This window comes from Carassius carassius, chromosome 20, assembly GCF_963082965.1.
Source record: "Carassius carassius chromosome 20, fCarCar2.1, whole genome shotgun sequence".
Classification (NCBI taxonomy): domain Eukaryota; kingdom Metazoa; phylum Chordata; class Actinopteri; order Cypriniformes; family Cyprinidae; genus Carassius; species Carassius carassius.
Genome location: NC_081774.1, coordinates 29,132,541 through 29,254,436, shown reverse-complemented (window position 1 = coordinate 29,254,436; position 121,896 = coordinate 29,132,541). Strand labels below are relative to the sequence as shown.

General features: G+C 38.7%; 3 protein-coding genes across 4 annotated transcripts; all 3 read right to left on the bottom strand.

The window, feature by feature from the left end:
* Positions 1–320: 320 nt before the first annotated feature.
* LOC132096814 (apoptosis regulator Bcl-2-like) lies at positions 321–43,514 on the bottom strand. Its single transcript, XM_059502428.1, has 2 exons — positions 42,416–43,514; positions 321–1,853 (listed from the first exon to the last, which is right to left on the bottom strand). The coding sequence occupies exons 1-2, from the start codon at positions 42,896–42,898 to the stop codon at positions 1,716–1,718; spliced, it is 621 nt and encodes a 206-aa protein (XP_059358411.1). The 5' UTR covers positions 42,899–43,514; the 3' UTR covers positions 321–1,715.
* Positions 43,515–49,193: 5,679 nt separating this feature from the next.
* Positions 49,194–75,946, bottom strand: LOC132096813 (3-ketodihydrosphingosine reductase). The gene is made up of 10 exons (XM_059502427.1): positions 75,608–75,946; positions 74,394–74,483; positions 73,890–73,946; positions 71,583–71,648; positions 71,404–71,499; positions 57,749–57,940; positions 57,571–57,654; positions 54,194–54,277; positions 52,552–52,653; positions 49,194–50,277 (listed from the first exon to the last, which is right to left on the bottom strand). Exons 1-10 carry the CDS (start codon positions 75,794–75,796, stop codon positions 50,158–50,160), a joined length of 1,080 nt encoding a protein of 359 aa, XP_059358410.1. The 5' UTR covers positions 75,797–75,946; the 3' UTR covers positions 49,194–50,157.
* A 1,879-nt stretch (positions 75,947–77,825) lies between these two features.
* LOC132096812 (vacuolar protein sorting-associated protein 4B) lies at positions 77,826–93,079 on the bottom strand. Of its 2 annotated transcripts, XM_059502425.1 has the most exons (13): positions 92,941–93,079; positions 91,998–92,109; positions 91,788–91,888; positions 83,915–84,026; positions 83,520–83,667; positions 82,937–82,995; positions 82,640–82,759; positions 82,323–82,479; positions 82,018–82,166; positions 81,532–81,613; positions 80,832–81,051; positions 80,576–80,716; positions 77,826–79,088 (listed from the first exon to the last, which is right to left on the bottom strand). In XM_059502425.1, exons 1-13 carry the CDS (start codon positions 92,959–92,961, stop codon positions 78,987–78,989), a joined length of 1,524 nt encoding a protein of 507 aa, XP_059358408.1. In that variant the 5' UTR covers positions 92,962–93,079; the 3' UTR covers positions 77,826–78,986. The 2 variants fall into 2 exon arrangements, with proteins under 2 accessions (XP_059358408.1, XP_059358409.1); XM_059502426.1 differs by lacking the exons at positions 91,788–91,888; positions 91,998–92,109; positions 92,941–93,079 and adding an exon at positions 84,658–84,930.
* Between the last annotated feature and the right edge of the window lie 28,817 nt (positions 93,080–121,896).

The following is a 121,896-nucleotide window of genomic DNA, read 5'->3' as shown; positions in this document are numbered from 1 at the left end:
AGCATTTAAAATAATTGCTTTCTATTTTAATTAGTGCTGGCAAATAATTAATCGCGATTAATCGCATCCAAAATAAAAGTTTTTGTTTACTTAATATATGTGTGTGTACTGTGTATATTTATTATGTATAAATAAATACACACACATGCATGTATATATTTAAGAAAATATGTTATGTCAATATATTAAATATATTTATATATAATATAAATTATATAAATATAAACATGTAAATACATGTAAACATTTTCAAAATATATATTGTATGTGTGTGTATTTGTATATACATAATAAATATACACAGTACACACACATATTATGTAAACAAAAACTTTTACTTTGGATGCGATTAATCGTTTGACAGCACTAATTTTAATATTCTTCACACTTAAACTTATTCCTGTGACACGAAGCTGTATTTTCAGTATCATTCCTCCAGTCTTCAGTGTCACATGATCTTCAGAAATCTGATATACTGACTTGCTGCTCTTTGATATATATAAAGTTTAAAGAACACCATCTATTTGAAACAGAAATTTGATTCTGTAACATAAAAGCTTGTCAATTTTGACCAATTTAATGCATCCTTGCTGAATAAAAGTATACATTTCTTTAAAAAGAACTCACTGACCTTAAAACATTTGAACAGTAGTGTTTATATATAATATATATCTTTCCTTTGATTTTGAGGTGAAATATAACCTCGACTTGCTCTCGACAGATTTGAGATCCACCCAACTGCTTCTTTTGGTGTATGAATGAACACTAGATTGAACACAAGTGTAGTTGCAGTATTAAGAAGAATAAAGCGTCACCTCTTTTCATACTGTACAATTTGACCGGCTCACACGCATCTGTTGAACATGTCAATAAAGTGTCTAACCAAGGCTCTTTCAAACTCTTTCCCATTCTGTTCTTTCCGTCTACATTCTGGTCCAAAGCACTTAAAAGAAACCCTTCTTCAGGCCTCAATAAAGCTCTTTAAAGTTGCCACAAAGAGAGACTGGCATCCCACTATTAATTTTTCAACTGTTCCCTCTGCATACTTTATCTCACCCCCTCTGTCGAAATTTTATAAAAATCCAGTGGCTTGAGGGACACTGTCTGCATTTCTCTCCATTCCTCCTCACAGTTCTTCAGGTTCTTTCTATCTCAACGATACAAGGATGGCAGCACAAGAAACGTTAGCAAGAAAGAGCATTGGGTAGAAGATAGGCTACAAATAATCCTACAGAAACAACGATGGTAGTTTAGTGCAGACTGTCTCTTAAGATCAACCCGACTCTTAAAGGACATTTGGAGAGCGCTGGTGTCGTCCGAAAGATACTTTCAATCAGCACAGACCTTCAAAACCTCCAGATGTGGCTGGTCTTTTGTATTTTTTCCATCATTTTTACATATGAGAACACCAAAACTGTCAGAAATGTTTCACTTTAAGATCTGAACTAATTCTGCCGATGACACGGCCGCATGTGTCTCTTTCACCTCATTATTCTTCTTCTCCTCCATCCTCTCATGATCTGTCGGAAGCGCCTGTCTTTTCATTTCCTGTCTTTTCTGTCTTTGTGTTTGAGGGCAGAGAAGAAAGCCTTGTAGAGAGTGGGAGAGAGGCATTGAAGAGGAGCAGTCCTGGGATATGGAGCAGTCCTGGGAGCAGAGGAGGGGTTCAGACAGGGAGAGAGAGAGGACAAGCGACTGAAGAAGGGGAAGGTTCTTCATTTCTGAGCAAGGTAGGCTCCTATGGTCAAGCCAACGGCCCCAAGAGCCGCTAGACCGAAGACTGTCACTATCGATGACCAAGAGCTGCGAAACACAGAGTCCCTCTGCCTGCCATAGAGCTCCACAAACGCCTCCTGAAGAGAGAGAGAGAGAGAGATTTCATCAAGACATGATATTTAACTGAACATATTAATCATGGTGCTTACTAGTGCATCACTGTTACTGTTAATTAGGCTTGTCTTCAGAAAAGATAACACCCTAGATTGTCACACTTGAGTTTGGGGACCAATTCTTACTATTAGCTAACTATCAACTATGACTTTTACCTCAATAAACTCTTAATTTGCTGGTAATGGTTATGTCTAGCTATTGGGTAGGATTAGGGATCTAGAAAGTTGTCATGCAGAACAAGGCATTAATATGTGCTTTATAAGTACTAATAATCTGCCAATATGCTAGTAATATGCATGCTAATTAGGGGGATAATAATTAATGCCTAAACTAAACTAAAGGGTCCTTGAACACTGAGTCCGAAATTTTCAAATGTGTTTTTTCGTATTCATCATCATCATGCAAAGAAACCTTGCACACCGAGTCAAATGCTTGCTGCTGATACGAAAAACGAAATTTAACGTGATTTAATTTTTTATGACAGTTTCAGAGGCAGTGTGAGGGAGTGTTTATTCTTTAATCTGTGAAAATTTCTGACTCTTTACAGACTTAAAAAAATGCTAATTTGACAGTTTACCATAATTCATACACACCGTGTGGTATTTGTAATAAGACCATGAACATTTTCTCATGAATAGATTGAAAGTCATTCAATAAAACTGTCAAAATAATTGTAATTAGGATTGGAATCATTTATAATCTCACAGCAATTTCTTAGGCACTTAATTTTTATTATAGTAGTCATTATTTGTTATTTGATTTTGAATTGAATTTTAATTTAATGATATAGTAAAACTCCGAAAATGAACTTCCATTTATTTAGATTTTATATCATTTCTGAATGATAGCTTTCAAATGTGAATCATTTTTAATGCATGCAGCATTCTGACGTATTAAATTCAACTAGAATAATAATTACAAATAGCTAAATTGCAATTGCATAAAAAATACTTTGAGATCACTGTTTTGAAAATAACATTGTGAATATTGAAATACTAAATATTTTGAAAAAAATTAAATATTAAACCAAAGCCAATGTTTAGTTTAAATCTTGTCTTGTCATAGTTACAAGTCTACAGATAACTATAAGTAGTAAAATGTTTATTCCACTCAAATGTTTTGCATATTTGCATATTTCTGTGGCCTGATACAGAGTTAATGCTGTATGTAAAGCCATAAGGGATCATGTGTGTATTACACCTTCCGGCCCCTAGTGGTAAGAATGTGTTTGCAGTCTCATATACAGTACATCCCAAACTGCTATATACCAACAATACATGTTAAATACACAAGCACAGACTCTTTTTCACTGCAAAAATAAATAAACCAACATTTTTGGAAACACACCTACACATAAGTGATTCCCTCACATATATTAGTCTGTAGTCTCAGAAAGTGAAGTGCCTTTTAAACTGGACAGAGAGGATGTCCGCTAATATAACTACTGTGGGCAACCAGACGGACAGAGGAAGGAAGTGGCATCCCAAACCAGGATCTTTGTGTTTAACAGGATGTCCGAACCTGACCTGGGGAGAGTTCCTACTGTAGTTCCTCCCCAGAAGACAAAACTAACCTTGTTGGAGAGAATTATAAGGTATTTATGACATAAATACCTCATATCTTATGTAATTATTCTAAAAGTAGCAGAGAAAGGATCGTAAGTGCATAAGTGATTCAGATGTGGCATATGACTTTAACCTAAAAATGTTCAGGTTACTCTTTTCCAATACAGAGAAATAATTTAATTTTTAAGGGTTCTGACTGAGGAACTCACCTGAGGGGAATAGCGCACGCATCCAGTCCGGAGAGTGCAATGGCGCAGCAAGCGGATTGACACCGAGCAGGTCCTTACTGGCCCGAAGGGGCGAGTAACCGGGAGGACACGGGCTCTACACAGAGATTATAAAATCTCGCAAATGTGTTAGGTGTCGCCCAGCCCGCAGCTCTACAGATGTCTGTTAGCGAGGCGCCATGCGCCAGCGCCCAGGAGGAAGCTACACTCCTAGTTGAGTGAGCTCTCACCCCTAGGGGGCATGGCAGGTCTTGAGCCTGATAAGCCAGGACAATAGCATCCACTATCCAATGGGATAACCTCTGCTTGGAGACAGCCTTTCCCTTCTGCTGGCCTCCGTAACAGACAAAGAGCTGGTCTGAGGTCCTAAGGCACTGAGTTCTGTCCATGTAGGTGCGGAGCGCATGTACTGGACAGAGCAACACCAGGGCTGGGTCTGCCTCCTCCAGGGGCAGCGCTTGCAAGTTCACCACCTGATCCCTAAAAGGAGTGGTGGGTACTTTGGGCACATACCCAGGCCGGGGTCTCAAGATAACATGAGAGTTAGCCGGCCCGAATTCCATGCACGCTTTGTCAACTGAAAATGCCTGCAGGTCCCCGACCTTGGGAAAGCCACATTTCTAGCATTTGTAAAACTGCATTTTTCCATCTTTACAATATATCTAAATTACGACCTATGCTCTCTGGTTTCTCCCAAGGTTTTTTCTCCATTCTGTCACCAATGGAGTTTTAGTTCCTTGCTGCTGTCGCCTCTGGCTTGCTTAGTTGGGGACACTTCATTTACAGCGATATCGTTGACTTGATTGCAAATGATTGCAAAGATAAACTGAATTGAGCTGGATGATGACATCACTGAATTCAATGATGAATTGCCTTTAACTGTCATATTGCATTACTGACACTGTTTTCCTAATTAATGTTGTTCGGTTGCATTGACAAATAAAGGTGACTTGACTTGAAATACTACATCCCTTGTGTTGTCACTTACTAGTGGCATATTTGAATGAAAGGCAAGTCTTTTTTTTTTAGGACGTTCCATCATTTACGCCAAACACTTTTAGATTGTTTGTGTCTAATGTTGGTCTGTTCTTCACACAAAGCCTTCATATAGCTTTTCAAAACTTATAATATACAGTAGTGCTGAAATGCTTTTATGATATACTTTGGTGCTTTTACGGTGCTTTTGTGTCATTTTTGGAGCATTTTGGAGTCCCTGCCTCATTAACTTTTTATTCTGGTCTCATTCTGCTAAACTTCTTTTTTTGTATTCTATGGAAGAACAAAAATCATAAATTACTACATTTGGAACAAGGGCTCATTTAGTGGTGAACTGTCACTTTAAACTAATACACAGGAAGTATTTCCTTTTATTCTGGAGCTTCAATGGGATACAGTCCAAAACACAAAAAAAGTATTTCCTCTCAGCCTCCCTTCATGCAGACACAGTGAGAGACACAGCACAGCTGAGAATAAAACTCTGACGTCCTCACATTTAAACTGCTCAAGCGAGCCTCCCGGGTGGATAACATTAGTGTATCTCTATTAACCTCTGGGTTTAAAAAAATGACTGTCATGCAAGCCTGGCCTTTTTTGTGTTGTACTCCCACCATGTGCACTCCCCTGATGAAAGCACTCTGCAAATTTCAGGTATTAATTAATAAAAACTGCATGCCACCCACCGCGTGAATACTGCTTTACGAGCAGAGAGCGTTTGACAACATGAGCAGCCCTCGTTAAACACACTGAAAACAATGCCTAACAAGTAATGGCAGACAAAGTTCGAGGAGTTTGTCCTTTTATACGTTCGCCCACACATACATTCCAGTGTAAAACCTCCTATTATACCATATATCCACAAACCATGGAAAGTCCCTTTGAGAGAATAGGAGGAAATGTTTGGAGAACTAAAACTTAAACGAGAGAATTTTTTTTTAAAGGTTTCCCAAATGGTGCAGACAGTTCAATGTTAAAAGGTCACAAAATCCTGCAGGCTTGTTTTCATGTGACAGCAGAGTTTAAGAGCTCTAGAAGTGCTCAGGCAAGTACTCAGAGTCACATGAGTGAAAATACAAGCATGAGCTATGAAAGGCCACATTTCATTGATCCATAGAAATCTAAAGGCATAACTAAAGAGAAAAACTACATTTCTGAGAAATTCTTCTTTAGCTAGACTTAAAATTGACATGGCTACATGTCAGTGATATTATTGTTAAATAAAATGTATTAAAAATCATTTTAGTTGACAACTAACTTATATTGAAATACTAATCTGAAATAAAAAAATAAATATACACATGAAAAATTAATACAAAAGCATATAAAATTTCTCAAACTAAATGTTAAATAACTAAAACTGAAAATATATAAATAAAAGCTCATTAAAAATATTAATAAACACTATGGATAATACTAAAATAACACTGATACATATTCTACTCTCTATCTGGAAAAATAAAATTGTTGGCAACCAACTGAAATTGAACTAGAAGACAAAAACTGGAATAAAAATACTGCTAAATAGAGATAAAAACAAAAACTAATTAAAAAAGCACAAAAAATTGCAAAATCTAAACGTTAAAGGATTGAAACTGTAAATATAAAAATAAAAGCTCATTTAAAATATTAATAAACACTATAATGGTATGGCTAATACTAAAATAACAATGCTAAACAACATACTAATATACTACTCTATTTCTGCTGTAAAGTTTGCATACTGTGCTGTTCTGTATTGTACTGTATCCCATAATGCAATGTGCTTGATTCAACCTCTTACCTCCAATATGACAAATCAATGCATGAAATGCCACAATTTTTAACATCTTTCACTCATTTGGCAAAAAATTAAGATATTTTTTAACGCACAATTCCATTATGTTTTATTTGACAGCTATGATGAGTTAAATTATAGTAAACTTTTTTATATATATAGTAGGCAGTGTACACTATACAGTACTCAGAATGCACAAACCTAGTATTTCGCCCGGACATAACCTATGAAGCACAGGGTTTCTAAATGATTTCGAGTGCTGTCATGAGCTACATGAGCGTGTCGGACATCACGAGAGCTGTGGATGATGGGAGAGAGTCAGGTGGGCATCATGGGACGGAAGCTCAGGAACAAGCATCACACTTTCATCATTCACTCGGTCAGGCTCCAATACACTCTCTTACACACTCATCACATGTGACTTCTCTTCTGGACTCTAGCGTATATTTTCCATTACCCTCATGTTGATAGATAAATACACTTGTGACATCCATCAGAAACTGATGGATGTCACAAGATCAGATATTCCAATGACACTCTCTCTGACACTCATCTTCTTTATAATAGATTTTGTGATGTGACTACTTGTTATATAGTAATGGGCTAAATGAATTATTTTTCCTTATCCTGTTTTGAAGTTTCTCTTGCGATGTGATGTGTGCTGTATTCACAGGAGTGAAGGAGAAACACTTTCATCAGCAGAAGCACTTCTTAAGGTCCGTAGGAGGCTTAAGCAACTCCAAGCTGCAATGTGAAATCTGGAACATTTTGGTGGAAATCTGCAGCAGCCCCCTTTCAGCAGAAAAGCCGCACTAATGAAAACTCCCTGAAGGCTCCCACAGGACAGGGGTGGGGGAGTTACTGTCCGTATGTCGCAGTTGCCAGACTTCCACAGCCACAAAACATCATTATTTGCTCGAGTTGTGTTTTACTTCTCTCATAAACAGAAAACATATGCATGTTGAGCCGTTTCAATAGAGACAAAAGCCTTGTCTGTCAGCATGTCAAAACATTTTTTTCCAAAATCAATGACAGTTTATCGAAATAGATGCATTTTAAATTAGTTCGCAAAGAAATGGATGAACATGCTGTTTCATGAATTTACTGTGTCAAAATCATTGCTTTGTCCTTATAGAGAGCAATATAAAATACTGTTTATGTTTCTTTAGTTCATAATGAGGAACTCCTGAGCTCCTGAACTTTGTTTGACCCTCTGAGAACTGGGCAGGTTTTTTACACAAGTTTGGAGATATTAGCGAGAGTGCATGCTGAAAATAGAACCCACAGCCAAATAATCAAAGTCAAATCTCAGATAAATGGCAGTGATGTGGTGAAGATCAAAAGCAGCACTACACAACCATCTTTGAACTCAACCAATGGTTTTAAACAAAGAAAATAGACTCAACAGTGCACACCTCTAGACATAACATGGTTGACAAAACAGGTGTGCCCTAATCCTTAATCATCTTTACATGTTATGGCAATGCATTTTTCTTCTTCCACAGGCATGGCACAAAAACCCACAACATCACATCAGTTGTAATTTCATGCTTATCCGAGTTTTGTCCTATAACCGGCTAAAACGCAAAGCATTGTGCAACAAGAAAGAAACAAACTGAAAGCAAACAGTCTGGACTAATCATGAAACATCAGTGTGAAAAACAAAAAAAATACTTCTTTAAACTAACAATTTTGTAGGGTTCATATTATCTTAAATAATATTTATATATATGCATTAGTAGTGAGAATTGGTCCCTAAACTAAAGTGTTACAGAAATGTGTATGCATCTGAGTGCAATTATCAATATTTTTGGTCCGTTTTCCTGAAAAATAACTATAGAATATATGAGTACACTAGCATACAGTTAATCTCAATGTATACACACATGGAATAACAAATTCATGAAAGTACCCTGTAAACCTTTCCACCAAAAATTCCACCGTTGAGCCTTTTTTTTTTTTTTGTCAATCGTTCCAATAATTGTAATTGCTAATTGGCTATGTCTAGCTTTAGGCAGAATTTCTTTTTTAGTGAGGACAGAAAAATCACTTGTCACGCTTGTCACATTGTGCCTGGTTAGGATATAGTATTGGGTAATTTGTGTACTAGTGTGAAGGAGAAACAGCCAACTTGCTTCACACAATAAGGTCAGCAAGCCAGTCTCAGGGGTGTTTGTCCACCAACCTGGCTGAGTGGCAAAATGATGACAGAGGACTTTAATTCAGCACTTCTTACCAAGATAACCAGACATGTCAGCAAACTGGTAGTGAAGGGCACTGAGCCCTTGGAAAAACTCAATAAGGAGGAAAAAACCTTTGGCAATTGATTCGACATGACTCCTGAGAAAAAAAAAGAGCGACAGCATTGCTGCCTTGCAGTTAATTAAACCTGACAAGCATCCCACAATAATTGCAGCTGTGGTACGTATCACATGCACCTGCATATACTGGGAGGTCACAGAGAATAAACGAGATTGCATGTCTCATTTTAAATCAACCCAAAGCATTGGACTTGAGGTTTCAGTATAGTGTTGAATAGCACTCAATATTACCCTGTGTATTGGATCATTGTTATCATATTTCTCTGTATGATGCATCCTGCACACATTGTCATTTCATTGTGTTTTTTGCAGCTGGCAGGTTTCCAGACGCACGCGGTTAGTATTCATGGGAAAACACCGGAGGCACCTGAGAGCCGAGCTGACTTGGCATAAGGGAACCAACCGCTGTGAGTCTCCTAAATTATCTGTGATTGGACCTGTTCCACCACATAAATATTCAAATTAGTGTCAATGCTAGCTTGTGTACACACACAGAATGTCTCATAGGGGCATTCATGCTTCACCGAGACAAAGAAATGTGATTTTGAATAAATTGAGGGAAATCGTTTTGCCAGAACTTTTCACAATAGACTTTTCTCATCCAAACTAACTACATGCAAATCAAAGTTTGGGGACTGAGGATTGAGGGACAGTCTTTTAATTTTGGATGGGAAGCTAGCAAGGAAGAGAGAAACAAAAGACAATGAACAATGGAAACCAGAGTGACATATGGCTATGATTGAATATCATCCCCTGCTTATTTTCCACAGAACTTCAGTTCAATATGACCTTCGCTGAAACAGTGATCTAATTCTTGAGCAGGCTATTGTCTGTGAAAGATTCAATTAGATCAAACTGGACTGGCCTCATGTAGCAAGTCGAAGAGTTTGTAAGGGAATATGGCCATAGGTGCTGTGGTGCATTTATCTTTTTTTTATCCATGAAGAGAACAAGTGATGCTAAGAACAGAAATCATACATTGCACACTTCAAGCATTTGCAGAAATGTTTGTCTAATGCATTGCAAATCCTAACACTACATACAGTATCTCAGTATTCAGGAGGTCAATGTCTATGCCATTGTTTATGACAATTTAACTAACTACCAAGATTTCCTTCAAACTGCTGATTCAATGTGACATGTTTTTGTACAACACATTATCAGTTGCTTTCTAATAAAACAGAATAAAACAATTTAAACTACAAGGATACTTTTTTAGTAATTTGCATTCACTTACTTGCATACAGTATCTTTAGGCTTGCAACTATGTTATTATGAAGCATTGTTAAACAAGAATCAGACACAAGCTAGTCTTATCCTCAGAAGCTCATCCATTGTTTGACAGCAATGCAAATTCAAGAGGTCAAGACACACAGGAGTTTCATCAGTTCACTGGGGGGCAAAGCATTCGCTGGGACTCCTACATCAATGTTTGAATTCATATTGTTCCATGCCTATCTATTATTGTGAGATAAATCTCTACCCTAAATGGTAGAGAAAAATAAGTGTTTGGTTGTGTGTATGCAAATAATCTAAGTTGCTATTCTTGGCCATTATAGACTGCGATGAGGACCAGACTTTGTGCCGCAAGTCAAAAGTCTGGCTAAACCAGACTTGACACAAGCTATTTTACAACAGTGTCCACCTGGGATTAAAACTTGCAGGCAGGGCAACCAAGATTTCTGCTTACATAGCCTGGAGTCAGAAATCATTGGGCCATCTCTGTACAGCAGAAAATCAGATAACAATAGAGCTGCACACCAAACCTTATCAATCCCACACCATGTTCATTGTGCGAAAAGTGCACCAAGTACCTGATATTTATCTTTACACAACTCATGTGCTCCATGAGCATTTTTAATACTTGGAAAAGCCTGAGGAAATGCACAAACACAAGGGTAGACTGTTGTGTAAAATAAGCTTTTAGCCACTCCACCTTGAACAGTGATGACGGAGGTTAACGCATTGTTAGCGGTGGTCTGTGGGTGGGTGTGCTGCCCTTTCCCTGAGAAGGGAAGAAAGCAGCCACCCCTGCTATAAATAAACAGGCCAGGCCTGGCCACTAATCTAATAAAACTGTCCTTATTGTATCTGCCAAGAGCCAGCAGTCCAAAAGGGCAGGCGGGGTGCATGTGGAGGGCGCAGATATTGGCAAAAGATTGCTGACTCATCGCCTGGTGGAAGGGCGTGTGGAGTTGGATGTCGTTTCCAATCTATCCTCTTTCTACAGCAATAATCAAGCTATTCAGCGTTGAGCTGAGAATTCATAATGACAAAGGCATCCATCCGTCTTCATTCAATTAATTGATAGCTGCAGGCTTAAAGTGAAGTGTAATTACTGTGCCATCAAACAGAACTGCAAAAATAATGACTCTTTCCCAAACAATCACCTGCCTGCAACTGGTCGGACCAAAAGGTAGTCCTGCCCCAAACATTTTTGAGCATTTCGATCAGCTCAGCTGAAGTACTTTAACTGGGGTAAGAAAGTGCATCCAAGTGCTCACATATTTGTTGAAGGCTGGATGGATTCAAGTAAGTGTCCCCTAGGACCAGAAGTTAAGAATTTTCTTAAGACAAACTTAAACTTTAAAAAACTTTTAAACTTTAAACAAACTTAAAAAAGGTTGTTTCTTGATGCAATAATTGAATATATTCTCAAGTTCTCAAATATTTTCTTAACTCTTTCCCTGCCAATGATAGAATTTTCTGGCTTTCCTTGTTTTCACTGTTATACAGTAGGGAGTGCTATTACACATCTTCTGAAAGAGTACAGCATGTCTGGATCAAATCACAGGGAAGAAGAAGCAACAAGCGATCACATAAGCAGATGCATATGTAAAATAATCATCTAACATTAAACAGCATAAAAATGAACACTGCCTCACATTATTGAAGTTTTGACACAGGAAAAAGTATAGGACTGTGCAAGCTTTCAGGGTGTTGATGAAAGCAATGATTAGATGAAAGCTACTGTATGCATGCTGAAGCCGATCCAGATGTAGTCTTTGACAAGAAATTGATTCTTAGCTTTTTGATCAAAACAATTTTTTTATTCAAATTATATTGAATTCATCATTCAAGTGTGAATAAGAAAATACAAAAAGCAAGATTAAAACCTATTTTAAGTAGAGACTGTGTTCTTTTTATTTGTTGCATGTTCAGATATTCATACAACAAATTATTCTTGGGACTATGAAAGTTTGGTGAAAATTATCCAAACCTACTGAATATAAAAACCCATACATATGAAGCTGGATATGTGATGAAAATGTAAAAAAAGTATCAGTTTTCAAATGTTGCAGCATGTTAAAGGGTTAGTTACCCCAAAATTTAAATTATGTCATTAATGATTTAATGTCGTTCCAAACCCGTAAGACCTCCGTTTATCTTCGGAACAAAGTTTAAGATATTTTAGATTTAGTCCGAGAGCTCTCAGTCCCTCCATTGAAACTGTGTGTATGGTATACTGTCCATGTCCAGAAAGGTAAGAAAAACATCATCAAAGTAGTCCATGTGACATCAGAGGGTCAGTTAGAATTTGTTAAAGCATTGAAAATACATTTTGGTCCAAAAATAACAAAAAAACGGTTCTTGACTTGAGAACGAGTCAGTCTGTTGTTCGTTATCTGTCTCGGCTCGGTGTTCATCTTCAGTTCTCTCTTCACAGCAGTTCAGTCAGTGTACTGTTTGAGTAAATTAATTACTCTGGGATATTGGTTTGTTTGAACTCAGAGGGAGTGTCAGCCACATTAAAAAAGTTAACAGCTTAAGTCATTTGTGGATTAATGTGTATTGGAGACACGAACCGTTTCAAACGATTCAGTTCGATTTGGTGAACTGGTTCAAAAAGATCCGGTTACATCGAATGATTCGTTCACGAACCGGATATCACTAAACTGCAGTGCTGTAAAACGCGCTCACAACAGACCTGGAAGGGAAGACAAAGCTGAATAAAGTCGTCGTTTTTGTTATTTTGGAACCAAAATGTATTTTCGATGCTTCAACAAATTCTAACTGACCCTCTGATGTCACATGGACTACTTTGATGATGTTTTTATTACCTTTCTGGACATGGACAGTAGACCGTACATACATTTTCAATGGAGGAACAGAAACTCTCAGACTATAGAATTAGAAATTACTGGTCAAAACATTGTGTTTTGCATTGCTGTCACACAAGGAATTTTGGTGAAGATCTAGGTTAAATAAATAATAAACTTTTGGTTAATTTGATTAGTATGAAAGCCTTCTTCTAAACACAGTTGCACATCAAGGAAACACTGTTAAATCCTCAGTGCTTTCCTTCAAGCGAACTGCAAAAGGGGTCATGACTGATGCGATCATAATGGGCTTGATTTAAAAAAAAAAACCTTCCATGTGTAAAAATAGCAAAAGTGGATGCTCCATTCTGAAACATACCTTATATTTTATTGTGACCACAACCGTTACGCTAAAGATCAAACCAAAACATCAAAGACTTTCAAGTGTGAGGATGTTTTGTTTCTTTAAGAGCATCATTTCAGCTTGCATGATTTTCAGGCAGACTCAGATGATAATGTAGAAGTTCTGTCAGGAAACTACACGGCTCAGCCCAATAGGTCTAACCAATCTTATATAGGCCTAATCATATCATTATTTACATGAGCTTTCTTCTCAACATTCAAATACTTGGCTAGTGCTTGCTGTAGCAGTTGCATTGCACTTCAGAAACCTTCCACCTCCCCCAGCTCCACCTGTATAGATCTGCTACAGGGTAGCTTCATGTGTGTTATATATGGGGATATTTCAATTCTAGATGCTCACATCAGCATGTCAGTGGATGTATTGGCAGTAGCAAGTCTCTGTACTTACTCAGCCACAGTAGCAGCATAGCAGTTCTATTATAACAAGACCAAATACATTCATGTTTAAGTATGTTCACATACAGTTATCATGACAGAACTATGGTACATATAAAGATGTACATCGGAGACAATTCAAACAGTGTCCAGTTTATTTCATATTTCAGCCATGATTTATAGATTGAACGTGGTTGGCTTTACTAATATGAAAAGACTCCTACCTCTTCACAGTGTGCCGTTACCTTTGAAACAGCAACATTAAGTGAGTGGGGGGGGGGGGGGTTCTCACTTACATCCTTTAATGAGTCCTGAACTGACACTAACTGAGATACATGCTTATTGTCCATGGGAATTATAACATACTGCTGCAGCCTGCTGTCTCCTGCGAGACAAATAGGCCCAGTGGAGGAGTTTGTTTTCTGAAACGAATGTATATTTGTAGTACCAGGGCTCCAAAGTATGACCATTTACTGCATGCATGTTGGAAAACATGACCTTGCAAAGATAAAGAAATGCCCCTGGAAATCAATTTAAGTAATTTAAATACTGCCCCATTATGGTAAAGTTACCTTTTGTCTGATCAGAAGGCACTCCTAAATTTTTGATTGTGCTCCTAAAAAGAAAAGTAAGCATAGGGCCCTGAGAACATTAATACAAGTTTAGGCGTCGCTATTAATCTTCTTATTGTAGCAATATTATAAACAAGAAAAGAGTATCCTATTGTTTTCAAGGTGACCCTGTTATGATCACTTGGATTTTGGAGATTCTGTAGGGAAAAACCAACAAAATCACTTTCAGGATACTTACAGGGAAAACACTTTCACATTCAGTGACCCAGGCATTCAGTAGGTTACCATGAAAATAGTCTATGTTGTGTAACAACACTGTGTTGCAGCTAGCTTTTCCATGGTGATGTTAGCATTATACAGATGCCAAGCCTGGTTGCCAAGACAATGATGGCGAGATGACAGCTTGTTGAAACATCTTGTGGCAAGGGTTAAGTGAGCAGCGGTTAGCCGGGGAAATCCAAATACAAAGATATAAAAGCTTCAGGATTTATTGGTTTTGGGGAGGAAGCTATGTATTGTGATGATGAATAATCAGCATACATATCATGTTACATCTATGGAAGTCTGTTTCCTCCACGTAATAAAAAATAAAATTTTATCTCACATTTCTGACTGTTTTTCTCATAATTACGTTTTGTAAACTTGCAATTCAGCTGTTTTTCGCAAAATTGTGAGGTATAAACTTGCAATTACGAGTTATAAAGTCAAAATTGTGTGATATACAGTAGTCACAATTGCGAATTGTGTAAGACTACATCTTGCAATTGTTACTTTATAATAACCGATGGCAAGTTATAAGATATAAAGTTTTTTACCACAGAATTAGACTTTATAAATCGCAATTATAAATTTTTTATCTCAAAAAGTCTGAGAAAAGATATAAATTTGCTATTCTGATTTCATAAAAGGCAACTGCAAGTTTACTTCTCTCTGTCATCTGAGAAAAGAAGCCAGAATTACACAGATAAAGACTCGCAATTGTGAGAAAAAAGTCAAAAATTGCAAGATTGCAAGAAAAAACATGCAACAACATGCAAATGCCAGTTTGTGTCACACAATTCTGAGTCTGAACTGTGAGATAAAAAGTCACAATTACCTTTTTTATTTCTTATTCAATGGCAGGAATGGCATCCAAACATCTTGTAGATGCACTGAGTAAGATTTTTACATTTTCTGAAAAAAAGTTGGCCAGGTAAATCTTATCAAGATCTTGCTGTGCTGTTGGTAAGTGTTTCTAGGTATTTGTAGGTGAATGCAAGTTGGCTGGCCTGTTTACTTTCCCAAGAGTATCCTACATGATTTTCTGATCCCTAGATATGGCTTAAGTTTCACTGGTCTTCAACTGTCATAAACACGGTCACAAGCTTCTCTGCTGCCCCCAACAGCACTGGAGTACTCATGTTCTTGTTATTCAGTGTGCGATCTGAAGTGTTCTGGAAAAGGTGTAAAACATTTCGTGGAAAAAATGACTTCACCTTTAGTGTCTAAAGACTAGATTAAGTGCACTCAAATGTGTCTTATTCAAAGGCACTCTGATCTCATTCATCATTATTGTAGATTGAGTACTTAAACTCTTAAAGTAACAGAAGCCAAACAATACAGAGCACAAAGCCAAGGGCATAATGAAGTCATTAAATTAAAAAAAAGTATAAATCATGCCTCACAGAGGGCTCCCCATAATCTAGTCTCTTCTAGATTGTAACCCTCTAATGAAATCTTGATAGTTTTGGCAACAGAGGTTCAAAAGCTTTTGGATAATAGAAAAAAAACCTCAATCCCCCCCATTGAACCTTGAACTACATGGAATGAACCACATTTGAGGAAAACAATAACTAAAGATATTCGATCACCAGGTAAACAGCTGTAAACAGTAATCAACTTGAAGCAACTTGACCTCCTCTGACATCTTTGTAGCACTACAATATGGTTCTGTTTTATCCAGCAGGTAAAGTTTGAGAAAATGATAATAAATCCATGAACAGACCATTATAGCAAAAAAGGAATGTGTTATTCCAATGTTAAAATATTTTGTCCAAAACCAGTTTAATGTGCAGAGAAAACTACGGTATAAGTAAGCCATTCATCTAGTAGTAGACTGAAAAATATAAACACTATGGCTCTGTAACACTTTCAGCAATGCTCAGTTTATTCTAGCGGTCCAGCTTGTCAACAACTGGCTCAGCCAGTGCCATTTGGGGCAAAACTACCTGTTGGCTGAAGGGACAGTAAATGTGCTTTTGGGGAAAGTAATTATTTTTGCAATTCCATTTGGAAGCTTATAAATACCAGTCCATTTCAGTTCACTCTAAACAAACAAAAAAAGAAGTTCTGAAAAGGGATTTTCACAGTGATGCAAAACCCTTTTGCTTTCCACAAAGAATCTTTTTCATTTTTTTTTCTTAGCATGAAGAACATTTTTAAGGGGTCTTATAATGCTTTTTCACTTTTTCAACTTTATTTAGTGTTTAAAGTTGCTGTTTTTAGCATAAAAACATCTGCAAGTTTACAAAATTACAAAGAAACAGATGGCTCATTCTGACTTCAGCAAGCTTTTTCTGGATATTGTGAAGTCTGGATAGAGTGATGCCACTCATTTTGATTCTGTACATGCAACCATAGTATATGGTGTAGATATAAATTTAAAGAACCAAGGCCTGGTTGAGCTATGCTTGAGAAGGCGAAGCAGAAGAGTTGCTTTAGTAGCGTGTCGAAGAGATACGTTTTCTTCCACCCCGGTTCCAAAACCCCTTTATTTAGGTTCTACACGATCCTCTTATTCGCAAACATTCTCAGGATCTGATTCAGGCTTGAACTGGTTGGGCAAAATTGACAGCATTGTCAATATTTACAGCTGAGCAGATAAAACTTATAGTTATGGTAAGGGGCTTGTCATTTCCGGAACATGCACTAAGCGGTTCACCAATCACGAAGCACTGGGTCAGCTAACCAGTCAGAGCACCTTTTGAGTTTCAGAAGAAGGGGATTCTTTAAAACAGGACAGGACAGCATTCAAGACAGTTTGGAAAGGGAGGTTCTGCAATAATGTAAATTATGCAAAAAATAATGGCTATTTGGAAAAGACAAGCATGATGAAAACCTATTCTTAGTACACCCCAAAACCTAAATCAAGACTTCGTATAAGGGCATAATAGGACCCTTTAATAATCTAAATAACTTTTTCAACTATAATGTACCTTTTGGGCAATGAAAAGTTCCATGGATGTTAAAGGTTCTTCATGGAAGCATCAATACCAATAGAGAACCTTTATCCTTGTATCTTCATAATCTACCATTGGTGCATCTACACTATAGAAATTGTAGTATTGCCATTGATTTCAACAAGAAGGTCCTTTAACAGTGCAGCACAGATATGACAACTACGGTATAAGAAATCTGGGCACAAACATTATTTTCTGAGTTGTTTTATGAGTACCTTATTGAGTACAATCTTAATGATAAAGCACATAAGAAGATATTTTGAAACAACATTAGACCCCAAATTCATTGTATGGCCACAGAAACACTGAGAACATTTCTGGAACCTTTTCATTACTGAAAAGAGTTATAGGTTTGAAATTACATAAAACTCTATCATCATTTACTCACTCTCATTTTGGGGTGAATTATCCATTTGAGGTCAAATACGGACCCTTTAGAAGTATATAGGTACAAAGGTGTACCTTTGAAAGTATTGCCCCATTATCCCAGACAAGCTAAATGTATGGTATATCTTCTGCACAATCCTTTGACAACATAAACTGAGCAATTAGTTGGTGACCACTTTTATCCACCATCACATAACAAGTAGGTTTTGCTCATTAAAGTTGCAATTTTTCTTAATTGCATTTCTTAACAAGGTTTTTTAGGTTATAAAGTCAGCTTGTTAGTGCTTTAAACATAAAACATGTTCTAGACATCTCTCCATGCTCCCTCAATGAGATCATGTGTAGAGAAGTCTGGACATAAGAATGTCCGCATGATCCAACTGCACATTTTATAGTTTGCCCATTGCATTCTTTAAGGCCAGATAAGAAAATCAAGAACGAGTTTAATGACCTCAGCAGCACCCAGCTGATTCCCGTCCAGGGCTCTGCAGAAAGAATGAGAGGAATGCATTGGAGCGTAGGAACAAACAATTGCACTTTGTTCCCTGCTGCTATAAAGAGGCTTATATTCAGCCCACAGAGAAAGATTCCTCTTGCCACCCTCAAAGGAAGCAGCTCACTGCCTAGTGAACCACAGTGCATAGCTCCTCCACCACATGGGATTATCAAATATGTGCTGGGATCTACTAATGTATTCAAAAGTTCATTCAAATGCAATGCATTAAATACATAAAATTACTTAAATACACCAATTTAATGAAAAGTCAAAAATGCCATGCAACTGTCATGATATCCATGAAGAAAAACATTTATGAAAAAAAAAGGAAGAAAAAAATAGTATTATTACTTTTATTTCTTGATAATGAAATTTAAAAATAGTAATATTATAACAACATTCCTTCACTGCTTTTTTGTTATTTTTTACTTTTATATGCCAAATCAAAGTCAGGTGGTGTGACCAAAATACAGAACCATGCAATCAATCAATCAATCAATAAAAAATTATATAGAGAGGCAGACAAAGTCTCTTGAAATATTAGATAGTTTCACATTTTAATGGCAAATCAGTGTTCGTTCCGGTTGTGAAATATAATGTGTAAAAAACATATTGCATGCTCACATATATTCTAAGTGTGGGGAAAATATGTAATTCATGTTTACTTCATGCTTACACTACATTGCATTTTTAGATAAGTTACATTTAAGCTTTTAAAAATCATAAATGTGTTTTCAAATCAGAAATTTGGAAAAGTGTTGGCACATTTGTTTTAAAATAGATTTTAAGAATATTTAATTTTTTTTTTTTTCATCAAGACACTCTTATTAAAATGAAGCATTTCCAAATCCATGCAGAAAGCATAAATGAAGCATAATCTCATTTATTAATGAAACGAACCATAACAAGAAAAATACTGATATGTCAGAAGGCCACAACTACTTACAGTCTGGGTTGTTTGAAATGTCAGACTGTTCAAAACCTTGAGGCTGAAGCGTTTCCAGAGAAGTATTTAACATGGCAACTGGCTTGCTTAGCATGCACTGGGAATTGAAGTGAACTCAACAGTTGATGCCTTGACAGCTAATTTAGCTGTTGCATCAAACACTGAACATCACAAGACTTCAGTATAGTTACAGAAGCTTAGACTCCAGCTCTTAAGTTACAGCAAAACCATGATGTTTTAAAAGTCTCTCAGCACAGGCAGCCACTCCCTGGGTTTCTGTCCGTCTAATGTGGTCTGTCAAGCATATTGTGCACACGTCTCGCTCTGACATTTATTAAACGGGGCGTTTGTAGTTTGATGAAGGTTCCCCTCGAAATCCACCCCACCCACCGCCTGTTAACATCACCTCAAGATCAAAAGGGGCTAGCTGCGGTTCACATTATTAGCTGCAAAGGTTTTGTGAGGGTGAACGAGTGTGTCATGCACCCATTAAATTAATCTTAAAAAAGGACAAAGGTAGGACTGCAGACTACTTTATTTGACTAGGTCGAATAAAAAGGGGGTTTGCTTTATTAAAAAAACTTTATTGACAATCAACACACATTGGTGATATTTACAGAAAAACCATGTCTAGACGTTGCAGTGAGCGCATCCAAAATACTGAGGCTCCAGCAGAAGAATATATTACAGCAGCGCAAACCACAAGCTGAACCACACAAATTATTGCAGCCTGGCCATTTGAATAACACTTCCCTGTGCTGAGATCATAAATAATTCAACACGTGTACTTATAGCCTAACCTCTCTTAAAACCTGCCAAATCTGAAACTCATGATTGAAGATGAACAAGGCAGCTTCGACTTCAATCTCAATGGCACACTATGATCTGAACCGCTCCTTTATTCATTTATTAATTTAATTTGAAGTTGCTAATACAAGAGCTTCCAAAAGGAGCTTGTTACTGCTGATAGTCTTCACAGGAGCGTGCTCTCATCCAGCAGCTGACGAGAGACGTTTGCCAAGGGTTGGTTCTGGAAGTTTGAGGCAAAGTCGAATTGAGGGCCGACAGCATGATATGGAAATACCGCCTGCGAGCTTTTATCACCTCAGTGTCACGCGGGAGGCATTTGTCACCACTTCAAAACCAACCTGACGTTTTCAGGTAATGACTGGGAAATGTCAGGAGCTGAAGGAAGTCAGGTGGCATTGAAACAAGCTGAGCTGAGTCTACAAGCTTCAAGATTTGTCAAAGTCAAAGAAAAATTTTACACAACACTATTTACTTTCAGGGTAAATCTCACACCAGTTTGTGAGAATGTTTGGTTCACAATCCAGTATATGTTATATTGCTATGTACTTTGCTAAATAATGAAGCCTATTTTAGGTAATTCGTAATACTGTAATCTAAGAAGAATATCTTTAAATTGCCTTCAACGGTTTGTACTACTATATAATATACATATGCTATATTATACATACATACATACATACTGTGTGTGTGTGTGTGTGTGTATGTGTGTGTGTGTGTGTGAGATATATATAGATATATATATATATATGTTTTATATATATATATATATATATATATATATATATATATAAAACAAATGTTTAATAACTATTGGGTGTTCTCCAGACAGACAGATAAAAAGCTGCAACTGTCTTGCGATCATGTGGCTATCTGTCTGTGGATGTGTTGAAGAGATCCCATGGGTGATGCTTGCCAGGTCATCAGATGTCTGACAGGAGGCTAATGTCCCTCAGGCCATTTGCTCCAAAGCACAGCTTGCACATCACCCAGCGACAACAGAGCATCATTGATTTCACACAACCTGTCAATCTAAGCACTTGCCATCAGTTCCACTAAAAACAAATCAAATTGCGGTTTATCGCCATCATTATTGTTGAGCCCTGCTGTTCAAATGAGGTGTTCTTTGCCAGAATAAATTGTAAAGTGGCCAGATTATATAAATTACCTATGGCCCATTTGCACGTTATGCATGAAACAAACACAAAGCAGATGCAGAGATTGAGTTCATGTGGAGCAGCATTTACTGTGAACCAGGCCACACTGAGACACTAAAAACACTGGATCATGAACTGCTCACGTGTAAAATAACACTGGGCCACACTTCACTCTGAAACACAGTGCATATATTCATTTAATTAAATAGGATTTGATAATTGTATTGAGCTACATTGCATTTTTGTTTTTATTTTTAATAACTGTGCAGCCCAAAGTCTACGTAGTTTGAGATTATTTTGCTTTATCTGGTTATTCTCAGTTTGATAATCAGCAGAACAACAAGTGCTACAATTTCAAGCCACAACACTTTCAGTTACCAATTGCTCTTGATTACTCTCAAATCCCTCTATATCAAAGACTTTTCTTTAGCTTATCTTTAGAGTGACCGTTCAGTGTGCCTTATCAACCACACAAAGTTGCAACAACAGTAGCTGGACTACAAATGACCTTTGTTCTACTGAACTGTTCTCTACATAGTCTGAGTCAGGCTGGGCATTACTGTTTACAATCTGATAAAGTAGCGAGGAACAGATATTAATCTCAACATAAAGGGTTTTAGACAGTTTCACTCATTCATCGTGCACACCATGCAGGATATGGGATTGAAAATGCATGCTAATCCACACTTTTGCACGATGACATTTAGCTAGCGTCCTGGGAGCAGCAACACATCTATATTTAGATGGTCTCACATAGCTCTGAATATTTCAAGGCCTGTGTAGTCACCTGATACGTGGAGCCGGTGGGATTAGGTAGTATGCGGTGAAGAGACAGAAACAGACAGCATGACACATCTTGTTTGAGGGATGGTCATTTAGTGTCAGAGATTAGCCAGCTCATGCATCATTCAGCAACATGTGTTCAGGCCTGGTTGCGGCCGCAGAGAAAGGAGTTTTATTTGTCAGAGTGCCATCATTAGATGCAAGAACATCCAATCCAATCCACTTTATTTCTATGGCACATTTTACAAACACAAAGTTTCCAAAGTGCTGCACAAAAGATTCAGATCATACAAAACAATTAAAATATATAGAATACAAAAGATAAAAATATTAAATACCACAAAGGACCACACAACTCACGCGCAGTTAAAAGCCAAAGAGTAAAAATGAGTCTTTAGACAAGCCTTAAAACACTCAACTGTAGGGGCAGTTCGGACATGGAGGGGCAGAGCGTTCCATAGTTTAGGTCCAACCACAGAAAATGCCCTGTCTCCCCGAGTTTTAAGTCTCGACTTAGGGACTGCAAGCTGTAGCTGGCCCTCTGACCTCAGTGTCCAGTGTAAGTGCCCATGTGAGTGTAAGTGTCGGGTAGAACAGATGGATATGTACAAGTAAAAATGTGACACGTAATGAGCAAATGCCTCACCATGCAGTTACTTTTAGCAGATAGAAGAAGGATGTCGTCATCTTTATGCTCATATGTAGTGCTTGTCCTAGTGCCCCAGGACCACCAGGGGGTCCCCTTAAACTCAAAGATGATTTAGTGACAAGGGCTATGCAAAAAAAAAGTTTCGTTTTTGATTTTGATTTCCAATGATTATGAAAACGCAATATTGCATTCCGCTGCTTTCCTTTAAAGCAATGTGCTATTGCCAATCCTGCATAACATCCAAATCAGTCAATCCATGTAACGTGACTGTCAGTATTCAATGCAGTATTGAATAATTTGGCGGCCAAGTCTGTGCAGTAATGATTCATTTGGAGCCCGAGTCTGCGCAGTAGTGATCCATTAGGAGTCAGAGTCTGCGCAGTAGTGAATCATTAGGAGCCAGAGTCTGCGCAGTAGTGAATCATTAGGAGCCAGAGTCTGCGCAGTAGTGAATCATTAGGAGCCAGAGTCTGCGCAGTAGTGAATCATTAGGAGCCGAGTCTGCGCAGTAGTGATCCATTAGGAGCCAGAGTCTGCGCAGTAGTGAATCATTAGGAGCCAGAGTCTGTGCAGTAGTGAATCATTAGGAGCCGAGTCTGCGCAGTAGTGATCCATTAGGAGCCAGAGTCTGCGCAGTAGTGAATCATTAGGAGCCAGAGTCTGTGCCGTAGTGATCATTAGGAGTCAGAGTCTGCGCAGTAGTGAATCATTAGGAGTCAGAGTCTGCGCAGTAGTGAATCATTAGGAGCCAGAGTCTGCGCAGTAGTGAATCATTAGGAGCCGAGTCTGCACAGTAGTGAATCATTAGGAGCCGAGTCTGCACAGTAGTGATCCATTAGGAGCCAGAGTCTGCGCAGTAGTGATCCATTAGGAGCCAGAGTCTGCGCAGTAGTGAATCATTAGGAGCCCGAGTCTGCGCAGTAGTGAATCATTAGGAGCCAAAGTCTGCGCAGTAGTGATCCATTAGGAGCCAGAGTCTGCGCAGTAGTGATCCATTAGGAGCCAGAGTCTGCGCAGTAGTGATCCATTAGGAGCCAGAGTCTGCGCAGTAGTGAATCATTAGGAGCCCGAGTCTGCGCAGTAGTGAATCATTAGGAGCCAAAGTCTGTGTGTAGTGATCCATTAGGAGCCAGAGTCTGTGCAGTAGTGAATCATTAGGAGCCCAAGTCTGTACGGTAGTGATCATGAGCTGGAGTCATGGTATCAAAGTCCCTTCCAAACTCCAGCATACTCAATCACAAACCCTCAATTATTATGCAAAACCCATTTTTATAGCACCCAATAACTAACTACAATCAAACTTGTTAGAAAACATAAATAACTACGTACAATGATGGAAAACATATCTCTAAAAAATGATTTGAAATATTTGTTTTTAATTTGACTCACATCCTATTCATTTACATGGACAGGGTGGAGTTTATGAATGCAGTGAACCACCAGATGGCGATCAAAATGTTCACTTAACTTTTCATTACATATAAAGCAAACTTGGCCATAAATACACATCTGCATCCGAAATCGCATACTCTCTCGAGTAGGTACTTTTTTCAATAAGTAATTACTTTGCAACCACAAAAAGAGCATGTTCTATATAGTATGAATGTGTGTAGTATGTGTGTAGGATGTGTATGAATGTAATCTGGCATACAACCTTCTTCTCCACGTTACTGTCACATAACCTTCCAGTGTCAGTTGTGTCGCATCATTCATAAATCCTCTCCTGTGGCCTCATGGGACAGTAAAGTGTCCATCGTATGCACACTTCAGAATCATGCTGGATTTAGTAGGTTATCGGGGTACTTCTTGCCTATCATATGACTAATTCGTAATGTGAATTTGAATATACTTCTTTTGTCACATACTGTTTTTTGCCTACTATATAGTAGGGAACTATGCGATTTCAGATGCAGCCAGTCTCCTGCCAAACGTCAGCATGAGGCTCAACTCCTATAGGAACAAAATGATAACACTCGCTTTGTTCCCTTCGTTCCAGACCAGTGGACACGCACTGTAAAAATAAAAGTTACAAAAATTGTTAAAAGCATACTGAGCTGCAGAAGAGGGCTTCGGAGTTGCATTTGAATGGACAAATACACACAAAAATATGTAAAACTGTCTGTATTTGCGAGTTTTCACTTAAACACAGTTTTCAGTGAACATAAATAGTTGGGAACGTCATAGAATGCTTGTCAGTATATTTAGATAAATCAGCCTAATAAACCTGCTCCTGTCTGTTATTTAATGTTATTAATGTAGCATTTGGATAATCTTGTAATTAAACTATATGAAATCAAGCTGGTTGATACACCAGTCATGCTAAAGTTATTTGGCAATGAGCCAACTCTTGATATTTCAGGCAAACTGATTTACATATTGCCAGTCTGTTATTATTTTTGGACATGATGAAGTGTGTGCACAGTGCTGACATGTTTACCTGTCATATATCTAATCCACACTGTGTGCATCAAATAGACACTAATGCAATTCAAATGCGTTCATTCAGTTTCCAAAATCTGAATGCATCTCTAGTTATGGGTCACTTGCATTGTGGTCAAATAAGCCTATCAAAAGCAATTGTACTTCACATAGAATTTGCATCAAAGCACCAAATACAAATAATCTTTTTGCACAGACTTTAACATTGACCTTTTTATTGACGAACAGAGGTGGCCTAAATGTATTTATAGAGGAATCACAATCACAAGAAACAATGAATTACATGCTCAAATATTAATTACTATATAGTGTGCATCTGAGGAGCCTGTGTCAATCCAACTGCTTTCATGTAATGCAACAGACAGGAGCTTACTGAGCGTGGTTTAAAATATGCAGTACTGCACAAAAAAATTGTTTTTAGATGGTTATTTATATCTTTTGCTTTAGTGTGCCAGTAGGAAATATCAATTTTAGACTTTCCAAACAGATCTCTGTGTGGACCATTCTGTTCATACAAAAAGCTTGTTAAAATTAGACCGGTCACGAAAAATTAAAATATTTCTTATTTTGCTGAAATCTTTGGAGCCCAGCAGACCTATTTTATATATAATGTGTGTGAAACTCTAAGGACCAAGAATCTTTGGCTTGAGAGTTTTTCATGCATCATGTGTGTCAATTGTTGATGATAAACTTTTGTGTGAGTCTGGCATAAAAACCAAAACACAGCAAATGGCACGATCCAGAAAGATACATTAATCTTGATGCACTTTTCAGCTGTTCTGAGTGAGGTTCAATTCCCTTAAAGTCTGTGGTGTCTGTCATTATTTTGAAAGGCAAAATGTGATTGAAATGTATTATATTTTACAGTTCCTCAGGATAATTCCATTTAGATAAAAAAAACATTAGACGAGTAAACAATACTCATGACTGGCCTAGTTGGATCATTGTCATTTTTCTGTCAACCTGATGGTTTGCAAACTGTAGGGGTCCTCAGAAAATTTAAGACAAAAATATTTTACATCATGTATTTTATTTAATGTGTTGGACTTAAAAGGTTTTTTTTTTTTAGAGAAGTTATGGGCTATTTGAAGCACTAATATATAGGTGCTTTAATAAACCATAACACCTTTCTGAAACATTTCATTTAAGAGTGTTCATGTTTATTACCAACTGACTATGACTGAACATGTTCACATGCTCTAATTAATTTGAATGCATTCACATTCACATGCACACACACACCCAGTTTAACATAGAGCTAAAACGGCCACACAAGTTCAGCCAGTTGACCTGGCTGGAGTGATTGTCCATGCTCATTCCCACCCATGGAAGGCCTCTCAGGAAAGCAACACCCAGGTCATCTGCTTTATTTATTTACATTCCTCCGATCAACAGGATCCTCCAGAGACAGGGCACAGAAATATGCTGTGGAAGGGTGGAGTACCTCTGGGATAACACAGGACATCGCCTCCACCAACTCCAACATCGCTCTCAGAAAACCTCACTGTGTACGAGAACAATGCATTACAGTAACCACCTTCACAAGATTACTCTGTGATAGCTTGCTATTAATCCATATTTATAGATTTTGTTCTCGGTCCACCCTTCATTACAGGTGCAGGAAAAGCAACTTAAAGGGTTAGATCACCCAAAAATGAAAATTAATCCATAAATTACTCACCCTAAAGTCATCCTAGGTGTATATAACTTTCTTCTTACAGATGAATCCAGCCGGAGTTATTTAAAAAATTGTCTTTGATCTTTCAAGCTGTTTAATGCCACTCAGCGGTTGTTGCATGCATCAGTCCAAAAGAAGTTAAATAAAAATCACTCATCTATAAAAAAGGGATCAAAGGCCTCCTGCAGTGAATCAATGCGTTTTTGTGAGAAAAATGTCCATATTTAAAATGTAATAATCACTTTGATGTAGCTTGCGCTCACAGTTGTACAAAGAAGCGTTTCCAGGAGCATGACGTATGAAGGTCAGCGTCAAAGTTGTCAGGCTCCGATTTCGGGAGTAAATGACGACTGCTATTTTGATCATCACATCCAACAACAGAACACCTTAAGAGACATTTTTGTTTACTCCTGCTCTGGCGGTGAAACTGTGACTGCGTTTACATGCAGCCAATAACACGTTCAAAACCGGGATATTAGCAATAACCCGGTCGCGCACGGCCATGTAAACACCGGCAAAAACCCGGATTTGCTCATATCCCGGTTTTTAAAAACCGGGATATTATACCTGGGGTACCCCTTTTCTAACCCGAATATTTGGTCTTGTAAACGCGTTTCGGCATATCCCCATCAAAATGTGTGTTCTGCGCATGTTCCATTCGCAAGGAATCTTGGTCTTTTGAGTAGAGACGGCGCATAAAAAAACCCCGCGTGCAGTATAGAGGCACAGTAGTGTCAAGTGCTGCTGGTGGATCAGTACCAGCGCCAAAGCGCAAACAAAGACTATCGCTATCTGCCCCAAACTATTCATTATCCGCCTGCTGCTGCTGTTGTTGTTGTTGTCTTTGGATACAGGAAGAAGAATCGGAAATGACGCATATTGCGTCTTGTTGTCCGTACGTCCAGAAGCTAACCGTGCGTCGCCGTTTACATCGGGATTGGCGACTGATTACACATTCCATGCATACAGGAGTAACTCTCTCTGCTCACGCATGTAAACGGGTTATCCCGAATGTTTCAGAAACCCGAATAGTGACCTTAACCCGACCATAACCCGAATTTTAACAGCATGTAAACGTAGTCAATGGCGGATCTAAGATAAAACGCTAGTGTCAATCAACAATCGTGGGAGGTCCTGGGTCAGGCATCCGAGAATAGCTTGATATGAGAAAGGGGAAATGATTTAACGAGATTAAAAAAAAAAAAAAAAATACTGGGTGATTTGTATCATTATTTAGTGGGTGTTTACACACAATGCCAACACACATTTCAGTTCAAACTACTTTAAAAGTGCATGTCACATCTGATGACCCCTTTAAATGGAATTTTTTCTATGCATATTATATGTGCAACATCTTTAATGTTAAATTAAATTAAATTATTTATTTTAATCAATTAAATTCACTTAGAATAGCAAGACAGTATAGGGGTGTTACCAATCAAACTAAATCAGTATCAATATTGGCAATACAGAGCAAAAACAGACAAAATTGACAATATTATATCTCAAATGTTTGTTATATTCTGCTGATATTCAGCCCTCCTGCATGCACAATATTGTTTAACTATATCACATAGTATAAATATAGGGGACAAACTTTTTTTTGTTAATTCTATTTGATTGAAATTGCACATCCCTTGTCAGAAATGTTATGTTACATGTATGAACTGCATTCTTGGTGTTGCCAATAGGGGTGCTATTGAGATCACAGTATTGCATAATCGCATAATCTTTTTAGGGTCAGTTTTCTCTGTCAGGACAACTAATATCATGTTGAAGCAAATGTGTGAAAAAATCTTTCAGAGCAAGTTAAATTAGTAAAATTGTTGACCTGTTTAGTGGATTTGTTAGTGATTTGGTTGTTTTGTACAGAAGCTGTTTCTGCCATAAAAAAAAAAGGTAACTGCAACTTTTTTTCTCACATTTTGGACTTTGTTTTTTGCAGTTTTACAAAAAAAGTCAGAATTGTGAAAAATGTACACAGAAATGACATTTTTCCTCTGAATTCTGAGTTAACATCACACAATTCTGTTTTTGGTTTCTGCCACAGAACAAAAAAAAGGTAATTGCAACTTTTATCTCACAATTTCTTTCCCTCAAGAATTTGCAAGAAAAAAAGTGTAAAGAAAAAGAAAAATTTATAATATAAACTGAAAGAATAGCAACAGACTGACCTGTGGACCTTATTGGCTTTAATTGCATAAACAAAAATATATTCTTCCAAATATCCTTTTTTTTGTTCTGTAAAATTGGAATGAGTGTAAGTATTTGATGATTTTTTGTGGCTGGATGAACTATTTATCACTTTTAAATATAGGCTATAAAATGGGTCTTCGTACTTGCAATATCTTTCATGTATGTTTGTGTACTTACAGAGTATGTTTTTAGCCTTAGAGCATCTCTGTGTGTATCTAACATATTGCAATCACAAGACTGTTCAGTAGAAACATAACTGGATGACAGAAGCATAGGTCAATATTAGGACATGACTTGGGAACGGGCACCAGAAGCAAAATATGTTTACAATTGAGGTAGAATGTTTTAAATATTTTAAATTGTCCTTGTATAATTAGTCTGAGTATTTGTTCATAGAGGACAACCATATTTCTGCTGTAAACTGTCAGGTGTTAATCTGAAACATCTGAAGTGCAGAGTGTATATATAGTATATGCCCAGTATTACATGTGTGACATAAAAAAGAATGAAAGAGACAGATTTTTGTTTGTGTATTGCAACAGACGTTATGCTGAACGCCTGCTTTATTCCCTTTGGCTAGGCCAGTAGGAAATGTTTCAGAGATTACCAGCACTCTGCTGATGAGTGTAAACATGGGGCAGATGGTAAGTGACTGCAGCTCCGGTAAGAGGAGCCTGCGAGGGGAAACTTGGCTGGATTGTGAACGTTACTGAACTGAGCTCAGGCTAGACTGAGAGTGTGAAAACTCTCACATAGAAGTAAAGTATACATTTACTCATGAGGAAATAACAGACACTGTCTTGTTTACATACTATACAGAATTTTTGTTTTGTTTGCAACTGGTAAGATTCTTAATTTTTCTCTTATTTTTTTCTGTTGACTGATTTTGAAGTCGCTGTGTAATAGAAACAACAACTTCACAATATGAAAGCAAAATCTCTGGTATTGTGACATACATCCAGGTAAACCCTTTTCATATATTGTGTAGATGCATTCCAGAGTTTTTAACATTATAAATCTCTATCTATCTATCTATATATATATATTTATATATATTTATATATATATATATATATAGACACACACACACACACACATTTATTAGACTGTACTTTGTGCTATATTACTTAAGCATTACATTTCACTGCTTATCGTTGCTGTGCCTGTTTCTATCACCATGGCTGCAGAACTGACAGATATGCATCAGTATTTTTTTTTTCTTTTTTTTGGAAGTCAAAAATGCTATAATGGATTTTATCTTTTGTGTTCAGTTTTCCAAGAATATTAAATTCTTCAGTCAAAAAAATTTTCATTTTTATAGCAGACCATATATATATGCTTGATCTGTAATAAAGCAAATCGGTATCTGCCCTGAAAATCAATACTGGTCGACCCCTATTTCAAACTTCAACATTTCACATCAAATTGTTACAAGACGGACTTGGACAAAAATATATATTAAAAAAATCAGTGAGGCCAGTGACTTCTTTCGTGTTTCAAAGACAAAACAAGGTTACAGGGTTGAAACTAGAGATGCATCGATCCGACACTCAGGATTGGTATCGGCTCTGATACTGCCATTTCTGCGGATCGGGTATTGTGAGGTACAGATTAATATTGATGTCATTAAATTCAAGTTTACATAAACTCTACTCTCCGCTGCTATGGAAGCATATGAGTAGCAATATTCAATTTGGGATGTAATAAGCAAAATGACAATGCATTACTGTATTTACATTTACATTTTCCAATACATTTGTGCAACGTTTGGTGCAAAATGAAAATGAAAATTAAATTACATAATTTTCATTTGCCATTTCATACACCAGTTTTAATATGTAAAATGAATACTAATTTTAACGCTTTATAAGTTGCAAAATTAAAATGAAAATGTATTACAGAAATGATTAGATATGTCTAACATGTTCAAGCAAAAACTGTGGCAAAATGATAATTTAAATGCTATTTTTCTTAAATACATTAACACTCACAGTCAAGACACTTACGATTGAATTTTCATTCAATGTCCCGCAATGAATGTAGCAAAATTCAATGTGCACATTGAAAATGCATTCCGAGCCGATCACGTGTCAATCACTGCGTGAACAAGGCGGGGCTTGCAGAAGGTCAAGAGACTCAATACTCAAGAAGAGGATTTAAGTGAGAGAACATGGACAAGACAGTTGGTCCGTGTACGTTTTGATAATTTTGGTTTATGGCTTCAATATTTCATTCGCACTTGTGGGTGGAGCTGAAACGCTGCTTTCATCTGATTGGTTGAATCGCTCCACCTTCAACTCGGTCTTTTCATTCTTTCAGGCAGAATAAGAGTCAGTGCGAGTGAAGCACTGTAATGTCTGAAACCACCGCTCACTGTTAATTAGCATAATATTTGAAACAGATGTAGCTGGGCACCTAAATCGTGCTGTTGAGACCTGCAAATTATTTCTAGATTGTAGTAATGTATGAATATTGTCCCACTGATAAATACAGTGCAAATAGTTCTGTCTCCTTGGATAACAGTGAAGTGGAAATAAAAATCAATAATAGACTGAACAGTTCCATGTCTGTAACATTTACCACTCTCATCTTTTAAGTCATAAGGCACTAGGTATGTGTGTGTGTGTGACATTAATAAATAATTGTAAAAATTTATATAGTTACATTTCTAAATAAATATGGTAAAAGTAGCTCTATGCTGCTCAGTGCTCCTGTAGCCTACCCCAGAGCGCCCTCTCGCGGCTAGACGGTAATGTTTTCTCTTGGTTCTGAATAAATGCGATCTATAGTCCAGTGCGACTTATGTTTTTTTCCTCGTCATGACGTATTATTGGACTGATGCAACTTATACCGAAAAATACGGGTAACATTATTATTATTATTTATTATGAGAGTAATTGACACAGACTAGAACTTTAATGTTTCACCAAATTCAGCTCAGATCTTCAGACTCGTCTGCCTCGCGTTGCTGTATAACTGGCCAGACTTACCTTCCCAAAAAATCCTATTTAATTTTATTTCATAAATTTAACTATATTTATTTCCACTTCACTGTTATCCAAGGAGACAGAACTATTTGGACTGTATTTATCAGTGGGACAATATTCATACATTACTTCAACCTAGAAATAATTTGCAGGTCTCAGCAGCACGAATTATGTGCCCAGCTACATCTGATTCAAATATTATGCTAATTAACGGTGAGCGGTGGTTTCAGACATTACAGTGCTTCACTCGCACTGACTCTTATTCTGCCTGAAAGAAGGAAAAGACCGAGCTGAAGGTGGAGCGATTTGACCAATCAGAAGAAAGCAGCGTTTCAGCTCCGCCCACAAGTGCAAATGAAATATTGAAGCCATAAACCGAAATGATCAAAACATACACGGGCCAACCGTCTTGTCCATGTTCTCTCACTTAAATCCTCTTCTTGAGTATTGAGTCTCTTGACCTTCTGCAAGCCCCGCCTAGTTCACGCAGTGATTGACACGTGATCGGCTCGGAATGCATTTTCAATGTGCACATTTGAATGAAAATGCAATCGTAAGTGTCTTAACTGTGAGTGTTAATGCATTTAAGAAAAATAGCATTTTAATGATCATTTTGCCACAGTTTTTACTTGAACATGTGCGACATATCTAATCATTTCTGTAATACATTTTCATTTTAATTTTGCAACTTATAAAGCGTTAAAATTAGTATTCATTTTACATATTAAAACTGGTGTATGAAATGGTAAATGAAAATTATGTAATTTAATTTTCATTTTCATTTTGCACCAAACGTTGCACAAATGTATTGGAAAATGTAAACGTAAATACAGAAATGCATTGTCATTTTACATATTGCATTGTCATCTTGCATATTACATCCCAAATTGAATATTGCTACCCATATGCTTCCACACGATGCGGCTGTCTGTCATCCATTCAGCAATCAAACTGTGAGTCACGTTCGGTTACTACAGTCAAATCCATGAAACTCTCTTCAAGAGCAAACAGTAACTGAGGTTTAAAACTGTTCAAAGAAAAGGCTCAGTAAACTAACGCACTGATTTAATACACTACGTATCAATATCTCTTCCCTTTATACTAGTGACACCCGGTTTGCGAACGAATCGTTTGATTTAACCGGTAAGCACCGAGCAGCTTGTGTGTTGTACTAAGTTTTCAATGTGGACTTGGAGGGCTGTGCAGCCTGTGCACTGTGACTCTGTGTTGTTTCAAGCTCATCATTCTGCACACGGGATGTGCATAAACGCTCTGTGCTGCTCTGTATTGGTGCCTTTAGGGCCGTTACATAGTCAATGCGAGAAACGCGAGCAAGCAACGCAAGCGATGCGAGCGACGAGCTCCCTTTCATAGTCTAAACAGTGGACGCAAGCGTCACGGGCGATGCGTGTATGCAATACACCGCTCACGCAACAGGGGGTAGTAGAGTCGGGTGATATTAGTAGAGTCGGGTCGCGTGATATTCAGATCATAATGGCAACTGAAGAGGAGTGAATTCTGTTGCTGATTTTACATCGGCGGCAACAAAGGCAACGCAGACATAGACGGAGGTATGTTCGCCCTTTAAATCAAAAAAGAGATCAGGATGGGGAGTTTGTGTCTCTGGTGCTTCCCATGCGAAGCCTGGACGAGGAGAGACATTTCCAGTATTTTAGGATGTTGGCGCCAAAAATTTGATGAATTGCTTTCACAAGTCGTCTGCTTTCTCCCGGACACTCACCAAAATCACCGCAACCCGATTTGAGCTTCGCAAATTGTATTCAAACCTTCTTCTTCTGTAAACACAATATACTTGAATTAATGTACAACACTTGCAATGTCGCCCCCACCGACAACGCATAGTATTGCGTGCATCGGCGCGTCACGTATCAAAAACTAGGACGACACATTTGGCTACACAATGGCGGCCGAAGCGTAACGATGAGTAGCCTCGGGGACGCGTATGTGTACAGATGCGTTGACTATGAAACGGCCCTTAGTATTATAATACTTTTCTGCGCAAATATTATTAATAGTCTTTCTTGTTCTGTCCTATCTATCACATGCTGCTGCCTTTATTACTGTGCTATACATTTAAAAGGAAACATCTTTTATATTTCTATATATATATGTATATACTTGTTTTTTTTTTCATGAATATATTTTACAACAACACAAAGAGCAATGTGTAACATTTTACCAGATTTTAGACTTATTCACTTTTATTTGTAAATAAAATATTTCACTAGATTTTATAAAATTATTGTGCACCCGTGATTTTTCTAGAATCTACAGTATCTTTTGCTGTTGAATTATCCTATATAATAACCTAGTTTATAGTATTTTAGTCATAGATTATTGATTATAATATCGATTGTGTTTAACACAAAAAAAAATAATGTGATCAGGTCAACACAAAGTATAGAAATTCTACACTGATAAAAAAAAAACTGTGCTGGTATCGGATCGGTATCAGTAGATACTCAGATTTTTCGCTATCGGATCGGTTCTGAAAATTAAAAAATAATAAAAAAATTAAAAATAATTAAAAATAAAAAAATAAATTACACAAATCTCCAAAGGTACGAAAGAGAAGCATTTGAGCAATTCACTGTAACCAAAAGTCATCATTGTAATGCTAAATGCAAATTTTCCACAAACCATTTACGGTTCACTTTCTGTGTGTGGAAGGATATGATGTGAAACATGTGACGTGAAAGGCAGCCCAAGGACTTCTTCCACTCTCAACTTTCTTTAGTGGCTCTCCACTTCCTGCGCATGGCTCTTGTTCCACTCTCACATCCCCTAAGCAAATAAATCAGAATGATAATCTCTCAAAGAAGCATCTGAAATGAGAACTACAGGATGTTCTCGTCAGTAATAGTTCTGATAGTTCTGTTGAAAGTGAAGAGTCATACTAATGAGAGAAGAGGAGCCAGTTTTACACAGATAGAGGTAGCCGTCAGCATTCCCATTCATCTCAACACCAGTTGCTGACGTATGGCACCTGCATACTGACATATTTTTGGCCCAAGTCATACAGTAAATGCCATGTGACTGAATCGTCTGGAGCCTTAGGACTGTGACATCATGACAAAGCTGACAAGCTGATGGCACCACAAGAACACAGACATTAGCAACTAATAAAAAGGCATTTGGTGCCGTGCCGGCATGAAACTTGTTTCAATTGCGTCAGGGCCATCACATGATAGGTTTATTTTTTCCAGTGACACAGACGCAAAGGTGCCATTTCCTAAAGATAAAACTATTATTGGCATATGCTGAGACATCAAATTAGTACAATGTTCCCTTTTTTATCAAAGGTGCTGTATTTTCTGACTGTACTAAGCATAAAAATACGAGGAATGAGATAATATTTGAAAATCGGTGGGTATTATTCTATTATTATTCGAAAAACGCACCCTTCCCCCGCACGAACACACAAATAACCATAACATTTACACTTATTCATTTTGCAAATGCTTTTATCCAAAGTGTCAATCCTTCAAAGTACAATCCTTCAGAAGAAAAAAACTCTTTGAACTCTTTTACACATTTTACAAAACCTACAGCAAAACCACTGTGATACAACCATTTTTTCATGCAAATTTTTTTTTCAGTAATTCATTATATGACAATCACACACACACACACACACACACACACACACACACACACACACACACACACACACACACACACATATATATATATATATATATATATATATATATATATATATATATATATATATATATATATATATATATATATATATAAACCAGTACTGGAATGAATGAAACGTATAACTCAAGCTGCTCAAAAACAGTCCAGATGTATGAAACTTACATATTCTTTTTCTAACAACACAACTTCAAAACAACTTAAATATTACTCTGGAATATTTTGTATTCTTTACTTGCATAAACATTCACTTTTCCCTTGAAAAACATTCTTTCCTTTTACACATTTTGCTCTACACCAGTTTAGGCTATAGTTAGTATAGTTTGTTATTTTGTCTGTTTATTATCTCTTTGTCATTAAATTAGGACTCCACAATTAATACATTTTCTAATTGTGATTACAATTATGGATGCTACAATTACGTAATCGTTCAAAGTGGCAATTAATTGTTCACTTATGTTATTCTGTGCGCTTAAGATGCATTTTCTTCTTTCTACATGTTATCTTAAGGGTTTTTTCATTACTTTAATTTTAGTTTTAGTATAACATTATAATACCATTCATATTTTTTTAATATATATATATAATTTAAAGAAGAAACCATTCCGATGTATACAGTAGTTGATATTTGAGGCTTAATACTATAGAAAAGCACTAAAAGTGTTTTTGTTTTTTTTCATATAAAAACATGGCATGCAGTTGCATCAAACAATGGTATAAACATCATTAAATGTAAATTGTGATAATCGTAATTTATAATTGGAGTTACAATTTCAAGGGAATAATAGACCATTATGATTTTTGTCATAATCGTGCAACCCTAAATTCAACTAATAGATGTTCAAATGATCCTCCTGACACATTTCAGGCTTGACACTGGAGAGAACATACAATGGGTTGTGTACCAAACCAGCTCTCTCTTAATCCTCCATCACCTGTCCAGGTGTGCCCAAACTTCAATGGAGGAATAATTTATAAAGGGCAGTCCTCATAATCCCTCTTTTAAAGACACACAATCAAATGTCTCCAGCTAAAGGTCAAGGCTCTTTTGCAAAGTCACATTATCAGCAGATCTATTTGCGAGTGGCCCAATGGCACGCAAAGCTCCCTCAACAGTTGAACCTGGCTCAGTGGGCTGAAGTATATAATTTAAGAGCCACGCAGCTGCCAACACAGCACGTCATGCAGCATTTACTGTCACGTCGCACAAATAAACACAGGTGCTGCTCACGTGGGCTATGGCCGCATTACCTCGTCAGTCTGCAGGATGCACATCTAGGCCTTTTGGCACAGAGTTCACAGAAGTGCAATTGGGAGGGGTGTTCAACAGGAATTTAGAGGAGAATAGGGTAGTTAAACCCAGGATCAAAGTGTTAAGTGTTCATTCTCAAAGGTTGTAACTCTTTAAACTTGCTGAACCTACTGTTTGACCAAATATTTTGTTTGTGGCTTGCTATAGTGACCACTGGAAAATGGCTCTTATAAATGTATACACACTACAACTGAAAAGTCTCTTCTGATCACCAAGGCACTATTTGTTTGATCAAAAATACACAGTAAAAACACTTAATTCCATGAAATTTTATTGCAATTAAAAATAAATGTTTTCTATAAAGATAGTGTAAAATGTCATTTATTTTTGTGATGCAAAGCTGAATTTTCAGCATTTAGTATCACATGATACTTCAGAAATCATTATAATATGCTGCTTTGCAGCTTAAACATGTATTGTTATCAATGTTGAAAACAGTTGTGCTTCTTCATATTTTTGTAGAAACCGTGATACATTTTGAGCATTTTTTATAAAATCCTATTTAATTTAGCAAATATTTGCCTATACAATATCACAATTTTTTTCATTAAAACATACAGCTACATTTTCATTGTAGGGATAGAGGGTAACCTCCACAAATAGATTTAGTTGTCAGACACTTAGTTAACTCCAGTCTTCAGTTCCAGAAGACTAAAAAATACTGACTTCCTCTAGGCCTGGATGAAAGGAATCACTCTGCATGGGACGAATGAATCCCACCAGGCCAACGTATAATTGAAACAGACTGAAAAATATATAGAATATGACTCAAGGTGTTATTTTCTGAATACTGTCTATGAGCACATGGTGAATTACAGGACAAAATACAGACAGTGGCTTGTTGTTGAGATCCAGACGGGGAGGTAAACAAACACACAGTGATTTGTGATGCAGCTAGATGAGAGTTTTTAGTGTATGGGGCAAGACAGCAGACTCAACAACATAAACCCACAAATGACAGCTATTTTTAAGTCGCGTGTTAAACAGGAAACAGAAGGTAGGCCGATTTGAGAGTGCAAACGTTGCTCTCACTTGTCCAAATGTCATCATTAAGGTTAATGAGCGTGCCGCCTCCGTCACTGTGTTTAATGCAGGGCGGAAAATATAAACCCTGGCAGGATTTATAGTATCATGCTGCCCACGTCAGAGCAATCTAGTAAACTTGATTCTTTTTATAGAACACCACAATAGACACTGATCTCAACCTTCTGTTCCTACGAATAATTACAGAACAACATGTTTACAGTATATGATGACAGTAACTTGTCATTAGCTTACAAATAAGACATCATTTAGTGGATTTTCACTGTGCCTTGTTTGTTAACAAATAGTTGCACTTATTGGTGCAGAAAAATCTAGTCAAGGTTACTTAGTATATTCAAGTTTTCATAAATCGTTTGCATAAAGTAAACCTGAATATATTGCGCAACCTTAACTACATTTGTCTGAGGTAATAAGTTTGCAAGATTTTTTCAAGTAACGTTAACAATCAAATGTACAGTGTATTTAATAGTTCATCAAGTTAGCGGTCATGTCAATTGCAACAAATAAGGGCAACAGGATATTATGTCACAGTCTAGAACTTCTGTTTTATAAATAATAAATTATGATTTTTGAGTTCATTTTGTTATCCAGTGTGATTTCTGAAGAGCAGGGTGGCAGATGACCGATACAATGCCGAAATATAAATAATTTAATGATAGCACGTTAAATGATACTTACTTCAAACTAAAATGTGATACTTTAATAATACAAATATGATTTATATGTGCATTTTTATTATTTATCATAGATTAAAAATAACCCATGGAGTTGGGGAACTAACACTTCTTTTGATTAGCCAAAGTTAAAATTCAATGATAAAATTGCCAAATATTGGCTGATCAATCTTGGTTGATTGGGTCATCGGTTTATTTACTGGTTTAGGCATATTGATAAAAAAACTCATGATGAATTCAAAATGTTCTGACACAACCTACTCCGCTATATATCTACTCCCTTTTACAGCATCCCTGGAAAACTTTAGTATTTTATTTGTTAATTTAACAATATTTATTTAAATGTTTCTGTCAAGCCTCTAAACTGTAGATCTTCGACAGACCTTATGTAGCTCCACCCCTTTTCAGCGCTGCAATTGTTGTCGTCTGTCTTCTGTTTGTATTTCCTCAGTCTGAAGGTAAGACTGTACGAATTTGTGAATGAACCACTTGTTTTAAAATCTTCCCACTCTGACATCCGCTTCGAACATAATGCACTTGATAACTTTCATTAACTCTACTATAAGTAAATCCACTTCACTAGCTAACAACATATATGGTACAGAACTACTGCGAAAACAGAAGATTAAAGATGGCTGTGCTCTTGTTTCTCTGGCATATACTGTATAGTCTACTGATCAACTATCTTCTGCAGGTTAGAGAACATGAACTTTTGTACACCGCAAAACACAATTTATGTTCCATCCACCTATTTGTATGTGCATTTTGGAATCGCATCAAAAACCGCTGGATGGAAACGCCAACATAGAAATAAATTCTAAAAATGCGCATAAAAAAATCTACGCGCACATTTGAGTAGGATAAACTTTATATCCTATAAGAAAAAATGCGCATAAACTACGATGGAAACACATTTACCGAAGGCTTCATCGCGGAGGCATGAGAGGGGTGTGACAAATCGCCGCCATAAAACACATTATGCTTGCATTCCTGTTCTGCTCATGTGTTTGAATGAAAGTGAATAAACACTTAAATCTACTGTAACAGCCCATTGTTTAGAGGACATGACATTTCATATACACCTTGACATGGAACAGACTTGACTTTTACTGTCACTTATAAGCTTCTCTAGTCAGTTCCGCACTGTGAAATGTCAAAAGCGAAATGATATTTATGTGGAAATGGGATCCACTGGTCGAGTGAGTAAAACAGGATTTCTCCAACATGAGGATTGTCAATGGTTTACAGTTTCAAACTTTAACAAAAAGCATCAATGAAACATAAAATTGCCTGCATAGCATGAGGATGCTGCAGAGATATAACTTCTAATCAGGGTGTAAAAAAATAAATCTGTAAAATAACAGAACACCTTGTGCAACCCTAGGTGGAAGGCTGAAGATTAAGCTAGATTTTTTCATATCATTTGTCAAAAGAAAACTGTATATCAGGTGGAGTACAAATGTTATAATTAAGGTTAACGAGCCTTAATCTTAAATCTTAGTCATTTCAATAGCTACTGTAGCAGGGTGTCTTTTATCCGCATTATTTCCACTGCTGGATAATGCAAGCAGTTGCCAAAGTGACGCAGGCATATGTTACATCTCTCTGAAGCGTTCTGGTCTATTTCAGAGCAATGACTGGAAAGAAATGCGTAAATAGAGGGATTCTTTGCTGATGTTCGGGATCAGCGAGGATGTTATCCTTTGATATGTGTCAGTAGTTTCCACTTTCAAAAGGTCAGGACTCAAGGGGAATGTTAAACTTTTCTTCCTTGAAGATGAAATAAAGCCTTTGAATTATTGATGAATACCCTCTGGACACAGTGCTTTGAATTATGCACATTAAGTCTTTGTTCTAACTAGGACTAACAATAATAATGCTGCAGTCTATGGTAGTAGAACTGAGATGGGGAGACTGAATGCAACTGAGTGAATGAATGAGGGGAAGTTCTGGATGACCTTACCAAGCTGCACCAAACCATAAGTTCCTGCTCGTTTATGTTTGCCACCGTTCAAGGGAATTCGTTACGGAAAGGTCATCCAGATCTCCTGAGTTCCTCACCAAAATTGGAAAGGCTGAAACTGAATGGCATGCTAGTTTACTACTTAGTAACAGATACATGTACTACATCGTTGTCACATCAACTCATTAGTGGCATGTCTGATTAGATTTTTTGTGTGCTTTTATTCTAATTATCAACAGTTAAGGTGAAGTGTGTAATTTCTTCACCAAATGGAATTGTTTTCTAAAATAATTCTCAAAATCTGCTTTTAGTTCATTCATCACTCTGAAGATGAAAGGTCAAGTCAAGCACATTGCATTGTGGGATGCAGTAACATGCACGGTGTTATCTTGGTGGCATACCACACTTTTTAGTAAATGAGCATACTTTGCACAGTATACCTACTATATGCTACTGAAATAGTAGGAATAATACAGTTCTGTTATATCAGAACAGAGGTGTAAATCATTAATGTTGTCCATTTTTATGTAAAGTATTGCATCATTATTACTGTTAAAATGGATTTATGAACATATTTGATAGTTACCTGTAGCTTAAAAGTCCACATGAGCCATATTTAACCTATTGGGACCAAACATCCTAAAAACATTCCACCATTTTTACTTTGCCACCAAAAACTAGATGAAATAATGATGGTACTGTGAGTCTGAATCGTTCACAAGATAAATAACATAGATCACAAATAGATAATTTTCATTCCACTTTATAAGGCTTCCTGCTGGTTTTAGATTAGATAAGATTAGAAAGTCTTAATTAAAAAATATTATATTATATTATAGTTAATAAAAATGAATATGTCTTGTATCTTCTGTTTTGTTGCATACCCAAACATGTTGGAGGTGGTTGGCATGACTGCAGAAGTTATTTAAATATTGTGTAAGATTTACCCAGTAACTTAACCTTTGCATCTTCTTGGGTTTTGTTACTGTCTGTTTCACCAGAGATACTCAATAGAAGAAAATTAAAAGCATGCCAGCAAACCCCTAGAGAACTGTCACAATCCACAGAATCTCAACATTTCTGTGCTGAACTACAATTCTCATTTCAGAATTCTGGCAGCGCTAACCTGGTATCCCAGATACATTAGAGGTACACCTTAGCAAAAAAAACAAAAACAATTAGAGTTAAGTTCTGTTTGAACAATATCACACGCGTCTCTTCACGAGCTGAACTATTGCACTTAGGACAAGAATAGCTCGGGGCAAATGAAACACATGATTTGGTGAGTAAATATCAGAGCCCATATAACTGGTTGGCGTACAAGAATAAACATCCTCCTGTTTGCATGAATCAACAGCAGTTCCTGAAAGTTGTGCACAGGAGAACCACACCTTCATTTCTGCTGCAGACAGCAGCTGTCATTAGCTGCGTTTCCATCCACCTATTTGTATGCGCATTTTGGAATCGCATCAAAAACCGCTGGATGGAAACGCCAACATGCGAATAAATGATAAAAAATGCGAATAAAAAAACCTACGCGCACATTTGAGCAGGACAAACTTTATATCCGATAAGAAAAAATGCGCATAAACTACGATGGAAACACATTTACCGAAGGCTTCATCGCGGAGGCGTGAGAGGGGTGTGACAAATCGCCGCCGCTCATTGGTTGGCGCATTCTAACGGACAGCGCTATCGGCCAATCAGAGGACGCGCGACGCTTCGAACGCAGGAGAAGGGGCGGAGCGAGTGACCCTGCGTCTTCGGACGTGAGGTAGTAGGTTATATATTGATTTAGTTAACGTTACATACCCATCCGCCGTTCTCCTGGATCCAGGCGTGCAGTGGGCCGTTCAGATACTCGGTCATCCAGCCCGCGATGTTATCCACATGCGCCGTCATTTCCTTATTCACGCATTCGACGCAAACGGTCCCTCCAAACTCGAAAAAAGCGATGATTCTGCCCCAGTTTACGCCGTCCCTGAACAGCTCGTCTATGACCGCGGTGAAGCGCTGCTGCGCCGTGATTGACGTGATATGCAGCTGTTTGGACATCTCCGCAAAGTCCGACTGATAAAGCCGCTCCAGTTCGTCCCCCGCGTCCCGTAGCACCGTGTGGAGAGCGCTGCACGGGTCGTGACGGGAGCCGCGGTCCTCCTGCCTCTCCATCATCAGTCCATTCGAGACACCGTCATCGTGTCCGTTCACTTCCCACACGTACCCCTTCTTCCAGAGCTTATGGTGGATGTACTTCACCACTATACTGCGGTTATCAAACACATTCTCCTGTGCCATCTCGACCTGTGTATCTCTCTAAATAACCTCAGAATCTGTGCGGTCTTATGAATCCAGGCGCATCATATTCATCATCAAATCAATGCAAAACAGCAACTGATGTTATTAACCTTTAGATGACTGCACATTAGAACTTACTGCATGTTGCCTCACTTGAAACTGCAAGTTGCATGAATCCTCTGGTTGCTTCGGTGTAGAAAAACGCCCACTTTCTGTTCCAGGGCAGAAAATTCCAGGCATGCAAGAGAGGATTTAAGCATCTTCCTCCCTATCAGAATAAACAAACACGCAGTGAGAAAGTCTCCGGTGTTTGGAGAGGGAATCGCGCGCGGTAGGTCATCGTGTATCGGTGTGAAAGAGTCCCGAGCTGCGGGAGACGGAAGAGGTTTCTCGCCGAGTGAGTCTGCTCTCTCGCGGAACCGCTGCTGTAAGGAGAGACTTTCTCGCTTGCATGCGCTGTCGAATTCGGTCTGTGCGCGAAAGGTAAACGGTGAACAGTTGTGTGTGTGGAAGTTGAGTGTTTAGAGGCGTCTGCTCGGCGCTGCAGCTTGTATGCAGACAGATCGCCAGCCCCCTTCATGGCACAGTGACAGAGGTGTTTCCTGTGCTGCGTCACTCATTCACACTCATGCGTTTGCTCCTCCTGCAGTAACTCACATGAATCCTAGAAATAAAACCCCATTTTGTTAGATCTGGTTAGTATAAACTCCTGTGGAAATATACTAGCAAGTATGTTTAGGACTGTGTAATTGCACAGTATCTTTGTTTACTAATCCACTTCGTTTTCTGGTTTAGATCAAAGCTATCCCTCTAATCTAATAAATAATGGGGCTGTGATGTAGGCTATGCTGAGATCTCACTAAGCAGACATGTTTTTACAGTGTTTTTACTCGTATACGCATTCCGCAAAACATCACAGGTAGTGTTTGCATGTTGTTTGCCGTCCTATTTACTATGGAAGGCAGTTTCAGCCACTGGAAAATAAAAATTTCTTTTTTTCCCCCACAGAATTGTGAGATATAAGCTTGCAATTCTAAAAAGGAAAAAGCCTGAATTGTGAGATGTAGTCAAAATTGCAAGAAAAAGTGTTAGATAAGTGATGGAAACTATGTTCCATTATGAGACAGAGTAATTCAATGTTTTAGCATTCATTTAATTACATTTATTATCATCGTTATCGTCTTTGCTGCATCATTATTTTTAATCAGTTCTTTTTTTTTCTTTTTGAATACCATCGTTTATATTAAAATAATGTAATATAAAACATTCAGATATCCTTGCATAATCATATACTGAGCATAAGCTTCTACACTTCTGTTTCTAGGTCACTAATCGAAGCAGATTTGTGACAATGATCATGTGAACTACTTGGTACAGAGGGTCTGATGCTCTTTGGATCATTTTCAAATCATGCTGAAGAACAAGATAATCAGAAGTTCATGCGGGTTGAGTGCTAAAGCATAACAAATCATGGCAAACAATCACTGAAATTTAAGGTAAATTTGAACTCATTGTTTTCATATATAATGGGAAATGTGATCATTTCTAAATTAAAAATATAAGGATGTCTCATTAGTCTGTTGGATGCTTCTGTATGTCATATATATTATCATAGTGGCCACACACCCAACTCTTGGTATAACACAACAATCCAAGATGTTATTTTTAGCATACACTTACAACACTTAAAATAGTGAAATTTATGGTCCAATAAAAAAAAAAATGATGAGGCTATTAAATTGGCTTGCAGTACTGAATGTATTTTAAACAAGCATAATAATGAATATACAGCCTAGTCATATACAGGTGCTGGTCATATAATTAGAATATCATCAAAAAGTTGATTTCACTAATTCCATTCAAAAAGTGAAGCTTGTATATTATAATCATTCATTACACACAGACTGATATATTTCAAATGTTTATTTCTTTTAATTTTGATGATTATATCTGACAACTAAGGAAAATCCCAGATTCAGTATCTCAGAAAATTAGAATATTGTGAAAAGGTTCAATATTGAAGACCCCTGGTGCCACACTCTAATCAGCTAATTAACTCAAAACCTGCAAAGCCTTTACATGGTCTCTCAGTCTAGCTCTGTAGTCTACACAATCATGGGGAAGACTGCTGACAAAAGACGACCATTGACACCTTGCACAAGGGGGGCAAGACACAAAAGGTCATTGCAAAAGAGGCTGGCTGTTCACAGAGCTCCGTCCTAGTACATTAATAGAGAGGCGAAGGGAAGGAAAAGATGTGGTAGAAAAAAAGTGTACAAGCAATAAGGATATCTGCACCCTGGAGAGGATTGTGAAACAAAACCCATACAAAAAATGTGGGGAAGATGCACAAAGAGTGGAATGCAGCTGGAGTCAGTGCTTCAAGAACCACTACGCACAGACGTATGCAAGACATGGGTTTCAGCTGTCACATTCCTTGTGTCAAGCCACTCTTGAACAACAGACAGCATCTGAAGCGTCTAAAGACAAAAAGGACTGGACTGCTGCTGAGTGGTCCAAAGTTATGTTCTCTGATGAAAGTAAATTTTGCAAAGCAGAAGAGCTGAAGGCCACTATCAGAGCAACCTGGGCTCTCATAACACCCGAGCAGTGCCACAGACTGATCGACTCCATGCCACGCCGCATTGCTGCAGTAATTCAGGCAAAAGGAGCCCCAACTAAGTATTGAGTGCTGTACATGATCATACTTTTCATGATCATACATTTCAGTTGGCCAAGATTTCTAAAAATCCTTTCTTTGTATTGGCCTTAAGTAATATTGTAATTTTCTGAGATAATGAATTTGGGATTTTCCTTAGTTGTCAGTTATAATCATCAAAATTAATAGAAATAAACATTTGAAATATATCAGTCTGTGTGTAATGAATGAATATAATATACAAGTTTCACTTTCTGAAAGGAATTAGTGAAATCAACTTCTTGATGATATTCTAATTATGTGACCAGCACCTGTATAAATATCTTTATAACTAAATAAAAATGATTAAAAGTAATATTAATACAAATTATTACATACGTGTTTGTATATTTGTGTGTGTATATTTTATATCTATCTATATATCTATCTATATATCTATCTATATATATACATACATATACACACAGTACAGACCAAAAGTTTGGACACACCTTCTCATTCAGAGTTTTCTTTATTTTCATGAGTATGAAAATTGTAGATTCACACTGAAGGCATCAAAACTATGAATTAACACATGTGGAATTATATATGGAATTATATACATAACAAAAAAGTGTGAAACAACTGAAAATATGTCATATTGTAGGTTCTTCAAAGTAGCCACCTTTTGCTTTGATTACTGCTTTGCACACTCTTGGCATTCTCTTGATGAGCTTCAAGAGGTAGTCACCTGAAATGGTCTTCCAACAGTCTTGAAGGAGTTCCCCGAGAGATGCTTAGCACTTGTTGGCCCTTTTGCCTTCTGTCTGCGGTCCAGCTCACCCCTAAACCATCTGGATTGGGTTCAGGTCCGGTGACTGTGGAGGCCAGGTCATCTGGCGCAGCACCCCATCAATCTCCTTCTTGGTCAAATAGCCCTTAATGCCTTCAGTGTGACTCTACAATTTTCATAGTCATGAAAATAAAGAAAACTCTTTGAATGAGAAGGTGTGTCCAAACTTTTGGTCTGTACTGTATATATATATATATATATATATATATATATATATATATATATATATATATATATATATATATATATATATATATATACACACACACACACACAGAGCAGGTAAAATAAGTATTGAACACCACCATTTTATAAATATAGAATTTTAATTTTTTTGGTGTAAGGGGGAATATAGATATATCATTTTATTATTTCTTTTTTTGCTTGGTACTTTTCTTTTAAATAAAATACATGGGTAATTTAATCTGTAGTCGTCTGAAGATTTAAAAAGGTCAGGATAAGCTGAAATGGAAATAAGCATCCGTTTAGGCACAGCATAATTTGGTCCTCAGCCTCACCTCAAAATTAGCATTGGAACTTCTTTAAACAGAGCAAGACCTTTGATCTTTCAGCTTGCTTTCTAACTCGGTCAGTTCTGACCGGGTTATTCAGGCTTTTGGTTTTTCTATTTCAGACTGACACCAGTCACTAAAGTGTTTCAAAGTAGGAATACAAAGTAAAGGATCAGGCTGAATTACCTTTCAAAAGTTATTTATTTTCATTATAAGAAAATAAGACAAAAGCAACAACATCCTTTTTTTCTCCCATGGCACACAAGGTGAAATTTATGCAAGTTTGGCAACGAATGAATAAGGAAAAAAGAAACTTACAAAACACAGAAGCAGAAAGCATCCAAGTTGGTCTTTTTTTTTTTTTTTAAGTTACTCAAACTATACATCTTATTCTCAGAAATATCTCAACTTCAGTCAACCAAAGAGTGAGCTATAGCAGACGATTTAAAAAAAAAACACTAGTGTCCTCTTGTGGGTTTAAATGAATGGTGAGCACAGGCTTGATTTGCATAGCTTTAAGGAGTTTAAAACAATTTCTCAACTGTTAGCTTCTTAACCACTAAATAACTGACTACGTCCATGTATTATGGAAAAGGGCACGACAGAATCGTATGTCCGACATATCGGCACCTAACTTACTATGTGCTGGACGACATGCCTTGAGCCAATATCAAATGAGAACATCGTCGTTTTGACTCATGCATTCTCATTCTCATATTTCGGGTCTTTTTGTAAAAAATATCCATAGCAAATAATGTATAAACAAACAAAAACGAGCAAAAACAAGGTCTTTTTCCATACTGAAACCAATATACGTAAACCATACACAAGCTATGCCATCGTTGGATGTGGAGGTATCAACCCTTATAGCTTTTGTAGTGGTCTGTCTGGATCTCTTAAGGCTTGAAAATGGGCGTCCATGACTGTAGTGCCTGACTGCATTGGTCAAAGGTTTCTAGTATACCTGCAAACTCCGGGCTGGTTAACAAAAAAAAAAAAAAAAAATGGCTGATAGGGAATGGAAAAGAGGGATTTTTTTCCTTCTAAACATTGACTGGATTCAGGCCGTTTTGGAAAATTCTATATAATATCTACATGTTGTTTAAGTAGCAACAAATGTGTACAGTAACCTAAACTATAAAATGACCACTATAATTTAAACATGTTGCAGTTTTAACTTAAACGGCAATGGATAACCACGTTACAAGCTATTAAATGATTACATACGTTATGGGAAAGCAGTAATACAGCGGTAACCCTGTACAGCGCTATTAGGCATCATATGTAGGCAAGACAAAAAAAACAAAAGGTGATGAGTTTGCAGGTATGTTCTAGGAAAAACAGCAGCTTAACATCGTATTGAAAGAAAGTGTTACTTCAATCAAAAATGAAAATTCGGTCATCATTTATTCACACGTCATTCCAAAACCGTAGGATTTTTTTTTTTTTTTTGGAACCAAAAAGAGAAATTTAGCTAAACGTTCATGGTGCACTTTTCCACAAAATGAAAAAAGCACTATTAAAAGTAGTTCATACAAATCATGCACATTATATTTGAAGTATTGAAGCAATAAGAAGCCAAAATTTGACTCAGAAAACTGTACATGCCATAACTCCCTTATTTCATGTACAATAAATTCAAGATCTTTAATTCAAGGGATTTTTCTGTTTCTAACCCAAATCAATAATGCTTTTTCAGAAGAATTAATATTTTACACTTTTACAGTCCTTTTTAGTTTATTTTGTAGCTTTGCAGGCCCCATTCACTTTCACTGTAAGGAAAGCAGCATGAACATTCCACTAAACCTCTCCTTTTGTGTTCTACTGAAAACAGAAAGTCCTACGGGTTTGGAAGAACATGAGGGTGAGTAAATAATAACAGAATGTTCATTTTTGGGTGAACTATTACTTTAAATGGATTCTTTTCTGTGCATTCAAAAGATGCGTCCTCAAACATCCGCTCGCATAACTGTAGGGTGTGATCGCATCACATGCTCCCCGTTTGCTTGTGACAGTGAGGAAGGCAAATATTACAACATGAGTAAGTGTCATTTTCTCTCTAACTATTGTGTTGTCAGTAAGGTACGACTTGCAATAGGGACAAGTGGCAGGTTTGGAAGCAGAAAACAGTATATATGCTGGAACCATCTATTTTACGTTACGACAGAGCAGCGCACGAGGATATTCACTTGTCCTGTGGAAGCCATATTGCTTGTTTTCATGTCAAAATCGGATCAAGCTTCACAACATCTACAGTGTTTAAAATACCTGCGCGAACACTAGATGGACTCGCATTTATTCACCTTCAATACTACAGAGATCTGGGGTTGTGGACATGGAACCATCCGACTATGACGGATTCTAGATCAGCTTTTAACACGGGCTGCTGCACATGTAGGCTTTTGCTCAGGTTACACCTGATCCGTTTGGATCTCCAGCTCCACCTGTTGGCAGAGAGGTGCACTGACTCGAGCCAGGGAGCCTTTAAACCTCTGCGATGGCTTTTCCTTACACATCCTTCAGTTCAGTGAACTCTTAGAAGCCCCTGAGGTCACTTAAACGCATGCATACAAGCAGACAAATATACATACACACTCGCACGCACATTTATAAGGTAAACATTTCCTTCAGAAACCCCCACACAGAGCAAAGATGATAAGGCAGAGTGGCAGACTCCGGCTGTCCTGTATCCGTACCTTAAAACTATGAAATCTAAAAGCAGGAAGATACAGTGCTTGACTATGAACATCACAGACCAGTCAAAAGAACAGTTCTTCACCTCACTGTAACATAAGGAAGTGAAGTTGTTTTTTTACCCATACGGCAAATGGTAACATCTTAATTTAAATAAAAGTTGACTGAAATTATTTCTAGTGTTAAAATAACATTAGGCCAACAGGCTAGAACAAGAACTCAGATAGCATGTGGTTTTGAGAACAACCACGAACTTTCATTAACGAGAGAATGTACTAGAGGCAGTGAGAACCAGAGAGTAAATCTTTTCAATGCATATAAAGTTTTAAAGAGCTTGAAATATTGATGCAGCATGCACTGGAATGATCGGGGTCCTGAAAGACACATGAAAGATGGACGCCTATCACAGGTCTACTGAAACAAATTAGCAAAAACAGTGTTTTGTCAGTTTAGACCTCTTCTACGCATTTGAACATGTCTGCCAGGACAGGCGGTGCGTGCTGTGAGGTGTGTGTGTGTGTTAGTGGTGCTGACGGAGGTGCATGTGGTGGGAAGGCTGGTGCTACTCCCTCTTGTCTGCTGCTTTGGACTGTTCTCTCTGGATCATGCAGCGGCGGACGATGCTGTCGAAGCTGCCCAGGTAGAAGAGAGCGATGGTGCGGAACAACCCCATCGTCACAATCTGCACAGAATGACATAATGACCATCTGAACATCACAGAAAAACAAAAGATCATCTAAAAACTAAATCTACCTACCAATCCATCTATCTATTCATCCATTTATCTATCCATCTATTTACTTAGATATTGTCTATTCATCCATCCATCCATCTACTTCGATATTGTCTATATATCCATCCATCTATCCATCCATCCATCCACTAAGATATTCTGTCCATTCATCCATCCATCTATTTCAGCTATTTTTAAACTCTGATTTTGTAAATTTCATATTAGGTTAAAACTGTAAGAATCCAAACTGTGGGTAGTTGCCATGACATCAGACAGCTGGACGGATTTAGAAACCTCATAATAATTTTGTCAACAAGATATAAAGAGTAGAAGAATAGAAGTAATACAAGCTTTCACACTGTGAAACACGGCCACAGACTGAATCTGCAGACTCTCTTCACATATGGAAAATGTTGAATGTCACAGAAAGGATTTAAAAATGGTTCTGCGCACAAAGATTCCTTCCTCACATGCTGATAACATCTGAATCGGTTTTACTTTAAAATCTGCTGTGACTCGATCTTCTATTCTTCAAAGGAATTCATAAAAAAGGAGCAGTAAAACAATGCCACCTGGCTGATCTCTCAGCTTTATTCCTCAGTTTTGAGTCCGAGAAGAGCTGGGCAAAAGTCAAGAGGCTCATTAAAATCTTCAAAGGGAATATCGAAGACTGTGATTGACTCAAATAGCCCTATGACAGCTGAATGCAAACATGATGTTACTAAGATACAAAGGCCAGGCAGGATGATGAAAGACACATGATGCAGAAATAATTACACAAAAACTCATCCATTTCTATCTCCTAAGGTACTGTCTAGGGATGCACGATAATGATTTTTCATGGCCGATTCCGATACAGATTTTTTTACAAGCAAACTGGCCGATTCCGATTTCCGATTTTTTTTTATATCTTTTAAGCAACAAACAAGAAAGGAGGAAAGTATGTATAAACAAGATGTTTATTTGGTATTTAATAGGGCAAACTGGCTTTTGGCTATTGAAAACAATAACTGTAACCATCTGAAATTAACGGCAGTAACTGCACAGTAAGTAGCCTACATTCAATACAAACACAGATGGTACAGACATCAGCATTTAGCTTTTGTTTTTGAATTGGGTTGAAACTACATTGAACTGGCCTTAAATTAAAAGATTAACTGTAACCATGTGAAATTAAAGGCAATAACTGCATAGTTCTACAGTCCAAACAACACAATCAACACACATTCAATAAGATGTTTCTTAATCAGCATTCAATATTTGTTTTAGTTTTTAAATTTGGTTTTAAATAAAAAAAAAAAACTGGTCTTTACCAGTGAGACTAAATAAAAAGTATGCTATATAAATACATTCCAAAATGTTAAAATCAAATAATGTTGGTGTGAATAAAACAAAGATGCAAAAAGTGTTTCATTCATCCAATTAAAAAAAAAAATTAGGGTAGGATTCACATCTATATTTTTTTACTTGAGCCAATGAAAAATAACTTATTGTCTCAAGTAAAAAAATATAGATGTGAATCATTATCCTAAAATGTTTTAATTGGATGAATTAAACTTTTTTTTTTCAGTGTGCTACAGCAGGTGATTTTTAAATCAAGTCTATGTAATTTTAAGGTAAAATAAAAAATAAATCATCCTAATGCAGAACTGACGTTTTTCTGGCTTTTCAAATGTGTATGCAAGCTCTAATTTACAAAAAAAATAAATAAAATTCAGTTTTGTCACAGTTTAGTCCGTTTCGTTTCTCATCCAACACGTGAGAAGTTGTGCTGAACATCCCTTCACGGTCTACGGGTGATCAGGGCGCGGACCGGTACAGTATACGCTCGTGCAGCTTTAGTGCGCGCAGAAAAGGGGCTCTTATTTGTGCGCCAGTACACCAACGGCTGATCGCTTCCTGCTATCTGCCTCAGACATGAAGCTCTGCATTTCCAGTGATCGGCTGCCCGTGTCCTGCGCACAGATTTCGAAATACTTCCACACAAATGGCATAGCGAATGATTACAATGTAATCTGTGCAAGCGAGTGCACTTCCGGAAAAATCGGCCGAATAAAAGACCAAAAACCGGCCGATTGCCGATCGCGTATTTTAAGCAAAAACCGTCCGGTTCCGATTTATGCCCGGTCAACTGGTGCATCCCTAGTACTGTCAGTAAGTCGAATATGATGCCACTGTTGAACTAGACTCAGACTCTCAGTGTTTTGTGATAATGGGCCATACCTGCTGCAGCCCCTCAGTGATGGAGGTAACAGGGGACATCCCACAGGTCAGCGCTGACAGCATGTAGCCATCAGGTCCAAATGAGCTGGTGAAATTTCCCTGCTGTGAGGGAACAGAAACAGTAATAGTTATTGCATAATATATATTATATGAAAATATAAATACTAGTATGTTTTAGGCTTAATATCAAACTGAATTAGAAAAAAGATCAACCGATTTAATTTAAGGAACAGAAGGTTATCAAAATTGACTAGTGTTTTAAAGATATAATTAGGGCTGTGCAAAAAAAAAAAAAATTTGAATGTGATTTTCATGCGCATCTTGTCAGTAAAGGCTCTCCTGTGATTAGTAGTATATCTCCAGCACGTGCGTTCAGATCAGGATTGCCAGGTTTTCAAAACAAAACCTGCCCAATTACATAAAACTAGCCCAATCGTGTTTCGTTCCGGGTAGGGATGGGACGATAACCGGTTTTATTGATAACCGTGATAAAATGTGCTGAAGGTTAGTAATATCGTTTAAAAATGAATTATCATTAAAACAGTGTTTGATTATCGCGGTTTTAATAACTCGCTATTAAATCATGTCCAGCCAGCAACAGTCTGACGCAAGCGCAGCGCACAATGTTTTTTTTCGAGAAGGAATGGCGAAAGTCAGTGACTTTTCTATGCTTCTACACTTTTCATTGTAAGGAAGGAAATGCCACAGAATTTAATCTTTCTTTAAATTAAGTGCATAGAGTTGCTTGTTTTATTAGTTGTTTGTTGATTATTAAATATAAAACTTGCTGAAATGTTTTCAGTGTGAGCATCAACTATTTTTGAACACTTTCATCTCGTTTCAACAAAACCGTGATAATATTGATAATCGTGATAATTTTAGTCACTATAATAGTGATATTAAATTTTCATACCATCCCATCCCTAGTTCCGGGAGATAAAATACAAATTATTGGCGGGGTTCCCTTGGTAAAATTCGCATTTTAGGGGCTAAACATCACGTTATTGGTACTGTTGCTTCAACTCGCAGACATGAAAAACAACTGCAGACTTGGCAACACTGGTTGGCCTTTAATACAAAGAGCCATAGTTCACGGACAATAAACAAAATCGATTTCAAAATCGGAGGCGATTCTTTGTCAATTTTGAAAGCGATTTTGTATAGCTTGTCGGTGGACTATGGCTCTGCGTAGTAAATGCCGCTCCAACTGAACCAGTGTTGCCAAGTCCGCGGTTGTGTTTCATGTCCGCGGGTTGAAGCGAACCCAATACCAATAACGTGATTTTTAGCCCCTAAAATGCGAATCTTACCAAGGTAACCCTGCCAAAAAAACGTGTTTTTTAACCCCGGGATGCAATTTTTTAAAATTGGACGATGAGATGGACGATGCGATTGGACGATGCGATTGGACGATGAGATGCGCATTAAAAATAACATTTGATTTTTTGCATGGCCCTAGATATAGTTCACCACAAATTAAGAAGTTTTGAAGACCACAGACAAAAAACCCTAATGTCTTTTGAGTTCCACATGCAGAAGAAATTAAGTCATACAAGTCTGAACTGACACAAGGGTGAGAAAATGATCAAAATTCAACTATTACTGGCGGAGTAGTTGAGTGTCTTGACCAATCCCTACTTACCACTGCATCCTTCACTACAATCTTTGCTACTTGCATAGGCTGACAGACTCCAGCTGTTTCTGAAATCAGCTTAGTCTCCAGAGGCTGTCAAAGAGAGAGTCAAATCAGAAGAATAAAAGACAGACAGGCGAGGAAAAAAAAAGAGTCACTTTAGTTTGGGGAGCAATTCTCAGTATTAACTAGAACTATTAAAGGTCCTATGACATGACAATTTCACTTTCTGAGGTTTTTTTAACATTAATATGAGTTCCCCTAGCCTGTATATGGTCCCCAAGTTTCTAGAAATTTTAATTGGTGTAAATCGAGATTTTACCATCTTTCTCTGCCGTTGAGAAAATGGAAGCTCAAACGGGCTGATCTGGAATCTCCTCTTTGTGACGTTGTAAGGAGAATTGTTACCTCCCCTTTATCTGCTTTGCCCGCCCAAATATTTACATATGATTCAATCGCAATGTCAGCACAGGCGTTACAAACAGACTTTTATGATATGGATTCGACAGCACCGGCACAAACAGTGAGTAACAGTGTTCATTAATCCGCAATCTGTGATCAGTGATTTCTGATGTGTAGCTAATTATTCAAGTTCACACAGACTTTCTTTCTAAATAGTTTAATACGGTTTATGCATCAGTGACTCAAGCCAGTGACTAAACGATCAACTTCACGTTGTTTCTCTTAGTAGCATGAAACAAATCTGTTATTTAAATTGTGATTAAACTACAGAGAGCGATCAAAGAACGCTCCCTTTTTTTCGGAGCTCTCACACATCGCGAGTATATCTGCACTCTTGCCCAAACTGCCGTTACAATGAATGACGCTGTTATGCTGCACAACAAAGCTCTTACTGTATTCATGTGTTTGCTGTTAGTTGTGGTGAAAGCATTTTGTGAGAGAAAACATGTTGCAATAATGACGAGATGACTGCATTCACGCGATAAACAGACTCTGTCTACTCAATGCTCATCACTGCAGCCTTTCATGTGATGGGAAAAGATCTAAAAAATATTTCGACAGCTGTAATAGTAAATATTATATACATGTAATATGCATTTCAAATGCAAAGATGTCAGCCAATCACAACGGTGGTCGTTTACTCAGTCTCACAGCAGACACGCCCCTTCAAACAGAGCATTCAAACCAGAGGGCTAATATCAGGATATAAAAATGCTTTTTATTTCTAAATTTTAAATGTAAAAATCATACTAACAATATAAGTACACCTAAGGAAACATTAAAAAGCATTTAAAGAAAAGGAAATAATCCATGTCATGGGACCTTTAACTATGACTTTTGCCTTAATTCACTCCAAATTTGCTGCTTATTAATAGTAAGGCAATTGTTAAGTTTAAGTATGGGGTAGAGATTAAGGGATCTTAAATATGGTCATGCAAAATATGGCATTAATATGTGCTTTACAAATACTAATAAACAGCTAGTATACTAGTAATATGCATGCTTATTAGAGCTGAAACAACGAATCGATTTAATCGCTAAAAATCGATTATTAAAATAGTTGTCAACTAATTTAGTCATCGATTCGTTGCTAAATAACTTTTATTTGCCGTAAGCGGCTCATTTCGTGCATATTTCAAATCTGCGGTGACCAAAGTGTGGCAGTAATGAGCCACCGGAGGTTTTACTCAGCCAGTACAGCAGGAGAAGTAGCGAATAGCCAATAGCTGGCCTTGTTTTATGTCACGTGCTTCCCGAACAGCGTCTCTGCAGCATTTAGCGGGATGTGGGAGACTGGGAGTACTTTACTTTGAGCCTTCAAAAAAGAAGAGTAACCTGTAAACTCTGCACTACTGAACTGTTTAAGGGGACGTTCACATATCGCGTCTTTTGCGCGCTCAAGTTCGTTATTTCCAACACCGCATCGAGTTAAAAACATCTCAACTTTTCAGAATGCTGCAAGCGCATCGCGGGTCATGTGACAAGAACTAACCAATCAGCTTCATCCTTTCCCGTAACAACGTTAAAAGCTCAGTCAAGATGAAAGGAACAGCTGATCATAGTTGTATATGGATTTCCATTTTGAAATAAATTTAGTAGCAGAGCTACTGCAAGCGATTTTTTGAGCTGCAAATCCATTTATCCTTTGCTGAAATTTCCGCGTCTTCAAGGAGAGAGCACGTCATGGTTGATTAGCAAAGGCAGACGCCTCAGGGGCGCTTCTGCACGAGCGCTTTGGAAAGGAGGAGAAAGCGGCGCGCCTAGCGTTTTCCACGCGTTTTTAGGCACGATATGTGAACGGCCCCTAAGACTTTTATTTGTGCAGATTCTCCAGTACAATGTTGTTTGCAAATGTTTAGTCGTAAAAGCTGATAACATTGCTTTTTAACAGTTAACATTTAAAGCTTTACAAACATGTTCTGTGATCAGTTTGTCGTTTAACAGTTCAAAATTCAGTCGTGCAGCCTAATTATGACTGAATGAGAGAGGTAAATGTTTAAAGATATTTGAAATGCACTTTTTTTTCTAAGTATTCACTGCTCTTTTTCACACAGCAGGTTTTTTGTGTGTGACTGTCCAATTTTTTTTTTCTGGACAACCTTCTGATGGATTTTACTTTAAATTGTGAGTTCCATTCAGGTTTCATATCACTGGCACTTTATTCGAAGGATTGTTTACAATTTCACAGCAAAAGCTATAAAGCTGTTTCCCAGTAAATAATAAAATACAATGCACTGCAATTTTATTCTGTTTTATCCTTATTCTTCGTGAAAATATGTTCTGAAAGATTCCTTAATAAGCTTAGTTCGGGATGTTAAACTACTTTAGGAGCTCTAAGGACTGCCATGGTGAAAACATTATTTTAAATCTTGTGAAATTTGCTAGAGTATGGGTCAGTGTTCTGATTGCAGAAGAGTTCGACAAAGGATTACTAACACAATAAAACAACTCCAGGTATATTTTTGATTAGGATATGACAGTGCAAAATGGTTAAAATCTCTTAAAAATCTATGCTGAAGGATAAAGACCATTTATTAATAATTTACTTGGGGAAAAAATGGAAAAAACTAAAATATAAGTACATAAACCGATTAATCGTAAAAATAATCGACAGATTAATCGATTATCAAAATAATCGTTAGTTGCAGCCCTAATGCTTATAAGCAACTAGTTTAGAGTGATGAGCATTGGTCCTTAAAATAAAGTGTTTTATCCAGCATTGCTTTTTGTAGGGACAAAAAGCCACCCAATAATAGCACTTAATATATTTTTAAAATTCAAGAAGAACGAACCAACTATTTAACAGAGCAAAGACATGCATTATTAGAAATCCTTCACTTTTAAATATTCTATTAATATTAATGTTCCATTATAATATTCAAGAGACTAATTCTATTAAGAAAAAAAAACACATGTTCTCTCACCTTAGTCTTATTCTCTTCAGCAAAACCTGGAGTGTCAGTGTCTGGAGGATACGCCACAGTCACATAGATATTATAGGGCTTCATCTAGGAAAGACCAGGAAGAGAGACTAAATTAAAATCAAAGTTTCAACGGACTGTAATGTGGTAGATACTAAGCAAGCATAACGTGTACACACACCTCCATCTGTAAGGCCTCAGCCAGACCACGCAGGGCGAATTTGGATGGTGAGTAGGCCGTGTAGCCAAAGAGGCCGATCTGCCCTGCCTGTGACGACACAAACATGATGCGGCCCATCCGCCTTTCCTTCATGGTGGTGACCACTGCCCGGGTGGGGTAAACACTGCCCAAATAGTTCACCTCCATCAGTTTCTGTTTAAAGAGAGCACACACACTTCACCTCAGGAACAGATTTCTCACCATTATAATGCTAGAGGAATTCTTAGGGCATTTAGAGACGCTTTCCTGCACAGTTTAGCTCCAACCTTGATCAAACTCACCAGCTTGTAATTTAGTAATCTAGTAAAAAACTAGAAATCCTGAAGCGGTGTCCAAAATGGCTTAAATATTCATTGATTTACTCAAATTTGGACACTGATGTAGAGCTGGAGCAGAAACTGTTTCATCACTCATGTCATTTTATCATACATGCATTTCTTAAAAATTACTACAAACTTATTTTGTAATAACACATACCTCTATGCCAGCTTTGTGGTTTTGTCTATGGTACAATAATACAATAAATACTATTTTGGTTTGTAATGCTTCATATGTGTTCACAATTATTCAATGAATAATTAAACAAACATAAAACAATAATTAAAGCTGCAAGCAGCGATGAACGGGCCCTCGCACCCGGGCTCACCGGCAGCGAGTGGCTTTAGTAAATAGGTGAACGGTGAGAAATATGCGTTTAAACTCATAAATATAAGTAGAATATATCCATGTTTATTCCATATATGTGCCAATCTTCCTGTTGCCAGCAGGTGGCGCTACCATTATAATGGAATATTGGCCTTCAGATGTGTTCAGGGCTGCACTCTTATCGAACATGTGAAGTTTGGGGAAGACTGAACATTTTATGCCTGAGTTACAACAACAACTCTTGCTGTGGCGAGACAAATTTTGTCATGGCGTTATGAACACGCCCTTTAACAAAAACTCAAGATCTCAGCAACATTACAGTATAACTAAAGTTGAAAAGGTGAAAAATAATAATAGCACTCCTTTAATAGGCATTATTAAGCAGTTCATAAATACAGCTATAAATGTTTTGTCCTTGAGCTAAGTTCAATCATTGTATTTTCATACTTTAAGTATAATTACGTTATTTTCAAACCAGTTATTTAGGAGTGGTCAGTGGTTCATGAGTTCATTAAAAAAGTGAAATTAAGTGATAAGTGAACTATTTTAGTGTAAATATATAAATATTATTTATACACAGGATAATAGTTGGTCAGTGTGCTTTATTACCTGCTTTATTAACATATATTCCTGCTGTAATTCATGATAAAGTCAGGTTTTTATAAAACATTTAGTAGTTTCCAGCCATCTAATCTAAAGTGAAGACTATTTATACATTTAAAGGAACATTCATCTTCCAAACTAAAAAGTTAAACACAGCGGGATACAGAACACAAATGGAAAAAATGAAACCGTACAGCTGTACATTTGATAAATTATTATATCTATCTATCTATCTATCGGTGTACTGGCTTTCCAATGTCGTTGATATTAGGAGTAAGCAAGTTTAAAACACGTACAGAGTCCATGCAGACGGATGTAGATGCAGAACAAATGTCTTTCTTTATTACTTGAGCTCCATTAAACATGATCTCAAACTACTTGTGTCCTCTCCTTGTTCACATGTACACTTAAAGCCATACCTTATGGACCACATTCAACTAGAACCCTCCTTGCGAGATACTCTGCCGTGCGCTCAAAAACTGTGCTTTCCAAATACCAACACACACGTTATCTAATTAAACATAGCCACAGCACCACCCAGTGGACAAAACCTTTACCATCCCCAAAATGGCTCCTACATATAATTCAAGTGTACAGTTTCCTTTTATTGCATATTGAAAAATATTTCTGATTTCTGTATCCATCTGTGTTGTGTTTGTTTATTTTTCTTTTTCTTAGGAAGATAACTGACCCTTTACTGTCATTTGTAATATATGTGCTTATAAACCAAGAAAAAGTTATTTATAGCTGTATTTTTAAGCTGCTTACTAATGACTATTAATGTTGGGACAAGACTTTATAAAGCATGAACTGACTATTTACTAATGAGTGCAGTTATTATAAAGTGTTACCAATGCATTTACTAATGTTAACAAATTAGACATTATTTTACGGTGTTATCAAATCCATAAATTTTTAGTGTTTTGTAATGATTTTATTGACCTATAAGCATTTGTGAAAGTTCTGCTTGCATTACAGCTTAGTCTTCATCTGGGAGTTAAACAGTTTTACTGTTACATCCATGAGATTATGTAAATTCAAATAAATATGTCACAGGATGTCATAGGTCAATATCAAATGAGTTTGAAATTATTATTTGAATCACAAATAAGGTTTTTTAGGATTTTTAAAAATCCCTAAAACTGTCAGCAAAGGATAAAGTCTAAGATATTTCTATGTGAGTGGCTAAATTTTACTTTTTATAATTATAAAATACATAAACTATGAAATTATACAAAATGTATAAAAAAAACAAAAACAACAACAGTTATTGTTTTCCAATGTTTTTTATTTAAAAAAAAAAATTAGCCTACTGCAATTATTCTAAACAGCTTGAATAAAACCCGTTAATATTTATTATAGACCACTGTAACTGTCTATAATCTAACAAACAAGTTTATTATGAAAATAAAATTGCACCAGATAAATTGGACGATAAAAAAAAAATTGCTAACAATAGTATAATAGAGCATGTTTTAGGTTTTTAGGTGTTTAGATGCAGAAATGGACAAATCAAATGTAAAATAAAATGTAATTGATTTAATTAAATATAGATTAATTCTTGTTAGAGCAAAAAAAAATAAATACGTACATGCATAAAAAAAAAAAGCAGCCAAGACGAATGAGTTTACTTTTTTTTATAGATTAAAACTGAAGACAGAAGCAGCTGGTAAATGTAGTCACTTTAATATTCAAATCCAGTAGATCCACTTCAGATTTATTTCTCAACATGATCACGTGGCTGTTTTCGTTTATATTCACCAAGCTATTATGTATTTTGAAATAATCTTGTCCGTGATGTGTTCGGTTGTACGACGAAAGGCAGAATCCTGCAGCTCGAGAGATCGTTGAGATGTTATTCTGCCCGTCGCGGTTTCAAATAGTCTTTCACACTTAAACGGGTCACAAACACCTGCATTTAGCTCTTGTTGTGTTATAATGGGTGGATTGTGTGATATCGCTGTAATATTTTATTTTTAAAAGCTATAAAACAAGAATAAATTCGTTTTTTGAGAGTTTGTGCAGCCACACGCTCGTGCTCAGAGCGGTGATTCATCTCTCGTATTTCTCACGTAACACTGACCAGAAATCAATTATTAATGAGCCCTGTCTAGGTAAAAATCAGATATGCTGGTTTAGCTTGTCAGTGTGAATTAAATCTAAGTATTTATTTGTATTTTTAACCGATTTAAAAGTGAAACTAAAACAGAGTCTCCTCCCTTTCAGTCCGGGAATTGCACCTGTAGGGGCGCTATTTCTCCCAGACGATGGAAGTCTAAGCACATTGTAACAGTCTTGACCTGTCACATTAGTTTCCTGTGTGGGTATGTAAGGCTTCTACCTGACAATAGCGGGAGATAGTGTGCTTATTGCTCTAGGATATCAGTAAGGCAAAGATAGAAGGAGTGAGAGGTGTTTGAGGCCTAACAGCATGGCATACCACTCCAGTCCAGACTGGGAATCTATGGGATTTTCTGCTCAGTCAATGTAAGATTTGGTGTTTGTCTCATGGTTATTTTTGACCTGTGTGGATTCACATATGGTATGATGTTGATTTATTTTTGCTTGGTTGTAGAAGGACTCTTTAGTCCTTCCGGATGATATCCGGGAAGATTGTACTTCAAAAGGACTGTTTAACCACTGGACACCTTACTTCTATTCTCCTCGGTGTCATCTGGATCGGCCATTTCGTTTCTTGTCTTGTGTGCACTTGAGTACGGCAGAAAACCGTTGTGGTTTCTGCCTATCCAGATAAGAACTCTTGCACTACTTTTGTAAATAATGGTGTTGATGTGTGACTTTTTCCTTTTATTTATTTTGAAATGCTATGCCTCTGGTTATTATATGTGGGGTTTTCTATCATGTATTGATATGTATGCTTTACTGCTTTCTTGTGGAATAATACTCACTTTTGCATCCATTTCTTGTTTTTTTTGAGTATTTGAACTAACACAGACCATAGCCGGTGGTTCCCTCCCTAATATAAATCTTGTGGCAATTGGTCTGGGTATGAATACTAGACGAATTGTTACATAGTGGCACCCGAACAGGGACCTTCAGGCATTTATAAGCTCTTGTGTTCAGGATAAATTTCAGATATTTCAGTATGGCAAGTGAGGCTGCTCTGGGAGAGGATGAAAATGGTCCTGAACTGGATTTCTCATCTGAGGCATTTATTACCCGGAGAGACCCGTTGGGTGAGTTAATGCACACATTCAGCAACTTGTACATTGATCAAGGAGAAGAGGAGGAAAATATCTTAGATGATGTGCAGGAAAGGTTTCTACCCCCACCCCCACTTGAATGGGAAAGTGAGCATAACCAAGCCACACCAATATCAACCACAATGATGATAGAGAGGCTATCAGATCGACTAACTACACTTGAAAGCAGCTGGGAAGAGAACAAACAGAGGTTAGGTGAGTGTGTTTCCCAAAAGGTGTTGGAAGCCAAGGTTCAAACGCTGCAGGAACAAATGAACTACCGTTTTGATAGAGAGAGAGAGAGAATGAAGGATCGGTTGGAACTAGCAATAAGGGACATAGGACAATCCATGATAGACTGTCTGAAACGAAGGGATGTCCAAATTGAGCAAAAATTCAAATCATTCAATGCTCATTCAAATAACTCCACACAGACTGTTCCCAATTGCTCTACTCCTCATACCGCTTCTCAAAATCAAACTTACCACGTACAGAACATTCCATCAATGTATTCAGAAAGTCATACATCCTTGCAGTACAATCCCCCGGTTAAACTTGAGTTCCCTAGCTTGTGATGCTCAGGAAGAGGATCCTGTAAACTTCATTGAGCGTTGTGAAGAATACTTTGCAGTTCGACCTCTTAGTGATGCTGAAGTGCTGGCGGCGTTGACTGCGGTGCTCAAAGGTACTGCTAAAGACTGGTGGCTGGCAGAACGGCAACACGTGAGGAGTTGGAAGCAGTTTCGAGAAGTCTTCTTGCAGTCCTTCTTAAGTGAAGATTACGAAGACGTAGCTATTAGAAGATTGCAGGAAAGGAAACAAGGGGTGAAGGAATGTATTCGGGACTTTGCTTACCGATAGAGCATTATGTATGAAATGGAAAAGTGGAATGAGTGAGAAAGACATTGTCCAGGCTGTACTAAGAAACTGTAACCCTCGTCTAGCTAGTCTATTAAGAGGGACCGTGAAGGATGTTGCTGAACTAGTAAGGATTGGCACACAAATCGAAAGGGATTTTGAAGAATCTAGGAAGTACTGGAGTCAAGTTAATACAGCTGACCAAAAGAAGAAAGTTCAACCAGCTCGCTGTCTCCAAGTAGGACCTTGTCATACCACTGCAAGCATAATCCAACCTTCCGATAATCCAGCCATAACTGGGGTCAACACTGTCACCATCCCTATTATTTTACAAGATCGATACTGTACAGCGATGGTAGATAACCTGGGACCAGATGAGCAAGAACAAGTCATATCACCCCGGGGATGGTCAAGCATTTCTCCTCGCCAATGGACAGCAGCAGACTGCAATTGGAAGAGTGACTTGGAAGTGTGAGATCCAAGGACTTAAGATGGAACTAACATTATACATAATGAGGGATGTGGATTTGACAGTGCCAATCATCCTAGGGATGGATTTTCTGATGGATTCTGGATTGACTTTAGACTTTCAGAGATCCCGATACATCATACCCGCCAGAGAAGGAAGAGCTGAAGAAACTTTTCCATTCTTGACACATGGATCCCAAGCGACAGTACATTTTTATGTAGCTGTACCAGCCCCTCCTATATCTAACGAAACCCAGTTGACCATTCAAAAATTGGTTCAACAAGCTAATACTCATGGTCAGTTCAGAATGCAATTGGAAAAGTTAATGTTGCAATGGCCCACAGTATGCACTCATGAAATAGGACATTCCAACATGGTAAAACACCAAATCATCACCATTGATGAAGTAACAGTCAGAAAACGCCCATATAAAGTTTCTCTGGACAAGCAGCAGTTCATTGAATCTGAAATCATTAATCTGCTAACCAAGAAGATTGTCAGGCCATCAGCTTCTCCATGGGCAGCACCTGTAGTATTAGTGCCTAAGAAGGATGGTAGTTCAAGATTGTGTGTGGACTATCGGGGTTTGAATGCTAAAACTCACCTCGATGCATACCCTATGCCACAGATCCAAGACATTCTGGAATCTTTGCATGGTGCCACAACATTCAGTACACTGGACCTAAAAAGTGGATACTGGCAGGTGGAGATGGTGCCTGACAGCATCCAGAAAACTGCCTTTGTCACTTCGTCTGGGTTATACGAATTTTGTCGTCTTCCTTTCGGGCTTAAAAATGCTGCAGCAACTTTCCAGAGACTAATGGAACAGGCACTTAGAGAAATCAAGGGTAAGTGCTGTTTCATTTACATTGATGATGTTGTGGTGTTCTCCAAGAATGAGGAAGAACACCTTTGCCACCTACAGCAAGTTTTCCATTGTCTCCATAAAGCTGGTCTAACCCTCAACCTGAACAAGTGAAACTTCATGCAACAGACTCTCACCTTCTTAGGGCACATTGTGTCAAGCAGTGGAATAAAAACCGATCCAGCAAAAGTAGAAGCAGTTGCTTCTTTTCCAACCCCTCAGTCAATCAAAGACGTGCAACGATTCCTAGGACTCGCTGGTTGGTACCACCGCTATATCTCTAATTTCTCTGAGAAAGCTGCCCCACTTCATGCACTGAAACAAAAAAAGTCCACTTGGTTATGGTCAGAACAATGTCAACATGCATTCAACACTATAAAACAGGATTTAACCCAGGCACCAGTGTTGATACCCCCAGATTTCAGTAAACCATTCACAGTGCAAACAGATGCTAGTGAGGTTGGGTTAGGTGCGGTGCTAACTCAGGAAACAGCTGGTGAAGAAAAGGTCATCGCCTATGCCTCACGTTTATTACGAGGAGCAGAGAAGGCATACTCTGTCTCTGAAAAGGAATGTTTGGCGGTGGTCTGGGCTGTAGAAAAATGGAGGCCATATTTGGAGGGACGACCATTTACAGTCATAACGGACCATTCAGCGCTGACATGGGTCTTTCAGCACCCAAAGCCATCATCACGCCTCACCCGTTGGACCCTGAGATTGCAAGGCTTTCACTTCTCCGTAAAGTATCGTAAAGGTCAATGCAATGTAGTGCCTGACATATTGTCCAGAGGGCACACCAACCACACCCCTCAGGAGATGATTGCAATAATCAAAGCCACCGATGTATTACCAAGCAACTTGCAAGTAGATCTAGCACAAATTGCCACAGATCAACAAAAAGATCCAGAGTTACAAGAACTGATTCAAGAGGCACAGTGCAATAAACTTCCTGATCCTTCCCGCATCCACTACGTGATGAAGAATGGTTTTCTGTTTCGTAGTCTACCTAAAGTACAACAAGGACAAAAACTCCAACTGATGATCCCGTCCAGTCAACGTGAAGCTATCTTACACTACGTACATGACAGTCCCCTTAGTGGACACTTGGGGAGATTGAAAACGCTATTAAAATTACTGGATTTTGCATATTGGCCTAATGTGAGAAATGAAGTATGGAAGTATTGCAAGGAATGTACCACATGTCAAAAATACAAACCCGCTATAACCAAGCTGTCTGGTCATCTCCAATCAACTCCTGTAGTTGAACCTGGGTTTATGTTAGGAGTGGACTTAATGGGACCTTTCCCTAAGAGCAGTAAACAAAATGAATACCTCCTCGTGGTTGTTGACTATTGCTCTAAATGGATAGAAATGTTCCCATTACGTACTGCCAAGACACCGCAAATAGCCCGGATTCTTGTGGAGGAGATTTTCACCAGATGGGGTACACCTATGTACTTAGTGTCAGATAGAGGGGTACAATTTACATCTCAATTACTCAGTACAGTCTGCAAGCAATGGGGGGTCATTCAGAAATTGACAACCGCTTACCACCCACAAACCAATCTCACAGAAAGAGTTAATCGCAACCTCAAAACAATGATTGCTTCTTATGTAGGTGATCAACATCGACAATGGGACAAGTGGATAGCAGAGTTTCGATTTGCTCTTAACACTGCATGGCATGAGAGCACTGGTTTCACACCTGCAGAGGTTGCATTAGGACGAAAATTGAAAGGGCCCATAGAAAGAGCCATTCACAAACTCCCTGATCCTGATAACCCTGCATATGTTCTTCTTGATAGACAACAGGAACTCATCAACCTGGTGAAAACTAACGTTGAAAGAGCCCAAAGTAAACAGCAAAGGTACTATAATCAACGGCATAAATCTGTGCAGTTTTTGGTGGGAGATTTGGTTTGGGTCCGGACCCATCCTCTTTCCAGAGCAGACGAAGGGTATATGGCTAAGTTGGCAGCAAAATGGAAAGGCCCTGCCAAGGTGGTAAAAGTACTTGGACCTGTTAATTGTTCTGTAAGGTACATTGATAATCCTGATATTGTGGAAACTGTACACGTACAAAATCTGAAGCCATGTTATGGTTATAGCCATCCTTCTGCTGAGGGGGAGGGTATGTAACAGTCTTGACCTGTCACATTAGTTTCCTGTGTGGGTATGTAAGGCTTCTACCTGACAATAGGGGGAGATAGTGTGCTTATTGCTCTAGGATATCAGTAAGGCAAAGATAGAAGGAGTGAGAGGTGTTTGAGGCCTAACAGCATGGCATACCACTCCAGTCCAGACTGGGAATCTATGGGATTTTCTGCTCAGTCAATGTAAGTTTTGGTGTTTGTCTCATGGTTATTTTTGACCTGTGTGGATTCACATATGGTATGATGTTGATTTATTTTTGCTTGGTTGTAGAAGGACTCTTTAGTCCTTCCGGATGATATCCGGGAAGATTGTACTTCAAAAGGACTGTTTAACCACTGGACACCTTACTTCTATTCTCCTCGGTGTCATCTGGATCGGCCATTTCGTTTCTTGTCTTGTGTGCACTTGAGTACGGCAGAAAACCGTTGTGGTTTCTGCCTATCCAGATAAGAACTCTTGCACTACTTTTGTAAATAATGGTGTTGATGTGTGACTTTTTCCTTTTATTTTGAAATGCTATGCCACCATGCTATGGTTATTATATGTGGGGTTTTCTATCATGTATTGATATGTATGCTTTACTGCTTTCTTGTGGAATAATACTCACTTTTGCATCTATTTCTTGTTTTTTTTGAGTATTTGAACTAACACAGACCATAGCCGGTGGTTCCCTCCCTAATATAAATCTTGTGGCAATTGGTCTGGGTATGAATACTAGACGAATTGTTACAACATATACTCAAACAGAGGGACAGCGTGAGAGCTGTCTGACATTTTTTTAATTTTCTGTTATCCATACGGTGTTGTCGTGAAACTATGCATATTTCCTCAGAAGGACTTTTTCATCTGTATGAAAAAATGCTTTGAAGTGTTTGGAAGCTGCCATTTAAAAATACAATACAATTAATTATTCCCTTTTTACGGTCATTTATAAAAAAAAAAAAAAAAAAAAAAAACCACAACAAAACCATTCAAGCCATCCAAAATTCACTCACAATTTAAGTTCCTCCGTGTTTTTGCATCATGTCGACAAAGTTTGGTGTGTATAGTGTAACTCTTCTGAGCAGTGTGCATTAATTCACAGCGAAACTTTTCCAAAAATCCACATTCAAATCAAAATAGCCGACTTCCTGTTGGTCGTAGCTGATGACTGTGAATTAGAAAGTTGTCCGTCTTGATAAGAATAATTTATGTCCCGAGTTTGGTGTCTCTAGCTAAACCTAACCCCCCCACTTTAGACAAAAGGTGGCGCTATAGAGTGCCTCTTCAACGCCCTCTTATGAACTTTTGCCAGCGTTTAGTTATCATTAATACTGATACGTGTTCTGAGTTTGATTAAATTCTAAGCATGTTATATGCCCCACAGCAACAATAATTTTAGATATCAATATTTCCTCAGCCGATTTATATTGGCTGTGTTTTGACATTATTCTGATGAAGTTGGAAGCAAATCGAGTAAAAGATGCTGAATTCAAAGCATTTTGAAAATGACACTTCCTGCTGCCAGTGGGTGGCGCTATAACTGACTCCTAATAGTCACATATATGCGATCGTCATCATACAACAAACAAACCGATGAAGTTTGATCAAACTCAGGTAGTGTATGTGGATGCTATTAGACACGTCCGGTTTCTCATTTCTCGCCATAATTTCAATGCCTCAACACGAGCAAACCGTTCGTGATACCAAAAATCCCCTGGCAATTTTTCATCCCCAATGTCTTGAGATCATATTGACAGAGTTTGGTGGCAATCGGCTAAAAAAAACCTATGACAAGTATTTCAAATTCCAGAGCATGCGCTTTTTACATAGCTCTAAATAGCTGACTTCCTGTTGGGCGGAGCCTATGACATGCAAAACAAAAGTTGTTTGGCACAATGAGATCTATATGTGTACTGAGTTTCATATGAATGTGCGCGCAAGTATGTGTGAGCTATACATCAACATTTCTGACTGTGTTCCAGGGGGCGCCGTAGAGCCCCTGTGCCACGCCCGGGTCCCAGCCTCTGCAGGCTCCTAAAGGCCACAGATTCCAAAGTGTGCGCAAATTTTCAAGAGTTTTTGAGTATGTTAAGGGCCCCAAAAGCCTCCACAACTTTGACGAAAAATGTGAATACTAAACCCTAAATAGCCAACTTCCTGTTGGGCGGAGCCTATGACATGCAGTAGGCAAGTAGTTTGGTTTGATGAGATCTACATGTGTAACGAGTTTCATGTGTCTACGTGCAATTATGCATGATACATGGCCCTCAGTATTACACGGGGCGCTGTAGAGCCCCTGTGCCACGCCCGTGTATCAGTCTCTGCCCGGCCCTAATGGCTGCAGGTTCCTAGGTGTGTGCCAATTTAAGAGTTTGAGCATGTTAAGGACCCCAAAAGCCCCCGTAACGTTAGAAAAAAAAAATAATAATAATAATAATAATAATAATAAATAATCCTAAGTAAAACAATAGGGCTCTCGCCCTCCAGGCTTGAGCCCTAATAATAAATATAGCTGCAAGCAGCAATTACGGGGCAAAGCAGTCCAGCGGCAAATTTAGGAGCCAAGCATGGCATGGAGCATCACACAAAATGCATTAAGCAATAACAGCAATTTTAGGATTATTGTAATTGAAATGCCAAAAAAAAAAAATCATACATAAAACCTCTAGTCGCATGATTACTTGGCTTATCAAGTTTGACAAATAGGTGTCGCTGTTATCAAATCAATTTGGTGTACTCTGTGTGACTTTTCAATGACACACAAAGTTTGGTGTCAATATTCCAAAGCATTCCAGAGATACAGCCTCAAGTATCATTTTGGCATTGTACCTCAAATTCGCTGTGCTATACGAAAACGGTTTTGTCTATCGACACAAAATCCATAACTTTGTGTCTGCACAGTCTAAAGATCATCGGATTAAATTTTGGTTAAAATCGGGCTAACGGTTGATGAGTTCGAAAAAATAGGTTTTCAACATAGCGGACAGGAAGTTCAGTTTACGCTGGCATATTTGGTATCCATGTTATCGGCATAAGCCAGGGATTATTTTGAGACCAGTTTCATTGCAATAGGCTAATGCATTAAAAAGATATTAGAATTTTTATAAGTGTAATTATTCATGGTTAATGAATGGTTTATTACTCTTGACCAATAGGTGGCGCTGTTACCAAATTTATGTGGCATGGTCAGTGTGAGGTGACGATGACACATACAAAGTTTGGTGCAAATATGTCAAAGCTTTGCAGAGATACAACCTCAAATGCTTTTTGGCACCCTTCCAGCAAATTCGTTGAAGCGCTAAATGGGAACAGTTTCGTATATCGACACGAAATCCATAACTTTTTGCCAGCATGGTCTGAAGATGATCCACATAAAAATTTTTGAAAATCTGACTAACGGTCTAGGAGGAATTCGAAAAAGTAGGTTTTCAACATTAATCAAAATGGCAGATAGGAAGTATGGCCAATTTTCGCATAATTGGTATCGATGCTCTCGGCATGACCCACAGAATATAGGGAGACCATTTCAATAGTCTAATTTATTCAAAGGTTCTTAGCATTTTTGTGATATTTCATTATAACTCTTGATCACAAGGTGGCGCTGCCACCAAACCTTTTTGAGTACCTTCAGGGCATGGAGCAGAATCTAAAGAGACTAGTTGTGTGATTTTTGGCCAAACCATTCAGAAGTTATAAGCCAAAATATGCAGTTTTCATATCTCCTGACTACTAGGTGGCGCTGCATCGAAACACTGCAGAGAGTCTCAGGTCATGGTTATTATAAACACACACCAAGTTTGGTCTCAATATGCCAAACCGTTGCCGAGATATAGCCTCACATGCATTATTGCGTACTTTGTCAAATTGGTTCACGTGTCATTCGAGAACGGTAGGACGAATCAACTTGAATTCTACAAATTTTTGCCAGCATGGACTGAAGATGAGCCGACTTAATTTTCGTAAAAATCGGACTAACCGTCTAGGACGAGTTCAAAAAAGTAGGTTTTTCGAAAAATTGAAAATAGCGAAAAAACTAAACCTTGCGATTTGAATTTAGGGGTTCATTCGAATTGGCATGAGCCAAGGATTCAGAGGAAAAAAGAATTGTAATTTTCTGGCTTACGGTTCAAAAGTTATTAGCATAAAAACATTGAAACTATGGACAAGTGGTGGCGCTAGAGAGTTGGAGTTAGAGACTTCAAATTTGCTATAGTTAATGTTGGGACTGTCCTCTATCAGTGTGCCGATTTATACAACTTTCCCGCAATCGGTTCTATGGGCTGCCATAGACTTGCGGCGGAAGAGGAAGAATAATAAAAAGAATCCTAACGGATACAATAGGTGCCCACGCACCTTCGGTGCTTGGCCCCTAATAATAAACGGAGCAGATACAAGAGGGTCCTCACACCTTCGGTGCTCGGGACCTAATAAACGGAGCAGAAACAAGAGGGTCCTCACACCGTCGGTGCTCGTGCCCTAATAATAAACAAAGTAGATACAAAAGAGGGTCCTCGCACCTCGGTGCTCGGGCCCTACTTAGTGTTCAACATTGTATTTGTTTATTATTTTTAGTGTCTCCCCGTGCAGCATTTTTTTTCTCTCCGATAAGAAAGGTCATAGCAACCTAAGGCGACAGTTATGAATATGTTAAAAATTAATATGCCACAGTAAGGAGCAGGTTTGGACAAATCCTTTGATTAGCTTGTTTGCGTTTGATTAGGGTTAACTAAACTCTGCAGGACGGTGGTTCTTGAGGGTCAGAGGGTGTTGCAAGGTGGTTTCTTACTAGCATAATCTGAAAATGCCCACCTGAGTGTCTATGATATACTGATCTTACCTTGAAGCGGTCGACTTCCACTTCCTCAAACTTCCCAGATATAGACGTCCCAGCACAATTGACCAGCATGTCCACAGGACCCAGCTTCTCTTGAGCCTGTGGAGCAAACACACAACGGTCAACAACCTCATCACAAACCATCTGAAGAAAACATTAATAGCAGTTAAATATAAACATACTTGTTTAATGACGCTTTCCACCTGGTTGTAGTCCTTCGACACGTCAACAGAAATGCAAAGCACCACCTAGAGGTGATCAAAACAATAATCATACACCCATTTAAGATTTCTGGGTTGATTTTGAGTGCACTAGCCAAAAATACATCCTTACATTTAAAGATGTAGAAACATACCAAGGCCAGGCAAGTTTATTTATTTAGCACATTTCATACACAATGATAATTTAAAGTGCTTTACATAAAGTAAAATCATGAAGAAAAAAAAAATTTAAATAAAAAGCAATTTTAAAACTTTGGAAATTATTTAAAAATTAACTTATTTAAAATGAATTTAAAACCGAAATAGAAAATGATTTTACATAAAATACAGTGAATACGTAACGTATAGTGCAATCTGATCGGACATTGCACAGTGCTCATTCAATAAATGCACAGCTAAACAGATGGGTTTTAGGTCTACAGTCGTGGCCAAAAGTTTTGAGAATTGCATAAATATTGGAAAAGTTGCTGCTTAAGTTTTTATAATAGCAATTTGCATATACTCCAGAATGTTATGAAGAGTGATCAGATGAATTGCATAGTCCTTCTTTGCCATGAAAATTAACTTAATCCCAAAAAAACCTTTCCACTGCATTTCATTGCTGTCATTAAAGGACCTGCTGAGATCATTTCAGTATTTGTCTTGTTAACTCAGGTGAGAATGTTGACGAGCACAAGGCTGGAGATCATTATGTCAGGCTGATTGGGTTAGAATGGCAGACTTGACATGTTAAAAGGAGGGTGATGCTTGAAATCATTGTTCTTCCATTGTTAACCATGGTGACCTGCAAAGAAACGCGTGCAGCCATCATTGCGTTGCATAAAAATGGCTTCACAGGCAAGGATATTGTGGCTACTAGGATTGCACCTAAATCAACAATTTATAGGATCATCAAGAACTTCAAGGAAAGAGGTTCAATTCTTGTAAAGAAGGCTTCAGGGCGTCCAAGAAAGTCCAGCAAGCGCCAGGATCGTCTCCTAAAGAGGATTCAGCTGCGGGATCGGAGTGCCACCAGTGCAGAGCTTGCTCAGGAATGGCAGCAGGCAGGTGTGAGTGCATCTGCTCGCACAGTGAGGCCAAGACTTTTGGAAGATGGCCTGGTGTCAAGAAGGGCAGCAAAGAAGCCACTTCTCTCCAAAAAAAACATCAGGGACAGATTGATCTTCTGCAGAAAGTATAGTGAATGGACTGCTGAGGACTGGGGCAAAGTCATATTCTCCGATGAAGCCACTTTCCGATTGTTTGGGGCATCTGGAAAAAGGCTTGTCCGGAGAAGAAAAGGTGAGCGCTACCATCATTCCTGTGTCATGCCAACAGTAAAGCATCCTGACACCATTCATGTGTGGGGTTGCTTCTCATCCAAGGGAGTGGGCTCACTCACAATTCTGCCCAAAAACACAGCCATGAATAAAGAATGGTACCAAAACACCCTCCAACAGCAATTTCTTCTAACAATCCAACAACAGTTTGGTGAAGAACAATGCATTTTCCAGCACGATGGAGCACCGTGCCATAAGGCAAAAGTGATAACTAAGTGGCTCGGGGACCAGAATGTTGAAATTTTGGGTCCATGGCCTGGAAACTCCCCAGATCTTAATCCCATTGAGAACTTGTGGTCAATCCTCAAGAGGCGGGTGGACAAACAAAAACCCACTAATTCTGACAAACTCCAAGAAGTGATTATGAAAGAATGGGTTGCTATCAGTCTGGATTTGGCCCAGAAGTTGATTGAGAGCATGCCCAGTCGAATTGCAGAGGTCCTGAAAAAGAAGGGCCAACACTGCAAATACTGACTCTTTGCATAAATGTCATGTAATTGTCGATAAAAGCCTTTGAAACGTATGAAGTGCTTGTAATTATATTTCAGTACATCACAGAAACAACTGAAACAAAGATCTTAAAGCAGTTTAGCTGCAAACTTTTTGAAAACTAATATTTATGTAATTCTCAAAACTTTTGGCCACGACTGTAGATTTAAATGTGACTAGTGTTTTAGCACATCTGATCTCTTCTGGAAGCTGATTCCAACTGCGGGCGGCATAGTAACTAAAGGAGTCCCCTTGTTTTGTGTGAACCCTTGGCATTTCTAACTGACTCGATCCTAGTGATCTGAGTGGTCTGTTAGGTTTATATATTCAGTGAGCATATCTGCAATATATTTCGGTCCTAGGTCATTGAGTGATATTTAGACGAGTAAAAGTACTTTCAAATCAATTCTAAATGTAACTGGAAGCCAGTGTAAGGACCGGACACCACAGAAATACATACCTGCTTATCATTTATGGCACATTTCTCCACTTCTTTCTTGGCTTGAACCAGTTTGTGCTGTAGAAAAATATGTACACCCGCAAATATTTACTTCCAATGACAGCAATAATTATTATGTCTACTAACAATCAAATGTTTGGGCTCAGCACTTTTTTTCTAAAAGAAATTAATAGCAAGTATGCATTATACTGGTCTAAAGTGACAAAGATATCTATTAAGTTACAAAACAAGGTAATTGCGGTCTGTTTAAAAAAAAATCCTCATATTAGAATGACTTCTGAAGGATCATGTGACACTGAAGACTGGAGAAATGATGCTGAAAATTCAGCTTTGCATCACAGGAATGAATTGCATTAGAAAATATATTACAATAGAAAACTTTAATAGTATTTTACAAGATTACTGATCTTACTGTATTTCTGTTCAAATAAATGCAGCCTTGTTGAACATTAGAGATTCTGGACCACAAACTTTTGACGCTAGTGTATAGAGTGAGTGACAGACCTCATCTCGTGCCACCAGAGTGATGAAGGCACCATGTCTGTAGCATTCCATGGCAATACACTTCCCGATCCCACTGCTGCCTCCGGTCACCTGATGACGGACACGCCATTTATTACAAACCAAGCAAGTCATGGTTCATACGTTTTACTAAAATATGCAAACACGACTACAAACAAATTCACCAAACAAGCAATTATCTACACTGCAGGTGCCACAGAATGTGCATCTGCTCTCATCCAGTAGATATAGAGTGCAACAGTTAGGTAGCAGATGTAAAAAATCCTGTTCATATACTCCATAAATTGATTTTTTTAACAATAATGCACAAGACTGATGGTTTGAATCATGACTTAACCCTATGAAGTCTACTTAATCTCTAACACCTGTGATTCATCAACATGAGCAATACTTACCGGTTGTACACAAAGCCTTCTTTCGCCCAATTGATAGTTTATGGGCTTTTTCTTAAAATTTTTCAAATATGATACTCAAAAAAAAAAAAAAAAAAAAAATGATCATGCATATATGGACGACAACAAATGGGACAAACAGGATCATGGCTTTTCAAAATGTATGAATGCTCTGTGTGAATTCATTCTGATGTTTCTATGAATACACTCAACTGCATAAAGCATGAATAGGCATTTTATTTACAATGCTTTGCAAAATACCCCATGAAATCATCCCAGATAAACACTGCATTTTTCTAGCTCAACATGCTGTTCATTTACAACTAGAGAAGTCTGAGCGCTTGATAAACTATGAACCCTAGCAAATGCGAAAACATGCAGTGCCCGCTTGAAATGTCCATTGCCCTGTAACAAATGGTTGCATAACCAGTACAATTACACTTGTTTGGCCTCCAGTAAAATAGGACCTTAAACATGAATATTAGTTCATTTGATTAGCATTTTCAATCTAAAGCAATAACAGTTTCAGCAACTGATCAAGTCAAATGCACATCTGCACTGCTGCATGAGTTACATGTGACAATGAATAATTATCAGTAATCACAACTGCATTAGGTTTATGATTGCCTACTAAAAATTCACGATCAATGAGTTAATGCAATCAAATTATTAGGCTTTTTCGATAGACGGACTACAGAACCGATTGACAACATCCTTGTAACATTGGTTTCTTGTTAGCTTAGCTGCTTCTGATGTTATGAGATCTGTAATTTCTAACATATTTAAATAACAGAGTTAACTTACCACCACATGGGCCCCGTTCAGTTTGAGCGGTTTGGGACTTATTAACGGGGATATCATGTACAGCAGCAGCACGAAGGCCACGATGAAAGCAGCCACTACCAGGAGCATCACGAAAGGCAGAAGCAGCCACCAGGAGTTAAAGGATAGCCAGTTTGAGAGCGTGGAGCCGAGAGCCTCTTCAGAGGACATGGGTCAACCTGATGCTGCTGACGTTAGCTCACAAGCTAAATGTGCAATTCCAGACACTCCTCCGTCTCGGGGACAGAAGATAACAGGCCTTCGGACGAGCCGTTTATGCTCCTTTATTATCTAGTGACGTGTGCCGTAGATAAAATACTAAATTCAAGCCGAGAGACAGCAAAAGCTAACTCTCCGTTCACTACATTAACCAAAACAGAGAATCTATCCACTTTGAACGAATGCTGGTTGCGTTTGAGCGGTGGGGTTATGGGAGTTGTAGTTTTAAGCCTCCGATTACCACGTCAGAACGCGCCTTTCATGGAAAAATGGACTACAAGTTCCAAAGTTCAACGTTCTTTCCAGAGCAAGGAGACAAATAACTGTCACTTTCTTGATTAATGTTGTGGAGCGTTGTAATGGTATTTTTTGTTGCCATCTTCGCCACTGAATTAGAGTCAAACATACAGGTGCATCTCAAAAAAGTTAATTTCAGTAATTCAACAAATTGTGAAACTCGTGTATTAAATTCAATGCATACAGACTTAAGTTGTTTAAGTCTTTGGTTCTTTTAATTTTGATGATTTTGGCTCGCATTTAAAAAAAAACCAACATTTTTCGTGAATTGTTGGTCTTCTGGAAAATGTTCATTTACTGTACATGTACTCAATACTTGGTAGGGGCTCCTTTTGCTTTAATTACTCCTTCAATTCAGCGTCGCATGGAGGTGATCAGTTTGTGGCACTGTTGAGGTAGTCTGGAAGCCCAAGTTTCTTTGTCAGTGGCCTTCAGCTCATCTGCATTTTTTGGTCTCTTGTTTCTCATCTTCCTCTTGACAGTAGCCCATAGATTCTCTGTGGGGTTCAGGTCTGGGGAGTTTGCTGGCCAGTCAAGCACAGCAACACCATGGTCATTTAACCAACTTTTAGTGCTTTTGGCAGTGTAGGCAGGTGCCAAATCCTGCTGGAAAATGAAATCAGCATCTTCAAAAAGCTGGTCAGCAGAAGGAAGCATTAAGTGCCCCAAAATTTATTGGTAAACGGGTGCAGTGACTTTGGTTTTCAAAAACACAATGGACCAACACCAGCAGATGACATTGCACCCCAAATTATCACAGACTGTTGAAACTTAACACTGGACTTCATGCAACTTGGGCTTTGAGCTTCTCCATCCTTCCTTCAGACTCTAGGACCTTGGTTTCCAAATGAAATACAAGACTTGCTCTCATCTGAAAAGAGGACTTTGGATCACTTGGCAACAGTCCAGTTCTTCTCCTTAGCCCAGGTAAGACACCTCAGAAGTGGCTTAACAAGAGGAATACGACAACTGTAGTCAAATTCCTTAACTTCCTTGTGAAGTTCACTCAAATTCTTGAATCAATTTTGCTTGACAATCCTCATAAGGCTGCAGTTCTCTCAGTTGGTTGTGCTTCTTTTTCTTCCACACTTTTTCCTTCCATTCAACTTTCTGTTAACATGCTTGGATATAGCACTCTGTGAACAGCTTCTTTGGCAATGAATATTTGTGGCTCACCTTCCTTGTGAAGGGTGTCAGTTGTTGTCTTCTGGACAACTGTCAAATCAGTCTTCCCCGTGATTGTGTAGCCTAGTGAACCAAACTGAGAGACCATTTTAAAGGCTCAGGAAACCATTGCAGGTGTTTTGAGTTGATTAGCTGATTGGAATGTCACCATATTCTAATTTGTTGTAATTTGGGGTTTTTGTTAAATGTGAGCCAAAATCATCACAGGTAAAAGAACTAAAGACTTAAACTACTTCAGTCTGTGTGCATTGAATTTATTTAATACACGAGTTTCACAATTTGAGTTGAATTACTGAAATAAATGAACTTTTACACGACATTCTAATTCACTGAGATGCACCTGCAAGTCCTTTATTCAAAAACACCGCCCACAATGGCTTGTCAACCCGCTATCAAAAATATAAATAAATAAAAAATACAGAACTGACAGATTGACAGGGAGTGAGCGTTTTAGGAGTTTGTGTGAACACATATGCATTAAAGGAACAAATAAGTAAAGTTAGTTTAATTTCAACCTTTATTTACATGTGAATATTAAAATGAACACGATAAACCAATTTTAAACAGTCTGCAAACCGTCTGTTTAACAAGACTTATCCTCAAAACAAACCAAGTACATCTACATTGTTATTCTAATAGTACAATGTCTTATAGGTTTTTAAACGGCAAACCAAACACCCTAAGTGTATACAGATTGATATATATGTTTGTAAAGTTTTAAATGAAATGTGCAAATATCATCCAATTATTCCCAAACCTTTTGCCTATAAAAACAGTTATATAACCATCAGTAAGCATCATTTGTGCATTACGCATATGCAGATCGAGAGAGACAGAGAGAAGGAAATGCGAAGAAGGCACATTGTGTTCTGAGCCTCAGCAAGTGAATTTAAATGAACGTCCAACATTAGCCCCTGAACATATAATGTAACTCATATCTCAGTGAAGGAATAGCACATTTTACAGTAATATACTGAAAGTAATGATGTACATGGAGATAAAAACATATGTAGTATATGTAAAGAGTGCCTGTAAAGAGTACATGTAAAGAATGCGGATCTCTGAGTGTTCTATCAAATCCCAATGCACAGATTCAAACCATGACATTCTCAAACAAGAAGGAAAACAGCTCTAGAAAGACAAATCTCACCACCCTTGTGAAGAAAAGCATTAGAATGATTTTCCAACAAAAGAATTATAAAATGGAGCTGGAAAGTCTTCGTGTGTCATCAGAGCTTAACTATTGTCCATTCAAATTTATGTGAATGTAAACAAAACTGACTTGGTATTAGTTTAGGAACAAATTATAATTGCTAATTGTTTTACAGCACATCTGTTGTAGGTCCTGCTGACTGTGTTTTTCATAGAAAGCACATAATTATGATTGAGACCGCTTATTAATGATAAATGATGCATGATGGTCACAAGGTACTGATGGCAGCCTTGCAGTCAGAGCAGCTATTAACATGTGAGGAAAAACTGAGGTGGGCTTTAAGAGATACACATTTCAGATTAGATCTAGCCTTTAGCCGGAGTTGAGGGGGCTTGTCAGTCAGAGGAAGAGCATGGGTATGAAAGGAAGAGAGGGGCGTGTGAAGGGCACAAGAGAAGATGTGACAATCACAATCTGTTTGCTTTGGTTTGGGGAGACCGGCTCTGTTCAGCCCTCCTGTCCAAAGTCCTCAGTGAACTTTTTCAGCTTCTCCAGATCCTGCTCGTTGACGGTGGGCTTTGTGTTGGAGAGGGACCTCAGCATGTCTGACTGTGGGTGTGAGCAGAGCATGATAACGAATTGATAAAAGTACCATAATCATCTTGTAATTCAACAGGTTTCTAATAAAATAAAACAATACAAATATTTGGCATCCTGAGTTAGAGTCTCAGCTCGCGGACCTTTCCCGATCCCACACCTACTCACTCTCTCTCTCTTTCTCACTAACACTCACACTCTCTCTCACTCTCACTCTCACTCACTCTTTCTCTCACACTCACACACTCTCTCACACAGTGTGAGTGTGAGAGAGAGTGTGAGAAAGAGAGAGAGAGAACAGTAAGCGCTTGAACTAACAATAAACATCCCAAAGTGCCAGTTTTGTCGATTATCCTCATAAGAGCAATCTTAAATGATTTATATAAAGTCTAAAATGAACAAAAAGAGTTGTGAGAGAATGAGGCGAGATCCATAGACAGTATATAAACGGTGAGATCCGGGTGTCTGTCTGCTCTTAAAGGGACAGCAGCCAATAAAGCTTCCTGTCAGTAAAGTTAAATAACAAAGGGAACAGAGAAAATGACTCGCTGCTCTTGACTAAATAACTTTTGAAGCTTTAATAAGGATTAACCATTTAATTTATAGTTTATGCAGTGCAGACTGCATATAACTTTGATAACTTTATTAAATTTCTGTATATTTCCTAACTGTTAAGACAGGAAGGGCAGGAGTAAACATGACATTTATTATGGGTTTATGTTAGCATTGTTTTAAGTTTACTTAAATTAAAAACTGTTATATTTTTGAAGCCTAATAATAAATGTAAAAAAAAAAAAAAAAAATCATTAGCTGTATTAATATCAGTAATACTGGCCTTCATTCATAAAAAGATGCCATTTAAACAAGTATTTAAAATATACTGTCTTTATGTTGTTTCTACATTAATTTGATTAACTGTGAATTACATTAAAAAATATATTAAAAACGTACAAAAACATTTCTTTTTTTATTGCGATTAATCACAGAAAAAATGTGTGATTAATCTAGTTAAAGTTTTTAATCGATTGACAGCACTAATATATATATATATATATATATATATATATATATATATATATATATATATATATATATATATATATATATATATATATATATATATATATATATAATTATTCCTGCACAAAAAGCTGAATTTTCAGCGGTCATCCTTCAGAAATCATTCTAATATGCGAATTCATTACCAATGTTGGAAAAAGTTAATAGTTAAAAGAACATCATTTATTTGAAAATGGAAATCTTTTCCAGCATTCTTTAGTCACTTAAAGCATCCTTTAAATTTCTTACAAATTTTATTGACCTTAAAATTCTGAACAGTATTGTATTTATACATTTAAAGAGCATGTAAATAAAGCAGAACATATTTCTAGGAAGACAAAAATAGCTTGACACTGGGACACAGCATCATTTTTTCTTATGAACAATAGTCACATACTGTATAAAGCACAATTAGTATATACTGGAAAAAATATGCTCACCATGGAAACAATTGGCTCCAAAAGTTTCTCTCCAGGGACTTCCATCCATGTCATTTCAATAGCCTGTGGATCACCTGGGGAGCAAGGGGTTAAAAGGTCATCTACTATGACATTCGGGTCACTTCTTGATGCTCCTCGTACCTAATGAAAGAAAACGGTTAGGATTAGAATGGGGAGGAATTAATTTAAGATATTAAAGTAAGACTCATTTTAGGTTTGCTCAGTGTGTTGATGTAACCCGTGTCAAAGGACTCACCCGTTTGAAGTGAGTGGCGGACTGAACCTTCCTGACGGGCTGCATGAGGGCATCTCTGACGATGACGCTGATGTCAGCACCAGAGTAACCGTCCGTCTTCTTGCCCAGAGTCATGAAGTCTGATTCGGTGAGACTGTTCGGTGTGCTGCCCAGATTCAGCTTGAACATGAATCCACGAGCGTGCTCTTCGGGCAGAGGAATGTAGATGCGTTTCTCAAATCTAAACACAATGAACATATACTCTTACAGTTAAAGAGTGATAGGCACACACACACACACACACACACACACACACACACACACACACACACACACACACACACACACACACACACTCATTCTTTGTTACCATTTTTCACATATTACAATATTTCACATATTTTCAAAGCAATCTCTTATGCTCAACAAGGCTACATGAAAACTACAGTAAAAGCAGTCATATACACACACAAACACACACACACACACACACACACAGAGATTATTCTATAAATTGTATAGACCTGTAGATCTTTCATATTTACATTTCACGTGATTCACTGAAGAGTTGAATAACCTGTTCTAGCTGATGTCACTCAGTGATGTCATCCAGTCACGCTGAATGAGATCATCTTTATCTGACAGACACTGATATAATCACTCCTCTCTGACGGTTCTCTCTCGGTTTTCCCTGTAGTAATTCATGAAAACAAATTATTACCGTCTTCTGATGGCAGAATCCAGCGTCCAAGGGATGTTTGTGGCTCCCAGCACCAGAATCCCTTCGTTGTCATTACCAACACCTATAATGAATTTTTATTAATTGTTCATTAAATCTAACAAATACCAACATGATGTATGTGCATTTACAATTGAAATATTTTTTTCAGTATCACAGTAATATGATTTCTGCAATTCAGTCATGAGAATTTGAGGCTGGAAATGTGCTAAACTGTCAAGTAAATAATCTCATTATAATAATCTCATTCTTTGAGGTAAAACAAATAGATTCAACCAATACAACTATATACAAAAATGAAACAGACTTTAAAAGATTTTGCATCACTGCTGGTTCTGAATGCATGTCAGACAAACACAGTGTGGTCAATAACCCATTATTTTAGTTTCTTTAAGGTGTGTTTAATAAGGTTTGGAGCAGGTTGGACATCCCTGTTACAGACGGTCATAACATGTTTAAAAGGCTCACCTTGCATCTGAACCAGAAACTCGGTCTTGATCCTGCGAGCTGCTTCGCTTTCATTCTCACTCCTGGAGCCGCAGAGTGAATCGATCTCATCGATGAAGATGATGGAGGGCTTGTGCTCTCGAGCCAAAGTGAACAAATTCTTCACCAGCCTGAGGGGATGAAAGGAGATCATTTTACCCATTTAATCAGATGACAAGCAACTTTAACCAATCAAAACTGGAGACCTCACTCTGTATCATTTTCACAAACGGTAGAGAATCTGGAAGTGTGGCCATGAAAACCGCAGCATTCCTCACAAGACTCACTTTTCACTCTCTCCCAGCCACTTGGACACCAGGTCTGACGAGGAGATGGAGAAGAAGGTGGAGTTGTTGGCTTCTGTCGCTACTGCTTTGGCCAGGTAAGATTTGCCCGTTCCAGGAGGCCCGAAGAGAAGGATGCCCCTCCAGGGAGTTCTTTTACCTGAGACAGAAACAATTTGTATTACTAGAGGTATTCTTTCAACAGAGTAATGGTTCAGTTGCAGCTTTGATATAACTATACTGGCACTGCTGATCACTGAATACTTAAGAGTGTTATGTGAAAGCAGTGCCCATTGGTTGATACTAATATAGCCACTTGCCTGTGAAGAGATGTGGGAATTTGATTGGCAGAATGACGGCTTCTTTCAAAGCCTCTTTGGCCCCTTCCAACCCGGCAACATCGTTCCATTTAATGTTTGGCTTCTCCATGACAATGGCTCCTGTGATAATAGATCAGAAATCAGATTAAAACTAAAACACATCAAACGTGTTACCAAAAAAGGTACTGCTTTTCTTAGTATCACTTTAGACTACAAGTAATAAAACTTACCCAAATAATATAACTGAATTGAGTAAAATAATTGAGTAGATCATTTCTTGAAGGGGAAATCACTTGCCTGAGAGTTGATTCTGAAATTTCTTTTTCTCTGGATCGTCTTCTCCATCACTTTCAGTCCTATGATTAAAAATATATAATTTTTAAATTAAAACTTTTATTCAGCAAGGTTGCGTTCAGTTGATCAAATGTGAAAGTAAATGCATATATAACGTAACAAAATACTAATTTCAAATTATTGCTTTCTTTTAAAAGTTTCTATTATTAAATGACTGAAACGGTTTTCAACATCGCTTACAATCAGAAATACTTCTTGAGCACCAAATCATCATATTAGAATGATTTCTGAAGATCATGTGACTAATGAATGGTTATATAAATAGCACAACAGCAAAGGAGGAAGTTCACAGTCTCAGTTGCTAACCTGTTTTTGCATAGATATGAGAGCAGATGCTATGGGCTTTCAGAATGATCAAGTCCTGTGTATTATTAATGTCCATCAGAGCAAGATTAGATTAATTTTTTAAAGCGGTATTGTGTTTGAAAACAACTAGCAATTAATGCATTTTGATTCACAGAACTCAAGCACACGTTTCAAATGAATTCATGTGTATGTTTGTATTTATCCAATCAACAGCACCCACCCTTTGTCACTGGACTGAGACTCCTTCACTGGTTTCGCCGGGGCTTTCTCTTTCTTCTTCAAGTATTCTTTCAGCTTCTCAGCCCGGTCTAAATATTCGGCACATTTGGCCCGAATGCTTTGTTTGGCCTTATCACCCTGTGCTTCATCTTTACAAAAGAAAGACAGTTAAATGTATAGAGGCCTCTCTTGTGTCAAATACTGCAATGCCTTCTCATTAACATCCTTAAAAATCAACACTCTAATTACAACATGTGTAAAGCAAAAGGAAACTACTACTGTCTGGATAAAAACAAATAGTACGATAGAAACAATATACTTAATGTTTGTCTGATTCCACGGCTAAAACATTATTTTGTATGGACAGGTATAAATTGATTTCTGCTGCATACTTACATTTGACAACGTGCAAGAAATATTGAACAGCATGTTGATACAGACGCAGGGCTTCTTCATAGTTTTCAGCCTTGTCCTCCTGAGCTGCCTTACTGGCCAAATCTATAGCTTTCTGAGTGGTAAATATCATAGCGTTATTTCAGAATGGATTTCAGAAAATGCAATGTAGCTATTAAGTTTTATTTCCATAACAAAGACAGTATAAGGGAGTTTCAAGTCAGTTGTATGAGAGCATATAAGACTTAATCACACCTTTATTCTCAAACAAACTACAAAAGGATAAATGTGACATCTGTTCACCACAGAGAAACTATAATAATTGAGAAAGGAACGATTAAGTAAATTGTAATAGATGTTAAAATTGTGTTCATGAGCAGATAACAATATGCAGTGCTACACTTTAAACCCAACACCTGTCTGCTTATTGTTATCTTTTCTGATCTTTACCTGCTGATTAACATACAAAATAACATTTATAACCTATCAATTAATCAAGAGTGATTACGACCGTGATGGTTTGTAAGTATATTTAGATTATATGACAGAAGTTAAAGAAAACACGAGGCTGCTAGCAAGACATGGGCGACAATTTCTTTATATTTACAACAAAACAATTGCCTTCAAAATATATGAATTACAGATACGATAAAACGTAATATTTCACTTAAGTAACGTTAAATCCATAAGTTAATGGTATTGCAGTCGGTTTGATAAACTCTGAGATCAATTGTTTGGTAACTTACCTGTAAGTTGTTGTTGTTGTTGGCAGCCATAGGGGCTGAAAAAAACAAAAACGAACGGCGTGTTTCGGAAATATAAACACAGTGGTATATTAACAAACTGTCGCGTTTTTACGAACAAACAACGAAGACTGTAAATTGATGATTTTTCAATACTTATTTTTGAGATCGGAGAATAAAAGAGGGAAAAAACACTTCTGTATTAAAACGTCGAATGTCACTTCCGCCTTCACGCTCACGTGTTGCAAAAATGTACTGCGTCACACGGGCGAGACCTGCCCAACATTCGGCGCGCCCTTACAAACGCCCACGATTTCAGGAAAAAAAACGAGAGAAAAAAAGTAATTCATACGTAATAAAAATTTTACTTGATATATTCAATATTTACTGTAAGTAACAAAAAGAAAGATTCTCTCAAGCTGATGCCACCAAACATTAGCAATTATAACTATATGACCGTGTTGTACAAATCATATGCAACCATTTGATTGTAATATTTTGAATACCCAAGTTACAGTGATTACAGTTACTTAAAGAACAATTAATTTGCCCTGATTATCTGGGAGATTCAGTAAAGTTGAAACAAAGAAATCTGACACTCACAGAAATCTGATTCAAATACAGAAATGCTTGCATGTCTGGTTTTGGGTTGATGTTGGTTTCCAAACACCTGATATTTTATACCATCAAAATACTTCTGTAATATCTGTTAGGTAAATAAGTGAACACAATAAAACCTGGCTATTTTAATATCAGATTTTTCAAATATAATGTGTTTTAATTGTATCCATTTTAATCATGAAAATTTCTGTTTGCCAAATCACTGGATTGATAATTTGCCATACATTACATTACGTTTTAATTAATTATGCTCTTGGCACGTAGAATGAATTATTCTCTTCACCTAATTAGACATTTCTCTTATATTAGATCTTAATATTAATGATAGGTTCCAAACATGTCAACTTACCCGTCAGCGAACTATATTTCCCAGCCCACCCTGAGAATTATTCAGTGTAATAAAAAATGTGACGAATAACTCCAGTCTCTTCTGTATTATTTTGTTGGTTTAAGGCTACTAGAAATGTTCACATTCACATCTAAAGAGGCCAGTGTGTTTATTATAGTGATATAGCTAGTCTGAAGTCATCGGTGAGATATAAACAAGTGTTTCCATTGTTAAACTGAGAGGTCATCGACAGGCATGAGCCATATCATTGTTTAAACATTATCAGACATTATAGCCTATTGCAATATGGCAGACTATAATAAACAACATATGTTGCTATTGTTCCTTTAGAACCATGTTGAGAACACCAGACACCAGAGTAAACAAGTACAAACATTTATGTAAGGAAACACAAAAACAGAATGTAGTGTAGCCAAACAGAATATAGATATATATAGCATTTTTTTTAAGTATACATGGTCCAATACCTTTATATAACATGAAATCAAAATGGACCCTTTTTACCTTTTTAATACAAGTTCCTGGTCTTATTGTGTTTTATCCATGCACATTATTTAAAACTTGATATCACCAAGCCCCCTTAATTTTTATTTCATCCCCTAAAACCACCAGTGCAAATGCAAACAGCTTTTAATTTTCAATTTAAGTGAGCTGAGAAATATTAAATAGAGACATTGGATTTTGATGGCATGGGTCCATTTGGTAGATTTAAGGCTTCTTCAGTTTAGACGCATCACTGAAGTGGAAGCAACATGATCTCACAAGAGAACTATTTTACAAAGATGTGATTTTGTAGGAATTTGTATAATGTGATTCATCTGGAAATGTGTGATAAAAAAAAAGAATGAAGGTCCACCACTAACCCCACCAATAAACCTAACCATCGATGTGATATAAGAAGATAGCACAAAAATGCACAACTGAAATCAGACACATTAATTCAAATTAAGTAACACTGACTGCTCTTTGACAACATTTCATGGATCTAATCAAGTCATGTCAATACAAATCAACTCAAGCTGGAATTTCACATGAGAGTGAAAGATGCACACATATTTGTTCTATGTGAGCTGTGCTTCTTATTTACTTGCAATATGCAATTAAACTTTTTTTTGCCCATGGAATATCACCAAAAGTGTGTCTGCACCTTAAGCCATCCATTTTAAAAAAAACATTTAGAAATTACCATAAGAGTGTGTTGATTGTGTCTGCTTCAACAAGGATGGTGTTCAGTGTAAATGTGAAGTCATCAGTGTAGTGACACACCAAAGAATTTAAAGTTGTGTGCCACTTCTATTGACACACCTCTGAGAGATAGGCTACACATCAAGTTCTAATGGGGACATACAGGAGCCCCTCAAAAAAACACTGAGTTTCGGTATCTGTAATAGTCTGATGATACTGCTAGGACAAAACTTTTCCTTGTAAAAAAAAAAAAAAATAACCAAACTTTAAAATAGCCAACACCCTAAAAATAAACTTCAACAACAATACTTTACAGTGAAAGAGCATCTAATGCGTCACTGTCTAATCACAGAACAACCACTTCACCTGCCACCTGATGATATCTCAGACCATTATTTAGTTTTGTGCAAACTTCATATAGCCAAAATTGTAAATTCTGCTTCTTGTTACAAGTATTGAAGAACCATCACTTCTACCCCAAAAGACTGCTTTTGTAAGTTATCTTCCTGATGTATCCGAATTCCTTAGCATATCCAAAACCTCAGAACAACTTGATGATCTAACATCTTTTCTAGCATTTTAAATACAGTTCCTCCTTTATACTTAAGGAAGGTTAAGGAAACGAGTATGACACCATGGTATAATGAGCATACTCGCACCCTAAAGAGAGCAGCCCGAAAAATGGAGCGCAGCTGAAGGAAAAAAAAAACTAGAGGTATTTCGTATTGCTTGGCAGGGAAAGTAACCTATCCTACAGAAAAGCATTAAAAGCTGCTAGATCCGATTACTTTTCTTCTGTTTTAGAAGAAAACAAACATAACCCCAGGTATTTATTCAATATAGTAGCTAAATTAACAAAAAATAAAGCCTCAACAAGTGTTGACATTTCCCAACATCACAGCAGTGATGACTTTATGAACTACTTCACTTCTAAAATCGATACTATTAGAGATAAAATTGTAACCATTCAGCCGTCAGCTACAGTAGGGCATCAGACAGTGCACTATAGACCCCCTGAGGAACAGTTCTACTCATTCTCTACCATAGGAGAGGAAGAATTGTATAAACTTGTTAAATCATCTAAACCAACAACATGTATGTTAGACCCTATACCATCTAAGCTCCTAAAAGAGGTGCTTCCAGAAGTCATGGATCCTCTTCTGACTATTATTAATTCCTCATTGTCATTAGGATATGTCCCCAAAACCTTCAAACTGGCTGTTATTAAGCCTCTCATCAAAAAACCACTACTTGACCCCAAAGAACTAGTTAATTATAGACCAATCTCGAATCTCCCTTTTCTGTCCAAGATACTAGAACACTTTCTAAGACTTGATGGCTGCTCTGTCAATTCTTCATCATCAGTTAGGAACCTAGGTGTGCTATTTGATCGCAATCTTTCCTTAGAAAGCCACGTTTCTAGCATTTGGAACTGCATTTTTCCATCTCAAAAATATATCTAAATTACGTCCTATGCTCTCAATGTCAAACGCAGAAATGTTTATCCATGCATTTATGACCTCAAGGTTAGATTATTATAATGCTTTATTGGGTGGTTGTTCTGCACGCTTAGTAAACAAACTACAGCTAGTCCAAAATGCAGCAGCAAGAGTTCTTACTAGAACCAGGAAGTATGACCATATTAGCCCGGTCCTGTCAACACTGCACTGGCTCCCTATCAAACATTGTATAGATTTTAAAATATTGCTTATTACTTGTGACGAGTGGGGCGGGGCCGAGAGATGTGGGAACACGAGCGAGGCCGGTGGAGTGATTGGGAAATCAGTGACACCTGCGACCCACCACCGGTCTCGAGTCCCACAGAGGAGATGGAAGGATATAAAACTGGAGCGACGACAGTGAAGGAAGAGAGAGGACCAGGCCTGGGCTTTAGTTTGTTTTGCTTTTTTATTTGAGCGCATTAGTCGTCCGTGAGGGGCTGGTGCGCTGTTTTGTGTTTATTTTGGAATTATTAAAGTGTCATTTGATTGTCCGCCAGTTCCCGCCTCCTTCTTCCCGAAGATTATGAAGGTTTTATTATTACAGTGGTGCCGAAACCCGGGAGAAGGAGGGAAGTGCTGCTGAAGATCGCTCGCCGCTGTGGTGAATCCGCGGTGCCATCGAGCAGGCGAGGAGGATGCCGCCATGGATGCTCGAGGCGGTGGGCTGGAGTGAGTTGCCGGGGACGGGTGAGCTCACTGCCGGCCGCCCGCGATGTGGAGGGGCGGCTGCCGTCCGTGAGGGAGCGGAGGAGTCGCCGCCATTCGCCAGAGACCCGGAGCCTGCTGCCGTCCGCCTGAACGGGGAGGAGCAGGGAACGGGGGACTCCTGCTGGCTGCCCAAAACCGCAGGAGCCGTCACCGTCCACTGGGCGGCGGAGGAGTGTCGTGCCGTCCGCCGAGGGCCGTCCAGTGCCACCGCCAGGCACCGCAGAGGAGATCACCCAGTTGGTGGAGGGCCGAGCAGCAGTGTGTCTGGGAACCGGAATTTTTTATTTTTTTTTCCTCTCTCCCCTGTCTCGTCTCTGTCGCTCCTCCTTCCATCTCCTTTTCTCTCGTCTGTCCTACCCCCAGGTTCCCGCAGGTCCCTGTGAGCGGTCCCCCCCGGAGGGAGGGGGGGGTAGAGTGCAGTCTCGAGGGTACCCCCCCGGCCTGCGAGGGGCGATGGGGGTATGTGACGAGTGGAGCGGGGCCGAGGGATGTGGGAACACGAGCGAGGCTGGTGGAGTGATTGGGAAATCAGTGACACCTGCGACCCACCACTGGTCTCGAGTCCCACAGAGGAGATGGAAGGATATAAAACTGGAGCGACGACAGTGAAGGACGAGAGAGGACCAGGCCTGGACTTTATTTTATGTTTTGGTCCATGAGGGGCTGATGCGCTGTTTTGTGTTTATTTTGTAATTAAAGTTTCATTTTGATAGTCCGCCGGTTCCCGCCTCCTTCTTCTGGATGTATATTAAGGTTTTATTATTACATTACTTATAAAGCCCTGAATGGTTTAGCACCTCAGTATTTGAATGAGCTCCTTTTACATTATAATCCTCTACGTCCGCTACATTCTCAAAACTCAGGCAATTTGATAAACCGGAACTGGGAACACTTCCCATGACACCCGATGTACTTGCTACATCATTAGAAGAATGGCATCTACGCTAATATTAGTCTGGTTATCTCTTATTCCGAGGTCACCGTAGCCACCAGATCCAGTCTGTATCCAGATCAGAGGGTCACTGCAGTCACCCGGATCCAGTACGTATCCAGACCAGATGCTGGATCAGCACCTAGAAAGGACCTCTACATCCCTGAAAGACAGCGGAGACCAGGACAACTAGAGCCCCAGATACAGATCCCCTGTAAAAACCTTGTCTCAGAGGAGCACCAGGACAAGACCACAGGAAACAGATGATTCTTCTGCACAATCTGACTTTGCTGCAGCCTGGAATTTAACTGCTAGTTTCGTCTGGTCAGTGGAGAACTGGCCCCCCAACTGAGCCTGGTTTCTCCCAAGGTTTTTTTTCTCCATTCTGTCACCGATGGAGTTTCGGTTCCTTGCCGCTGTCGCCTCTGGCTTGCTTAGTTGGTGTCACTTATCTACAGCGATATCATTGACTTGATTGCAAATAAATGCACGGACACTATTTAAACTGAACAGAGATGACATCACTGAATTCAATGATGAACTGCCTTAACCTGTCATTTTGCATTATTGACACACTGTTTTCCTAATGAATGTTGTTCAGTTGCTTTGACGCAATGTATTTTGTTTAAAGAGCTATATAAATAAAGGTGACTTGACTCCCAGACACCCAGTTATTATTAGACAGCAAGAACTTGAGACCAAGAGGACAAAGTTTTGCTGATAAACATGTCATCTAAGACTTTCTTGTTAAATGCCCTAAGTACACCCTCTAACTGGAAACCATTCCATACCTGGTCAAACCGTTTTTTTTTTAAGTCTGCAACTGGATACTGTAATATGCAACAGACCACAGTCAGGACACAAAACAGGCCTCCTTCATGCTTAGTGCTTCTGGAGACTGAGTATGTACTGAGTCTACAGTTGTTCTGACACATAACCATCACACAAAACAATCACATTATTTTCGTTTTTTGGCCATATCAGTTTGCAAAGCTCATTGGTATTTTCATGAGAATCCTTTGCTACTTTCAGTAAAGAATATATAACTAATGAACTTTTCACAAATTATTAAACCAAACTGAAACAATGAACTGACTTAAACTGAATAATTACTATTTACTATTGCTGCTTTACAGCAGAACTGAATATCATTTGCACAACTGAAATATTATTTATCACTGTAAAGCTGCTTTGAAACTATCTGTATTTCATAAAGTGGCATATAAATAAAGGCAATAATATAATATAATATCGAAACCACTAAGCCCACTAAACATATATTTCAAGGAAAAGTAAATGAGAGGAAATGAGATCAGGAAATGTTGCTAGCTAGATTCAGACTCACACCACCCATATGAGAGCAACAGCGCAATGTGTTGAAGCACATGCACTACCATAAGGCCACGTCTGTAATGTTTCATTTGATTTCAAACTACGTCAGTGTGCTCAGTGGTTTTGCTGACCGCAGCATGTTTTTCATCAGGATTTTCATTTAATTTCTCAATCTTCCCTCTGCATGTATTCAGTTCATGCCACAGAATGATGCTGCCTCCATGCTTCAAAGCACTGTTAGTGTTCTTGCAGTGGGCTAAATTGTTTTTACTATTCGACATCACTTATATTAGTGACCAAAGACATATTAATGTCCAGCTTGTGTTAATAAACTGTAATACACTGCTGTAGACAGGTGGTTTTATGAAGATTGCACAGAGACAGCATGATATATCTGAATGTTTCTTACATTTTTTTAAAAGTGAGACTCTTTTGTTTATTGTGGTCCAAATTGCTCGGACATATTGATAAATACACAAAGAGACAGTGATAATTTTATAGTAACCTCTTTCTTATCAAGACAGTCTTGGAGCTCTTCTGCTCTGTCTAGATACTGCTTACACTTATCTCTGATCTTCTGATTGCCCTCCTTACCCTGTGGTTCACCTAAATGCATGGAAACAAAGGGATAAAAAAAACAGGAAAAATGACAAGAAACTTGATCAGACCATTGCATATTGTTGTAAATAGGTTAGTCGCATATTTATGCACTTACGTTTTATTATATGCAGAAAATATTTCACTGCATGTTGATAAGATTTGACAGCTTCCTCATACTTTCCAGCCTGGTCTTCTTGTGAAGCTTTGTTGGCTATAGCTATAGCTTTCTGTAAAATGAAGCATGTGCAATTGCGCTTATTGTCTCAAGACATAAACCACTATGCAGAGATTAAAATGTAGTGTAAGAAGTATAAATATTCTGAAAGCATCATTACACAATATGTAATAACATTTCATATTAAAATTTAATTTAATTTACTTAAAAATGTAAAACTATAATGTATTGCACACATAAAGTGATTTATAATGACTAGTACAAAATATTATTTGGTGCCAATAAACTTTAACAGACAATTAGTCTGAAAATGCACATAATTGAATTATAACGAATTGAACATCATGAGTCTCAATCTGTGACCATAGTGTGGTTTAAATAATAATACACAATTAATTTAAATACACCAGTAAATATGGATTTATGGCTAAATGTTATAATTATTTTGGGGGGCTGGTGTGATGCCTTAAAAAAAAATTTCCAAAACTGTTTTCATCTTTAAACATCTTGAGAAATCTGAGTTATGACCGTATCTCGAAAACTAAAGCGCTGCCTATATAGACAGCATTTACAGGCACCATGTGGGCTTCAGGAATCACTGCTAAGTCTAAAAACATAGCCTGTGTCCTCATTACGATTAAGTTTTTACTTAAAGATTACTTAAATCACAACTCTAACTTCATTCATACATAATGACAATAATTTGGTTATTTGGTCTATACAAAAGACCAAAATGGTTTCTAAACAACCAAAACAACTTTTACAAAAGAAAATGGACACGGATCTGCTATTAAATATTACAAACTAGCCTACAACAACACTCAGTCTTGTGAATGTACACTTTCTTGACACTTATTCGTGATTTCTGTATGGGTTTATTTACCTGTAAATTGGTCGGCTCCATGTCACGCTGATTTGTTGTGAAGTCGCTCTCTGTTGAGTTTCGGTATTGTTGGTCTTGGATTATCCAGTCTGTGAACACCCATCCGACTCATAGATCAGGCATGATTATAATGAGGAACAACACGACAAACAGCGGCCTCTACATCCTCACACTCAGGAAAATATCATTATAGCTGGAATGCATGAATGCCTTTTGACCTGACCACTTCTAGTTCCACCTAAAGACCAGTTTATCCATATAATTACATTTTATATATAATTTCTAATTTCTAATTTTGGCTTGATATGGGGGGGTATTTTAAGTAAATGTTTTAAACAGCACGTTTTAAACAAAATAAAATATATTTCGTTTAAACTTTCAAATTCCAAAAAAATATTACAGAATTTATTTTAAGGGGCAAGAAAAAAATATTTTCCACCTTAAAATAAATAAATGCAAAATGTATATTTAAGTATATTTTGGGCAATATAAATATAGTTCCATAGATAAAATATGTAAATTATGTCCAAATTATAAGTAACTAAAAATCAAAATAGCAAAAAAAATATATTTATGTGAACATATTTTAACATCTATATTAGCAATATATTCTTTTAGCTCTGATTTTACTTATTGTTCTATATATTTTGCTTTATGGTGGTGTAAAATCTGTAGGGTTCTATAAAATCAGTTTTCAGATTATTTAATTTAAATTGATGAAAAATGAGATTGTAAGGGATAGATGTGCAGTCTGAGTCTGGTCAGTAGGTGCCACTGTTGATCAGCTTATAAAACAGAGAAAAAAGTCTTTCCAAAACACTAAATGAAATGCAATTGCAAGCTAAGTATAGGTCTCTGCAGGAAAGTAATTGGAGTTACCAGATCAGGGTGTTTTTACACCATGATACCTGATTGGCTGACGTCATAGTGACGTTAGGTTTAGGGGTGCGGTTGGGTAAGGGGGGTAGTCTCATTGCAAGACTACTAGCAGAAGATGAACCTTAAAGGGCATATGATGCGATTTCAATGTTTCCTTTCTCTTTGAAGTGTTACAAGCTCTTGGTGCATAAAGAAGATCTGTAAAGTTGCAAAGACTAAAGTCTCAAATCCAAAGAGATATTCTTTATAAAAGTTAAGAGTCAACCACACCCTCCTAGAACACCTCGTTTAAACACGCCACCACATGTCTACATCACAAATGTCATTTCTCTGATCACAAATGCAGACATGGTTTTTTGTTTACACGGCACGATGACGGGGCATAGAAGACAAACAATAATGTACAGTATGTGGAAAATAATGTGGTTTTTTAACCTTAAACTGCATAAACAGATTTAATTACAGCAAATACACCAAATAATGTTCTTTTTAGCAATGTCATATGACCCCTTTAAATAACCCAAAATCTCAAGCTCCTCGTAATATTTTGTCCTTTAAGTTTTTTCTCCTTGAAGTTTTATTTATGGCCGTAACTAAGGGTGGTCTGTGTTAAAATGACAGACAACTCACAAATTTCACAATGGAAGAAGAAAACCCATTAATTTCAACCCATTCTCAGTGAAAGACAAAATCTATGTCATAGACAGCAATAAAACTCTACAGGATGAAATATCTGACGCATTGCTGTAGATGGGATACAGCACAGCACTGCGGTGGATCATGTCCAAGATGACCTGAAAAACCAGGCAGAGTATTAACACATAACATACACCAGATATATGTGAACAGACACAATGGAAACAAAACATTACGCACTGAGGCATCTGGCAGGGAACCTGAGACTGTACAGGGAGAGTGGAGAGAAATGCCATTTTCTACAGTAAGAGTCGAGTTTTAAATAGGAAAAAATATCTAAACTCTTTGGTCATTTTTGAGTGAGATGCTGACGGTCTAAAACAGATTCAACGATCTATGCGTAGCTACAGGAGAACAGCTGAATGGATTTGAAAACGGTAAAACTCAATTGTTTAATTGTTTAAGTTGGAAAATGAGCCTATTTTCAAAAACAGTTGAGTGTTCCTTTTAATGTCTGTCTTTTAGAGATTTTTCATATTTTTCTGATGTGAATGCCATGCATTAGGTGTGTTATATTTTTAACTGTATAATAGTCTCAAAAATAACATACTCCGTTCGTGTTTTCTGAATATCATATGACGTTAATCGTAAATGTCGGTACAAATTATATGAATTAAGATTGTTTAAGGCAGTGGTTCTCAAATGTGGGATGAGTACTAGTGCTACTCAGAAGAATTACTAAATTAAATATAAATTAATGCTAATTAACATTTTAATTTAATCTATATTTTAGTTTTTTTATTTACCTGTATGTACTGTAAGCCCAGTGCAGTGTTAATGTTCAAAATGTGTATTTACAATGTTAATGTGTGGCTGACAACAATAAATAAATATTCTCATTAGGAATAAATCTGTCTCGTTTTACAGAACAGAACACAGTACAGAAAGCGCACAAGTGTGAGAGAGGAGGGGACAGCATCAGAAAGGACCTAGAGCTGGGAATCTTTCAAGGATCATCTGAAGCACAACTATGTTTTATGCACAAAGCTATTCCTAACATTTTATCATAATTTTTCTACTTAAAGATAAAATATGAAATGCATTTAATTCAAGGCAAGGTTTTTCCTGTGTAAAGAATTAAGGTGACTGTCTGTCAAATTTAGTGCCATCTCTGGCTGTCGATAAAAATCAAGACAGGTGGTTACATGCTCCTATATAACCCTTTACCACTGACACGGTTTCTGTTGCAGGTTCCATTCTCAAACTGTTCAACATGTTCACTGCACAAATCTCTTGAAATGATACAAATTAGTAAAACATGTTTTCACAGAAACTATAGTTTTTCACCAAAATAAAAGATCAAAGTTTTCAGTCAAAAAAGTACAAGGTTTTCTCTTGCAAATGCAGCACAAAATATGCATGTATACAATCTGCCATCAAAATGATTTTTTGACATTTAATTATTATGTTTACAGGTGTGACGTAATGATGCAGTGCCATGATCGAATTTCCCGCCAAAACCTATCCAGTTATTTTCATCGGTTTTATACAGTATGTTTCCAAAATTGTTTTACAAAATTGAGCATGTGGTAGTTAATTGAAGTCGTTGTAAAGTCATTTGGTTTTTAAACTTATTTTGAATGTACAGTGTTGCTCTTAATGCAAACTAAGCTCTAAATGATTGTACAGTTGTGTATTAACCCATGTTGAAAGGTACAACGGTGAAACCATGTGAAAATATCAACGTTGATTCAATTTGCAAAAGCAACACCTAATTCAACATTAATCCAACATCTACAGAATGACCTTAATTCACCCATGCTGAAGGTACAACAGTGAAACAATGTCACAATATCAACATTGATCCAATTTGGTAATCAAATATAATCCAACATTGATTCAACCATGGTACGTTGAAATGTACACAAATATTCATAAAATATAAGTAAACTGTATGATTAATAATTTTGAACTCGATTCTATTTGCCCTGTCTCTTTATGATCTCCTCTTGTTTGTTTTGATATGGCTGTTTAAGTGATTGACTTACGCAGTCTGTGACGGACAGATCATTAACGGCTGGTCTATGTGGTAATAGAAAACATGGGGCAGGATATCCAAACACCGGCCCACCTATCATTCAACGACCTCAAATATGGCTTTTCATCTGAAAGATGTATGTATTAACAACTTTACATGGCTGCTAAATCTAATGTTAACCTAGAAAAAAATTGCGTACGTCTGCGTAGTGTGGAAGCAGAAAAGTAGCAAGCTCACTGTGGGACAGATGGAGGCGCCAGTGCATTCACTTCCTCTTATAATCCTCCGTCGTTTTGGGTCATACAGACAAAAGTTTTACATCTTTTGAATCTGTATAAACTCTACATTTATTTGTGTGCACTCAAAATAACAATGAAACTTTGCGCTTCTGTAAAATAAAGCAGAGAGTATGCACATTCTGCTGTCTCTGTCTCTGAACTTGAGCGAGAAACTTCAAAACTCTGAATGAAAAATGTATCTACAGAGAGAGAAATGTCTACTTTCTGTCAGGGTCAGGGTGCCCTGTGACTCCCTGTGCTGTCTGTGTGTCATGTCTTTTTTCAGCAGTTTGTGATCAGAGCAGTCAGCGCTGATCTGGCAGTGGGGCTATAGGCGGCTGCATATATAAAAATAAAACACCTAACCCTAAAAAAATTCTAACAAAAGGTTTCTCAGCTGTTTTTTGTAGAATTAGGTGTCCTTAATAACATACTAAAAGTTTACCAAAGTTTGACCACGAGAAAGGTGTAGTTTTCAAGATGGTGTCCAAGATGGTCAGGGAGCCCTTAAAATATCCTAACTCCTTCATTATTTGACTTAGTCAAGTAATCTTGGTATGTAACCCCATGTTTTCTGGGTCTATGAATCCATTGGACTTGTCTAAATTGCACTGACATGATTACATACTTATGAAATACATGATTTTGTGAGAATACTGTAAGGTTTTATCATTGTTTGGGGTGAACCAGAGATGTAAACAATTTATGTCATGTAAGTCCTACTGAGTACCTATTTTTTTGCTAAAACACAGACTTTACATTCGATGTAAAAGTTATTGCACCCAAAAGTAACTTAAATTGGAGTTGTATAACTTTGATCATAACTTTGATCATAAACAACCCTGTATTAGCCCGAACAGAGGCCTGTGTGTGAAACCTTTAAAATGGTCACTCATTAAAATTTTAATAAGGTAATACATGTAATGCATCCTCTATAGATGATTTTGAGTATAAAGGTGGCATTATACTAAACCCAACAATACTAAATTCACAATTTTCAGCCATTCAGAAGATGGTAGAAGAGAATACTGACATTTGATATTGCTTGACTCATTGTAATGTTGTTGGCAGCACAGTGAATACCATTTTGCTCAAACAAAATTCATCCTTGACTACTTAAAAAAAAGAAAAGTTCTTTATTTTTTGTAATGTAATTCAAAAAATTAAACTTTTTTTGTATATTCTAGATTCATTGCACACAAACAAAATATTTCTAGAATTTTTTGTTTTAATTCTGTTTGTTACGACTTACAGCTTAGGAAAATAAAAAATTCAATATCTCAAAAAATTTGAATATTCCATTTTGAGCTTGATTAGTTTTATTAATTATGAGTATAAATACTGGGTACCTCCTGGGCTAGTTCAGAACATGCAACCACAATTATGGGAAAGACTACTGACTTGACAGTTGTCCAGAAGACAATCATCAACATCCTCCACAAGGAGGGTAAGCCACAGATGGTCATTGCTGAAAGGACTAGCTGTTCACAGAGTGCTGTATCAAAATATATTTATAGAAAGTTGAGTGAAAGGAAAAAGTGTGGTTGGAAAAGGTGCAACATGGATGACCACAGACTTTAGAAGATTGTCAGGAAAAGCAGATTCAAGAATGTGGGAGAGCTTCGCAAGGAGTGGACTGAAGTCGGAACTAACACATCAAGAGTCATCACGCTCAGACATCTTCAAGAAAAGGGCTACAGCTGTAACATTCCTAAAACCAAGCCACTCCTGAACCAGAAAAAAACATCAGAAGCATTTCACCTGGGGTAAGGAGGAAAAGAACTGGACCGTTGCTCAGTGGTTCACAGCCCTCTTTTCAGATGAAAGTATATTTTGCATTTAATTTGGAAATCAAGGTTGGTGGAAGACTGGAGAGGCACAGAATCCAAAGTCCAGTGTGAAGTTTCTGAAGTCAGTGATTTGAGTGCCGTGACATCTGCTGGTGTTGGTTCATTATGTTTTATCAAGTCCAAAGTCTATGCAGCCATCTACCAGGATATTTTGTAGCACTTTATGCTTCCATCTGCTGACAAGCTTAATGGAGATGCAGATTTAATTTTCAGCAGGAATTTAGCACCTATGTCAGGGATCTAGGAGGGAGGACCCAATTGCAGTGTGAGGTAATAAGGTTTTATTGACAAAACAGACTGATACAAGAGGGTAGTGAAGTGAACAATAGATACCACAACAGGAAAACAGTAAACTGGAACAGCTAGGGGAGGCACTGGGAAAGCTTCAGGTAACTGGCAGAATACTTGGCAACAGAGTGGGCAGCAAAACCAGGCTGATAGAGAAGACCACACAAGACACCATAGAGCAGAGCTCAGACAGTTGTTGACCACTGACTCTGAAACAGACCAAGTGCCAGGTAGGTAGATCCAGGGCAGGACACACGGGGACAGGTCAGGAACTCGAACACAAGACTAGACAGGACAAAGCTCCAACAAAACACAAATTAAAATCAAGACAAGAAAAGATATAAGCCAACTGAACTAATAAAAGGTTAAGTAACAAAATAAGAAGTTACCAATTTAACCAACTTAGAGAATAAATCAAACAAAACCAAGAATCAAGACTAGAAAAACTAAATAAATATTACGAATAAAAGCCAAAAGCAAGAACAAACAAATTACTATGCTGATCACTGGCTGCCTCTACTCCACCTGTCGCTAATTACCCATTTCTTACATATTGCCCTTCCGTCCAGTTCTTGTTGTGAGAAGATTGTTTTGGTGTTTTATGTTTTTGTGTGCTAGGTGCTGGTTGTTTCATTCTGAGGTGTGTATCAGTAGGAGCAAACAACAGACACAGTGAGTCAATGTCAATGTCAATGTCAATGTCACCTTTATTTATATAGCGCTTTAAACAAAATACATTGCGTCAAAGCAACTGAACAACATTCATTAGGAAAACAGTGTCAATAATGCTAAAATGATAGTTAAAGGCAGTTCATCATTGGATTCAGTTATGTCATCTCTGTTCAGTTAAATAGTGTCTGTGCATTTATTTGCAATCAAGTCAACGATATCGCTGTAGATGAAGTGTCCCCAACTAAGCAAGCCAGAGGCGACAGCGGCAAGGAACCGAAACTCCATCGGTGACAGAATGGAGAAAAAAACCTTGGGAGAAACCAGGCTCAGTTGGGGGGCCAGTTCTCCTCTGACCAGACGAAACCAGTAGTTCAATTCCAGGCTGCAGCAAAGTCAGATTGTGCAGAAGAATCATCTGTTTCCTGTGGTCTTGTCCTGGTGCTCCTCTGAGACAAGGTCTTTACAGGGGATCTGTATCTGGGGCTCTAGTTGTCCTGGTCTCCGCTGTCTTTCAGGGATGTAGAGGTCCTTTCTAGGTGCTGATCCAGCATCTGGTCTGGATACGTACTGGATCCGGGTGACTGCAGTGACCCTCTGATCTGGACACAGACTGGATCTGGTGGCCACGGTGACCTCGGAACAAGAGAGAAACAGACAAATATTAGCGTAGATGCCATTCTTCTAATGATGTAGCAAGTACATAGGTTGTTATGGGAAGTGTTTCCGGTTCCGGTTTACCTAATTAATGCAGCCTAAAAATCCTTTAACGGATTTGGATAATAAAAGCATATTAGTATGTTATGTGTATGCCAGGTTAAAGAGATGGGTCTTTAATCTAGATTTAAACTGCAAGAGTGTGTCTGCCTCCTGAACAATGTTAGGTAGGTTATTCCAGAGTTTGGGCGCCAAATAGGAAAAGGATCTGCCGCCTGCAGTTGATTTTGATATTCTAGGTATTATCAAATTGCCTGAGTTTTGAGAACGTAGCGGACGTAGAGGATTATAATGTAAAAGGAGCTCATTCAAATACTGAGGTGCTAAACCATTCAGGGCTTTATAAGTAATAAGCAATATTTTAAAATCTATGCGATGCTTGATAGGGAGCCAGTGCAGTGTTGACAGGACCGGGCTAATATGGTCATACTTCCTGGTTCTAGTAAGAACTCTTGCTGCTGCATTTTGGACTAGCTGTAGTTTGTTTACTAAGCGTGCAGAACAACCACCCAATAAAGCATTACAATAATCTAACCTTGAGGTCATAAATGCATGGATTAACATTTCTGCATTTGACATTGAGAGCATAGGCCGTAATTTAGATATATTTTTGAGATGGAAAAATGCAGTTTTACAAATGCTAGAAACGTGGCTTTCTAAGGAAAGATTGCGATCAAGTAGCACACCTAGGTTCCTAACTGATGACGAAGAATTGACAGAGCAACCATCAAGTCTTAGACAGTGTTCTAGGTTATTACAAGCAGAGTTTTTAGGTCCTATAATTAACACCTCTGTTTTTTCAGAATTTAGCAGTAAGAAATTACTCGTCATCCAGTTTTTTATATCGACTATGCAATCCATTAGTTTTTCAAATTGGTGTGTTTCACCGGGCTGCGAAGAAATATAGAGCTGAGTATCATCAGCATAACAGTGAAAGCTAACACCATGTTTCCTGATGATATCTCCCAAGGGTAACATATAAAGCGTGAAGAGTAGCGGCCCTAGTACTGAGCCTTGAGGTACTCCATACTGCACTTGTGATCGATAGGATACATCTTCATTCACTGCTACGAACTGATGGCGGTCATATAAGTACGATTTAAACCATGCTAATGCACTTCCACTGATGCCAACAAAGTATTCAAGTCTATTCAAAAGAATGTTGTGGTCAATTGTGTCAAACGCAGCACTAAGATCCAATAAAACTAATAGAGAGATACACCCACGATCAGATGATAAGAGCAGATCATTTGTAACTCTAAGAAGAGCAGTCTCAGTACTATGATACGGTCTAAATCCTGACTGGAAATCCTCACATATACCATTTTTCTCTAAGAAGGAATATAATTGTGTGGATACCACCTTTTCTAGTATCTTGGACAGAAAAGGGAGATTCGAGATTGGTCTATAATTAACTAGTTCTTTGGGGTCAAGTTGTGGTTTTTTGATTAGAGGCTTAATAACAGCCAGTTTGAAGGTTTTGGGGACATGTCCTAATGACAATGAGGAATTAATAATAGTCAGACGAGGATCTATGACTTCTGGAAGCACCTCTTTCAGGAGCTTAGATGGTATAGGGTCTAACATACATGTTGTTGGTTTAGATGATTTAACAAGTTTATACAATTCTTCCTCTCCTATGGTAGAGAATGAGTGGAACTGTTCCTCAGGGGGTCTATAGTGCACTGTCTGATGTGATACTGTAGCTGACGGCTGAATGGTTGCAATTTTATCTCTAATAGTATCGATTTTAGAAGTAAAGTAGTTCATAAACTCATTACTGCTGTGGTGTTGGGAAATGTCAACACTTGTTGAGGCTTTATTTTTCGTTAATTTAGCCACTGTATTGAATAAATACCTGGGGTTATGTTTGTTTTCTTCTAAAAGAGAAGAAAAGTAATCGGATCTAGCAGTTTTTAATGCTTTTCTGTAGGATATGTTACTTTCCCGCCAAGCAATACGAAATACCTCTAGTTTTGTTTTCCGCCAGCTGCGCTCCATTTTTCGGGCTGCTCTCTTTAGGGTGCGAGTATGCTCATACCATGGTGTCAAACTGTTTTCCTTAACCTTCCTTAAGCGTAAAGGAGCAACTTTATTTAAAGTGCTAGAAAAGAGAGAGTCCATGGTTTCTGTTACATCATCAAGTTGTTCTGAGGTTTTGGATATGCTAAGGAATTTGGATACATCAGGAAGATAACTTAAAAAGCAGTCTTTTGTGTTAGAAGTGATGGTTCTTCCATACTTGTAACAAGAAGTAGAATTTACAATTTTGGCTATATGAATTTTGCAAAGAACTAAATAATGATCTGAGATATCATCACTTGGCTGAATAATTTCAACACCATCAACATCAATTCCATGTGACAGTATTAAATCTAGAGTATGATTTCGACAATGAGTAGGTCCTGAAACGTGTTGTCTAACACCAATAAAGTTCAGAATGTCTATAAATGCTGATCCCAATGCATCGTTTTCATTATCAACATGGATATTAAAATCACCAACTATTAAAACTTTATCTGCAGCCAGAACTAACTCAGATGTAAAATCACCAAACTCTTTAATAAAGTCTGTATGGTGCCCTGGTGGCCTGTATACAGTAGCCAGTACAAACATAACAGGGGATTTATCATTAACATTTGTTTCTTTGGATAATGTTATATGAAGTACCATTACTTCAAACGAGTTATACTTGAAGCCTGCCCTCTGAGAAATCCTGAAAACGTTGTTATAAATTGAAGCAACCCCTCCACCTTTGCCTTTTAGATGTGGCTCATGTTTATAACAGTAATCTTGGGGGGTGGACTCATTTAAAATAATGTAATCATCAGGTTTTAGCCAGGTTTCTGTCAAACAGAGTACATCTATATTATGATCAGTGATCATATTATTTACAAAAAGTGTTTTCGTAGAAAGGGATCTGATATTCAATAAGCCAAGCTTTATCATTTGTTTATCCATATTGCTTCTGTTTTTTATTTGTTGAACCTCAATTAAATTGTTAATCTTAACTTGGTTTGGACGTTTTTTGTATTTTCTAGTTCGGGGAACAGACACAGTCTCTATAGTGTGATATCTAGGTGAAAAAGTCTCTATGTGCTGAGAATTAACTGACCTCTGTGACGGGAGGCAGCTAGCAGACGGTCGGTTTAGCCAGTCTGTCTGCTTCCTGACCTGGGCCCCAGTTAGTCAAGTATAAACACTAAGACTATTTGCCATATTTCTAGAGAGAAGAGTGGCGCCACCCCAGGAGGGATGAAGGCCATCTCTTTTAAACAGGTCAGGTCTGCCCCAAAAGCTCGTCCAATTGTCTATGAAACCTATGTTATTCTGTGGGCACCACTTAGACATCCAGCCATTGAGTGATGACAATCTGCTATGCATCTCATCACCACGGTAAGCAGGGAGGGGACCAGAGCATATTACAGTGTCTGACATCGTGCTTGCAAGTTCACACACCTCTTTAATGTTATTTTTAGTGATCTCCGACTGGCGAAGTCGAACATCATTCGCGCCGGCATGAATAACAATCTTACTGTATTTACGTTTAGCATTAGCCAGCACTTTTAAATTTGCCAAGATGTCAGGCGCTCTGGCTCCCGGTAAACATTTGACTATGGTGACTGGTGTCTCTATATTCACGTTCCGTACAATAGAATCACCAATAACTAGAGCACTTTCATCAGGTTTCTCAGTGGGTGCATCACTGAGTGGGGAGAACCTGTTTAATGGTTTGATCGGAACAGAAGAGCGGTGTTTTGACCCACGACTACGCTGCCTCACCGTCACCCAGTTGCCCTGCTGCTGGGGCTCTGTTTCCGGAACCGAACAATGTACAGGAATCCCTGAGCTAGACGCATCCAAAGCCGTATCTAGAGCCCTAACATTCTTACTGTCCTCAATTAAAGTTTGGATGCGTGTCTCTAATTCTGAAATCTTCTCTGTCAGCCTAACTATTTCCCTGCATTTATCACATGTGAATCCCTCATCAGCGACAGAGATAGATAAACTGTACATGTGGCAAGAGGTGCAAGAAACAATGATAGGAGAAGCCATTACTCACCGTGCTTGATGAAAAACTGGAGCGAGGGAGAGGAGAAAAGAAAACAGCGATAGGTTCGAATGAAAACGCTAATGACAAGCTAACGAGTGCTAACGCTTTGCAGGTGTACTGCACTCACGGAAATAAAATAAAAGTGAACGATCAAAGTTAATCTGATAAGATTGATCGATAATATCAGAAATATGGTGTGAATTAAGTTATATTTTACCACTTTAAAAAACAGAGAGTGATAGTAAGATAAAGATTCTAGAGAAAAAAATAAAATAAAAACAGCTACACGGAGCTACAATTTGCTACAGAAGGCCAACAGGAAGTAGAGAAAACACTGTCCAACAGCGACATGAGTGTGGCGTCAGGCCTCGGAGAGGCTTTTATTAACAGAAAATAAAACAAAAGAGGGAATAAAAGTGTCCAAAGGGGGAAAGTGTCCAAAATAAACAGGGAATCTGGTGTCCTCATCTTGCTACGGGGTTCGTGTAGGTGGGGCAGTGTTCATGAAGGAAGGGTCCAGGTAAGGGGCAGAGTCCGGCGGCCACATGCGCTCCCCTCTTCAGTCCGGGGCGCGAGGGGCTGGGACTTCTTCCACCGGCTGCATCCTTCTCACTGGCTGCGGCGCTTGCAGGGGATAGACGGCCTGGCATTCTGGCCTGATGGCCATGTAAACGGGTGCGGTTCTCATCCGGGCCGCGGGTCTGGCAGCTCACATCTCTGGCGGCACGGGAGTCCCTCAACGCACCCTTCCTGGACCCACGAGGACACCAGTGTGCATGCACGGGGAAGAGAACGGTCTCCCGAGGAGAGGCACATCGGGCTTTTAAACAGCGGCGGTGATGAGGCTCCATTTACATCAGATGTGCCCCATCACACGCCACCAGCCCTGGCTCATCCAGCACCCCTCCTATCTTACACGCCCACTCCTGACGGGGGCCTAGTGAAGGCGATTTAGGACGGGGTGCTGATGATAATTGGGGGGAGGCAGCTGACTCATCACACCCCCCCCCCCCAAGCAACATCCCCGTCATCATGGCACCACCCACACGGGAGTGCTACCTTCCTCAACCAGGCTCCAAACGGTCGGAGTGGGCGGGCCGGGGATTCCTCTCCGGGCAGTTCTCCCTCTTGCACCGCGCCGGAACAGGGACAGAGAAACCAGGTTTTAGTCACAGGGTAAAATGACAATAAAATAGAAGTCACTTACCCCTTTTGTGGCTGGGAGGCCGTCTCCGTCGTTTCTCCATCCCAGTCCGGGTTTTTGCGAACATTTGTGAGCGAGAGGGTGTGACGTCATCAGGGGTTTCCCGACTGTGCTGTCTAGGCTCCGCCTTGCCCGCATTCTCCACCAGTGTGGCGGGAGGAGCAAACGACAGACCCTTCTTGGACCCACGAGGAACCAGTGTGCATACACGGGGAAGAGACCGATCTCCCAAGGAGAGGCACATTGGGCTTTTAAACAGCTGCGGTGATGAGGCTCCATTTACATCGGGTGTGCCCCATCACACACCGCCAACCCTGGCTCATCCAGCACCCTTACTCTCTCACACACCCACTCCTGTCGGGAGCCTGGTGAAGGGTGGCGATTTAAGACAGGGTACCGATGATAATTAGGGGGAGGCAGCTGACTCGTCACAGGTGTTACACTCACCTCTGTCTTCCCTGTTCCCAGGATGCATAGAGAGAAGGACTGCCCCTTTCTGCTTCACTAAACTCTCTGCTTCACTCAACTTTTTGGTCCTGTGTGAGCGCTGAGTCTTGGGCAATCTTCTACTTCCTTGGTCCGCATCTAATTGCCGACTGACGTTGGATTACCCCAGGAGACTGGCTCATTATTTGTGTTACAGTTTATTTGTTTTGATTTCCTTTGGATAATAAACTTTCATTGCATCTAATCTCTGACTTTGAGTCCTCTGTCCTCATTACCCCATCACAGAATCTACTTACCAAAAATTATGGACTCCAGCAGAGGAGGATGAGATGCGCCGAACCCTGATGCAGCAGGGTGTACTTCTGGGTCAACATCAGGAGGAGATTGCGGTTTCCCACCGCACATACTCTGAGATCTCTCTCCAGCTTAACCAGCTGGTTGAATGGTTGGATCAGCTATACACCAGCCCTGCCACAGCTCCTACGTTAACCCCTCCCCTCAGCTCCTTTTTGTCCCAATGCTCTCTGACTTTCTCGCTACAGCCTTCCTGTCTTCCTATGGAACAGTCCAAGGTAGCTGTCACCATTACGCTTTTGGTGGGTATAGCGAGAGAGTGGTGAATGGCTATGTGGGGTAATGAGCACAGCTGCTGTTCCTGAATGAACTATGCAAAGTGTTTGATCACTCAGCTCAGGGAACTGTAGCGGCATGAGCCCTGGCACTACTACGGTAAAGAGAGGGCTCAGTGTCCAGTTACTTGATTGAGTTTCGAACACTCACAGCATCCTGTGGCTCCATGTTGCTCTGGCTGAGCCTATATCGGTTAGAACACTTTGTGGTACACTTCTTTCCAGGATTACCCACGCTACTAAGTTCAGTACACTCACTCTCTCTGGCTCTCCGCTATGTAGAGGAGATCCATTTTCTCCTCATTTACTCACCCACCGCTCAAGTGGTTTTGGGGCACACCTGGCTAGTAAAACATAATCCTCACATTAACTCTCACATTAACACATAAGCTCTTAACTCTGTTTTAACTTGGAGCCCTTTTTTTGTTTAGCTCAATGTTTGGGTGTTGCATGTTCCCCTGTTATGTCTCGTTCTTTGCTGCAGGAGGTGCCGGTTAACCTGGCTGGTGTACCAGAGGCTTACCATGACTTGAGAGCGGTTTTCAGTAAGTCCCGAGCTTCATCTCTGCCTCCACACCGCCCGTACAACTCTGCGATAGACCTGTTGCCTAGCACTTCTCCCCCTAAGGGGCCGTCTTTACTCTCTGTCCGGTCCTGAGAGGGAGGCCATGATAAGGTATATTCACGATTCTCAGGTAGCTGGCATCATCCGACCCTCTTCCTCTCCAGCTGGGGCAGGGTTCTTCTTCGTGGAGAAGAAGGATGATTAGTTGTGCCCCTGCATAGACTATCGAGGGTTGAATGACATCACAGTGAAGAATCATTATCCTTTGCCATTGATGTCATCTGCCTTCGAGCTCTTGCAGGGGGCTACGATCTTTACGAAGTTGGACTGCCGGAATGCTTATCACTTAGTTCGGATTAGGGAGGGGGATGAATGGAACACCCCCAATATTTGAATATTTGGTCATGCTGTTTGGGCTTTCTAACTCTCTGGCACTCTTCCAGGCACTCGTCAATGACGTGCTCAGAGGCATGGTCTACCGTTTTGTTTTTGTATATCTGGACGATATAAACATTTTCTCCCAGAATGAACGCGATCATGTCCAGCAAGTCAGGCGAGTGCTCCAGCAGCTACTTAAGAATCGGCTATTTACCAAGGTGGAGAAGTGCAAGTTTCACGCACTGGGATTTATCCTCTCTCCCAAGGGTATCCAAATGGATCCTGCCAAGGTAAAAGCAGTTGCTCTCTGGCCCACCCCGGATAGTCGTAGAGTGGTCCAGCGAATTCTGGGGTTTGCCTATTTTTACAGATAGTTCATTCAGAACTTTAGTTAGGTTGCCCTTCCTCTGACCGATCTCACCTCCACTAAGAAGCTTTACGGTTGGTCTTCGTAGGCTCAGACTGCATTTGAAAACTTAAAGAGTCATTTCATTTCGGCTCCCATTTAAACTACACATGACCCATCTCCTCAGTTCATTGTGGATGTGGATGCATCAGAGTTGGGGGTTGGGGCTATTTTGTCCCAAAGATCACCCTTTCAATTTTAGTAACCAAGCCCTCTGGTCTGAGCGTTAAACCACTCTCCCTGTGCCCATTCTGCCTCCCAAAAGGGTTGTGGCAGCGGTCACGTGGAGGGTGGAATCCAGGGTCCATGCAGCGTTATGCAATGTTGCTATCCTGTGGAGTGCCCAGAGGGTCTGTTGTTTGTGCCCAAGTCAGTCCGAACTAGCACCCTGCAGTGGGGCCACTCGTCCAAACTAGCTTGCCACCCAGGAGTGACTCGCACCTGTATGTTAATCAAGGTTTTAGTGGCCATCTATGACTGATGCTCATCAGTTCATGTCCGCCTGTCCAGTTTGTGCTCCAATTTACCCCCAGCAGGGCTACTCCAGCCACTACTCCAGCGATGGACTTTGTCACCGGCCTACCCCCATCTAGTGGCATGATGATAGTCCTCACTGTTGTGGACAGGTTCTGGAAGTTAGCTCATTTCATTCCGCTCCCCAAATTCCCCAAATTCAGCAACTGTTGTCTTAGACCATGTTTTCCGTATTCATGGCCTCCCGGTTAATGTGGTTTCTGACAGGGATCCCCAGTTTGTGTTAAGGTTTTGGACAGAATTCTGTCAGCAGCTGGGGGCGACTGTGACCTTATCCTCTGGTTATCACTCGCAGACTAATGGGCAGGCCAAGCATGCTTACCATGATTTGGAGAGTGTCCTGCGCTGTGTGGCGTCTGCCGAACCATCGTCCGTACGACTGTGCGTCTTGGAGTTCCAGATTAACCTTTGATGGAAAACGCACATAACTCCCTCCCGGTCTCATTTATGGGTTCGTCTCCCTTCTGGTGCTGTTAAGGTTACCAGCTACCTTTATTCCCCTCCCGGGAAACCAACGCTGTTGTTCCATCCGCGCATGCATTCATTCAGAGGTGCCTCCGTACTTGGAGGATTTCCAGAGAAGCCCTCACATGGACTGAAGAGAGGAACAAAGCATTGGCGGACCTTCATCATACTAAGACCCTACTTTACAACTTTACATGTGCGGTCAAAAGGTCTGGTTGTCATCTCAGGATCATCACTTCAGACTCCCCTCACGTAAACTGGGACCCAAATTCGTTAGACCGTTTACCATTTCTAAAGTGCTCTGTCCAGTGTAGGTGTGACTCAAATTACCCCCCCCCCCCTTAAGAATATTCACCGGGTATTTCACGGTTCTAAGATCAAGTCCATTATTCGCTTCCCCCTTCAGCCCCAGACCACTTTCCCTAGCCACTTAGACTCATCGAGGGGTCACCAGCTTCTACGGTACAGCGACTAATTGATGTGAGGCGTAGGGGAAGAGGTCACCAATACCTGGTAGACTGGGAGGGTTATGGTCCGGAGGAGAGATGCTGGGTACCGGCTCACTTCATTCTGGATCACGCTCTCATCGACCAGTTTCATCGGGAGGGATACTGTCACGGGTCAGGGTGCCCTCTGGCTCCCTCTGTTGTCTGTGTGTCATGTCTTTTTGCAGCAGCTTGTGATCAGTGCAATCAATATTGATCTGGCGGTGGGGCTGCACTGATCGCTGGCTGCCTCTACCCCACCTGTCGCTGATTACCCATTTCCTTTATATTCCTCTTCCGTCCAGTCCTTGTTGTGAGTAGATTGTTTTGGTGTTCTATGTGTTTCGAGTGCTAGGTGCTGGTTGTTTCATTCTGTGGTGTTACACTCTGTCTTCCCTGCTCCCAGGACACATAGAGAGAAGGACTGCCCCTCTCTGCTTCACTCAACTCTCAGGTTTTTGGTCCTGTGTGAGCACTCAGTTTTGGGCATTCTTCTACTTCCTGGTTTTTATTTGTTTTGATAAAATTTGGATAATGAACTTTCTTTGCATCTAATTCTCTGCCTTTGAGTCTTCTGTCCTCATCACCCCGTCACAATTTTCTTAAAATTAGAAAACGTGTGTTAGCATGGTTGATTTAAATGAAATGAATTGTGCACTGTTTAAGCTGGCTTTCAGTTCAATAAATATAAAAAATATATTTTGTATTTTTATTCAGCTAAATTGGCCATGCTGTGATCTGTAGGCCTAATGTATTCTTACTGTAACTGAAAGATTCTAGCCAAAAAACACAACACAAGGGGGTGGGGAGGGGATGGGAGTCATTCTTCTGGGATTGGGATGGGATGGGATTTCCCAGTTTTTTCATGGGATTTGGACAGGACAGGACGGGATGGGTTTTCTTTTTTTGTGGGATTGAGACGGGAGAGGTTTGAAAATCCTGTGTCACCCTCTAGTATGTATACGGCCAAATGCAAATGCTAATAATTAACATTTTCTAGGTTCTGTACGGTTCCATGAAGAACCTGTAACCTCTATAGAACCTTTCTATTTCACAAAGTGTTCTTTAAAAGGTTGTTTAGATTACTAAAATGTTCTTCAAACTAAGAATAAAATGGAATTAAGAACTGTTCACTGAAAGGTTCGGTGGAAAATGGTTATTCTGTGAAATTACTGCAAAAAAAATGGAAACCTTTACTTTTAAGGATGTAAAAGAACTATTTATTTAATTGCTAGCATTTGGGTTATTTTGCATGCAAAATGTGATAGTAGTATTACATGTATTATTTCAGTAGTGAATTCCCATCAGTATTTTTAAATGTTATTGATTGATTAATTTTTGAATAACTTCTCAAACAGATTAAATCATCTGAAGAGAAGAACATTTTTCTTTTGTTTAGTATTAATTACATCGGAGATACTCTACTCATGGTCACCAAGACAGTGGAGGATGTGGAGATGGCATTTGATCATCAAATAAATATATACATTGTGTTGCATAACCACAACCACAATTCAGTGTAAAGTGACACAAATCTTCTCATAATAGCAGTCACACAAAAACAATAGAGCATCTAGCTTTAGGAGATGGTGGAGCCTCTACAGTAATAAACGCTCTCCATCCAGGTTTTGGATCATCTGCATAATTTGACATTAGAGCCGTGGGGTCCCTGTCACAAGGTTTATCCTCCAGACAGTGTCTGACTGTCCAGCTGTTTGAACACACAAGGCCCTCCACTGGGTCAAGAGCACAGGATAATAGTTTCAATAGCATTTACATAACTAACTGTATTTATTCATATTTGCTGAGAAAACCACAAAAATTACCACCAATTATTTTTGTAACTCCATTTTGCAAACTCATGGGAGATTTTTTATTCTTGTATAATTTATGTGAGTGATATTTTGAAATTGTTGGTAAACATGTAGATTGAAGACTTTGGATGTTGTATCATGTCTTAGGGTATATTTTTTATTTATTTAAGTGTTTAAATCAAGACACCAACACAAGGATTATATGTTGTTATTGTTTTTTCGGCTTTAAGAGTTTAAAAAATATCACTGGATATTGTATATTTTATGAACTATTAAATTTACAATTAAATTTTTTTAGATAGGCTAATTATGCTCTTTGTTATTTTGCATATCAACATATTTAGTGTGCAGAGTCGGACAGTAACGGAGTACATTTACTTAAGTACAGTACTTAAGTACAATTTTGAGGGATCTGTACTTTACTCGAGTATCATTTTTGGGGAGTACTCATGACTTTAATCAAGTACATTTGAGAGGCAAATATTGTACTCTTTACTCCGCTATATTTCTATCCATGACCGCAAGTACCCGTTTACCCCAATCCGATCTTTTTTTTCCTCGTCTCAAGGAATATCCGCATCATCACGAAACCACAAAACGATGTAGTATACATGCCAGACCAGCATGTGGCGCTGTAATTCTGCCACACAGGTACACTTAAAACAGGGAAGAAGACATGGACTTGCTCATAAACCTTGCGTGTGATACACAAACGAACATGGAACAACACATTTATTAATCTGTGTTAATGTTAGTTAATAAAAAGACAATCGTTCATTGTTTGTTAATGTTTTTGTTGTTGTTACGTGACGTAGCGGTGTCTGACTAGGGGCGAGACGTGGGCTGATGAATAAACCTCAGGCTGAAGGACAAGTAAATTCATGTCTGTACAGTAGAACACAGGAGAAGAAGGTTCAACACGCTTCAGCAATAAAAAAAAAACGCACAATTGAAGCACAATTGTTAGTTTATCTAAAGTCATTTTTGCTTATTAGTATGGTTGAACTGGAGCATCAAAGGTCAGCAAAGGTAATAAAGACATTAATTAATAAAACGGGATTAAATACATTTGGACGGAGCCCTGCACATGGCATGCAGGAAAAAAAGTAGGCTAAATCGTGCGACCGATTTATAAATTGAGAGAACGAATTAGTAAATTGTGCAGAAGATTTAACAAATCGAGGGAACGAAATAGAAATTGTGCGCGAGTTTTAGTACATTGAGGGAACGAATTAGTAAATTGTGCGCATGATTTATTTTTATTTTTTTTGCTCCATACATTTGTGTTATTTAACTTTTAATTATTGCAGGTTTGCGTCATATTCAGTTTTAATTCATTTTGATGAATACTAAATCTGTTTTTGCGAGTGGGATGAATTAATCAACATTCAAATTTAGTCTAGAACCAGTAACATCATGTTCACACAGCGAACACAACGACTCTGTACTTCTGATTTCTCCCAATATGGGGACAGGAGACTTCTTAGTCAATAAATGTGAAAACAAAGTAATTGGCATTACTTTTTTAAATAAATTAAATACATTTAAAAAGTAATGCATTCCTTTACTAGATACTTGAAAAAAGTAATCTGATTACGTAACTCGCATTACTTGTAATGCGTTACCCCCAACACTTCTATTAAAAGTGTGTAAAATGCATTTAACTGTTCAACTTTTAACAGATTATATTATTATTATTATTATCACCGTGTTGATAGTTTGTTGCTATGGTTACACATTGTTTCATTGTTTTTATTCACCTGTTGCTTGTTTAGTAATCTGTCCATGCTGTATATTTGTATAACCCTCACTCTGTCCAGTCTCATTTGTGTGTAGTTGATTGATATTCTCCAGTTTCCCTTTCAAGGGAACTTCGAACTGCGTCCTCTAGGGGTCGCTACGTGGAACACCTCGTCGTGACCCGTGTCTGAAGCATACAATGAAAAAACGCCAACGCGTTGGCCGGCGACAGCCTCTGACGTCACTACCGGCGCGACTATAAATAAGTGCCCGGAGAGCACGTCATTTATCTTCTTCGTCTTCATTGACTGTTTTGTTTGAAGCGTGCATTCTGAAAGAAACGATCACGGTAAGAGCGATCTTTCTCTGTTTATCATGGCATCCACTAGTAAGGCATTTAGACAGTGTGTACATCCGTGTCGGCGTTATTTGACACCTGATGAGACACACAGTCTTTGCGTCTCTTGTTTGGGTGAAGAGAACGCATGCGATGTCCTTGAGGGGGCGATCTGCGTGCACTGCAAGCATTTTTCTATCTTTCTGTCTCTCTTTTTGAGGAAAGAGGGACGGCTGTATGATTCCCGCGGTTCAGGACCCGCCGCTGCTGAGGCACGGAGGAGAATGAGCTCGTGGGGATCGCAGATGGAGCTTGCTGGGGAGTTTAGAGAGGGACTTTCTCTTTCGCGCTCTTTGGCGGCAGGCGAGAGTGAACTTCAGGAGGAAGATGTGTTGTCATTAACCCTTTCTGATACTGAAGTTTGTGCTCTGCTGGGTTCTGCCCAGGAAGAGCAGGAGATGTTTGAGGGTGGCGAAGGAGCTGAGGCTGAGTCTCCTCAATCCTCCTGCCCTGCGTATGTGGAGCTGTTAGAGGTTATGGATCGCGCCACGGCAAAGTTGGACTTGCCATGGAAGCGTGCCAGCAAAGTGACGCCGCGAGGTCGTCTCGATGACCGTTATTTGTCTGACCATAGCCCTCCAGCCCAGGTGAGCTTTCCATTCTTGCCTGATTTACATGCAGAAATTGAGAAAGAATGGAAGAGGCCGTTTTCTTCTTGCGTCCATCGGTTTCAGCATACGAGTTATGCCAATATCGAGGCAATGCGCGAAAAACGGCTATGAGAGGATGCCCCCTGTGGAAGAGACACTAGCTAGCTATTTCTCTGTGGGAGAAACATCATCTCTTAAATCTCCCTCTTTGCCATATAAGCCCCTCCAGGATACATCCCGTTTAAATGGCAAAGCATACGCAGCAGCAGGTCAGGCTGTGGCTTCGTTGCACACGATGGCAGTGCTTCAGGCTTATCAGGCTGACCTGCTGAAGGACCTGGATGAAGGCAAGGGCCTTTCAGCTGATCAGGTCGCCGAGCTGCGCCGCACCACAGACCTCTCTCTTCGTGCTACCAAGCAGGCCGCCTCCGCCATGGGTAGGTCTATGGCGGCCATGGTGGTAACGGAGAGACATCTGTGGGTGAACCTGGCAGACATCGGGAGGAAAGAAAGGGGCTTTCTTCTCGATGCACCGGTCTCGCCTTCCGAACTTTTCGGTACCTCCGTTGAGACAGTGGTCGAGAAGTTCAGGGAGGCAAAGGCGCGCTCAGCTGCCTTTAGATCCTTCATTCCACGAAGGTCCAGGTCCGAGCCCAAACAATATAGGGGTCCTGGCCCGTCTCGATCTGAGGATCAAAGACAGGCGCTGAAGGCTAGTGTTGCGGCTCGCGCTCCTCCCCCGCCAACAGGTAAGGGTAAGAGGAATCATGGGTCACGAGGAGGTAAGCAGGACCTGAGGGATATGATTCAGACGAGGCAGCGTTCTCGTCCGAATCGGAGCGATACCTAATGGATGGTTTTATGTTCACAGAACAACCACCTTACTGATGGTCCGGACTAAAAGGAGGCACCCCTTGAGGGGGGCTCCGATACAGGAGGGTGGGTAAGTAAAAAAAAAAATTGTAACCCTTTCTGTATATACTTGTGTATTTAATTGCTGGTGGTTATGTGTCGACAAAAAAAAAAAAAAAAACTCTGTGAGTTTCCTTTACAGTGCTCCGGTTTAGGCGGCCGAGGTCACATGCTTCTGCAGGAGCCTCGCTGATCATCAAAGCTGGCTCAGCACTGCAGGGAATTTCATGGATGTCCAGCCAGGTCACCCTACGGGGCCTCCTGGCCGCTTAAGCCCCTTCCAGGGGCCGAGGCCCAGGGAATGGGGGTTCACACTGAGGTGATGAAGCAGAGTTGTAGGGGTTGGCCAGACTCGGATGGATCTGTTGCGACTCAAGAGAGCATCGCGCTGTCCCCTCTGGCTTCCTCTGACTCATCCAGCTCCAATGGGGCTGGACGCCATTGTACAGACATGGCCGAGGCTTCATCTGTATGGTTTTTCCCCCGATTGCTCTGCACCCGGGAGTTCTGGAGAGAGTGCGCCAGGACGGTGTTCGGCTGCTGTTAGTAGCCCCGTTCTGGCCAGGTACGATTCCTGGGCCTGATTTCTCTTTTTTGACGGTACTCCATGGGAGTTTCCTGTCAGGAGAGATCTCCTCTCGCAGGCGAAGGGTGCGCCCCCGCATGGAGATTAGAGGCTGTAAGTGTGATCTCTGAGAAGGCACAACTCGTAGCTTCCGGTCTCTCAACTGAGGTTTTTAAGACCGTTTTCCAATCCAGAGCTCCCTCAATGTTGAGGGGATATCTGGGTGTTTCTCGTGGTAGTTAGCAGCGCTCCCCTTTTCCAAGGAGGGTCGCCTATGAGCGCGCTACTCTAAATTCTGAGTTCTCCTCTCATATGAGGCGGAGTTCTCTGTTTTTCCCCCCAGAGCGCTCAGATTGGGTTGATGACTCTCAAACATACTGTTTTGAGATGCACCATTCCATTTGTGAGAGGCTCGATCAGAGTGCCATGAGAGCCCCTCCTTTGAACCATACATGCCAACCCTCCCTAATTTTCCGGGAGACTCCCGAATTTCAAAGCCCCTCCCGAAAATCTCCCGGACCGACCTTTCTCCCGAATTTCTCCCGATTTCCACCCGGACAACAATATTGCTACACCATCCGTCACTGGGCGCCGTTTTAGACCAAACGCTTGCGCTCCCATGGCGTCTGTCGTTGCTATGCAACCAAGCTGCGCTCTCCATGATGACGACGAAGAAGTATCAGCAAAGGATTAATTGATTTCTAGCCTCACCTCGGCTCGCATTAGCTTTACTACTAGATATATTTCAGGAGATGAGAAGGAAAAACCCGCCTGGAAAAAGTAGCGCACCACGTTGCTTCCATTATGAGCGTGCTCACCGCGGCCGCGCACCTACGGTTGAAATAACGACCTTGAGCGCGAAAAAGATGCGATATGTGAACAGCCCCTAGAAGCAGACGTCTGAAATGAAAGGCAAGAACAGCTATTTATTTAGCTTTAGACTGTTACATGAAAATTTAAAAATGAAATGTCATAATTATAATGTTTTGAGAGTTTACTTATGTAATTGTTGCATTAGGCTATGAATTAATAAATGTTTATTGATAAGATCTAGCTATTTCATATCTCTTCATTTACAGTAGCTAACAAATTAGGGTCTAACCTCCTGAGGAGAGGCCTTAAGGAATTGAATTTGTCAAATAAATGAATTACATTTTTCTTTGCGTTTGTGTATGTGATATTATATATGACGACACATCGTTTGTGTATGTGATATATATGACGACACACCCCCCCCCCCCCCCCCCCCCGGTCCTTTTTAATAACTCACTAATTCTGAGGTCTCAAGGTTGGCAAGTATGCTTTGAACAGTATTTCGAAATCCATGTTATGGTAAATATACACGCGAGGTCTTTGTGCACTTTCTGAAATCTACACTGTGGTAAGTTCGCACGCTAGTGCTCTGCGTTCTTTCTTAAATCCTTTATCGTAAGGGCTTTGCGCGGTTGCTTCGTGCCCTTTCTTGAGTTGGTAAAAGCCCCGTTCATCTTGGGCGCCACTCCACCCATGTATCCTTGGATACCCATCTAAACAGGGCGTTGCTGCTAGAGATCTGTTGAGACAGAATTTTCAGCAAGCTTGTGCGAGAGCAAGCGGTTAACCCTGTGTGACAGGCGAGACCTTGTATAAATACTGGGTTCTTAGCCATATCCCTTTAAAGGAATCCTTCTTGATTCCAAGCCTTGAGCTCTACCCTGGGTCGAGGCCCTAACAGGTAAAGTTGGGTATGTAGCATAGGCCTCTGGCCGTAAGGGATAATGTCATGGACAGCCGTCTAAACGTCCCAGGGGGAACTCCCATGGAAATGGTAGAGTTGGTACTTAGTATTTGTCATGGTTCTGGCCTGCACTCCCCTCAGCATGGCGGCGTGGGTATACGGTTCCCCGTAGCGACCCCTAGAGGACGCAGTTCGTAGTTCCCTTAAAAGGGAACGTCTCAGGTTACAAATGTAGGGAATGAGACACTGCGTCCTCAAGCTTCCTAAGCCATGCTTCGGAAACAAGCTTCAGGCGAAGAAGTAAATGACGTGCTCTCGGCTTATTTATAGTCGCACCGGTAGTGACGTCAGAGGCTGTCGCCGGCCAACGCGTTGGCGTTTTTTCATTGTATGCTTCAGGCACGGGTCACGACGAGGTGTTCCCCGTAGCGACCCCTAGAGGACGCAGTGTCTCGTTCCCTACTCAGGGAACCAAGGTTACATTCGTAACCTGAGACATTCTCCAGTCTGTTCGTGGATTTTTGGTTTAATTCAATTCAATTCGTTTATTTTTTATATTTTTTAATAAAAGAGGCTGCTGTATGCGATCCTGCTTCAACTGCTCATCCTTGCTGCAGTCCACTGTTATTATTGACTGACTGATGAGCAGGAAGGCACCTTCACTGCAGTGAGGGAAATGAGTGGGTTAATTCAATAATCTCCACACATCAGAACTGGAGCTCAACCTTGTGATAAACAATGTTCCAGTAAAGTCATCTGGATGAGCTAAGTGCTGTTGGGCGATCCTGAGCAGAACAATTTTCTGCTTTACTGCCCTCAGAATCCTGGCTAGCCGCTAGCAACTGAAAATCTGTTGAGATTAGAGGGGAAATGTAGTGGAAATCCAGAGAACAGTCGATTCAGTTCATTTAAAAGTATTGTTTCTGCTTATGCATGTGTCCTGCTGTGTGTGTGTGTATAAGCATGCTGGAGAATGAAGATGCAGCTGTTTGAAGTGCAGTTTGAGTAATCTGTGTATAAACAATCTAACGAATGGTGAATGAAGAATGGGAATCCAGTGCATGCCTGCTGGCATTTTGAAGTGTGCTGTAGTACACACGCTGTGCTGTTTAATTTACAGGAACTCATCCAAGAAGAGGCAAGCAGGACTAACTGAATGAGATATTTAAAATAATGTTGCAAGCAAACAGTTGGCTTTCATGGTATTTTTTATTTTATTTTTTTAAGTAAGTGGCTACCAGCAACTTTATGTTCAGCAGAAGAAAGAAATTCACATGTGTGATGGCAGATTTGTTCAAATTCTTTTCCATCATATTTTTCCGTAGTTGTTGGGTAAAAAATGTAAATAAATAAAACTGGGATACATTAAGATAAGAATCAGCTATGTCATAAAGGTATGTTGTAACTGAAAGGCTGAACAATTTTTAATAAATGTACTTTTAATAAATGCCAGATCAGAGCAAGTTGTCACATCAGTTGATTCGATATTGCTTGCTTAGTTTTGAAGTTTGCTGATTTGTGGATAAATTACAAAATATAGTGTGAAAACATGTCCTGCTATCAGGTCAACATATCCAGAGATGTGATTTTTCACACTTTTTCTGTAATTAATTGCACTTAATTGCCCCAACATTAAAATGTTTAAACTCTGTTCACACTGATTTTTTTTTTATTAATGGATAAAGGCATAAAGATGAGACTATGATTTCTGAATAAAAAGCAGGTAACACCTATACTGGTTACTCTATTAAATGTGTGTGTGTGTGTGTGTGTGTGTGTGTGTGTGTGTGTGTACATGCAGTATACATATATAGTCGTGTATATTTAGTCTGTAAATCTATAAACCTTACTTGGGATAAAAGGGTGATAATTAGCCCAAGTCTCTCTTAAATGAATAGCAAAACACTAAGCTGGTGTCTAGACATTAGCACACACGCTCCATGGCATGCAGAGGACATTCAATTTGATTCTCTTTCACAATAATAATTGAAAATAAACCTAATTTGCATAAGAATTCAAACTCATCTGAGTTGAACTGGTTCATTTGAAATAAATCATGCATAAAACCGATATGACAGGCCATATGGTGTTTGTTACGCAGCACTGAATAATTTTCCAATTATGAGCAAATAGATTATTGTCGGATGATCCCTTGGCTTATCACAGTTTGGAAGATGGTCAGGATTGAGGGTGCGAAGAACTGTGCCAAAACAGACAGGCACTTGAGGAAAACTTCCTCCAGAGCTAACTGCAGACGTCATCCTTCAGATAAACAACAAGCCCTGCCACACAGTGTTTCACATGCTGTGTTTGTGATGCTCTTTTAGATGCTTTCTTTTAGAAGTCTGCACTATTCTTTAATCTGAAGATTTTGCAGGTGCTCCAATTGGCCAGAGCTTGAAACATGAAAGAAGTGAACTGAATTAATGCAACAGCTTTACTACATATACTTGTTTATTATTAAAGATAAAGTTCACCCCAAAATAAAAAAAAAATAATACATCTGTCATTTACTCACTGTCAAGTTGTTACAACAAGAAAATATATTTTAAAGAAAGTATGTAACCCAAAAGCTGATGTTTGTGTGTGTGTGTGTGTGTGTGTGTGTGTGTGTGTGTGTGCTCTTGTCTTTGTGACATATCAGGACACAACTCTGTATAATGACATGGGTATGACACTGGTATTACAAGGAGAGGGTGACTTATGAGGACATAACCCCCATTTTTCAAAACGCTTATAAATCATGCAGAATGAGTTTTTTTGAGAAAGTAAAAATGCACAAAGTTTCCTGTGAGGGTTAAGTTTAGGTGTAGGGTTGGTTTAGGGCCATAGAATATACAGTTTGTACAGTATAAAAACCATTACGCCTATGGGATGAACACACTTTTCACAAAAACAAACAGCAATTTATATTACCTTTGTCACTAGCCATGTTGATACAGTGATAATAAAAGGCATATATTCTTATTTTTTGACATTGCTTTGTGTTATTTGAGGATGTTTCCTGTGAAGAACATTTTGCTGTGTTCAACATGTAATAAAAGTTTTCCTGCGCTTGTGCTGAAGTGGTGGAGAGTTTCCAAAACACGGTCAGCGTAGCGCACGCTTCCTTTTAGGGTTATTAAACACAACAAGAGTCCTCCATTTTGTGTTAACGCAGTTTGAGTGATGTGACATGGATTATTATTACAGTTCAGGTGACTTTCTTTTTCATGCCCTCAAAATAATGAAAACAACGTGCACTTTAGCATATGGAAAAATGTATTTTAAAACGATATACTTGTACGAAGTGAATGTTGTGTGTGAATATGTGTGTGTGTGTGTGTGTGTGTGTGTGTGTGTGTATACATACACACACACACACATATACATACATACATATATTTATTAATTTTAGAAAATAATTTTCAACTCAGTGTTGTTGATAGAAACCACACAGGCCTGATGTGTATAAGTTATACCTAGTTATTACTGGTACCATGTTAAACAATTTGTTTGGGTAGTATTTTTTGAAACTTGGAAAAAGAAGCATTTTAGGATTTTTGGGGGGAAACAAAATGAAAGCAAAGAAAAGTGAAATGAAGAGCAAATAATGGTCTGATGAAGGTTTTACACTGTTTCTAGATCGCCAATCAAATGTAAGCAAATGTGTTACACTGAGCATGTGAACTCCTTTGAACAAAAATAGATTTCCTTTCTTCTTCGGATCATGCTGGAATCATCCGTGGATCATCATGAATGGATCATCAGGTTTTGCACAAACTAGTAAAGTCTCATGCCAGTTTCAGTGATGCTATCATTAAAGTAAAACATGGGTATACAAATATGTTAACTTTAAACATTTTTCATAAACTAAAATTATGCATGTAATAATATTTGATATATTAAAAAATATGTATTATATAATTATGTATATCATTATGATATAATTACGTGTGTGTGTGTGTGTGTGTGTAATTTATTAATTTTTTATCATTAATTTTATAAATGTGGTGTCAGCCTTGCATATAAACATGCATGTCATAACTAGGGCGAGAATAAATGAAAGCCAGTGAACAGCTATGTCACATGCTTTAGTGAAATATTACACACAGACAGTTCCAGTCATCATACGTAGAAAAGACTCCGACAGCATTTGAAAGGTCATCTGTCTCACTATAAGGCGGAGAAGATGTCTGAGTTAGTAGAGAGAGTTTGTATGTGTAGTGAGCATTTCTTTTCATGACTTGTAATGTCAGATTACCGCCCAGCAGCACGTCTGATCTGCTGGAGAGGGAGGGATGTGTGAGGACGAGCGGAGAGAGCTGCAGTCCTTCAGGAACTCCAGTCTGAGAAACAACTGATTTCACTCAGGTAGGTTTTCCTTTCATCTCGCCAGGACATAATGACATGAAATGTATTTTATACATTAATGCATTGCAAAAAGAATAATGCAAAAAGAGCACTCACAAAAGAGATTTTGAAACTTTGCAAAAGAAGATTCTCAGTTTGTTACCAAATAAATCATTTGACCATTAGATTTTAAATAAAAATGTTACTAATCTCACTAATATTTCTGCTTTGGACAGCATTTGTTCTGATAATAAGCAGCTTGTTGTCATAAAATAGTCATACAAATATAATATTGAAAATAAAATAAAAATAAAATTATTATCAATAAAAATACAAATATTGATTAACAAAAAATAATATGTTTGTA

Bases quoted from the DNA above. Each gene is read 5' to 3' on its own strand.
- LOC132096813 (XM_059502427.1), bottom strand. From the start codon at position 75,796: ATGTCCTCTGAAGAGGCTCTCGGCTCCACGCTCTCAAACTGGCTATCC. The intron at 52,654-54,193 runs GTAAGTAGGGAT...GTTCCCTCACAG, and splicing joins TTGTAGTGAAGGATGCAGTG to CAGGGAAATTTCACCAGCTC. The intron at 50,278-52,551 runs GTATGGCCCATT...CATTCTGTGCAG, and splicing joins TCACTGAGGGGCTGCAGCAG to ATTGTGACGATGGGGTTGTT.
- LOC132096812 (XM_059502425.1), bottom strand. From the start codon at position 92,961: ATGGAGCCGACCAATTTACAG. The intron at 92,110-92,940 runs GTAAATAAACCC...TTCATTTTACAG, and splicing joins TGGAGCCGACCAATTTACAG to AAAGCTATAGCTATAGCCAA. The intron at 82,167-82,322 runs GTGAGTCTTGTG...TCATCCCCTCAG, and splicing joins TGGCTGGGAGAGAGTGAAAA to GCTGGTGAAGAATTTGTTCA.
- LOC132096814 (XM_059502428.1), bottom strand. From the start codon at position 42,898: ATGGCACAGGAGAATGTGTTTGATAACCGCAGTATAGTGGTGAAGTAC. The intron at 1,854-42,415 runs GTATGTAACGTT...CTCTCTCTTCAG, and splicing joins TCCAGGAGAACGGCGGATGG to GAGGCGTTTGTGGAGCTCTA.